General features: G+C 50.1%; 3 protein-coding genes and 1 pseudogene across 3 annotated transcripts; 2 read left to right on the forward strand and 2 right to left on the reverse strand.

Moving 5' to 3' along the window:
- Nucleotides 1-14,857: 14,857 nt before the first annotated feature.
- MFGE8 (milk fat globule EGF and factor V/VIII domain containing) lies at nucleotides 14,858-28,943 on the forward strand. The gene is made up of 9 exons (XM_060005452.1): nucleotides 14,858-15,012; nucleotides 17,730-17,858; nucleotides 18,239-18,370; nucleotides 20,559-20,740; nucleotides 21,161-21,316; nucleotides 21,992-22,136; nucleotides 26,633-26,817; nucleotides 27,921-28,076; nucleotides 28,198-28,943. The coding sequence occupies exons 1-9, from the start codon at nucleotides 14,940-14,942 to the stop codon at nucleotides 28,333-28,335; spliced, it is 1,296 nt and encodes a 431-aa protein (XP_059861435.1). The 5' UTR covers nucleotides 14,858-14,939; the 3' UTR covers nucleotides 28,336-28,943.
- Nucleotides 28,944-32,090: 3,147 nt separating this feature from the next.
- On the forward strand, nucleotides 32,091-47,793 carry HAPLN3 (hyaluronan and proteoglycan link protein 3). Its single transcript, XM_060005453.2, has 5 exons — nucleotides 32,091-32,171; nucleotides 39,994-40,173; nucleotides 42,126-42,494; nucleotides 44,908-45,210; nucleotides 46,114-47,793. The coding sequence occupies exons 2-5, from the start codon at nucleotides 40,038-40,040 to the stop codon at nucleotides 46,398-46,400; spliced, it is 1,095 nt and encodes a 364-aa protein (XP_059861436.1). The 5' UTR covers nucleotides 32,091-32,171; nucleotides 39,994-40,037; the 3' UTR covers nucleotides 46,401-47,793.
- A 945-nt stretch (nucleotides 47,794-48,738) lies between these two features.
- Nucleotides 48,739-84,644, reverse strand: ACAN (aggrecan). Its single transcript, XM_060003632.1, is given in 18 exon segments — nucleotides 48,739-49,661; nucleotides 50,034-50,216; nucleotides 51,029-51,173; nucleotides 52,037-52,119; nucleotides 52,543-52,701; nucleotides 55,913-56,026; nucleotides 63,178-63,288; nucleotides 64,118-67,156; nucleotides 70,195-70,410; nucleotides 72,202-72,495; nucleotides 73,806-73,933; nucleotides 74,432-74,606; nucleotides 76,465-76,869; nucleotides 77,892-78,185; nucleotides 79,914-80,041; nucleotides 81,354-81,528; nucleotides 82,436-82,819; nucleotides 84,575-84,644. Coding segments are annotated over 18 exon segments (6,180 nt in total). The 3' UTR covers nucleotides 48,739-49,584.
- Nucleotides 84,645-128,559: 43,915 nt separating this feature from the next.
- Nucleotides 128,560-128,659, reverse strand: LOC132421265 (U6 spliceosomal RNA; annotated as a pseudogene).
- Nucleotides 128,660-141,754: the final 13,095 nt, after the last annotated feature.

Consider the following 141,754-nt stretch of genomic DNA (forward strand, 5'->3'; position numbering starts at 1 on the left):
TTTGAGACTAGGGAGGGCTCTGCAGCTTTGGAAAGGATGTGGTGGCCCACACTTCTATCCCCAGAGGACACCCCTTCCCAGGGAACCAGGGATTGACCCAGAATTTCAGTCAACCTCTGGACTCGGATCAGGTCCCCCAGCATCATGGAACATCTGGTCACAGGGAGATGCTCCGAGGAGCTCTTCTATCAGGGTCCAGGTCTGGGGCTGCTGCTTTGAGGGCCTTTGGGACAGTGAGGACATTCAGCCCACACTGCCCAGGGACAGAGGGTGAGTTCTGACCTGGTACAACCGAGGCCGGCTGATTCAGGGACCTCACTCTTGTCTGCTCATCTCCTTGGCAGGCCACGCACGAGGCCCTGGCCGGAAATGCGGCCTCCAGCTGTGTTCAGTTGTGGTGGCTTTGTTCTTGGGGGAGGAGGAGGCTGAAATTCAAGGAATTTCCAAATGGAAATTGGAAGCAGCTGCTACACACAGTCAGGGCTTTCTATTGTCAGACTTGATTTTAAGTCATTTAACACATTACCTTGTTAATCTTTACGACCACCCCATGCTGTGCGAGCTATTACTTTGTTGCTCTTCTTAGGCATGGATCCAGGTTTGTGAGGCTCTGAAGCTTATAAATTTGGGGGGCCCTCTTTAAAAAATTAAATTGCAATTATATAATAATAAATACAAAATTAGGTCCAGAACCTTGACAAATGAAGGGTCGCAAAGCTTTGTTAGCTTTGCAAATGCAGAAATTAAATCTACAAGAGGCTATTTGCCCAAGGTCACACAGCCTGTAATCAGCAAAGGGGGAATATAAAGCCAGCTCTGCCTGACTCTTCACCATCACACTGCGCTTCCCTGCAAATGAGAACACACACACGTAGCATCGAGTATGTTCATCGAGTATGTGCCAGTACTGTTCTAAGCACTTTACATATTTTAAATCATTTAATTCTCACAACAACCCTGTGATGTACAAGTTATTTTTACTCCCCACTTTTGTATCTGACATTGAGGCACAGAGAGGTTAAGTAATTTGCCCCAGGTCACACAGCAGTAGATGGGAACCCTAAGACACTGGTTTGCTGAGACATACAGCAGGAGTTTGTGGTAAACAGAACCTAGAAGGTGACCTTGGGTCATCTTCAGTACCAAGTGCTCTTGAAAAACAAAACAAAACAACAACTGAACCTGAACCTCTTGTTTTATGGCTTCTCTAAGACCTTAACTTGTAACCCCAGCCAAAACCTTGGGTCTCAGTCTGAACTTACGGCAACTTTGTCAAGATCCAGGGTTTAAAAGAGAATAAACTGTACCTTAAAGAGATAGGGTGGTGAGTTTATCAGAACTCATCTTGTTAAACGATATGTATCATATTCTTTTTAGTTTTTAAGATTTTTTTTTGATGTGGACCATTTTTAAAGTCTTTATTGAATTTGTTACAATATTGCTTCTGTTTTATGTTTTATTTTTCTTTTTTGGGCATGAGGTATGTCGGATCTTAGCTCCCCAACCAGAGATCGAACCATCACCCACTGCACTGGAAGATGAAGTCTTAACCACTGGACCGTCAGGGAAGTCCTTGTGTCATACTCTTTTTTTTTTTCTTTTTTTTTTTTTGCGGTACGCAGGCCTCTCACTGTTGCGGCTTCTCCTGTTGCTGAGCACAGGCTCCGGATGCGTAGGCTCAGCGGCCATGGCTCGCGGGCCCAGCCGTTCCGCGGCATGTGCGACCTTCCCGGACCGGGGCACGAACCCGTGTCCCCTGCATCGGCAGGCGGACTCTCAACCACTGCGCCACCAGGGAAGCCCCTGTGTCATACTCTTTGACCCAATCATTCTTACGGTAATTTGCTCTGAAGAAATCATCTTAAGGATGATGCTTTATGCATAAAAATGTCAACTACAGAGTAAAAACTGGAAAATAATTCAAATGTTCCACAATAGCAGAATGGTTAAACAAATCATGGATGAAGAATTGGACAACAAGCAGATGTGATGTTTACAGAGTTATGATAACATAGGAAAATACTTACATCATTAGTTTAGGCTTTAAAAATAGTTTATAAAATTATATATGTAGTTTATTAGTTATGTATCAAGGCATAACACATTATTATAAAACATTGTGGCTTAAAACAACACAAACATTTATTATCCCACAGTTTGTGTGGGTTGGGAATCTGAGCACAGCTTAGCTGTGTCCTCTGCTTCTGAGTTTCTTAAGAAGCTACAAAGTGTCAATCAGGGCTGTGGTCTCATCCAAAGACTCAACTGTGGCAGGATCTGCTTCCAAGCTCACTCACATGGCTGTCGGCAGGATTCAGGACCTCAAGGCTGTTGGGATGAGGCTGCCCTCAGTTCCTTGCTGGGTGGCCCTCTCTATCAGGGCAAGCATATGAAAAGAGCCAGAGAGAGAGAATGCCAGCAAAATGCAATTCAGTCCTTTATAACCTAATCTTGAAAATGACATTCTGGGAATTCCCTGGCGGTCCAGTGGTTAGGACTCCATGCTTTCACTGCTGAGGTGTGGGTTCAATCCCTGGTTGGGGAGCTGAGATCCCACAAGCCGAGTGGTGCGGCTAAAGTAAAATAAATAAATAAATAAAAAGAAAATGACATTCTATCCCTTTTGTCATACTATATTCATTATAAGCAAATCACCAGATCCAGTGCACACCCAAGCGGAGGAGATTACACAAGGGTGTGACCACCCAGAGGTGGGGGTCAATGAGGGCCATTTTAGAAGGCTGCCTATCACACAGGGCACAATTTTTAACTTTGTCAAAATTGCATCCATAGGACAAAGATAAAAAGAACACAGGTGGCCGAATGATGATGTGGTTCTTTCTGGGTTAGAGGATTAAGATATTGTTTCTTTCCTTCTTAAAATGCTTCCATATTTTCTAAAGTCCTGATAAGGAGCATGTAATTCTTGTGAAAAGATGTTGCTCAGTTTTATTGACTGCTCAACCAGGGAAGAGTCTGACCACTGTGGAGCCATGCTCCTGTGTGGGGTAGAGTCAATGCAAGGGCAGTGGGCACAGGATCAGGCCACCTGAACCCATTGCCTTGGTCTTGCCCAGGAGTGGGAATGGAATATCCTGACTCTGAATTTGAGCAGCTGGACCCAAAGGGAAGAGGTAAACTGACACCAATGAGTTGCGAGCAAGAATTCTGGGTGACCTCTGGCCCATCCTGGATGCTGCTAGGGGAGGACTGCAGAGGCTGGCTTTAGACCCCAGTACTCTCATCTGGAGGATGAGGGGCCAATTCCCCAAAGACAGAGCCTGCTGCCTTGGTCTCCCCAGCCGAATACACCAAACTCATTCTCAACTCATATCTTTGCTGTCACTGATCCTCCTTTGTGGAAGGCCCTCTCCTTTTTTTCTCTGCTTCAAGGCTCAATTTAAGATCTACTTCCTCATGGGGCTAGATCACCCCTGGGAATCCCAACTGTACAGTGTAGACTTACACCACTCATCCAACCTTTGGTCCTCTCTGTCTTGAAATGCCTCTTCTCCCCTTCTCTCTTGCAAAACAATAGTAGCTGATAGAGCTATGGGTCAGGTGCTTCCTCTGGACAGTTTACATGCCTTCTATGGATTATCTCATTTAATCCTCAAAACAAGCCAGGCAGCTGCTTTTATCAAATCCGTTTTCCAGACAAGGAAGTGGAAGCTGAATGCAGTGTAGTATCTGACTTGAGGCCACATAGCTGGGAAGCGGCAGGGCCAGGACTCCAAGAACATATACTAGTCTGCGTTTAACCTCTTTGTTCCTGACCTATCTTCAGATTAAGCTAGAAGCTCTAAGAGGTGCCTTAGACCTCTTGATGTCCCCAAGGCACAGCTGAATGGCTAGAACTAACTGGGCATGCAATGTCAGTGGAGAAGTGGGGAAGGGAGTGTGGGCATTTTGAAAAGGTTCATCTCCAGCTGATGCCGAGCTTGGAGTTGGGAGGAGAAACCACAGATAGAAATGTGTTCCCTCTGCAAATGGGCCTCTGGGGTGAACCTGGTCTGTCAGGAGGCTAGATTCTGGATCCAACCTCATTGCCGTTAGGCCCCAGCCCAAAGTCCTGCCTTGTTCAGCCAGGGTCTGGGCCCCTTGCTCTTCTGAAGGCCGACCTTGAAAGCCAGGTCATCATGGAAGGGTCTGACTTTTACTTGGTGCCGGTGTCTCCAAAGATCTTAATAGTTTTTCTAGTTTCTACAAAGGTTCCCAAGGCCCCTGGGAACAGGATTCCAGTCCAAGAACTGCCATCCATCACTTTTAGCTGTGAGACCTTGGACAGGTCCCTTCTGGACCTCAGGGTCCCACCCGTGCCTGCTCTGCACCGTTCCTTGTTCAGCAGTGCGAGCCAGTGCACATGCGTGTGTGTGTGCGTGCGTGTGCTTTGTAAACCCCACACTCTTAACACCACTTCCTGTCACGCACTGGGCATCCTGCTGGCATTTTATTTATGTTAACTCACTTTATCCTCACAGCAATCCAGCGAGGTACTCACTGCTACCCTTGGGTGTTGTTTTCTAATTCAAATTCTATTTTTTAATATATAGTAATTGAAACAATTCAAAACTTTAAAGTTCCAAAAAGTACACTCTGAAAAGTCTCCCTCCCTCCCCTGATCCTCAGCCACCCAATTTCCTTTCCTGGCGGCAACTTTTTGTTTATCCTTCCAGAGTCGCTTCATGCACACACAAGCAAACGTGTGTAAATATCATGTCCCCTCCCCCGCCTTCTCCAGTGGTGTCACACTAGCCATGCAGTCTGCACCTCGCCTCCTTTACTTTGCAATATACCCTCCCCTCATTATTTTAAATGAGAGGACCCTGAGATTCCCGGGGTTACGGAGCCTGGATGGCTAATCAGGTCTCTTTGAATGCAAAGCCTGTGCTGATTCTGGGAGGGAGCATCCACTGGCCTGGGCCTCCTGGGTGTGCCTATTCAGGGCTTTTCCTCAATGGGCCTGGGCAGCTCTGATTGCCATACGTCCCGGTGCCAAGAGAGCTGGGAAAGAACCAACCAGTGGCCCAGCCTGGCAGAAGGTTCTAGGACCTGGAGATAAAAGGGTTTTGTTCTCCTCCCCCTGAAGACTGGCAGAAGTTGGCCTGTCCGGCCACGCTGCCTTTCTCTCTGCTCTCTATAAGAGCAAAAACGTTTTCTCTTCCTGCCAAGACCTGATGGCAGTTCGGCGGGTCCTGTGGTGGTCCCTCCAACGGCCCGGCTCCCACGCCTTACCTCCTTTTGATGGCCTTGCCGGCGATGGGCAGCCGCGGGGATCCCTGCCAAGGCCTGGGGACCTGGCCTCCCTGGGAATGTGCATCTGCTCCATGTCTGGATCTAATTGCTGTGCTGGGAAGGAACTCTCCGTGCCCATGGTCTGCGCCAAGCGGACTTCTGGGGTTGGCATGGGGGTAGGAGGCCAGAGAGAGCTGGCTAGCCTGGCTGATGAGGAAATGTCGTTGGTAGTTAAGTGTGTTTCTCTGCTTTTCCCTACAAAGAGCCCCATTGGTGGCCTCTCTGTCACCTGCTGTCCCCCAGGCTCTCTGCTCCTCAACAACACTCAGTCTGAAAGGTCCCCTGGGAGGCTGCAGGCGGCTTCCTTCCTGTGCACTTGCTTCCCAGGGAGCCTGCTCCCGTCCAAGCTCGCTGGCTGAGGGAGGGTGGCCGGGCTGGAGGCTGGGAGCTGCCCACCGCTGACGGTTCTGATGAGGTTTCTTCCCAGGAGAGCCAATGTCGCAAACCAGGATCTATTCGTTTTGCCCTCAGAGCCTGGGCTTCCAAGCAAAACACCCGCAGCTGTGTGCCCAAGCAAACAGCAGGTGGGAGGTCTGTCTGGGTTGTCCTCCCAACTGTGAAATGGGCACAATGAGGAGATCTGATGGCTGCGGGGGAGGCCAGATGAAGCGGGGACGGGGGCAGGCCACAGCCCGAGTCTCTGTGGGGGAAGTTTGGCTGGAAGAGCAGAAATAGGGGGCCTGCTGGAGGGTGGGGAGAGGAGAGGGCTTTGTGTTGCCTGGGGCCCACACTCGCCCCCGGGGGAAGCGAGTCCTTAAACTGGCATTAGGGAGACATACCCCTAGGCGTCTTCAGCAGTGAGTCTGTCCTTTGAGGGATGGCAAGGAGGGGCATCCAGTGTTTGGAGTATAGGGCCTGCCCCCTGACAACTGAGCAGCACGATGTGGTCCGAGCCCACTTCAAGGGGCTGCTGGTGGCAGCTTGAGGTCACGCAGGCGGGAGATTTCAGTAGCAGCAGTGGGGAAAATGGTCAGGGTGATTGGTGTGGGCAAGAAAGAGCCTGTCGATTCTCTGGTGCGGGGAGGGGGGATGGCAGGACAGCAGGTTTGCAAGAATTCTCTCGGAAGTGCTGGGGAAGCCATCTGGGGACTGTCACTCTGAGGACACAGGAGCCAGGTGCCAGTGCTAAGGCTGAAGGGGGAGGGCTTTGAGACACTCCTCCCTCCACATTCATCAGGGAGGTCTGGCAACTAGTGGGCATCCACTTGCTACTTCAAAGAGGAAATGGGTTCTCAGAGTTCTGCTGAGATCCCTGGCGTTGAAAGGCTTTAGAGCTGCAGCCGGGAGGCCTTATGGAGACAGGCATGGAGTGTGCGGTGTGCGATTCCAGCTGTTTGTCCAGTCTCTGAGAGCCACCGTGGTCTTTGCTAGAGTGTGTCACGGGGTCCCTGTCTCCATCTGCCTTGTTAGCCTTGGATAAGCTTGCTTTCCCACTTGGCTTTGAGCCCCTTCTGGTCACCTTTATGTCCCTTTGGCACTCAGCACCAGCCTGGCAGTTACTAAATGCTCAGCGTGAGGATGGAGAATTCAGTGAATCATCTGTAACTTTCCAGGGTCACTTTGCAAGGGTGGATAAGTAATCTGGATCAACTGTGGCTAGTAATTTGAGGAGTCCCTCCCCTCCTAGTAGAAAAGAGTTCTTTTAGTAAATATAATAAGGCAGCAAAGTCAAGTTTAGAGGTGATGCGAAAGGTCTGCCTAAACAGCTGACTCTCACCTTGATGAATCTGACGGGGCCTCCTGCAGGCTACTAGACCCCGCGCATCATGTAGCTGGTCCTGGTTACCCCACCACAAAAATGGCAGAGCCACAGGTTCCATCTCACTTTGGAGGACTCAGAATTCCATGGCCTTCTCGTGTGCTAATGTTGCCTTGAGGCCAGCAGGCACTCAAAACCTCTTAATTTCCTCCTGCCCCTTCTTCTCCAAGTATCTGGGGAAGCTGGGCTGAGGTGAGGGAGAGCATCTTTGCAGAGCTGGGCAGGTGAAAGCACGCAGGTTCTGCCTTCTTCCTGCATCTGCCCCCAAGTGAACGTCCACATTTTCACATCCTGGGTTGCCACCTTAGAGCTGATGATTTTCACATCTATCTGTATGGATCAAATGGCTCTCAGGAGCTTTATTGCCAACTTCCTGGATGCCTTAGGACATCTCAGCTTTACATTCCCAAACACAAAGATCACCGGAAGAACGATCTCCCCCTTACCCCCCCCCCCCGCTCCACCCCCGAGATAGAGGGGCGAAGGAGGAGGAGGGCCACCCTCCGTTAAGGATGCAATTGCGCCTTTACAAGCGGTCACTTCAGAGCTCCAGCCGGCTCTTTGTGTGTGTAGCTGAGTGCAGCCTTTAAGGAGTCTGTTCTGGCTGGGATGCTTGCTTTCGCATCCTGGCAGCCCAAGGGGCTGGGGGCGGGGTGGTGTGAAGTTCTAACTCAGTATCTGAGGGTCCTCAGGGACATTGTTTTGTCCTCCTTAAGGGTTGGGTGGTGCTATTTCTGAGAACGAATGTTTGCCCTTTGGAAACCTGGGAGTATCTGATTCAGCAATGATGCACTGAATTAATGGGAAAATGAAGAGGCTTTTCTGCAAGTCGCCTTGCTCGTGAGACGTTGAAGGGGTCTGGGCTTGGTGGGCCAAATCTTCCCCAGCCAAAGGCCACCACACTGTCAGGAGTCCCCAGGGCATTAATCAGTATTCTAGATTCTAGAAAGACAAATAGACTCTAGAATCTTAATTCTAGAAAGACAAATAGCTTAGACCTGTGGAAATGCTGGGGAAGGAGTAGATTCCGGCTCCAGGCCTGTGTCTCAGGGAGTTCCTCAGCTGAGGTTAGCAAACACTTGGAGAGTGAGGGTGGGAGGGGTGCAAGGCTAGGAACTGGCACACACACACACCCCCACAAGGGTCCCCTGAGAAGGATTTAATGTTTTAGGATCAAGAGATTGGCAGTGCTAGGTAAGGGCTTTAGGAGCTCTAGGTCTTGTTGAGAACTGGAGGGTAAAACAAGATTCATTACAAACCATTGATGACAAGGAAAAAAACTTTTCCTCTATCCTCTTATGATCTGTTTCTGAGGGCCTGTGAATTAAACTGACAAAAGACAGATTAACAAGAATTTATTTACACACAGGAGTGCTCAGTGGTGAGTAACTCAAAGGGGGGTTACAATTAGGGGTTGTGTATTAACTTAGCAAGGGAAAGGGTAGAGGGAGAAAAGGCTTCTATGGAAGGAATAGGTTTCTCTAGGAGAACTAAGGGGACATAAGAATGTTGGTGATAATATTGTCTGAAAAGGTGTGAGTGGTCTTTCTGTCTTCTTCAGAGCCCTAAAACTCCTCCAGAGAGGGGTTTATGGTAGGTTTACTCTTGGTCTCTTCCTGGGAGCAGACCCACCCTAAAGAGGGCATTTATGGCAATCCTCATTTCTCAAAATTTTCTGCTTTTAGTCATATCGGGAAGCTCCAAGAAGGCTTCTTTCTGCATCTACTGAGTTTCAGATGTCTTCAGCTTAAAATAATCTCTATACCAACTCTGAGGTTCTGAATGGGCCCTCACACCACCTGGCTTCGCAGTTGCTCAATAAATATTTTTGAATGACTGAATGAACACAGTAGGGATTAGGTAGGGAGGATGTTGATTGATGGCAAAGCACGTGTGACACCGGGGATTGGGGCAGGAGGTGTGGTCCAAATTCCCCTCTCTGGTGAGAAGGTTGCCCCATACAGCCAAGCTGGGGTCCCTCTGGGCTCAGCAGCATACTTAGAATCTGGCAAAGACTGGGTAGACCAACTTCTTCACTTGGCAACTTTACAAAAGTTCATCTGACATCTGCTAGGACTTGGGAGTTGAGTGCTAAGAGGTTTTGGGGCCAGAGCTACAGAGTAGTAGGTTTGGAGCAAGCAATCAGAAATTTTAAGTCTGCTACTCAGTTCATTGAGAGTTAAATAACAAAACTCAACCAAGTAAATTTAAAGATCTAATTAGCTTTATTGAACGATTCATAAATTGGGCAGCATCCCAGGTAGCAAGTAGAAAGGAGCTCTGCTGAGCTGGAGAAAAGGAAAGATTTTTAAAGGCAGAGAGGGGGCAGAAAAAGGAAATTATTAGCAAAAAATGCATTGTTTCAGGCAAGGTTGCCCTCCTAAGGGGAACGGAATATCTCATTAGTGCTGACCAGGTAATTTCAGGTTGGTTAAAGATTACATTCCTGGGGGAGGTTGTAACTGCAATTGGGTTAGGTATTAAGTCTTGGTTTGCTAAAATGGGGCTTTAACACAAGTGATTCCATTTTGGACCTGTTGTCTCATTTTTTTTAACAAGAGGGTTGACTTTTTCTTGGAAGAAATGGCAAAATGAGTGTCTGACAAATTCTCCTGGGGCTGCTGACTTGAAAAGGGGGCAGCAGTAGGAGAAAGAAGACAGGTCAGAGACAAGGAACCCCTACCCTTAAAGGGAGGTCCTTTCAGCTGGAGGATGAGAGAGTGTTGCTTGGGGGTGGGGGGGGTGAGGTTAGCCTGTGACAAACCTTCCTGGGCCTGTGCTTTACTAGCCACCCCTTGACCCTGCCCAACCTGGGGCTCTGCCAACCATCTGCCCAACCATCCCTAGGTTGATTTCCAAGAAAGGACTTGATATTCTTCCGGAAATGGCCTTGCTCTGGACGCAGGCAAGAGATGGGTTGTCCAGATGTCCGGCTGGCTTTGAGCAAAGCCCTTTAAAAATAGATCTTTCCAAGGCATTTCTTCCACATCCTTTCTGCTCTGCAGACCAAATCCCCAACCCCGGTGTGGGTGTATTTCTTTTCCACACAAGATGCTCACTCGTAGAACTGCTCTGGACCAGCAAGGCAACTTCTTTTCATGCCACTGACCTCCTGGGAAGGAGGAAAGGAAGCAAACTTTGAATGAAGAAAATAAATGTGCCTGATTAGCAGCTTGGTAGAGTTACCAGGCAGCTAAGATGGGAAGCTGGGGCTCAAATCCAGGTCCCAGGTCTAAATCTTCTGTAAAACACCCAACTGCCCGTCTCAGAGGAGCAGACAAACCAGGTGGGGAGGCATCACAGGGCACCACTCAACTGTGCACAGGAGACCATTGGCTGCTCTGAGGGTCAGAGCTTCAGGAGTTCAGAGAAGGGGAAATTAGTTAGGGTGGAGGAAGTCACCAGGGAAATTAGTGAGCACAGCGGTCAACAGAAGTCCCAACAGAAGTGAGGAAAATCACATAAAGGAACCTCAGAATTTGGCCCACCCATTTGGTTTCAGAGAGAAAACACTTTTACATTTTTAAACTGAAAGCATATTTATTCTCCAGCGCTGGCCCCTGGCCCTTGGCCTTTGGCTTAAAAACAAAAGGAGGTTGTTCATTCCTGGGCTGAGATATTTGCTCATAGATCATGATGTGTGCTTTGAGCATGTGGTCTTGGAAAGGGGGTGTGCATTTGGAGAGTGTGAGGATGGGACTGCTGTGCTATTCTGCTCCAGCCCATGTGATGCCTGCATTCACAGAAGCTGGAGAGCAGAAGAAGAGGGGCTGGACCAGGCAAACTCTTCCTTCCTCTCCACCTGGATGGAGTTGGGCAGTGTTGACAAATACGTAATTGTAAACCAGCATCTCTGAGAGAACGTAGACCTCAGAGATCACCTGTCCTCACTGTGCCTCTCAAACACTGTCCCCCTGACACATGCCCTTTGCTTAAATCTCTCCAGTCACAGGGAGCCCACTGCCTACAACACCAATCTGTCTCCCAATGCATACATAGCTGCTGTCATTGGAGAGCATTTGAGCACTTTCTGGATGCCCCAGGCTCATCTTACATTCTCCCTGTCCTAGAAACAGCCATTTCTCCAAGGAACTCTCATCCCTTTTATTGGCGAATGGTATTGGAGACCGAGGTCTGAACACTGAGGTGCTCATTGCTACTGGGGTGTCACTGTTTCTAGTCCCTCTCAGCAGACAGAGCTAGGAAATAAACATATGTATTATGACCCTTGTATACACACATATCTATAATAATTTCTGTACCTACCCGTCTGTATCTAGGTTAAGTTAAACACGAAGTCCTACTGGTATCTCTGATTAATGTAGTACCATGTGGATTATTCCAGCCTCCTCCCTTGCTTATCTATAACTTCCTTCTCCAACAGTGAGAAGTCTGACTCCTACCATCAACCATCCATTTACTTACTTGTTTAAGCCCCAGCATACATGCGCGTGTTAACCAGAATCCCCATGAAAAACAATTTTAGTGACTTTTATTGACTTTACTGACTAGGTTTCAGGGATTATGTACAGTTCCGTTTGTCTTTAGCCTTATAGTTTCCAGTCAAAACACTGTTTTCCAAAGTTTCTTAGGTCAGTTCCTCTCCACTCCACTTCTCTCCTCATATAACAACAACTCGCACTGACGTTTTGTCATACATTTGCAATAAAGTTAGATTCTTTTGTCACAATCTGGTGCCCCCCAGCATCCCGGTTGATTTTTTAAAATTTGCATATGTTAAATTTCACTCTTTGTGCTATAGTGTCTATGGATTTGGCAGTTGGGTAGCATCATGTATCTACCATCCTAGTATTATACAGAATATTCCATCACCTAAAAACTCCCCCATACTTCCCTTTTGCGGTTAACCACTCCTGCTTCCCCAAACCCCTGGCAACCACTCATCCATTTTTCATCCCTATAGTTTTACTTTTCCCAGAACGTTATGTGAATGAAATCATATAACATTTAGCTTTTTTGGTCTGTCTTCTCTATCTTAGCAAAATGCGTTTAAGATTCACCCGTGTTGTCGTGTGAATCAATATCTCAGTACTTTTTATCACAGATACTATTCCATCATATGGTTACACCACAGTTTGCCAATTCACCTATTGAAGGACATCTTGGTTGCTTCCAGTTTTTGATGACTATGAATGAAGCTGCTGTAAACATTTGTGTACAGGTTTTCATGTTGACATATGTTTTAATTCACTTGGGTAAGCATCTAGAGTGTAACTGCTCCTGGGTCATATGGTAAGTCTATATTAAACTTTATAAGAAACCACCAAACTGTCTTCCAAAATGGCTGTACCATCTTGCATCCTCATGGGCAGTGAATGAGAGTTCCTATTGCTCTGCATCATTGTCAGCATTTGGTATGATGAAGTTTTGTTGGATTTTAGCCATTCCAGTAGGTCTGCAGTGGTATTAAATGGTTGTTTGCATTTTTATTTTCTTAGTGAAAAATTACGTTGAGCATCTCTTCATATGCTTATTTACCATCCATTTACCTCCTTTGTCAGTTTAGATTTTTTGCCCATTTAAAAAGCTGGATTGTGCGTTTTCTTATTTTTGAGTTTTAACAGTTCTTTATTCTGGATACATGTTCTTTACAACATATGTGATTTGCAAATGTTTTCTTAGTGTGAGGCTTGTCTTTAATTCTCTTAACAGTGTTTTCACAGAGCAAACTGTTTACTTTTGATAAAGTCCAACTTATCAATTTTTCTTTCATGGATCCTGCTTTTAGTATTGCATTTCAAGCTCATCACCCAAACAGAAGTCATGCAGACTTTCTTCTAGAAGTTTTATAGTTTTCTGTCTTGGAGTTAGGTCTATGATCCATTTTGAGTTAAATTTTGTATAAGATGTGAAGTTTAACTTTGTTTTTATTATGTTTTTGGCATATAGACATCTGATTCTTCCAGTACCATTAATTGAAAGAACCATCCTTTTTCCATTGTATTGCCATGGCACCTTTGTCAAAATTCAGTTGACCATGTCAGTGTATATATTGTGGTCAATTTCTGAGCTCTCTGTTCTGTTCCTTTCTCAGAGCTTTTGCTTCCTCAGATCCTTCTAAGGCTGGCTTCTTATTCAGGGTCAGTGTGAAAATTACCTTTTTAAAGAGGCCTTTCTGGGCCACCCTGTTTAAACATGTCCCCCTTTCCTCCTCCTTATTCAAATCACATCATATTGTTGTGTTGTCTTTGCAGCACTAACTAAGACCTGAAATTATCTAGTACTGGGTAAGAAAGTATTCAGGCCAAGGAGATACCATCCCACTGAACTCTAATCACATTTTTGTATTGTTCATTTCCCGTGTAAAAACTACACAAGATTTTTGTACACTAACCTTGTATCCTGTGACCTCGCTCAACTCATTTATTGGTTTTAATAGACTTTTTTTTTTTTTGGTGTGTGGATTCTTTAGATTTTTCTATATATGAGTGTGTCATCTGTGAATACAGACAGAGATAGTGTTACTTCTTCCTTCCCAACCTCGATGTCTTTTATTTCTACTTCTTGCCTAATTGTCCTGGCTAGAACGTTCATTGCAGTGTTGAATAGAAGGGGTGAGAGCAGATCTCTTTATCTTGTTGCTGATTGTAGGGGAAACATTCAGTCTTTCACCATTAAGCATGATATTAGTTGTGAGTTTTTCATAGATATTCTATATCAGGTGAGAAAGCTCCCTTTTACTCCTGGTTTGTTGATTGGTTTTATCATGAAGGGGTTTTTTACCAAATGCGTTTTCTGTGGCTATTGAGTTGATCATAGGTAGTGATTTTCCTTCTGAATAGTTTTAAGAAGGGCCTCCTGCCAGTAGTTATGTCTGACTCTAGCCCCAACTTAGGTATCAACATACCTGGTAGGGGGGATATCTGGCTGCTCTTTTTTTTTTTTTCTTTGTCTAGTCTGACTAGAACACTATTATTAAAATTATTATTTTTTGTAAATATGTAATACCTGCACACGATAAAAAAGAATCATTTAGGAAAGAGTCAACCATGACAAGCAAGTCTCTTCCCACCCTGACACCCTGCTTACCTTCCCCTTGAGCAACTGCTATGCTCATTTCCTGGAATATTGAGGTGCTTTCCTGCTACAAGGGCCGAGGTGAATAGTTGCCCCAGAGACTTTATGGCCTGAAAATCCTCAAGTATTTTCTATGTGGCCCTTTACAGAAAAAGTATGCTGATTCCTTTTTTTTTTTTTAGTCTCTTACCATTTCAAAGGATGCCGCTATGATATACTATGATATCGTTGTGTATGTCATTTTATACGTGTCAGTTTTGGTAGAGTGAATTCCTGTAAGTGGAATTGCTAGGTCTTACTGTCTCAGCATTTGTCGTTTTCATAGATACTACCACACAGCTCTCTTGATAACTTGAACCAGTTTACATTTTCTCCCTTGAGCCTGTTCCCGTAGCCTCGCACTAACAGTGCGCTAATAAGTTGATACTTGCCAATCTGATAACTGAAACATGGTACTCGTAATTTGCATTTTTCTTATTATGAATAAGGTTTAGCATATTTTCTGAAGCCAACAGTTAAAAAATCAAAAAGCAAAGAACAAACAATTCCTTCTGAGCCCTTTCTAGCCCAGTCGACTCAGGACTCAGGGCCTGGTCACCACCAACACCACGCGGGATGCCGGGCGTGGCCGGAGCTGGAGTGGGTGGCCGCGGAGCCCTCGGTTCCCCCCGCATCCCCTCCCAGCCGCGGAGCCCCGCCCCGAGTCCGCCTCTGGCGGGCCTGGGCGGAGCACGTGGCCCAGTGGGAGGTGCTGCGCTGCCTGATTTATTCCCGTCCAGGAGAAGGAGTGAGAACCGCCGGGTCTGAACAGCCCGAGCGCCGGGTCTCGGGCCCGCATCTCCACACCATGCCGTGCCCCCGTGTGCTGGCCGCGCTCTGCGGCGCGCTCCTCTGCGCCTCGGGACTCTTCGCCTTCTCCGGTGAGTCGATCGCGCCGCCCTCTCGCCCTCGCCCCTCCTCTCCGCGCCGCTCGGAAGTTCGCCGCCGCGCCCTCCCTCTACTTCCACTGTTTACAAACTTGGTCAAAGAGCCGGCGCCAAGCGGAGGGGCGACCTCTCCGGCTGCGCCCGGGAGGGAGGCGGGGATGCTCTCGGCCTCTCCTGCTGTCTCCGCGCCGGAGGGCTTTTGGCCGGTGATAGAGGCTTGAGCGCTGGGCGGGGACTCGGGACACTGGGTGACAGCCCAGCCTCCCCCAGGGATGTGGCTTACACAGAACAAAGGAATCCGCTGTGTCGGGCCTCTCTTTTCCCATCTGTAAAATGAGGCCATTGAACTGTGTCTGACTCGCGCGCTCCTTCCACCAGGAAGTTTCTAGGACTCTTGTATTGATAAGTCTTCTCCAGCCAACTTTCCCTGGTAACTCCCTTCCCAGCCCTGGCGGCTGGTCAGTTCACTGGAATTTTATCCTCTGCTTCAAAGTAGGTGTCTGGTCAGATAAGCGAAGGGCTGGGGAGTCGGTGGAATGGAAGGGCCTCCAGCTGGGACCCAAGAGGGGGCAAGGAGCCTGGGGAGGGACTTGGAAAAGGGCTCTCTCCTGAGGTGGCGGCTCCTGACTACACCCCTCCCCCTGCGGCCTTGGGCTGCTGGTTTATCTTCCTTGGTCCTCCTCCCCCGCCTAGGATGCATCGTGCTGGCAGCTGGGCCTCCAGCAGGGTGGTCATGGGGATGCCCTATTCGCTTCACAGTGGGCTGAGGAAAGGGTGCCCACGGGGTGGGGGGAGATGGCAAAGACTCTTCAGGCACCCCCTCCATCATTTTCTCATAGAAATAAGATTGGCTGAAGCAAGTTGGGGGTGGGTGGGTGGGTCCCAGATGAGCCCTGGCTGTGCCATCCGGTGCCAGTCTGACCCCCAGGCTTGGAGTGGAAGCCTAAGGCCTCTCCAAGCTCCCCTGAGACATGGAGAGCTGGCTGGGTCTTAAAAGTCCCTTGCCACTCCTCTCTGGCCCCAGAGCCTGAGCCCTGGCAAAATGTCCCTGGGGAAATCTCCCAAAGAGGGTAGGACACTGAAATCCCAAAGGCGGTTTTGTGGAGGGTGACCTGGCTTTGTGGGAAGGGGGAAGTACCACAGCTGCAGTGCACAGGTGAGTCAGTCAAGGGCCTGCCAGATAGGGGAGACCTTTCCCTTTCCCTTTTGCCCACTCACCTGCTTTGCCCTGGAGCAGTACAGGGAGAGGGCACTTTGGGAGGGGGAGGGAGGGGAGTTGGACCTTGCCTGGTCGGGAGCCCAGGGCTCTGGCCATTCTCAAGCCTCTGCCGTGGCAGTGCCCACCAGCCTGTCAGGTCAGGGAGGGGATTAACCTGCTATTTAAAGCCAGTGACTAATAGCTCATTGGGAGCCTCCTTAAGCTCCCGAGGCCCACGCTGAGGTGGAGCTCTGAGGCCTCCATTGCTCACTAACAGTGTTCCCTTCCTTGGAGCCCCCGCCCTGGTCTCTGGAGCTTTGGGATCTCAGGAGGGCCTCCAGCCTGGGATGGCTTGACTCTGCAGTGAGGAAAAAAGATGTCTCATGTTTTACCCCAAATGACGGGTTTGGGTGTGGGGTCTGAGGCAGCCCTTCTGGGATGCTAAGGTCAGCTAGAAGGTGCTCTGCAGGCCTGGCTGACCTAGTGGGCTGAAGTTCACTCGAGTCAAGGGATTGGGGACAGGCTAACAGTGCACATCTGTCAGCCAGGGCCCCAGCCGGAAGCTGTGATGTCCTCTCTAGCCCTCTTCCCACCTCTACTCGTTGTCCAGTTTTTCTCAAATCTGTCCTTCTTCCTCACCCCTTCGCCTGACTTCCTGTCTTACCAGGAGGCCTGTGACAGCCTCCCTGATGCTCTCCTGGTTTCCTACCTCACCTGCTCCCGTCCTGTTTCCACACAGAGCCAGAGGGATCTTTGTGTAGCTACAGGATGCCTCCCCACCCTGGGCAGCGCATCCACATCTCTGCAGATGGCCTTTGCTTGACATTCTCCATCCCCAACTAAGAAATGGCTTCCCCACTCCCACCTCATGCTTGAGAATCTCTGACAGTTTTTTCCTGGTGGACAATGATGGGGAGACTAAAGGAAGGTTAAGAGCCCTTGTTCTGCAGGTTGAAAAGTCTAAACTTGTCATTCTTAAGAGTCCCTGCCAGTCTCCCTTTTCAGCGATGTCTTACTGTTCTCCAGCATACCATGTCCTCTGTGCTTCTGCTTTTCTGAAGAAAGTTCTTTCCTCATTCCCCAGCCTGACACCCTCCCACTCTGACTTTTTTTTTTTTTTTTTTTGGCCATGCCACAGGGCATGTGGGATCTTAGTTCCCTGACCAGGGATCGAACCTGTGCCTCCTGCATTGGAAGCACAGAGTCTTAACCACTGGACTGCCAGGGAAGTCCCTCCCTCTCTGACTTTTAAACTAGCTCAAATGTCCCCACCTCTGAAACTTCCTGCTCCCTGGCAGAAACCAGCCTCCGCTTGCCCCTCATGCAGGCTTCCGTCAGAGCTCATGGCCCCTCTTCATTATGTGGTGACTTGTCTGCCGCTTTCCTCTGGCTTCTTGAGGCCTAGACTGCATCTGATTTCTCTGTCTCAGGGGCCCAGGATGTACATGGTAGTTGGCCCCCCAGATATTTACTCAATGAACGACTTGTTCCTGACTCAGAACTGTTATTGCAGGTGACTTCTGTGACTCCAGCCAGTGCCTGCATGGTGGGACCTGCTTGTTGGACCAGGACAGAAAACCCCCCTTCCACTGCCTCTGCCCTGAAGGCTTCACGGGCCTCATATGCAATGAGACTGAGAGAGGTACCCGCCCTGGGACATACCTGCCACTTCCCACTGGCTCCCAGTTGCAGCCCAGGCTGCTGGGCTGAGCTCCTCCTGAAGTGGACACTGGTCCCCAGCACCCCTCCTGTTGCCCGCCAGCTTTTTCCTGGAAGCTCCCAGGCCACTTGGAAAGCTGGGTGCTTCCTTCACTTGGGCTGACTCACCTACCCGTGACCCTTCTTGGCTCCAGGCTGGCCCAGGCCCTATCGGGCAGATTGGGAGGGGGGAGGGACGAGATGGTTGGGGGAAGCGGGCAGTGGGCCAAGTTTGGGCGGAGGGTCCTTTTGGGCTTGGCGCTTCTGCCTGTCCCCAGCTCCTTCCTGATCACCTGCCCATCTCACCTGCCTCCCTCTCCCCAGGTCCCTGTTTCCCAAATCCCTGCCACAATGATGCCGAATGCCAGGTGATTGACGACTTCCACCGAGGGGATGTCTTCACCCAGTACATCTGCGAGTGCCCTCATGGCTACACAGGCATCCACTGTGAGATTGGTGAGTATCTGGGGGTGCCTGTTCCAGGGGGCAGACCCTGAGCCACAGTCCTGGCAGCCCAGGCAGTGTGCTGGCCTTATTCCTGGGTCAGGGTGCATTGAGGAAGTGGACAGAGCCTCAGTTAGGCCGGGGTGGTGTGTGGGGGAGGGGCGGGGGACCCTGTTGTCCCTCCCCGGGCTTCTTCCTGCCTGGCCCTCTCTCCTGGGACTACAGGCCAGGCCTAATGTCTCTGCAGGGGAGTGAGGGCTGGTGGTAACCCCAGAGGTCGTGGGAGTGTTATTTTATGTCACCATGAATCAGACACAGAGCATTAGGGTAAAGTCTTGACATTTTTCTACCAAGAGGGGAAAACCAACAGATTCTTAATCTTTTGGGGCCCAGGAGGTTAGTTAAGGTTTGAGCCTCAGGGTCTGACAGTTCTGGCCCAGGTCTGATCTCTGGCTTCATCACAGAGCTCTGGGAAGAGGGAGAGGCCTGGGCAGGCTGGGTCATCCCCTCACGGTCAGGCGCTCAGAGGCCCTGCGTGTGCAGAGGGGCTGACCCGCCTGGCCTGGTTGGTCATCCACGTGGCCACAGACCGGTGCTGGGCGGGTACCCGGCAGACCTGGCCAGCATTGTCTGTGCACGCCGTCTCCCTCCTGGCCTGGCTGGGGTCCCTCCCACAACCCAGGACTCTTCCTCACTTGCTGTGGGGCGGCGAGGTCATGTCTAGGTGCAGGGGTAGGGGGAGTAGGGGTGGCGGTGCCAGACGTCTGCAGTCCGGTGGCTCTGTCACTGAGCCCTGTGGGCAGGGGGCAGGTGCTCCTGCTGTAGGCAGACGTGGGGCTGGGCTCTGGGAGGAGGAGGGAGGGCAGGGCCAGCCCGGTGGGAGCTGGCTCCTGGGGAGAGCAGATGAAGTGCCTGTGTCGCCCTTCATGTTAGAGGAGACAGCCCCGAGGGCCTGGGCCCTGGGCCCTGGGCTGAGGCCGATGTGTCTGAGATATTGGGTGGAGGAATGTGGGGGGGCGGGGTCGCCAAAGCTGACAGAGCCCTGGGTGGGGCCAGGTGGGCCCACTAATTACGCTGCTGGGTTAGCCCAGGTAACCCTGGGTGTGCCTGAGTGGGGATTACTCATCTAGCCTCCTTCTGCTTCTTGGCCTGGGGTCTGTCCAGCACCTGGGGCAGAAGGCAGGAGGCGACCACAAAGCTGGAGGAACACCCCCAGAGAGACCTTTGCAGCCCCTCCTTATCTGTTACATGGTGTGTTTCCTTGGAGCCCACCAGGACCCCACAGGCCCAAAGAATGCACGTTTGGGGCCCTCTGGGTGTGGGCATGGGGGCTGTGAGGACAGAGCAGAGCAGACCTGGCTTCAGGTCTCTGCTCAGCCAGTGGCCGGCTCTGATCTCGGGTGTATGGCCTCCCTCGTGCCTCACTCTCCCTGCGAGAATGTCAGACACCGAGCTTGGTGTGAGCCTGGGATTTTGGAATGAGAGTGGATCTGTCCCGGGTTCTCTGCTTGGGAGCTGAGCCCCAGGCACACAGGCTCGGCCCCCAAGGACCACATCGCTTGGCCAGGGGCAGCTTCCCAGATGGCTGGGTCAGGACCAGTAGCTAGAAGGGGCAAAGGGTATGAGGGAAAACAGAATGGCACTCACACCCCATCCAGAAAACTCCTGCCAGTGGGATTCTAGAAACCTCCAGGCAGATGTGCTTCTTGCTTTATGTGCAGTACGAGTAATGTTCACTGCTGTCTGAGGCGTCGCTTCTTCCGCAGCCATCCTCCTGGGGGAACCAGGGACCGGGCTGGGTGTGGCGGTCCTCCTGATGGGGCGGGGGCACGAAGGAAGAGGAGGCCACGCTGCTATTCACTCAGCAGCCCACCCCCCCGTCGAATAATTGCTGCTCCATATCCTGTAAGAACGAGACCACCTCCTGCAGCCTGGTGAGGGACACCAGCTGCCAGTCATGGCAGTACCATGAGTGCCGGCCTGCCCTAGAACCTTCTGGCAGCCCAGGGTCCCAACCCCCAGTGACTCTGCCCGGCCCCTCTCTTCCTCACTGTGCACCTTGTCTTGGTATCTCCTTGCCCTTCATTGTCCCTTCATGGTCTCTGCTCTGGGTCCCCGGCAGAGGCCACACTGTCTTGTTCTTGTGTCCTCTGGGCCCCGCATGCTCGGGTGGCCCTCTGACTGCCCCCTCCCCCCTCAGTCTGCATCTCGCCGCTGGGCATGGAGACGGGCGCTATCGCCGACTCCCAGATCTCTGCCTCGTCCATGCACTTGGGTTTCATGGGTTTGCAGCGCTGGGCCCCGTATCTGGCCCGCCTGCACCTCACGGGCATTGTCAACGCATGGACATCCAGCAACTACGACAGAAGCCCCTGGATCCAGGTATGGAAGGGACGGCTCAGGGGTGCGTAGCGTGATGGGAATGAAGAAGATGGGATGAGTGCACCTGCATTTGGGGGTCACCACGGGAGGATTCATAACCGGGATCCAGGTAGCATGGTAGCAGGTTCCCACGGGTGAAGTAGCTTTAAGTAGAGGGCAGCTTTGGGGGACCTGGAGTGCGTGGGCAGGATGAGGGGGAGTGAACGCTAGGCTGTAGAGGGGCTCTTTGCACTGTACGAGGCCTCTGGAAGCTTGTCCTTGTGTGCTTCCCTGAGCACTGGGCCCAAAGCCTGGAGAGGGCCAGATGAGAAAGCCGCGCTTATTTGTCCTGCTTGGGTTGTTCTCCTTCTGGGCTGGGGGAGTGATGGCGGTGAAAAGAACCTGGGAGATAGGGGTTCTGTCCTTCCTGTCCTGGTCCAGGTGAACCTGATGCGGAAGATGCGGGTGACGGGTGTGGTGACGCAGGGTGCTAGCCGTGCAGGCAGTGCCGAGTACCTGAAGACTTTCAAGGTGGCCTACAGCACCAATGGGCGCAAGTTCCAGTTCATCCAGGGCGCAGGGGAGTCAGGAGATAAGGTGAGGTTTGTCGTGAGCCCTAAAGAAGGGCTGTGGTCAGCAACCCCTGGGGCTCCAGCGCCGTTTGAGGGCCCCCAATGAGGTGAGAGTGCCCTGGGTGACTGGCCATGAGGTGTATCTTGGTTTGAAGAATTTGGGAAACCCAGATTGTGCCTGTGCTCTGTGGTTAAAAGTAATAGCCCCACTTTATAGATAAGAATAGTGAGACTCAGAAAGGTTCAGTGACTTGTTGAGGGTGGCGGTAGTGGTGGATATGGGATGCATTCAGAGCCGTCAGGGATACCATGTACAGTCATACAGGTTGTATACTGGTGTCATTACTAAGTCAGCACCATTCACGTCATGTTTGTGTGCTTCTATCTGTGGGAAAATTGTTATAAAAACGTCTTTTGAGAAAGGAGTACCTTTTCCTAATTTGCACAGAGGCACCCTATAGATCGTAGGTGGCCCTGTGCAAAAGACGGGGCTTTATGCCCAGGCCCCATGGTGACCAAGGAAGATCTGAAAAAGGGAATCTGTGTTGAGGGCTGTGAGGTGGCCAGAGGAAGGGCTGAGCCCCTCCTGGCTCTGCTAAGCCCACCTCTGCCTCCGGGCCCAAAGAGGAGGGGGAGACCACCCCAGGAAGTGGGACTGCCCACACTGACCCACTCCTCCAGTCTGCCTCTTCTCTCCTAGATATTTATGGGTAATGTGGACAACAGCGGCCTGAAGGTCAATCTGTTTGAAACCCCTCTGGAGGTGCAGTATGTGAGACTGGTGCCCGTGATCTGCCACCGGGGCTGCACCCTTCGCTTTGAGCTCCTTGGCTGTGAGTTGAATGGTGAGTGCTGGAGGCTCTGTAATCCTCTGAGATGGCTTTCCCTGCCCCCTCTTTTCTCAGCCAAGCTGAGCTGAGTAGGGTGGCAGCAAGGCCCAGGAACCTGGGCTGTCACAGGAGATGGCCACAAGAGGGATCATCTGGCCATCAGCAGTCCTGCCCAGGTGTTTGCTCTTTGCTGGTTGGTAGAGGAAAAAAGACACCACTTCAATTTTCAAAATATTTTCACTTAACTCTGATTGGTTCCTTGAGCTTCTAGAACATGTAGCATTCGTTCTGTTTTGCAGATGTCAGTTCCACGAGGGCAAGGAGTTTGTTTTGTTCACTGCTGCATTCCCAGTGCCTAGAACAGAGCCTGGCTCATAGGCACTCAGTAAATATTGATGGATGAGTGAGTGAATGAATGAATGAGGAAAATGAGGCCCAGATAAATTGTTTATCAGGGGCACACAGCTGGTAGGTATTAAAAGTTGGTCTGAATTCCTGGGCTTCTGACACCTACCCATCCACTGTTCCTTCCCCCAAACCTGTAGCCTGCATTCAAGAGAAACATGGGGACTTCTAGGGTCATAGGGCTGGAGATGGTGCTTTTTTTTTGATGAGGACAATTTTTAAAGTCTTTATTGATTTTGTTACTATATTGCTTCTGTTTTATGTTTTGGTTTTTTGGCTGAGAGGCATATGGGATCTTAGCTCCCTGACCAGGGTTCGAACCTGCACCCCCTGCATTGGAAGGTGAAGTCTTAACCACTGGACCTCCAGGGAAGTCCCCTGGGGATGGTGATTCTTTTTTTTTTTTTTTTTTTGGGGTACGCGGGCCTCTCACTGTTGCGGCCTCTCTCATTGCGCGGCATGGGTTCTGGACGCGCAGGCTCAGCGGCCATGGCTCACGGGCCCAGCCGCTCCGCGGCATGTGGGATCCTCCTGGACCGGGGCAGGAACCCATGTCCCCTGCATCGGCAGGCGGACTCTCAACCACTGCGCCACCAGGGAAGCCCGGGGATGGTGATTCTTGTTGCTCTTTCCGGAGAGATTCTCAGATGGAGGGATGGGGGGCCAGAAGGGGATAGGTTTCTGCTGAGTCATAAAAAATCTAACCACTGGAGAGGTCAGGGTGCAGAGGTTGGGCTGAGGGCCTTGTCTCTGCCCAGCTCAGCTCAGCCTTGCTGAGGCCTGGATATTTCCCTCTTTTTGCAGCCACAGTGCCACCTGCTGGCCACCGGCAGAACTGTAGGGCTCACTAGGCAGAGCTGCAGAGCAGAGGTGCTCTCTGTCTTTCTCATCTTAACCCAAGACCCACCCTCTGCTCCCCCTTCCACCCACTGTGGCACCTCTTTCTGTTATCTCGTTTTAGTTACTGCCCAATACCACTCAGAGCTCAGTTCAGTGACTGTCTGGGTTTAGTCTTTTTTTTTAAGTATGTACTTGAGCCAGCATATTCTTGCTCCCAGGGTCACTGCTTTTTGAGCCTAACTGTTCTTTTTTTTAAAAATATTTATTTATTTTGGCTGCACCAGGTCTTAGTTGCGGCATGCGGGATCCTTAGTTGCAGCATGCATGTGGGATCTAGTTCCCCGACCAGGGATCGAACTCAGGCCCCCTGCATGGGGAGCATGGAGTCTTAACTACTGGACCACCAGGGAAGTCCCCCAAGCCTAACTGTTTTAAGTGGGGAGTTAAAGACTGCCTTTTGCTAAAAGGAAATTCAGGCGATTGGTAAAGGACATAGACAGGTCTGGGGCCCCCCACCCTGGGATCCTTTCCCTGGAGTCCCTCACTACTCACTGTCATAGTCTGAATCCTTTGGCTAATTTCCAGCCTAGGCCTGTCACAGCCGGTTACCTCCAAGGCCAAGAGAGGGTGAGTCTGGCAAGCCGAGGAAGTGAAGTTTTTCTGTCTGCTTCCTTCAAGGACTGGACCATCTCCTTTCCCTTGTAGGCATTCCGGTCACCTGGAGAGAGTGTTGGTGTGTGCCTGTGTGCACATGCGTGGGGCTGAGGTCTGGGCATTTCTGGGCATGCCCTGCACCAGGATTCCTCTTCACCAGCGGGCAAGGTGTCCTTGGTGAATTGATTAGTTATTTAACTCAGTAGATAGACATTTATTAAGATATTTATTAAGCTCCTTCTGAGTGCCTGGCTCTAGGGAGCAATATTGGTGAGATCCCTGACCTCATGGAAATTGCATTCTAATGAGGGAGGCTGATGTGAAACCAGGATCAAATAAAAGAAAGGTCAGATAGCAGCAAGAACTATGAAGGAAACATTAGAGGGAGATGTGATGAGGGTGACTTGGGGTGAAGAGAGGGAACGGCATGGGGACTGCTGCGTTGGATGGCGTTTGAGTAGAGGCTTGAATGATGGAGATCAAGCCGCGTGAAGAACTTGGAAAGGGCATCCCAGGCAAGGAACTGACACATGCGAAGGCCCTGGGGCATGTGAAGGATAGAAGGGAGGCCAATGGAGCTGGAGCCTAGAGAATGAGGGGTAGCTTGGTGGGTGATGAGGCTGGAGAGGTAGGCAGAGACGGACCAGGCAGGGGCCACGTAGACCATTTTAAGGATTCAGGTCTTTATCCTGAGAACAAGGGGCAGCCATTGTGGAGGGAGTGCTAATAGGACACGGTTAGAGTTGGGTCTAGAAAAGCTCCCTTAGGCTGTATAGGGAGAATGGGGGCAGAGGGCCACTGTGAGTGAGGGGAGAGACATGTGGGAAGATAAGGTGGCTTGGATCAGGGTGGTGGAGTCAATGGATTGGGCAGATTAGAGCCTTCTACTAAAGTGAGCTCCATGGACCAGGAGGATGAGCATCACCTGGGAGCTTGTAGAAATGCAAACTCCCAGCCCCACCCTTGACTTTCTGAGACAGAATCCTCATATTAACAAGGTCCCCAGGTGATCTGTGAGAAGCACTGCTCTGGTACCTCATTTTATGGATGGGGGGTCTGAGGACCAGAGAGGGGAGGGACTTCCCAGGGTTGCATAGCGAGTGGTGGAGCTGACAGTCCTGCTCTCGGCTTGGCACCCTGCCCAGGGCATTTTATGTGGAAGGCTGTCTGACATGCCATAAGTGATGGGGGCATGAACTGCTGGAAGCAGATGATCTGTAGAAGGGTCCACCGTGGGCAGATGATGCCTTGGTGTCCTCTGCAGAGTGTTCCAGCCTTGGGCCGGTCTCATGGCCCTCCAGGTCTGGAGCCGTGGGATGAGCCACCTCCCAGCCCAGCAGCCTCTCTTTGTGGGAGCAGGGTAGAGGTTACCTGGCGCACCACCGTCACGAGGAGATGGTACGATTGGTCGGCATCAGCACACTCTGGAGGCACATGTCTTTACTGGCAGGGGAGTGAGCGTGTGGGGAGACAGTGAGGTAAAGCACTGGGTTCTATAGTCAGCTCCCAGATGGAGCCATGACTTTCCAAGCCCACTCTCCCACTCCTGACTTTGCAAAGGGACAGGCAGTTGTACAGTGGTGATTCTGCCACGTGTGAGACACGCCCATCGTTCTTTTGGGAGTTTTATCTCCTGCCCGTTCCCAACTGTTCTGGCCACCTGCAGGTGCAGAACAGCCAGCACATTCCTGAGTGTTTGGAGCAGGCCTGAGTGAAACCAAGGCCAGCTTCTCAGGTAGCCCTCCCAGGCCTCTCTGACAGCATGCCAGGTAGTGAATGTGTGAAGGCCCTCTGGGAGGGGCTGTGGGGCAGGGATACAGGGTTGTTCCTGAGCCCCAGGAATTCTGACTTTTCTGCTTCCACCTGCTAGAGGGCAGGAATATTGTCCTGCTCATCGCCGGGTCACCACCAGGCAGGCCTTCACGGCTCTGGGTTGGTGCAGGAATGGTGGAGATAGTGTCACAGTGTGACATGGTGATTAGGAGTGTGTGTGTGTGTGTGTGTGAGACTTGGGCACAATGCTTAATGTCTCTCAGCCTCAGTTTTCTCATCTGTGGAATGGGGTTACTAATATCCTCTTCGTTCCGGTTTTTGTGTGGTAGATTAAATGACTGAAGTCAGCACTGAGTCAGTGAGATGATTGTTATTAGCACTCTTGACGGTTATCCCAGGACTCAGCGGTGTGAATAGCAGCTGTACTGTAGGAGTGACAGAGAGGAAGTGCTGTGAGTCCAGAGAAGGGAGAAGTCCCACCCAAGTGAGGTGGTCAGGGCAGGCTTCTTGGAGGAGGTGTCCCATGAGTCAGGCCTTGAAGGAGGGTGGAGGTGGTGGATCAGGGCCTGCCGTGGTGCAGAGGGAGAAGAGCGGTGGGTGATCTGTGCAGAGCAAGTGAGGGGCGCTGGGTGGGAGCTGAGCTGAGGAGTGGGTGGGGCTGTCAGTAAGCAAATAGAATGGTTGGCCCTAAAAGTGGAAGGATCTTCCGTCTGTTGTCTAAGAGGATGCCAGAGGTCGGTCAGGAGCCACAGAGTTCTTTCCCCTTCACCACCTCACGCTCACACCCCTGGGAGGCTGTGGACCCCAGATCTGGGTGACAGCTCACCCCTTGTTGGCAGGATGCGCCGAACCCCTAGGCCTGAAGAACAACACCATCCCCAGCAAGCAGATCACAGCCTCCAGCTTCTACAAAACCTGGGGCCTCAGTGCCTTTAGCTGGTATCCCTCCTATGCGCGGCTGGATAATCAGGGCAAGTTCAACGCCTGGACCGCCCAGACCAACAGTGCCTCTGAGTGGCTTCAGGTGGGTCAGGCTCCCCCTGGGGTGCAGGGCTGGGGTAGACTGGCGTTGGGTGGGTTTGGGTGGGGCTGTTGGATCTATGACCCTGGCCCAACCCAGGCTTCTGCTCCCCAAGAGGGAGTTTCTGCACGGCCTTGTTTGTGTTCGGCTTTGCTCCTTCTTCCTCTCACATCCCCACCTTTCTCCTGATTCTGTAACTCCAGAGGGGGGGATGGTGGGGGAGCTCAGTGCTGCTTCCACCAAGGCCCCCAACCCCAGGTGGTGAGTGTGTGTGTGTGTGTGTGTGTGTGTGTGTGTGTGTAGGGGTAGGGCCACCTCCATTGGCTGCCACAGAGTGATAAGGCTGAGCCCACGTACAGCAGGGCAGGATGGAGGAGGGACACCTCAGGATTTCTCTGCCTGCACTCAGAGGATGCTCTCTAACTCGCTGTCTGAGAACACACCATGTGACAGCCCTTGGATTTCACTGAAATTGGGAAGCACAGGAGAGTCATGGAAAACCAGAGCATCCACTCATTTTATAGATGAGGAAACTGGGTCCCAGCAGGGTGAGGATTTGCCTGGGGCTCACCCGCTTGTTGGCAGTGAGTTGGGTTTGCAGCCTGGGTCTTCGCACTGCCTGCCCAGGGGCAGCTGGCAGGCTCCCTGGGATGGGCAGGGAACTGGGGGGCAGGAGGGGCATCTCTGGGCCCCAACAAGCACATTAGCCTGTGGGGCTGGGTTCTGTGAGGAGCTGCCTGCCTTTGGAGAGTCCTCAGGACCAATGTCAGGCTGTGGACAGCCCTGCAGGGGCCTCAGGAGCAGTTCATGTCCCTGTAGGCTATGGCCTCCCCTGTCCCTGTTCCTATCCTATGAGGGGTTGGCAGTGAGTTGGCTGGAGCCCAGGCTCTGAAATCTGAGCTTCATTGCATCAAAGTGTTTAACAGTGTCTGACAAAGTAAGTGGAATTATTTATGCCCATTTTATAGATAGAAAACTGAGGCTCTGCCAAGTGAAGTAGTTTTTCCAAGACTAGATTGTATGCCCCAGTGTGTCTGCCTTTTCCCACCTTACTGGAGATGGTCCAAGCAAAGAAGATGGGGTGGATTTTTTTTTTTTTTCTGTAGATTGACCTGGGCTCTCAGAAGCGAGTGACTGGCATCATCACCCAGGGGGCACGAGACTTTGGCCACATCCAATATGTGGCAGCCTACAAGGTGGCCTATGGTGACGATGGTGTGAACTGGACTGAGTACAGGGACCAGGGGGCCGTGGAAAGCAAGGTGAGTGTGTGTTCAGCTGTCCTTCCCTCCCCACTCCAGGGATGCCCTGCGAGTGGGATCCGGGGCCCTAAGGGGAGGAAGACTGGCTCTGGGGCCCTCCTGACCCCCTCTGTGTCTCTAGATCTTCCCTGGCAACATGGACAATAATTCCCACAAGAAGAACATGTTTGAGGCGCCTTTCCTGGCTCGCTTTGTGCGCATCCTGCCTGTGGCCTGGCACAACCGCATCACCCTTCGCGTGGAGCTGCTGGGCTGTTAGTGGTAGGCCCAGCTGCAGTGACCGCAAGGGCCGTGGGGGCACCTGCCCCTTTCCTGGTTCTCCTGGCCTTCTGGGGACCTGCTGCCTTTTCCACCCATCCTCCTGATTGTAGCTGACCTGGGGGCGGGGGTTTCAGTCGTCTCTCCCTCCCTCCCTCCCTCCCTCTCCCACGTGCCCGTGGTGCCTACCCCTCACGCCATCCCATTTTCTTAGGCACGGTGGGAGTTGAGTAGGTCTGGGATGGACAGGGAAGGGCGAAGTAGGGCGCGTGGGTCCTCCGTAGCGCCTCTCCCACACCCCCCATTCCCAAGACCCTGGAGGAATAGGCCCTGAGGCCCCAAGCTGGAGAGTGCTGGTCTCCTGCCCCTCAGCCCTGGGGCATGATGCTGCCACTCTGCTGCTTCCACCTAGCCCCCCGACACTTCCCCCTCATCTCCCTGGACACCCCTCTTGACCCTCCTCCTAGCCTAGAGGGAGACAGAAGCGGGTGGGGTGGGTCTGTGGAGAAATGGGGGAGGAAGTGGCTGGGCCTGGGCGGCCCTCTGTGCTGGTTCTTCACCCCTGAGTACACAGGCAGCTTTCAAAATATATTTATATCACCCCCTGAACTCTCGCTGTGGTTCATCGTTGCTCCGTCAAAATGGGCTTTGACTTGGGCTGGTGTCCCCACCCTGAGTCCTCCCCGAGTCCCAGCATTCTTGTGTCACCTGCCCGACTATAGAGAGGGAGGAGACTACTGGGGGGGGGGTCCCACTGGAGGGGCCAGGACTCTTCCCCTCAATTCTCCTCCTCCAGACCCATGCAGCCCCAGGGCCATCGCTGCTGCCAGGTGAGTGCCTGGGGCGGGGCCTATGCAGAGGCTGTCTTCACAAATGCCTTTGCTCCCTTCCCACGCCAGGAAGACAGGCAGAGGCTGCTGGTTTTCCCCTGCGGCAATTGCCATTTTCTCTGCAACTGGAGCGGTGGGCTGGAGAAACTATTAGAAACTCAGTGAACCTGGGCTGCTTTCAGAGCTGCAGGAGCCCCAGGATGGGGTACAGCGTGGGATGGGAGGGGCCAGGGCTCTGCCAAGTGGGTGGGGCGTTCCTGGCCCAGCACACTGGTTCCTGAGAGGCCACTGGCAACTCCACTCCAGGGCTGGGAGGAGAGCTCCAGGGGTACCCCTCTCCCCCCACCTCCTCACACCATGCAGGGGCCATCAGGAGGTGGCCAGTGGGAGGCAGTGCAGGCCAGTGATCTGGAAGTGGGGCTTGCAGATAAAAGAGGGACTGACTAGCTGGGAAAGGGCATATGAAACCACCCTAGTATTCAGTGCCTTGGGACACAAGATGGATTTTCCAGAACAGACTTTGGGAGCCATGCCTTTGTACACATAGGCACCTCTAGGCAGCAGATCTGGCCATGTGGCTGCCAAAGGGAGGGTGTGGCTTTGTTGGAAGTTCATCAGAGATATTAGTCTGGAAGTGGCTCCACCCACCCCCCCCCCAAGAGCTCCTGTTGCCAGGGCTTCTTGGCTGGGCAGGGATGGAATAAAGGGCCCAGGCTGTGGTCTCTGAATGAACTGGGTTTGTGGGGCTCCCCACCCCTGGGGGTCTACTGGCTCACTCCTTCCTGTCTCAGAGCTCTCCTCTGTGGAGTTGCATGGGTTGGGTTTGAAGTCAGTCTTTCTGGGTGGTTGCTGGCTTTAGGACTCCCTCCTGGGAGCATTTCCTACCACCCAACCTGTTCAGGCCTCTCCTGGGAACTCTTGGATGCCTCCTCAATAAGTAACTGCAGTCGAGCCTTGTTAGAATGCAGGAGTCCCACTTGCAGAAGGGGAAACCAAGCATCACTCCCATCTGTCAATTTGTGCCTCTTTGTGGCGTTGAATATTTTCTGTGGGCCAGTCTCATTGGCTGGTTGGCTGGGTGGGCTGGTGTCACAAGCCCCCCACCTGGACCAGGAGATCCAAGGTGACTATGGAATTGTCTAAGCCACCTCTCAGTCCCTTCTTCCTGCTCATCTTTGCAGCCTTGGATGTGTTGGCCACAGCCTTCTGAAAGTCCCCTTCCTGGGACCCTGGACCTGGGCCCCCTCCCTCCTGACCCCTTCTGTCTTTGGCTTCTCTCCCTGAGCAGCCCCCTCCACTTCCACAGTGTTCACTACCACCTCCACAAATTTACTTTTTTATTCCTGACTGCAGTCCCAAGAGCCAGCTCTGAGATTCCACCTGCTGGCCAGCCCTGCCACTGGCTGGGACATTAAACTTGCTTAGCTGTTACAAAACTGACCTCTGCTGTCCATCCCGCTCCCTACACGTGTGGCTGTCAGCACTGGCATCTGTTGACCCGCCTCTCCCAGGAGTCTAGATTGCTTTCCGTTCCTGGTTTAAATATAGTGGAGTGATTGGGAGTGCAAGGCCTCAAGTTGGAGAACCTGGGTTCAAATCTTGGCTCTGAGTGACCTTGGGCAATTTCCTTAAATCTCTCTGGGTCTCAGTTCCCTATCTGTAAGGTGGAAATAATAGAACTGACTCCATGGCCTTGAGACTGATGGAGAGAATGTACATAAGCACTGATGTAAAGCCTGGCGCATCAGAGGCCTCAAAAACTTTGGTCATTGTTGTTAGAAAAGCTTGCAACTTTCCTGATTTGAACTCGTGTCCTATTTATTTCCCCCTCCAATCCATCCTGCATCCAGTGCACAGACTGGTCTCTCTTCCTTATGGAGGAACTTTCATTGGCTCCCTTTTGCTCATCAAGCTGGCAGTCACTTTGTGCAATTTAGCCTTGTCCACCACAGCTCTTTGTGCTCTGATTTGCTCCTGGCTGTGGGTATGTAATGCATGCGTGTGTGTGTGCACGCGCGCGCGCGCACACACACACACACACACACACACACACATACACACACACGCTGTCAAGGTGTATTTAGGAAGAGGCTCTGGGTTCAGTGACCACTTGGCCAAGGCTGAAGGACCTCCTTAGGCTTTGCTGCTGAGGAAACGAAGGGGCTGTCCAGGCCAGGCCTCCTGTTTGTCTGGAGGGGAAAGAAAACACCCTGTCCAAACAGAGGCATCCTGGGAGGTGGCTGCTTGATGGCTGTGCTGACAGATGTCAGGATTCTAAGGTAGGGTCACCCCTGTTGGAGGACCAGTCAGAAAGGCTTCCGACCGCCCCTGTGGGCTGCTGGGATCACCATCCCCCATCCTGTGCTCCCCCCCCCCCCTCCCAGGGCTCATTCAAGCCCCACCTACTAGGGGCAGCATCCCCGTGCCTGACACTGAGTTAAGAGGCGGACTGGTGATTTCCTGACGGTCAAACTCAGAGGCAGGAGGGATGTCAGCGCCCCCTTGCCTTCTATAGGGGGAAAGGCGGGTATACAGAACGCTCAGCCCTCCCTCTCCTGAAGGTGGGGGGCAGCCATAGTCCACCTGCAGTGTGGAGAGGGGCTCCACCTGCTTAGTCCCAATGCTTTTGGTAAACCGGAGCGTGCTAATGAGACCCTCCCTCTACAAACGCTCCGCTTCCATCCTCCCCCACTTCCTTCCCCCAGATGTGACAGCCTCAACTCCTGGATACTCCCTTCACATCGCGGCCAGCAGCTCTGCGGGTTGGGTGGTTTCCAGCCGAGTCTGGAGACAGCCCAAGTCTGTAGCACCTCCTCCCTTTGGGCCCAGCCCGAGGGAGGGAAAGGGGCGTGTGTTCCTTTAAGGGGCTGGCCCGCCGGGAGCGCGGGGATTTGTCCGCTGCCGCTTCCTTTCTGGCCATTCAAGATCCCCAAATCCGCCTGCTTCCTCGGACCCTGTCAGCCCGCAGCCTGGAGCGCTCGAGCCGTCGAGGAGCCGCCTGGGGACGGTACGTGGCTCAGAGGTGGCCGGGCTCCTGGGGCCCCCTGTGGGCCGGTTCCTCTTTTCCCGCTTGGGGTCTCCTGCAGGCCCCACGCCTCCCGGGGCAGGGTTGGGGAACCGGCCGGAGGAGTGAGCTGGGCACCGTGGGGCCAGAGCGGAGCTGGGTTGTGATCGCCAGCGCCGGTGGGGGGGCTCCCCCGGCGCCAGTGGGTTGAGAGCAGCGCGGGGCGCGGGCTGACTTGCCTGGGACCCTTGTGCATAGACCCTTGTTCGCGAGGAGGCAAATGCCGAGGGAAACCAGTGGCCTCCGAGACCACTACCCGGGTCCCCTCTTTCCCACTGGGAGCCACCGGGTCCCTTCCCGTCTCGTCCTGTCGCAGTCCTGCAGCCTCCAGCACAGCGCAACGCCCGCCAGGCTCTGCCCCGGGGCATCTGTCCGATGCTTCCGGGGGCCGCGGGAAACCTGGCACGGGCTGGGGACAACTCGTGAGGCAGCGGGCAGGCGGACCTGCGCCTCTCGGCCTCTTACGGCCTGCTCTGGCCATCCCAGGGCAAACGCAATGGATGCCCGTAGGTTTCAGGCCTGGGTTCACTGGGGTTTCTGTCTTAGGGACAGCAGAGGGGCAGGGAGGGCTGAGGGTAGAGCCCTGGGTGGGAGATGGGATCGCTCAGGGAGGAATTTAGGGCTTTTGAGCAGACAGGAAAGAAACAGCTCCGGGCACTTGGACCCAGCTCTGTCACCAGCTCGCTGGGTGGCCTACAGCAGCCTGTGACCCGGTCTGGACCTTGGCGTCCAGCGCCGACCTGCGGAGTGCCTTTGCCCTCTGCAACAAGGGGAGGTGATTGAGAGGGGCCCTGACCCCTTTTCCGCGGCCTTGCATGGGCCAGTGGGCTGGGAATGCTGGTAGGAAACACCTCCAGCTTCCACTTTCCGGGAACCGCAGGTTTCAAAGGCCCTTGTAAGCCTTGCCCAAACAAGGGGCACCGAAGTCAAATTCCTCTCGGGGAGCCGGGGCTGCTGCAGACCTGGAGGGCAATGCTGCCCTCTGCTGGTGTCTGGGAGACCTGTACTCCACAGCTGTGTAGTCGGGGTGGTCCGCTGGAGCTCCATCTTCCTTCCAAGTCAGGGTTCAGCTTACTCGGGTGTGTGGAGGGGTCCCAAGGCAAGTGGTGCTAGGAAAAGCAAGGAGATGGGCCGTCAGGAGACCTGAATTTTCTCTAACCTGTTTTCCGAAGATAAAGCCTTGGGTCTTCACCTCCCTTGGCCTCAGTTTCCCAACAGTGGCTGCTTCTCTTCTGGACGACGAGAGAGAACAATCTACTGAAATCTTGTGAGACTCACTTTGTAAACTGTTAACAGTAGTAATCGTAGCTAATATTTTTTGAGTGCTTGCCCCCTCCAGGCAGTGTTCAAAGTACTCAGTAGCCATTCTCTTCCTTAATCTTCACAAAAAGGTTATTGTTGACTACCACTTTACAGATGAGGAAACTGAGGCTCCGTGACTTGCCCGGCGACAGACTGTTAGTAAGTGGGTGGAACCAGAACTGATTCCAGGTGGCCAATCTGATTCTAGAGCCTGAAGCCTGTCACTGTGTCTTCCGCCAATATGTATTAGCTACTATTTGTTGAGCGCCTGCTGTGTGTCAGGGGCTGAACAAAATTCATCTTTATAATTCTCACCACAGGCCCATAGGGAGGTGCTACTATTATTATTTTTTACAGGGGAGGAAGTGGAGGCCCAGAGAGGTTGAGTAACTTGCCCAAGGTCACACAGCAGGATGCAGGTGTGTCCAGCCCTAATGCTGGGCCCAGACCTGTGTGCCCAAGTCTGGGTGCCCCAAATCAGCTGGAGCCACTCACTGCCAAGGTGACTGGGCTGGACTTGAACATGGGCCTTCCAGCTGGTGACATCTCTGTGGTGGTCCTGAGGGCCTGATGGCGGGGTAGCCAGCCTCAGGGAGCAGAGGCCGTCCATCGCTCCCCTTGGTGGTTGTGGTTGGGGATTGGCCCGGGGCAGGGCAGCAACTAGGCAGCAGTTGCCACCCCTGATTCACACCCAGGACTCTGTTCTGTGTTTTAGCCTTGACATTCAGGGTGGTCCTTGTCCTCAGGCCCTGAGCCTGTTAGTATTCTGTTAGTATTCTCTGGAGACAAGGAAACTTCTGTGCAGATGAGTCAAATGACTTGCCCAGGGTCAGTACTCCTAAGGAGGGTGTAGCTCCTGGACACAGGCTGATCTTTTCTTCAGACTCATTTTGTTTTTCCTGGCATCCCCACACCTATTCTAAGGTTGCTTGACTGCTGGGTTGACATCCCAGAGGGATGTTAACCAGATCACACCTCTTCATTTGCAGCTGTGTTAATAAGCCAGGGAGTGAACCAAGGCGGGTGCTCAGACCGGAGGAGTAATGGAGAGGACTAGGGCTGTTTGTAGCTGGAAAGAAAGAGCCAGGATGAGGACATGCACTTGACTGAGGTAGGAAGATAGCCAGAATCATCCTTTTAGAATGTAAATCAGATTCATGACACTCCTCTGTGGAAAACTCTTCCGTAACTTCCCTTCAGGGCTACAGCCCGGGGCCGTGACTGCTACTTGGACCTCACTTCCTGCCACCCTCCCTTTCTCTATCTCTGGGCTCCAACCTTACTGGCCTTCAAGCTGCTCCCGCCATAGGCTTTTGCCCTTGCTGTTCCCTCTTCCTGCAAAACTTTTCCCTGGGATTTTCAAAGCTCATGCCTTCACTGCCCATCCGCTTCTCAGGGAGGCCTTCCTGACCCATCCTGTTGACAGGACCCCCCCCACCCCCTGCTTCATCCTCTTCTGTCACGAGCCACATGTTCATTCACATCACATTATCCCACATGGTGTTTATTGTCCGTCTCCCTGACTAGAGTGTAAACCCCACAAGGACCCCTGGTTTGTAATCCCAGTGCCTAGAACCATGCCTGGCACATGGTAAATGCATGATAAATACCTGTTGAGTGAATGCAGTCAAGTCCCAGCTCCTTCATCTATTACCTGAGTAACCTTAGCCAAGCAACCTAGCATTTCTGAACCTCAGTTTCCTGGTCTGTACAATGGGGATAATTCTGACATTGTGGAGCCTATAAGCAATGATGTTCATGAAAGTGTGTTGACAAGTAGAAGGCAGCCCTTCAGTATGACAGATTGTTATGGAGATTGGCTAAAAAGAGTTCAACAGAGTCCTGCCTCTACCACCTCCAGGCTGTGTCACCTTTAGACAGTTGCTTCATGCCTCGGTGTCTCTGTTCACTTAATTCACTTGTGGATTAATTGGGGAGAATGAAATTCTCCTTGCTGATCAGGGTGGGGGTGGGGAGCTCTTGGGAGGATCAAGGGAGCTGTTGGATGTGGAAGCCCTTTAAAAGCCAGGGAGAAAGTGTGGTGCCCAGGCTCAAGGTTGTGAGTGTGTGCCGGGGTCTCTGAGGCTGGGAAAGGGTGCCTCGGAGACTTACACTCTGCAGTTCTGGAGGGCAGAATTCTGGTTCTGGAGACACCAGAAGGTGCAACGGTCTGTTCTGCCTCAGCTCATGTTTCTGAACTGTGAATTACCTCATCCATGGTTGGTAAGAACCCTGGGGGAACAATGTCGGTAAAACATGGAATCGCATTGGTCTGGTGGTGATTTTTTTTCCAGCTCGCTAATGTATTAGAGTGACTGAAACAAGAGTTCTCACAATTAAAGAGAAAACCTTAGCAATGTATGAATTCCTTAAGATAAATGCTGCCAGTCCTGCAGAAAATGCTTTTCTTTAATACAGATGTCCCTCGCTATCCAAATGCTTGCTATTCACTGTCCAACACAGAAACCAAATAGATTTGAATAACACAGCATCCCCCCCATCTGGATCCCCCAAATTCTCAATATCCAAACTCTTGCCATCCCAACTCAAGGATGCAATAGATTTGGTGAGGGAGGAATGCCTGTACAGCTGGTTTAGCTGCTTAACAGAACTTAGCGTAAAGTTTTCTGATAAAAGTTGGAACCAGCTGAAGAAGTTGCAAAGACATTTCCTCTGTGTTAAAACAAAACAGAACATTGAAGAAGGTGACTTCACCCTGTGACAGATTTTTAATTTTGGTAAATCCATTGGAATTTACCAAAATTGGAATCCAATGCCCCCAAGGACCTACATGTTGAAGAAAGAAGCACTTGCCCCAGTGGTGGGTGAAGTCTGCAAAGGACTGATTGATGGGACGTGGGTGCCAGTGTCAGTGGAGTGTTAACAATGCTGGTGTTTTTTTGTTTTTTTTTTTAGAATTGCTCTTGTTTTTGTTAGTGCTCTGGTTATAAAGTTGCATATGTTTCGAGTAGTTTGCCCCAAACTTATTTTTCCCCTAAACTTGTTACTTTTTAATACATGATTTTACAAAAATACACGTTTTTTTTCCAGGCAGACAAAGATCACTTTGTGGCAGAAATGCCTGCATTTGCTCATCGTGGGGAAGCCGTTTCTCACTGGGGAGCATCTGTACTAGATGAAGTGCTGGAAAGAGGCTGGAAACGTTGCAGGCGGAGGCTGCGGAGCCCCTCTGCTCCAGGAGGCTCTGGGTGCCCAGGGACAGGGCGGACCCTGGGACATCCAGCCTCTCCAACCTCATTCCACTTTTCTTTGCATTCTAAACATGGAAACCCAAGGAAGGGAAAGGAAACTAACTCCTACGAGGACCTGCTGTGTGCCAGGCAGTGGACTATGTGCTTTATACATGTCACTTTCCCTAGTTTGATATTGTGGTTCCAGGCTTTGGAGCTGGAGTGCGTTCAAATCCTGGCTTTGCTGCTTCCTAGCTGGATGACCTTGGGCAGATTATTTAATCTTTTTGTGCCTTGATTTTCCCATCTGTAAAATGGGGATACCAATAGGTCCCTCTCTAGAGGTTGTGGTGAGAATTAAGTGACATAGTAAGTGCTCATTAAAGTCAGCTGTTAATATTTTTATGCTGATCATAGCAACCCTGTGGAGTTATTTTTTAGGCCAAGTGTGGCTAAGCTACGTTCATGAAGAGACTCAAATGTGGTGGCTTAGATACAATAGGACTTTCTTTTTCTCTCATGACACAGTGTAGGTGGGGGAGATCCAGGGCTGGTGGGGTGGCTCTGTCATTAAGCCTGTGGTTTCCATCTCTGAGTCTAAGGTGGCTACTCTGGCTGCCAACAGATTGGGGGAAAGAATACCAAGGAAAGGCATCCCAGATCGTTTTCAGTGTAAGACCTGCATGTGGCATGTATTATTTTTGCTCACAAGCATATTAACTGTGAGCATATTAGCTGCACAGCATACATATAACAGAAAAGTGCATTATCAGGGGTCCAAACTTCTGTATTGGGTTGTTTGTGCTTAGGCTGCCCAGATCCAAGTCACCAAGAGGCTTTGTGGGTGTCACCTGGGGATTCCTCTTGGACAAGAAGCAAGGCTCACGGTGTCCTCCTGTTGTGCAAGGCACAGAGGGCAAGTCTGGGCCTTGGGCTCTCTGCAAAGAAGCCTAAGGGAACAGTGGATTCTACCCCTCAACTTCCTTCACATCCATTCCTTCCTCTCCAGCAAGAGCTCCTAACTGTTCTGGAAACAAGAATGTTTCCCCCACAATCCCACCACCCTTACAGGCCAATGCATTTCTTTTCTTTTTCCTCCCTCCCTTCCTCTCCCTTTCTCTCCTTTTGCTGCTCCCTCCCCTTCTGGTTCCTGTTCACAGGCATTCTTAGGGCCACACACTTACAATCAGAGCAGAGTGGCAAGTCTATGTTCTGCCTTGTCTATTCTAAATGATACCCTAAGCACTTTCCACGTTGCTGCATGATAATCACAGTCATGCTTCCAAATGCCTGCTGTCAACTCTGGTCTTGCTGCCCTACTTTCCACTCAGCCCCCAGAGGGATGTTTCTAAGATGTAGGTCTGATCCTGTGGCTCCCCTGCTTAAAGCCATTACTGGCACCCTAGGGCTTTGGGGACAAAGGACAGGCTGCTGGGTCTGACACACAAGGGCATCTAGACTCTGGTCCTGCCGTGCCCTCTCCCCTCCTTTCCCCTATATCAGCCAGGGCCTTGGCAGGAAGCAGAATTCACCCTAGATGTTTCCAATAAGAGATTCTCATGATGCGATGACATTTAGAGAGGAGAGTAAAGGCAACAAGCTAGGGAGTTGGGGCGCAGAGACAAGCAATGGCAGTCGGTGCCCCCCTGGCCTCGAGGAGAAAGGGGAGGAAAGAGTGTTACAAAGCCATGAGAGTGGTATTGGGGAGAGGAGCCGCCCGGCGGAGTTGTGATCCTGACGGGACACGGGTACTGCAGAGACACAACCTCTCTCCCCTCCTGCCCATCTCCTGTGTGTGCCTCCTGTTGGCTGAATCTAGCTGGAAGCCAGAGGGCCTGGGGGCCTGGGAGGAGTGATCAGTGCAGGGCAGAAAAGAGCAGAGATGGACCAGGGAGTGGGGGGGGGGGGCACAAATGGACACCTGGCAGCACACCCCAGCCCTCCACGTGCTCTCTGGCCTCTGAACCTTTGCACTTGCTGCGCCCCCTCCTGGGCAAACCCTGCTGTCCTTTTCCACCTGGCTACCTCCTGTGTCTTCAAGTCTAGTTTTCTGTACCTTATCTTTGTACTCACCACATGATATCTTCTGCCTATGACTCTGCCCCTTCCTTGGACGGGGCTCCTCCAAGGTGTGACCCGGCCTTTTAATTGTTGAGAGTACTCAGTAAATGGCAATGAGCAGGGCAGGGATGGGGGGAGGTGAGTGAGGCACTAGCTTCATATGCAAATTTAAGGGAGGGGAGTGTGTGTGCAAAAAAACTCAATAATCAAGAAATAATATTTTGGGACTTCCCTGGTGGTGCAGTGGTTAAGAATCCGCCTGCCAATGCAGGGGACACGAGTTCGAGCCCTGGTCCGGGAAGATCCCACGTGCTGTGGAGCAACTCAGTCTGTGCACCACAACTACTGAGCCTGAGCTCTAGAGCCCACGAGTCACAACTACTGAAGCCCACACGCCTAGAGCCTGTGCTCCGCAACAAGAGAAGCCACTGCAATGAGAAACCTGCACATCGCAACGAAGAGTAGCCCCCGCTCGCCACAACTAGAGAAAGCCTGTGCGCAGCAACAAAGGCCCAACGCAGCCAAAAGTAAAATTTAAAAAGATATAATATTTTGATGCAATACAAAAAAATAGAATCAACAAACTACAGCCCATGGGCCAGCTGCCTATTTCATTTGCATGTCCACTGAACCTGGAATAGCCCCCCAGAAGTACTCTAGCATGGTATTAAATTTTTTTTTTTTTTACCTTGACCCAGGATAAGAAATAATTTCACACTGTGACCCCCCCGCCCCCGACCTCATCCCCACAGATATTTCTGGACTGAAACAAAAGCTCTGCAGTGCAGGACTCATCTTCACTAACCATGAATGCAACCTGATGTTTTCTAGTCTAATCTAGTCTCTTGGTTGTCATTAAAAAATGCTGCTCACAACTTTTCCAATTCAATCCCGGTGTTTGAAAAATGGTGATACTGTCATATCATCCTGCTTAATTTTCTCCATGGTCTTTTTGCTGCCTCCTAACTCCTGTTTAGGACTTGTTGGCTTGCTTGTTGCCCATCTTGCCTGCAGGGTGCAGTCCCCTGAGAGCAGGGACCTTGTCTAACTCATCACCACTGTCTCCTTGGCCTCAAGAAGGGTGCCTGGCACACAGAAGATGCTCTACAATTTCCTGTCGATCGAGTGAATGAGTGGGTGCTGGAACCCAGGGGTCCCCGGCCCCCCGCCTCAGGGCTTCTCTCACTGGCTTGTTTTTCTCCTCTTCCCAGTTTGCCCCAGCCCCCAGCCTTCCCCGACGCCTGGGCGCTGCCACATGCGGGACGCCATGGGCCTGCCGCCGCTGGGCCTGCTGCTCTCGCTGTGCTGCGTCTCGGGCCTGCCCTTCTACAACGGCTTCTACTACTCCAATAGTCCCCACGGCTGGAACCCGGGCAAGGGCCACGGCGAAGGTGGGTGGCCTCCTGGGTCGACTTCTGGCTTGGCCAGGTGACGAAGACCTGTCCTGGCCTCTGCTGTGTTGTGCAGGTTCCAGGCTGGGACAGGGGCGAGGGTATGAAGCCAGCAGCCCCTCTCCCAGCTGTGCAGTGGTCCAGCCGCGTTTCTAAGATGAGCAGAAGAGGTGTGGTTCTGTTACTCCGTGTTTGCTGGCCCCTCAGATGTGGAGCCAAGTGCACTGTAGGACAGTCATTTTTGCTTTTTATACTTTCCCCAAAATCCTGCCGAATTTTCCAAGATTCTGCTTAAACATGACCTCCCCAGGTCTCCCCATTGGAAAGGGGGTTTGGGGTTAGGGAGATGTGAGTCTGAATCTCAATTTTGCCGCTTCCTGGCTACGTGGCTTTGGGCAGGTGACTCTTTATCAGTGGTTTTACACACCTACTATGTGTCAGGCATGCTTCTAGGTGCCTTACATATGTTACCTGGTATGATCCTCACAGAAACCCTGACACAGGCGAGGCCTTGTTAGGTGTAGCTGTTTTTCCGCATGAGCTCCTTTGCAGGGAGCCTCCCTGTCTGTCTCCTGCTTACCCCCGAGGCTACCCCCTGCCCCCACCCTGTGTACCTACAAGGTCTCAAGTCCAGACCCAAGGTCCTGAGACCATGAGGCCCCTATAGAGGGGCTCAAGTTAGAGATGGGCCAGCCTTAGCCCATAAACCTGGTTCTTGTGGTGCATAGGAGGCTCTGTGTTTGTCCCCCTGAGTCCTGACTATAATCTCTAGAAGTCCTGGCCTCATCTCACTTGTGTTTCCGGGTGTTTGGGAAGAGTCGTGGTGGACAGTGGACAGAGAGTGAAGGGCAGGCTGTGGTCTCCTGTGGCCAGTGTGTTCGGCAAGGAGACTCAGGGAGATTAGAGTCCCAGCCATCCACCCATCTGGGGGTGCTCTTGCTGCCTGCTACACCAGTTTGCTTCTTTTTTAAAAAAAAAATATTTTCTATTTTATCTTTTTTTATTTTTGGCTGCGTGGGGTCTTAGTTGTGGCACGTGGGATCTTCCTTGCAGTGCACGGGCTTCTCTCTAGTTGTGGTGTGCAGGTTTTTTCTCTCTAGTTGTGGCGCGCGGGCTCCAGAGCACGTGGGCTCTGTAGCTGTGGTGTGCGGGCTTAGTTGCCCCGCGGCATGTGGGATTTTAGTTGCTCGACCAGGGATCGAACCGGTGTCCCCGGCATTGGAAGGAGGATTCTTTACTGCTGGACCACCAGGGAAGTCCCCCAGTTTGCTTCTTTTTTTTTTTTTTACATCTTTATTGGAGTATAATTGCTTTACAATGGTGTGTTAGTTTCTGCTTTATAACCAGTTTGCTTCTTATACCTAACAAACCTAGTGGCTTAAGACAACAGCCATGTATTTTGCTCATGATTCCATTTTGGTCAGCATTTTGGGCTGGGCTCCATCTCTTCAGTCTTGGCTGTGCTCACTTAATTGATCGTGCCTGCGGTTGGCAGGCAGATCAGCCGGGGGCTGATTGGTCCAGGATGGCCTCGGCTGGGATGGCTTGTCTCTGCTCTCTGCGTTTTCTCACCCAGCATCAGTCTTGTTCTGATGGTGGTTGGCAAGGTTCCGGGAGAAAGAGTAGCCTCAGCAGGGCCTCCTGGAGCCTTGGCTCAGAGCAAGCACCACAGAACCGTCACTTCCAACATATTCATTTGGTCAAAGCAAGTGGCAGGGCCAGCAAGGATTCAAGGTCGCAGGGGGGCGGGGCATAGAGTCACCTCCTGATGGAAGGAGATGTAAAGTTGCGTTGCAGAGCGTGTGGATGCAGGGAGGGGTGCAGCACTGCAGCCATTCTTGCAATCTAGAACTCCTGGGCCTAGCGGGAGCTGAGAGTGAGGGTGGGTTGGCCTTTGCAGGGGTACAGATGTGCTGCAGCGGGTCCCCATCTGCACCCGCCTTTCCCCCCAGGCATCTTCAATGGAGTGAAGCTGGTGGTAGAGACGCCTGAGGAGATCCTGTTCTCCTACCGTGGGGCCAACGTGACCCTGCCCTGCCGCTACCACTACGAGCCGGCCGTGGTCTCTCCTCGGCCCGTACGCATCAAATGGTGGAAACTGTCGGAGAATGGGGCCCCGGAGCAGGACGTGCTGGTGGCTATTGGGCTGAGGCACCGCGCCTTCGGAGACTACCGAGGCCGGGTGCATCTGTGGCAGGAGAGGGAGCGTGAAGTGTCACTGGAGATCCGGGACCTGAGGCTGGAGGACTATGGGCGCTACCGCTGCGAGGTCATTGATGGGCTGGAGGATGAAAGTGGCCTGGTGGAGCTGGAGCTGCGGGGTGAGACCCCAATGGGGGCTGGGTCCTGGGAACTACAGGGAGAGGGCTCTGAGAAAGCATCCAAACCTCTGTGCTTTCCGCAGATAAACATTTAATCCTCAGAACAACCTCAGGAGGAAGCTGCTCTTATTCTCACCCCCATTGTACAGCTGAAAAAACTGAGGCACAGAGAGGTCAAGTCACTTACCTAAGGTCACACAGCTCATAAATGGCCGAGTAGGGGTTTGACCTCAGGCAGTCAGGCTCCAGAATCCACTACTCTCTACTCCCTCTTGCTCACATCCTGTTCAGAGAGAGGGGGACAAGAGCGGGGCACACAGCTGATGGAGACAGAGCTGAGATTCAAGCAGGGTTGGCAGGCAACACAAGCAAATGAGGCAGCCCAGGGTGAGTGATAGGGAGTGGTGGGGACTGGGGCACACTCCTGAGCCCTCATCCATCCGAAAGGAGCTGCTCTATTCAAGCCCAGCCGATGATGCCACATCAGAAGCAGGCCTAGTGCAGCCAGATTTTCTGATTTGAAAAGAGAAGCTTATATTTTTATGTGAAATCTAACTAAAAAAAAAAATCAAACCAGTGCTGTGCAAGCCAGCCAAACTCTACACACTAGATCTTATGTGTGGGTCCCTGTTGTGATCTCTACATGACTCCTACCTTCTCTGTCCCTAGGATGCGGCTCTGTGTCCTCATGTATCTCCTACCTGTTAGGGAGGCAGCTGGGGGGTATGTAGAGAAGGGTGACCTGACTCCATGTCCATCCCATCCCAGCTGTGGTACCCTGGGTCAGTGCTTCACTCCCAGAGCTGCAGTCCCCTCACATGTAAAATGAAGAACAAGGGCAGTTCCTCCTTTACCTCCTTCGAGGAGATGAGGATAAATGTGAGTCAAGGGCCTATCAATCAGTGCAGCTCTTTGCCATCAGCAGCCGCATCCCCAGTCCACGTGGCTTAGATGGTGGCCCAGAGGTGGCCTATGACGTTGGGGATGGGAGGGAGCCTGTGAGAGCCATTTGTCTGGGGACCACAGAAGCAGCCTAGAGAAACAGGGATCCCTCACCGTGTTCCTGCTGCTGGAAGGGCTGGGAATTTGGGACGGAACCAGGCATGAAATAAGCCCCCTGCAAACACACATGGAGGTTGTGCGCTGATTGCCAAGGCCCTGAGGCCTCTCTGCCTCCTCAACCTGGCTCTGCCCAGGGGCCTGGCTTCCTGCCCCAGGTGATATTGGGGGTGTGGGGCCCAGATGTTCCCAGGCTCCTGGCCACAGGAAGGAGATTCTAAGGACTCCAGGCCCTGCTTCTAAACAACGTCAGTCCGAGGCACTAGGGACACCGCCTCTCCTTAAGGTTTCATCTGACTTGGTAGAGACTGGATCTAGGGTGTTTAATTTTTTTTTTATTATGGTAAAGTTTCAAACATGAATGGTGACTTTTGAGGGAGCCTATGGTACCTATAAGCCTCTGGCACCAGAAAGGGAAGCCCCCTGCCCAGGACCTCCCTGACCTTGAGCCTCCCCTTTATTAAGACCTTTTACCATCCCTCCTCTTCCCCTGAATTCCGTCTGTCCCACATGGAAACTTGTATTCTCCTAAGAAGCTTCCACATTAATGTTAGTGTTAATGTAGATGATGAGGTCTCAGCTACCGACAGGGAGAGCCAGAGCCCAACAGTGCACCCTCTCCTGTAGATGGCAGTACCTCCTCACTGGTGTCTTGGCTCAGGCTGCTGTAATAAAATACCGCAGTGTGGGCAACAGAAACAACAGCAGCAATTCATTTCTCGCAGTTCTGGAGGCTGGAAGTCCCAGATCAGAGTGCCAGCATGGTCAAGTGAGGGCCCTCTGCTAGATTGCAGACTTCTTGCTGCGTCCTCACACGGTGGAAGGGGCTGGGGGTGGGGGGTGGTCTCTGGAGTCTCTTTTAAAAGGGCACTAACCCCATTCATGAGGACTCCACCCTCCTGACCTAATCACCTCCCAAAGACCCCACCTTCTAATACCATCACATTGGGCGTTAGGATTTAAACATCTGACTTTGGGGGAACACATTGAGACCATAGCACTGGGGTTCTTGCAACAGCCTGTGAATTAGGCCTTAGTCTTATTCTGTAGTTGGGGATATTAGTTAGCTGATTAATTCATTACCTTAACAAGCTAATAGTTTTCTGAGTACTGCTGTGTGCCAGTCTAGCTCTGGGAGGGAGGTGTAAAGCAGATATAGGCTCTGCCTCAGATTTGGATATTGGACAAGAGATGACAGGTTTACAGAGTTTTTCTGAGGGATTTTGTGTGTGTGTGTGTGTGTGTGTGTGTGTGTGTGTGTGTGTGTTGAGGGGAGCATCTGTCCCAGTAGATTTGGGTCTCCAATCAGCTGGGCCCGGCCCACCCATTCAAGCTGCTTTTCCTCCCTCCCCAGGTGTGGTCTTCCCTTACCAGCACCCCCAAGGGCGCTACCAGTTCAACTTCCACGAGGCCCAGTGGGCCTGCGAGGAACAGGACGCGGTGGTGGCCTCCTTTGAGCAGCTGTTCCGGGCCTGGGAGGAAGGCCTGGACTGGTGCAACGCAGGCTGGCTGCAGGACGCCTCTGTGCAGTACCCCATCACGCAGGCCCGACACCCCTGCGGTGGCGTGGGCCTGGCACCTGGTGTGCGCAGCTACGGCCCACGCCACCGCCGCCTGCACCGCTATGATGTGTTCTGCTTTGCTGCTGCCCTCAGGGGTGAGTGGAATGGCTGAGCACAGGCCTGCGGGTGGAAGGGCAGTGTCTGGGGAGCTTTCAGACCTCTCTGCCCACCCTGCTGGCACCTTCACCTGGAGGTCTGGAGCACCCGCACATGTTGAAGCCATGTCCAGCTGAGTTTTTTTGTTTGTTTTTTTTTTAAGTTTCCTGGTGTTCATTAGGGATGCTCTTTATTTTATTTATTTATTTTGGCCGCGCCTTGCAGCATGCAGGATCTTAGCTCCCCAACCAGGGATTGAACCCATGCCCCCTGCATTGCGAGTGTGGAGTCTTAACCACTGGACCACCAGGGAAGTCCCCCAGCTGAGTTTTGAGTGCTTTGCTGCTGTTGCTTCACACCAATCATTGGTTTAGTCATTCATCAAACATTTCCTGAGTGCCCACTATGTGCTGGGGCCAAGGCTAGGCACTGGTCATCATAGACAAATAAAACACAGTCCGTCCTCACAAAGGAGTTCATTTCATGGGAAGATAAATGAATAAAAACAAATTGGTTCCGTGCCATATCCCAAGCACTTAGAAAATTGCCTGGCACATAGTAGGTGCTCAGTAAATGTCTGAGTGAATGAGAGACTCTGATTGGTCCAGCAGAGGTGGGGCACCAACCCAGGGTGCAATTAGGGAAGGCTGGGGTGGTGTACCGATATGACTGGAGGAACCCCAGCCCCATGGCAGGTAGGATGGCACTCTCAGAGAGGGAAGTTATCCCCCAACAGTATCCACTGCTGATGCCCATAGCCTGGCATCTCCCTAGGCTCAGAGAGCTGTCAGGTCTTTGGGGGCTGGTTGGTGGGGTCTGAATGGGCTGGCATTGCTCCAGGCCCTGTTGTCTTCTCTGGCTGCCCACTCCACTGTGCAGCTCTCACGCCCCACATCCCACAGGGCAGGTGTACTACCTGGAGCACCCTGAGAAGCTGACACTGGCAGAGGCAAAGGAGGCCTGCCAGGAAGACGGTGCCCAGATCGCCAAGGTGGGCCAGCTCTTTGCCGCCTGGAAGTTCCACGGTCTGGACCGTTGCGACGCTGGTTGGCTGGCAGATGGCAGTGCCCGCTACCCTGTGGCTCACCCACGTCGCAACTGTGGGTCTCTGGAGCCTGGGGTCCGAAGCTTCGGTTTCCCAGACCCACACAGCCGCAAGTATGGCGTCTATTGCTACCGGCCACGCTAGCGCCGGGCTCCAGCTCTGTACTCACACCTACCCCATCCCCTCACGGGCTGTATTTATTGAGTAGTTCATTTTCCCTTGCAGGTTGGGGCAATTTTCATTTTGTTTTTATACTTTTCAACTTAAAATTTTTTTAAATACTATTTTTTTTTGTAAATCCCACAGATCCTAGATCTTCCCTTTACTCAGGTAGACACTCCAAGGCTCTCCCCCTCCATGAATCCTCCTGCCCCTCTCCTCCAGGACACTTGAGGTTCATGGGCTCATGAGGGTGCTCTCTGCCATTGCTGAGTCCAGCCCCTTTTCCCTGCCCCTGGGAGGCTGGCTCCCAGAGCTGGCAGTGGCATGAGATGCCAGGGCGTGGTGGCTGCAATCCTCCCTCCGCCTCAGCCCGAGGGAGGAGAGGGCATCCAGGGCGGCTGTGGAGCTGGGCTTTGGGCCTTGCAGCCTCCTGCCCCCTCGTACTTCTTTGGCAAGCAGCTGGCCCACATCAGCATGGCGGAGGAACTAGGGCTGGAAGTGGGTCCCTGGGCTTCTGTGTGACATCCCAGGGAAGAGAGAGACTTTCCTCCCCATTTTTTCCTTTTCTTAGTTCCAAATAGTCCATATTTTGTTCTCATTTTTCCCTATTTGGGGAGCAGCCCTCAGGTGTGTGTACTTTTTTTGGACAATAAATGGTGCTGTGACCCCTTCCTCCACCCCGAGTCCCTGCTCTGGGTCTCACTCTTTATCTCATTCAGTCTTAGGGCCCAGCTCCCTGCCCGGTGGGAATGGGGGACCATTCTGTCCCAGACTTCAAAGGTCGACTGGTCTGTCCACTGGAGTGGGTGGGAAACACCATGGGCTGCACCTTTGGGCTGCCGTGGTCTGGCCTTGCCTGCCCTGGGGACACCCTGCCTCGGGGGCTGGCCTAGCAGCTGGAGGTGCTGGCTCGCTCTCCCCCCATCCCACTCCCGGCTGTGAGTCTGTGCGGACACAGCACAAGAGTGGGAGGTACCTCTCGGGGGACCAGAGGAAGCTGTGCCCTGCAGAGGATCTTGGAGACCAGCCCTCTCTGTGCCTCACCTTCTGTCCCCACCGCCCCCCATGTCAGCCTCAGGAAACCAGACCATTTGCCTCTGCACAGGCACACCTCTGTCACCCACAATCAGTAACTCACTCTATCCTTCACGTAGCCCAGTGCTTCTCAAAGTGTGGCCAGCACCACCAGCTTCACCTGGGAACGTGTTCGAAATGCAAATTTCTGGACCCCACCCCTGACCTGCTGAGTCAGAAACTCTGGAGTGGGACCCAGCACAAGCCCTCTCGTTGCTGATGCAGGCTCAAGGTTGAAAACTACTGACACAGTCGTGTGCCCAATGAATCAGTTAATTAATCAATAAACTGCATGATTATTGCGTTCCTCCTATGTGACCATTGCTGCATCCTCTGCTTTTGTCCACTGATCCTTTCCAGATCTGTAGGTAACCTGGGTACACAAAAATATTCACCAACAAATACTCAACCACACACGTACACACCCAAAGAGACACTAGCAGACTCACACTGGCACACACTAACCAACACCCAGACACCTTCATAAACACAGAATCAGTGCCCGCTGAGCAAGTGTGATGAGAGGGTGGCGCCGACCTGGCCTTCTAAGGAGGAGGCTGGCGGAGGGTCACTGCCTGGAGTGCACACTCCAGCTCGACTCAAGGTCTGTTGAGGGAAATCCATAAACAGTCGAAATCGTTTTCGTTGGTATCCTACAGCCTACTTAAGGGCAGGATGCCCGGACCTTTGTGCTAGCGGCTAGCTAACCATTTGACCTCAAAAATGTATAAGCAAGATTCACTGTTCCTAGGCTGTCTGCAATTTTTTTCTTCCCTCTTATAAATCCTGATTTTGCTTCTGTTCTTGGACTCTCTCTACCAATCGACTCTTCCTATGTGAGCAAACAGTGTAAATCAAAGGACCAAACTCCGGATAGTGGCCAGATGTCTCACTTGAGTTGTTCTTTGACAGCATGCCAACTGGCAAATCCATACACAGCACCCGTTGGCTGTCTCTCTCTCTCACACACACACACACACACACACACACACACCCACACACACACACCCACACACACACACACACACACAATCCATCATCCGCACAGGTACACTTGCGAAAATAAAGCACCACAAGTGTGACTGTCCCAGGCTTTCTGATCAGGCAGGATTTGCAAGAATTCGGGGTCATTTGATCAAAATGTGTCCCCACTGCCCCCATACCTAAGAGCCCCTTCAGTTGACCCTGGACCATGGTCGCCTTCTCTTTAAATTAAGAAAAGAAGGGAAAAGAAAAGAAATAGATCTCTTCCAATGTCTTTATTATCATTATAATTATCATAATCTTTAGTTTTCAAAAATATAAATAGGTGCACGGAACCCTGGTGCCTGCACGGTCCCGGGGGGTGGGGGAGGGAGGGGGGAGGGTTGGGCGGCACTCCCACTGGGAAGGAAATGCCCCCCGCCCAGCCCTGCCAGAGATCGAGATCGATACCTGCTGGGGTGGCAGACCTGGGTGAGACGACTCTGGAAAAGGGTCCCTCGGAAGGAACCCGACCCCCACGCCTCGGAAGATCCCTCGATTGCTCTCTCCTGCCCGCTCACCTGCGGCCGGAAGCCACCCCGTCTCCCCCAGGCTTCTCCCCCGCACAGATGGTGCAGCCCTCAGACTCCGTCTCATCCCATACATTCAGCTGCGGTTCCGCACTTTTCATGCCCTCAGGCCTCTGCCCCTTCCTCCCTCCTCCCTAGCTCTCCCTGGAGGTGAAAGAACCAACGATTGCACTGCTCTTGGATAAAGTCAGGAAACAAAAAATTACCTTCTTTATTTAACTTAACTCCTCCCCTTCTCCCCCTGTCCCTGCGCTGGTCCCTGGAAAGGCACAACGGGAGATTGAAGAAACGTCTCTAAACTCAGTCCACGGGTTACAATACGTTTGCTTTGCTTTGGCATTTGGGAGGAAAATTAGATGCAGTTTGGCGATTTGGGGGGGTCGGGGGGTGCATACACAATGTGGGATTTATTTTTTTTCCTTCTTTAATGGAATTCCTTATATGACAGAAAGCGACAAGGAGAGGACACCATCCCTGTGGGATGTCAGCCTGGCAAGGCTCCTGGGCTCAGCATCCTGGGCACATCCTGGAAGCTCCTCTCAGTGGGCCGTGCTGGGGCGGCTCCTCCGCAGGGGCCGTGAGCTCCGCTTCTGTAGTCTGCGCTTGTAGGTAGAGGCTGGGGTGAAAGGGAGATGGAAACATCTGGGTGAACCCTGGGAAGAAAGTGGGCCAACCCAGCCTCTCCCCGTCCCGACCCTTCTCCGCTGGCTCCCCTCCCTGCAGAAACCATGGGCTCTGGAAGGCAGCCTGAGGCTTTACCCACTTCCTGGTTTTGACTTTTCTTGGAACCACCTTGGGCTTCGGGGCTTCGGGGCTGGTGTTGAAAAGGAAAGTGGGCCACCTGCTTTCATCTTCACCTTCTCAGTACAAGTGAGCCCTCCCTGGGGGCAGCGGACATCTGTGATTGAGCCCATGGACGGTGCAGACAGCGGGGGGCAGGGAGGAGGACGTGTTGGCGGTATCTAACGCTGTGTGGGGTGATGCTCACGGTCTGTGCAGGTGATCCGAGGGTCCTCCCAGTGCCCGCTGGGCTGGCACCGGATGGTGGGCACATGGCGCTGGACAAAGCCCTCGGTGCACTGGTACCGCACCAGGGAATTGATCTCGTATCGGTCCTTCTTCTGCCCGAAGATCCTGGCGTGCTCCACCACGGGGGGCTCTCCGCAGGCCACTGAGGGGCAAACACACTTCAGAAAGGGCTCTGAGAGGGTCTCCCGTGATGCCCCATGCTGGTCATGAGCCAGTATGGCCCCCTCTGGCTGTGAGGAGATGGGCTCAGAGCCCAAGGAAGGGGCACGGAGCCTGAACACCCAGCAGTGAGCCCTGATTGCTGGGGAAGGGGTGCTTTCATGCCGCACTAAGAATCTGGAAAACACTGGTTCTAACATTTGGGTTCCTCGATGATTTAGAGCAGCAGTAAGGGAATAAAAGGGAGAAAGGTGGGGAAAGAGGGTGAGAGCCAGGCAGACTGTCTGTGACTTCTCTATGAAAACAGTGATGCAGGGGAAAGTGGGAACTAAAGGAGGCCTCGGGGGCAAGGGAGGGGAACGCGGCCAGGAGTGGGAACAGCTGGGGAGTGTCCTACCCGCACCTAGGTGTCCACAGACTTAAAGCTGATGATCAAGGCTGACAACACAGACTCTGCGACTGACGGGCTTGGGAACCCCAGAGAGGGAGGCTCCCAACCTATGTGTGATTGTGGGTGACTTTCTGTGCTGATATCCAAGGCACCGTATGTGTGGAGGGGGTCTGTCCTCCTGTGACCTTCACCCTCTTCCTGTCCCTAGTGGGCTGGCCCTTTCCATCAGCTCTGGGATGCTGGCATTGGGAGTGGCCCCCCCCAGGTCAGCTCCAATCTGCTGGTTGGGCGGGTGAGGTGACCTCAACAGCCAGAAGTCCGAGTGACTCGCCCCAGGTCACACAGCAGGAGCCTGGAGTCTTGATTCTCTCCACGCTGCTTATCCCTCCCAGGCTGCTGCTTACCTGTGCCCTTTTTACACGTGAAGGGCAGCTGGTAATTGCAGGGAACGTCATTCCACTCGCCCTTCTCATGCCAGATCATCACCACGCAGTCCTCCCCAGTGGCAAAGAAGTTGTCCGGCTGGTTGGGGCGCCAGTTCTCAAATTGCTGTGGGTGGGAGTGGGGAAGGGGTGAGGAGGGGGCAGCCGCAGTACAGCTTGGCCGGACCCCTGCTCTCCCTCTGCATCAAGCCCCTTCCGGGCGGGGGCGCAAAGACTGCTGGGAGTCTGGTCAGGGCTGTCCCAGGTGCCACGGAACCCACGGGCCCTCCAAAGAACTGCTCACACCATCTGGCTGTGGTCCTTGCCAGGAACTCAGAGCCCCCAGGACTCACAGTCCCTGTTAATGAGCTGACAACACTCTCCTCTTCCATATGGGCCAACGGGGCTGGTCACCCAGGCTGCCTGCTTGGGCAGGACTGGGAGGTAGAGATATGGCTCGCAAGTCCAGACTCTGCCATCCCAGGCTTCTCCCTCTAGCCTGACTCAGGGACAAACAAGTCCCCTTTCCTCTAATGTAACTGCTCCCCTCCCCCATGACCCTGTTCACCTTCGCCTCTTCCAGGGAGCCTTCCCTGGGGTCCTTTGCTGACCTCCATCATTTACTATGTGTACTGTTCAGCTGGCAACCATGTTGCTTTCTATCTGTCTGTCTGTCTCCTTGAGTGGACTCGAGTCCTCTGTGGGCAAGGAACCACTCTAAAGCTTCCACGTTCCCTCTCGGTGGTTTGCCTTCATTCATTCATTGCCCTCCTCATCCCTCACCCTTCCTTTCAGGCCATTATTCAGTTGTGCAGCCCTGGCCTGGTCTCTAAAGGGACAAGAACGAGACACAATCTCGGATCTCAGGGCTCCCAGTCCAGCAGCTGCTCAGTGAATGTCTGCATGTGATTTGAATGTGTCTCTCTCCGGGGGTCTTTATTCATTTCCTCTGGGCCGCCAACTATCCCGGGTGCCCCCAGCAGAACTCACCAAGGAGTGTCCATCTGACCAGCGGAAGTCTCCTTCGATGGTCTTGTCATTCAGGCCGATCCACTGATAGTCCTGAGCATTGTCTGGAGAGAGGACATGGGTATGGGGCGCCCTGAAGGTGTCTGAGAAACTTGAGCTCATAGAGACAGAGGGGATGGAGGGGTGGCAGGAGCTGGGTGGGCTCCTAGGAGCGTGACACCTGCCTCCAGGGTCCTGACAAGGGTCTTAGCACCTGCATGTTTGGAGTGCATTTGGACCATCTCCCTGAGCTGACATGGACTGGTGACAGACTCGGGGTTAATCCAGGGCTGACTCTGATGGACAGTGGGCTGTCCTGGGTGCAGCCAGAGCCGTTGGCCCCTCAGGCGGCGGAAATGCCCTTCCCTCCCTCCCTGCCCCCGACCCCTGCTGCCTCACTGGGCTCAAGTCCGCTGACTGCTGTCAAGGGAGATCCTTCGCCCACGTGACCGTTATCCGTTTGGGCCCCTGAGGCCCGGCGCACTCACTGTTGACAAATTCCTGCTCCTCAGGGGTGACGATGCTGCTCAGGTGTGACTGCTGCTTCCGGCACTGGCCCTCAGCGTCCACCCAGGTCGCCCGGTCGGGGAAGTGGCGGTAACAGTGGCCCTGGAACTTGGTCCAGCCCTTCTCACACAGCTTCTGGTCTGCAACACAGGTCAGGGGTTTGAGGAGAGGGCCTGGAGGCCGACTGGGGATGGCGTCTGCTGCCAGTCTCAGGGCAGGGATTCCTGCGTTCACCCTGCCTTCCGTGTCACTCCCCAAAGGAAGGGAGAGGCCCGACTGGATCCAGGCTCAAGTTGGAAGCCAAGAGGCCTGGCCCTGCCCCCTCCTCCCCAGGAGCCTCTGGGAAATGCCAGGGACCCTTTCTTTTCCTGATATTGCCTCCCACCCACAAAGCTTTTCTCCTGTTGAAGTCTGCGCTGCAGGGCTGGCAGAGCTCAGCAGCCAGGTAAAAAGAGATGGGAAGGTAGGAGGTGTTGAGGCTTAGGGAAAAACATGGCTCAGAGGCTGTGAGGGGCTCCAGGGAGAGAGGGAGCTGTGGGGAAGTGTGTGAAGGGGGCAGCAGCAGGCGGTGCTGGGGGCATGAAATGGAAACTTGGGTGGGGACAGAGGAGCAGAAATGTCTGCTTTGGGTCCAAAGAAGACACAGAGCTCTAAGTCTATCCTATCAGAGCACACGATACTGCCTCAGGGTCCACGACCCAGGGACCCTGGCTTTTCATTCTATTTCTTGGTGGCAGATGGGAAGAGGGGAAGGGCTTCTCTCCTCCCAAGCCTACATTGGTAATGGATTCTGAGTCCAGCAGAAGGCACTGATGTGGAGCTCTTGGAGCAGAGCCTAGAGGGACAGACAGAGGCAGGTGGTGCTGGAACTGGCCCCTTCAGGCTTGGGAAAGCCATTAGGAGTGTGTCTTCCCAACTCGGCCTTTATTTTTTAATTTTATTTTATTAATTTATTTATTTAACTATTTTTGGCCACTCTGTGCGGCATGCGGGATCTTAGTTCCCTGACCAGGGACTGAACTCGTGCCCCCTGCAGTGGAAGCGTGGAGTCTTAACCACTGGACCATCAGGGAAGTCCCCAACTCGGCCTCTAGTGACATTACATTGGTAGCTTTAACTGGCCCTCGTGAGAGTGTTATACCCCAGAAATTGGCAGATGCTACAAATCAGGGATCCTCCTTCCTCTCTGAGAGTCAGTTGTTAAACACCTGCCAGCACAGTACAGGACAGAGGGAATTCCAAGACCCTCTTTTCTTTCTTCCCCTGGTGCCTCACAGGTGAAGGGCTGTCCCTAGGGCCCCAGAGCTGAGTGTAGGGCCATGAACCCCCCAGGCTGTATGGCAGCCTCCCTGGTCTGGCTGTTCCGGGAAGAAAGGACCAGTACCTGAAGGGAAGGATGCTTAAGCTGAAGGGGTGGATGCTTGGCAGGGTTGGAAGACGGACGCTTGGGAAGAGCAGAGAGAGAGAAGAGTTTGAGGCCAGCAGCCTTTGAAGAAAGAGGCAGAGCAGCAGGAAGGCTTAGGAGGATGCTGCCAATGCCTTCCCCAAGGGTTTGGAAAGAAAGGCAGAGAGAAAGAAAAGGCAGAGAGACTTCAGAGGTAGCTGAGCACCTGAGGAGGCCAGAGACATGTCATCCCAGGGCTGACTGTGGGGTCCATTTTTGGGCCACCTGAGTGCCTGAGGGCTGAGTTGGGTGGGCAAAGCTGGAGGCAGCAGCTGTGCTGGGAGGGGCCAGGGCCATGCAGGATGGAGGCTCTGGGGAAACAGCAACACAATTCCAGGAAGGCTGCAAGAAGGAGCAGGGCCAGAGCCAAGGCTTGAAGCACCCTTGGGGTGGTGAGCGCTCAGGATTGGAGTAGGAGAAGAGATGCAGCCCTGCTCGGTTGGGCGCCCAGGCCCAGGGACGGGTTCGGGGGCTCTGGCACCCTCTCTCTGCTCCATCAGAGTGCAGAGCCCTCTGCGGGCCTGGCCTCCACTCCAGCAGGGCACTTCCTCTCCCAGTCTGACACCCAAGAGCTGTTGTCTGCGTGGACATTCCGTGCCCTTCTCCCTGTGGCAAATATTCTGGCACCCTGGAATCCTTGTAACTCTCCACTCCCACCCCAGACAAGACCCCATGCACCAGTTTCTTGGAGTCTTGGGGTGAAGGTGGAGAATGGGAGGCTGCAGGGAAGGAGGGTCCAGGCCAAGTCTTTTCTTCCAGAAGTTCCTCCACCAGTCTGTAACCTTGGCAGTGCCTCCAAGGAACATGCAATCCAAAACTACCTTCCCACTCTGATTAGGAGTTTCAGTTGCTGTCTGGAAGTTTCTGGGATGTCTAAATTGAGAGTTCATTGAAAATGGTTTTGAGCCCCTAAACACTTCCAGTTCTGCACGGACCATTGCTACTAGCAACTGCAAGCTCCACCTCCCCATTTCTGAGACGGGGTGGCCCTGAGATGGGGAGACTAGGAAACACTGAAGGTGAGAGGGCTGTGGGCTCAGTCTGGCCTCAGGAAGTTCCTGGCCCACAGCTCCCCTTGGCAGAGCCTGGCCCAGGTGCAGAAACTGAGGGGTTGGCAAGGCCCAAGAGAGGAAGCTCAGAGCCCTTGCAGCGAGGCTCTGTTCTCTCTGGCCAGCCTTTTGCCTTGCACAAGGGAGGGAGCAAGGAAGCGTGGAGCGGAGTGGCACTGACGTGGCAGCTGTCACGGTGGCAATGAGGATAAGGTGACATGCAGCTGTCCTTGTGCATGCATGACTTGAGCATGCTGGTGACACGGGAGCTCTCAGACAGACAGACCATAGCTCTTGCCAGAGAAGAAGAGGAAGGCAGCTTGACCAGTGTGGCACGGTGGCTCCCAAGGCTATGGAGGGGCCACAGAGGTCCCGTGGGCAATACAGCAGGCAGACACATGCCCATGGCCATGCTGGGAAGATCCGGGGCTCTCATCCGGAGCAAGAACCAATGACTCCCACCCATAGTGTCCTTCAAGACAAATGCATGGAATTGGCCCTGTCTTCTTAGTCTGATGCATGCACCAACTTTGCTGGTGGCATCTGGAAGCCCTGGAGCAGGTTAGTGTTTGAAAGGTCCCCCAGAGCCCCACCTTCCAAAGTGCAGGCTGGCCCGGCCTGCATGTCTCTTCTGCAGTCAGATCAGCCAGTGCCCCAGAGGAGGGTTTCCGCAGGGAACAGCAAGAGAAGGAGTGAGAGTGAGTGGGGCCGACTTCTCACTTGTGGCCCCTGAAGTGGCTGTCTGGATGGATCTTGGGGGCCCCACAGGGCCTAGAACCTGTGGTTAGCAGGGAAGGATGAGGGAGGAAGAGGGGGTGCAGCAGTTAGTAACATTAGCTGAAGCCGAGACGGTCGTACCGATCTCACACAGGTCCCCTTGGTAGCTGGGAAGGCATAAGCATGTGAAAGAGTCGATGGCGTCCACGCAGGTGGCTCCATTCAGACAAGGGCTTGAGAGGCACTCGTCAATGTCTGCAAGAAACCAAGGGCCACCATTAGGACTCCTGCCGGCAACTCCAGCTTCACAATTGCATTGCAGCTTCTTTATGGGTGGCCAGCCCTGCTGCTCTCCAGAGCCCTGGATTTTCTAAGAACTGTTGCTGCTGCTGCTGCTGCTGCCATCTTGGAGTGCTGAGCCAAAGATCCAACAAGGGTTTTCTTGGATGTGTGTGGCTCTGGATGGGCAAGCTTGGAGCATTGGAGCCAGGTTTCCCAGTGGGTGAAGGGATCTGCTGCTTCTGAGGGCAAATGCCTACTGTGAGAGTGAGCTTGGAGTTCCTCCAGGACGTCTTCTCTTGTGAATATTTCAAGAGGCCTTGAGGTCTGAATTGGCTCTCAAACATGGCGCTGCGCAAGGACACTGGAATTCCAGTTCTTGAAGTTTGGTTAGAGCTCTTTCTTTTCCTAGCTTCTTCTGTAGTTATGAACCAAGGAAAGAGGACAAGGCCGTGCAGTACTAGAACAAACAAGCTAGAAGTGGTTCACGGAGTATAGGATCGTGAGAAAATGGCAGTGTGGGATATCCGCATGAAATTGTTAGATTTTTTTCTTTTTTTTTGGTTGCAGACACCTTCTTTGTCTTCAGTAAATTAGATTCTACAGTATCTTATAAAGATGAAGCCAACATTGTTATCTTGGGGAGAGGGACAGAGACCCAGCCTAATATTTCCCCATGTAATCTCCTTCCAGTTTAAGGCCTCAGAACATGGACATCTCCAATGAGTCATGATTTCTAGAAGGGCTGCATCCTGGCCAGTGGGAGACCAGTGTTTGAAGCCAGTGAGGCACTTAGTAAGTGGCCACCCACCAGCACCAGCCTGGGATACTGTCAGGTCCCCATCAGCCTCTGTTCCCCAGAAGACTCTTCTTTCCGTCTGTTCTTCTGGTCCAGGATGTTCTTTGTGATCCAACTTCTTTGTGGGACTTACATTGGTAAGTCATTGGCTTTGCCTCAAATTTTCATCCATTAGCCAAGGTGAGAACTGAAACTCCTAATCTGGTCTTTCTGCATTTTCAGAGAAGCCAGAGACCTAGAGGATCCTTCTACTCTCTTTGTATTCGTTCTCCAAAAACACCGGCTGGGTTACTTCCTCTGGGAACATTATAAAAGGTATTGTGAAGCTCCTCTTCCCAGGGGATTAATAAAATTCTGGAATGAAAGGGTTCCACTGGCTTATGGGGGCAGCATGATATGTACAGCTATGTTCATACAACCTTCAGGACCTGGCGTGTCTGTGGGTGGTCTCCATGTAGGCAGCTCCCTAAATATGTTCCAGGACTTAGTTCTTACCTCTCGTAAGAACTGACTAGATCTTAACGTCAATCCTCTGATAAGAAGATAAAAGCACTTTCTTCTGGATCCTTTTCACTAGTGCATAGCCGATGTTATCTAGACCACAGCTGGGTTTGTGCAATGGGAGGCCTGAAAATCTCAAGTCCTCAGGTATGTCTCTCTTCCCACGAAGTTCTTGACTTTATTTCACGGAGTGTACACCATGGGCTAGAAACCAACAGTTCCAAGTTTGAAACTGTTCCAAGCAAAACCAAAATGCATGGAGGAATGGACTGAAATCCCAGCATGCACTTGGATTCCCAGCATGCACCAGGATTCCCAGCAGCAGCAGTAGCAGCAATAGGTCAGGCCGGTGGGCGGAAGCTGGGGGAGGTTCTCCTGCTTCAGAAAAGCTACTGTTGTCTTTCATCCATTAGCGTCATTATGGAAGATGGGAAGCACTGGGCAAGGGGGTATTAAGCAAATGTAGGCGCTAAAGCAGTTGTACAGAGCAGGGGACAGGAGTGGCCCGTGGGGAGAAGAGCCAGACATCAACCCTGGGGCCTCTGGCCAACCCATGCGGGAGAGGGCGGGAGGGCGGAGGCCCCAAGGGAGGTCAGGCCAGGTAGCTTCCAGTGGTCCCAGAAGCTTATTTCACATCACTCGCCCCCACAAGGCGGCCTGAGGACTAGGACAGTTTTCCTTTGGTGTTTGGCCAGGGCACAGGATCTGAGAAGGCTGCAGGGACTGAAACACAAGGAACCAGGTTCCCGGGCTCAGAAGCTGTTTTATGCAGGGCCCTGGATTCGCAGATGAGGAGGAAAGGAAGGGCCATAATCCTGAAGACCAGAGAGCCTGTGAGTGGCTCTGGAGCAGCTTAGAGAGGCCTTCAACAGTAGGGAGAGGGCTGAGCATCCTGCGTGGGGCCTTCTCAGGCTTGTGGTGCATCCTCTCCCCTTCCATTGGCTGGAAGAGCCACTCTGGCCCTGATTTGCCCACCTCTTTCTGTGAAGGCAATTGGAACATTGCTTGTCTTCTGGAACCATGAGAAGAGTTGGGCTGGGCCCTGCTGTACTTTGGGTACCCCAGACAAGGTGACAGCAGATGGAGGACAGGAAGGGCTTTGGGCAATGGGCAGACTGTATGAAAGAAGAGAGGAAAGAGAAGGAGCCAATATCTCCCCCAAATCTTCTCTGAGCCAGACACTATGTCTCACACACACTTATCCTCCCAGCGGCCCTATGGCATGGACGTCGCTGGGCCATTTTAGAGATAAGAAAACAAATGAAGTGACCTGCCCATGCTGGTAAGTGAGGGAGACAGACTGGAGAAGATGGAGGAGAGAATTAGACCATGAGGATGAAAGCTGGGCCTCTGTTCCACATGGAGAGAGAGAGAGAGACACTGGACTCCTGGATCTCAGCATCTCATTACCATTTCTGCTGCGCCAGCCAAGGGCTCACCGGTCATCACTAAGCAGGGACTTTGAGTCCTCTTCTCTCTACTCTAACCAAACGGGATGGTTTGTTCCTGAACAAGGCCCTCTAGTGATATCTCTAACTTAAGGGACAAAATAACTGAGAACCCTGGTAAAGGTGAGGGTTCTGAGTTGGAGACCACAGGTCTCCACCCTGAAGGGGTCTTGTCCAGCTGTTGCCTGGGTCAGAGCCCAGGATTTCCAAGTTAGAGTTTATTTTGTTCATAGAAAAGGTTGAATGAAGTGACAGCAGGCGCTTTTACTCAAGTGATACCCAACCAAAGGGGTTGCCACTCGTAAATAGCATGGTATGAATGGTACCCCTCAAGTTGTTCTGTGTACAACCCGTGCAGCTGTATGTACTGACCCTGGACATGACTTTCCTGGACAAGGATAGGGGGAAAATCTCCTCAAGAAGCACAGAGACAATTTCTTAGCTCAACAGATGCTCTGCACCCTGCAAAGACCTAGGATTAATCAGGATGAACAGAATTGAATACGTACACTCACTTTCTGGTGTATCACAATCGACAGAAGGATTACAAGAGCATATTTATCAGTTCCAATTTGCTTTAAAAACAAACATGATTAGATTAAAAGTATGTTATAGTTACTTATACTATCAAGTTGTTTATATTTTTAAAGTTTGATCTTGAATGTAACTTTAATATCCTGCTAAATTCAATTAGTTGCCTGCTAAAATCTGCCCATGGACTTCTTGGTTAAGTCAAGAAGGTGTAATTTGTATTTTCACTTGTAACCCTGTATTTTCACTTGCTTGGAAAGCACTTCCCCCCACCTCCCAGGGATAAGGTGTCACTGGAATTCAAACATCACCCCACTCAGGGGAGAGACAGGGTCAGGTCATAGATCAGAACCCCAAGTCCACAAAGTAAAAGATGTCAGTTAAACAGAAAAGAGGCTGATTAAATTTTAATTTCATGCCCTTCTAACCAAGGAGTTTAGAGAAATCCAGGCAATGCCAGTGATTCCTGGGAAATTGGATGTGAGATCTGATTTCTCAAATTTAGCTGCCCATTAGAATCACTGTGGTAGTTAATCTTTAGATTAGTAAGAATTACCACCAGCACCAGAGTCCCCGTCCCCGCCCCGCCCGCGCCCCACCCCCCCCCCGGCCCCCCCGACCAAGTGAATCAGAATAGCTCAGGGCGGGGCCCAGCTATTCTGATTCTAAGGAGTAGCCAGGATTGAAGCCTCAGAATCAGAAATCTAATCCCCACAGGAAATACTGTATTAGCAATGGAGGTGGGGAGGATGCTTCTGCTTTTTAAGTGGATCCGAATAGGATAGTCCTGCTTTTCTTTTTTGGCCACGTTGCTAGGCATGCAGAATCTTAGTTTCCTGACCAGAGACCAAACCCGCACCCCCTGCAGTGGGAAGCGCAGAGTCTTAACCACTGGACCGCCAGGAAAGTCCCCAGTCCTGCTTTTAATTGCTAAAGAATCTAAGTATTCATTAAACATATTTATTTTGATGTAAAGAGTAGAGATTAATAATTTATCAAGAACTTATTTGTGGAACGCTGACTAAACAAGATTACACTGATCTATACGCTTTTAACAACCTGTGGTTCTCAGTTCTAGAGCCAGATGACAGGTGGGTGATCTGTGGATACTGGACACTTTCTGCAGTCCTTTTGGAAGCACCAGATCTTGAGCCTGAATTGAACAGGAGCGACTTGGGATCCCACGGGTAGAGTCATGGACAATGAGACCCCAGATTTTGCATGTGGATGACTCTTACCACTTGCCCTTTAGAGATGACAAAGCTTTTTGTAATCAGTGGCTTGAGAGATGGGGAAGGGGAACTGGTCAGATGTACACAGATGGTCTTAATCCTCATAGCAGTGTTTCTCAGCTCTGACTGCACACTGGAGTCACTTGGGAGTTTAAAAAACCCCAGTGCTGGGCTTCCCTGGTGGCGCAGTGGTTGAGAGTCCGCCTACCGATGCAGGGGACGTGGGTTCGTGCCCCAGTCTGGGAAGATCCCACATGCCGCGGAGCGGCTGGGCCCGTGAGCCATGGCCGCTGAGCTTGCGCGTCCGGAGCCTGTGCTCCGCAACGGGAGAGGCAATAACAGTGAGAGGCCCGCATACCGCAAATAAAAACCCCAAAACAAAAAACAAAAAAAAAACCCCAGTGCCAAGGCCACAGAAACACTCCAATCAGAATCTGCAGGGGTGGGACCCAGGCATCAGAATTTTTTTGAAGCTGAGAACCGCTACCTTTGACCCTATTTACAAATGAGGTAGTGAGGGCTTGTCTGTGAGTGTCTAGTTGGACCAACTCCAATTCTACAGCTATTCTTCATTCTGGTTCCCCTGAAGTCTGGCTTCTAGCTCTTTAAGACCGACAACCGGTTGTTATGTTCAAGAGAAGGCTTCTTATTTAACCGAGTGTGTTAAACAGCGAACACCTCAATTCTTGATTGGACTTGCTCAGTGAAGTTAAGCAAATCACTTAACCTCTCTGTGCTGCAGTTTCAAATGGGGATGATTACCAAGCTCTCAGAGCTGCCTAGGAAGAAATTGTGGGAAAGAAAGCCCTTTGGAAATATACACCATTAGAGAAAAGCTGTCCTTATAGCAGATTAGTTAAGGGCCATTGTCACCTACTTCTAATTTCAGAGGTGCCAGGACATGAGTCTTGCTGTGTGACTTCTGATACCAGCGTCACATTTTTGCTTCAAGCATCAGATTGGGGAAGCAGTTGTTAAGAATGGAGAGAGGTGTCAAAAGATACCAAAAGAGGGCAAAGGGGTTCTGGTCTTGGCGGCTGTCCCCACCCCGGAAGTCCTGTCGGGCTCTGAGTCTGTTCCTCCCTGACCCAGGATGAGCTGGCTGACAGAGCTGAGCTCCACAGCACTTCACCCAAGATGGGCCCCCTGCTGCTCTCCATCTGCACACCCAGACCCAGGGGGGGACGTGTCTGCACACCTGGCACGATGCCCTCCAGGGGCACTGCTCACGGGACAGACAGAGCCACTCCCACTGCCGACTGAAGACTTTGTGTGCTGGAAAGCGCACAAGGTCTCCCCAAGTTTTCATCAGGGGCGGGCTCTCCCAGGACAGAGGCAGTGCTCTGCCTTCCCCTTGGGGGTGGATGACAGAGGGGTATGTCTATAGCCCCTGGGGTCACTATGGCTCAGTGGAAACACTGTCCCCTCGGTAGAAAGGCCAGGACCTTCCTAGGAGAGCCTACCTTCTCTGGCCACGGAGGCCCATAGTGTTCTCAGTCACGGCCCCCCACACATGGGCACAGGCTGACCCCAAATCAGGAAAGAGTGAATAGGTATTCACCTTAGTGCCTGTTTATATAAACATATATATTTCCTGTCTAAGTGCCAAGGATACAGCATCTTTATATTATGAGTATATAATGTATTATGAGGTGTTATTTTGCATATATATTAATGTCTATAAATACAGAATGCTTCTTTGTGTATGATGTAAAGGTATTTTGCATGTGTCCTAGGTATGAAGCCCTTTTAGGGAAGGCCTTGGGTCTCTGATGCCTGACTTCAGACAGGGCGGGGCTAAGGGCCTGGGAGCAGCGCAGAGAGCTAACCCAAGAATCTGAGCTTGGAGGGGACCGGGAGTTTCTTTTCTCAAGGGTGGTGATGTTCATGAGCTGAGATGTCCTCATGGCCACAGGCCTCAGGGTGCTCAGGGAGCGACAGGTAGATTCTAATCATCTTGTTTTCAGGGCCACCTTCAATCAGAGGATCCCCCAGACTCCTCACTCATCCCACAAGCTGCTTGGGCAAACAGGGGTCCCAGGGTCGTGGGTGCCCAGGGGTGGGGCACTGCTGGGTCACAGCTGACCTGCAGCCATGAACCCTGGAGCTGGGAGTGACAAGCTCTGTCTGTGTCATCTCCTTCAGGGCCAGAAGGGGACCCAAACCCCGCCCAGACGCAAGCATGGAGGGGACCATAGGGTCTTTCCCGGAGGGCTCCACTCTGCATGATGCAAGACAGCCTCCATGGAGATTCCCTCCCAGGAGCTGTGGGGCATGACGGGGTCTCCTCAACACACACCCTAGCTCAACATTTCTTTGAAGTCTCAAGTTTTATCTTCAAAATTCCAGCACGTTTTGCATTCTACTCATAAAACAATTATTGGCTTGACAAAAAAACCCGAACTATTTCTCAGTTTAATTACTTGACTTTTTTCTCCTAAACCGCCATGTAGACCGGACACTCTAGAAAGACGTGCCGTGTTTACCCTGTGCCTGCTACCCAGCACATCACTGTGTACTCTCCTTCCCGGTGTGAGAAGCCTGAGCCCCAACTGACCTTGGTTGCCTCCTCCCAACCCCTCTGCCTGCACCCCCCATGGCCGATGAGGCTCTTACCTATGTCTCAGTGCTTGCCAGTGTGGCCAGGGGGACACAGGCATATGATGTGTCCCTCTGTCTCCTGGCAGGTCCCTGCACCGCAGGGCTCCTTGGCACAGGTGGTGGGGTCTGCAACCCCCGGGGAGAGGCTGAGCACCAAGAATGTAGATGCCTGGGGTACAGCACAGCCTCTACGACCTCGAGGGTGGGGCCTGAGGCCCCAGAAGCCCACAAGGCTGGTTCTGGGTCAACACGCTTCTGACGACCCTGTCCCTCCTGAGTCCCAGCATCTGGGAGTGGTTGGGGGGCTCTCTGACTGGGGAAGGTCTCTCAGCACAGGGGGAGGCAAGTGATCCCAACGCAAAAAGCAAAGGAAAATCATCAGCCTCTGGTGTCCAGTGCCAGGTTTGTGTCAAGGTGAGGCCATCACTATAGTGCAGAGGATTCACCTGCACAGGGTGAGGGTGGGGAGGCAGGGTCTAAAGGCAGGACACAGCCAAAATGACACTTCATAGTTCCTTGAACTGTGCAGGTTTTCACCCTGCACAAAGCAAATACTGGGGCATAAATATCATCAGCAGATTCATTCTCTCATCTCACACTCACTCCATGGGAAACGGGCATAAGCAGAATTTCCAGCACTATCTAAATAGTGCTTCCCGTGCCAAGTACAGACAGTTGAATTCACATATAAATGTTTGTGTCATGTAACTCCACTGTAACAATAATAATCACGAATCTACAAGTGTGCACTGTGTGCAAAGTATGACGCTTGTTCTCTACATATTTATATCTTGCTTAATCTTTCTTGGTACTATTCCCGTTCTACAGATGACGCTCAGAGAGGTTAAGAAACTTTCTTGAGGCTGCACAGCTCATCTGTGCTCAGAACTTGAACCTACACGGCTACAGTCTGAACTACCCAAACCCATTTAAAGGAAAATAATCCCAACAATACCTGCCATGGTTGCCTCTGATTCATCTGTCCCTCCTGGAGAGTTTGGGATGGAAGCATCAGTTACGGAGGTGGGTGTTTTGGCTGTTTGGGTCTCTTCTCCTGAGTGCTCGGGGCTTGAGGACTCCGTTTCTAGATGCGCCTCTGCAGGGCTCTGGGTCTGCTGAGTCCACTTGGATTCCAGGATGGTGGTGCTGATGACAACATCCAACCCCGAGGTGTGACCAGACAGGTCTCTGCTGATTTCAGTCCTGTCTCCAGAAGCCATGGGAGTGGCCGAAGGTGAGCCTGATGCCTCTGTGCCCACATCATAGGTGGTGGTTGACTCTCCGCTCACTTCCGGGGCAGCCGAGCCCTCCCTGGGGCCTTCCTGAAAGGCTGAGGTGCTACCTGTCACTCCCAGGCCTGAGGCTCCCTCCAGATCAGCTTCATGGAAGGTGGAGGTGGTTCCACTCAGATCAGGGGACCTGGAAGTGCCTCCGCTGGCCTCGGGGACAGCAGATGCTCCCACCTCAGCCTCAGGATAGGCAGACGTCTCGCTGCTAGATTCTGGGACTGATGATGCTTCTACCCCAGACCCGGGGAACCTTGGTGCATCCCCAGATGCAGAGGTTTCTCCACTGGACTCAAAACGCTGGGGGGTGTATGTTACAGGGGGTCTTTGGCCCAGTTCCTGGGAAACAGTTGGCTCAGTAACACCCTCCACGAACTCAGAAATGATTAAAGTAACTTCTGGAAGTCCTGAGGCCTCCCCACTGGTGCTCGTGGGTGCAGAGGATTCTCCGCTTACATCAGTGGTGCCAGAAAAGTCCCCACTAAAATATGGAGTACTTGATGGCTCTCCACTGGGCTCTACCAGTCCAGACTGAAGTCCACTTAGGTCCAAAAGTCCTGAATGGTCTCCAGACATGTCTGGTGCTCCAGACGGGGCACCACTAAGTTCCAAAATGCCCGAAGGCCCTTCTCCTGCTTCTTGGGCTGTGGGAACCTGGGTTACAGATTCCACCAAAGTTCTGTCTACAAGAGAGACAGTGGAGAAACCAGATGGAAGTCCACGGCCGTCATATGCTCCGGAGGGCTGGCTGCTCCCACTCTCAGCTCCAGAGGACTCTCCACTGACCTCAGCTACTCTGCTTGGCAGGCCACTGAATTCTGGAGGCTGGGGTGTAAACCCACTGGAGTCAATTACTCCGGAAGAGAGTCCACTGACATCCACTATCCCAGATGTGCCTGAGAGATCTGCCTCTCCTGAAGGGAGGCCACTGAGTTCCACGGACCCTAAACCTTCTTCTTCTTTAAATGTAGCTGGGGTCACTTCAACCAAACTGGTGTCCACGAATGTAATGCCAGAAGATTCACCACTGCCACTCACGGTACTGGAAACCAGGTCAGGGATTCCGGATGTTGTCCCACTGAACCCTGGTAACCCTGATGGCTGCCCACTGAGATCAGGGATCCCGGACGTTTCTCCACTCATGTCGGTTATGCCAAATGGTGGACCAATGCCAGAAAGAACTCCAGAAGCTTCTCCACTGATTTCTGGTTGTCCGGAGGACAGTCCACTAAGCTCAGTCACACCAGATGTTTCCCCAGAAAACCCTGATGGCTGCCCACTGACCTCAAAAAGTCCAGATGTTCCCCCACTAATGTCAGGAAACCCTGATGGCTGTCCACTGACACCAAAGAGTCCAGATGTTTCCCCACTGATGTCAGGAGTCCCAGATGCCTGGCCACTGAGTTCAGCTCCTGAAGAGAGTCTGCTTGCTCCTCCACTAATGTCCAACTCACTGAAGGGCAGCCCAGATGTTTCTCCAGCACCACTGATGCCAATGGTTCCCCTACCTTCTAGTTCACCTGCAGTGGTGGCTGTGACCACTTCCACCAATGTAGTATCCACTAGGGAGACAGTTGGGAACCCAGATGGAAGTCCACTGAAGTCAGGAAGGCCAGAAGATGGGCCACTTCCAAAGTCCACCCCAGAATACTCACCACTAAATCCAGAGGGAAGGCCACCTGCTTCTGGAGCTTGCCCACTTCCTAGAGTTCCAGAAGGTATTCTGCCAAGGTCCAAGACTCCAGAAGCTGACCCAATCAAGTCTTCTTTTCCAGAAGTCAACCCACTAAGATCCTCAGCTCCAGAAGCAGAGATCTCCAGACTTTCCCTTCCAGAAGGAAGTCCACTAAGGTCCCCTACTCCAGAAGCAGAGGTCTCTAGATGATCCTCACCTACAGAAGGAAGTCCACTAAGGTCCTCTACTCCAGAGGCAGAGGCTTCTGGACCTTCTCCAGAAGGAAGTCTGCTGAGATCCTCTATTCCAGAGGCAGAGGTTTCTGGACCTTCTCCAGAAGGAAGTCCACTGAGGTCCTCTACTCCAGAGACAGAGGTCTCTAGGTCCTCTCTTCCAGAAGGAAGTCCACTAAGGTCCCCTACTCCAGAAGCAGAGGTCTCTAGATGATCCTCACCTACAGAAGGAAGTCCACTGAGGTCCCCTACTCCAGAGACAGAGCCCTCTGGGACCTCACCTCCAGAGGGCAACCTGTCAACTTCAGGACTGGTGGTCCACGTAATTCTATCTTCATCTCCTGAAGCCAGTCCACTTTCCACAGGCAGGCCTGAGCCCACTGTAGAGGTGAGCCCACTGAAGTCAAGGTCTTCAGAGGGCAGTCCACTTGCAATTTCCCCTGAAGGCTGCCCACTGGAGTCTAGGTGTCCTGAAATTTCGCCACTGCCTGTGAAGTCACCACTGACTTCAGGCACCCCAGATACCTCCCCAGAGCCTGGCAGCTCAGTCCTGCTGGGCACTGGGGCTGAAAGTGTGGATGGCTCCTCTGAGGGGAACAGCTCCTCTGAGGGGAACGGTTTCTCTGAGGGGAACGGTTCCTCTGAGGGGAATGGCTCCTCGGAGGGGAATGGTTCTTCTGAGGGCAACGGCTTTTCTGAGGGCAATGGCTCCTCCGAGGCTGAGGGCACTTCCGTTGCAGAAGGGCCTTCTGTGCTCTCCTCTGTTGCTGTGCTAGTGGGAAGCCATGTAGGAGGGACCCCTGGAGGAAAGGAAGAAGAAAGATGAGGTGTGGATTTAGTAACTCTGCCCCATTTTAAGCTCATGCAGAGAAGCTGAACTCCATTCCTTCCACAGTAAAGTTTTTCTCTCAAGAGCTCAGAGATGTGTCCAGACATTTTCTAATGGAACCTCGCACAGCCTCTTGGGAAGGATGGGGACCAGAAACTCCCCGCCACCCTCAGGCTACGCTTTGTGAGACCCTAGGAGGCGCCATTCACACTAGTTACAGAATGTGGGGGACTGGCTGCCACTGAAGACAGTCAAGGTCACCTTTCAAGTACTTCCACATTATTACCTCATTTATCTAAAACCATGATTTTTAAAGTGTGGTCTCCAGACCATCAGCACCAACCTTCACCTGGGAACTTGGCAGAAAAGCAAATTCTCAGATCCTACCCCAGCCCCATTGACTTAGGAATTCTGGGGCGGGACATGGCACTATGTGTTGGGTTTTTTTTTTTTTTTTTTACGGTACGCGGGCCTCTTACTGCTGTGGCCTCTCCCGTTGCGGAGCACAGGCTCTAGACGCGCGGGCTCAGTGGCCATGGCTCACAGGCCCAGCCGCTCCGCGGCACGTGGGATCTTCCAGGACCGGGGCGCGAACCCGTGTCCCCTGCAGTGGCAGGCAGACTCTCAACCACTGCGCCACCAGGGAAGCCCACACTATGTGTTTTAATAAGCTCTCCCTACCATGCTGATACTCCTTGAAAGTGGGAATTGTTCATCCGGACCCATCCCTCTGAGGCTGAGAGGGCCAGGTGATGTTTGCAAAAATACGTGAACTTTTTCAATTCTGAGAGCCCTATTACAGAAGACTTGGAAAATATAGAAAAAAAAGAAAAGAACAGAAAAGAAAACCCCACCATCCTAAATAATCATGGTTACATTATTTTCTTTCTGTCTTGTTTCCTTTGGCATTTAAAAATAACTAGCTGGGATTATACCTTGCATGTATTTTTGGGCTAATTTCCCAGGCAGAGAACATGAGCACAGAGGGTACTGGGTCCCAGTGGGCAGGTTTACAGCCTACTCTCACTTAAAGGAGAATCCTGGAGGGGGGGTGGGGAGTTCGATATAGCAGTGGTGACATGTAAGACGATTTTAAATGGATATATACACACACACACACACATACATGTATTGGGTTGGCCAAAAGTTTGTTTGGGTTTTTCGGTAAGAGGCTATGGAAAAACCCAAATGAACTTTTTGGCCAACCCTATATATATATATATATATATATATATATATATATATATACCACATATCAGAAAATAGACACTTACAGATATGATATAACGTTTCTCTTTGAAATACATCTACATTTCTTTTCAAAAGGAGGTCAATTTAAAGAGAAAGATACAGAGTTAATAGCAGTAGAGATGGTTCCCCGGTAAGGCTCAAATCAGCGAGGTGGTGGGGAACTGAAGAAATATTGGAAAACATTTCTATGGGGCCACTGGAGTCCCCTCCCATGGATAACTCCTGTTAGTGGCTGCCCGAGTCCTGTGCCAAGCCACACACTCATGCCAGAGAGGCCTTGGTTATTCTTGTCCTTGTGAAGGTCAAGGAAAGGGCCTCAAGCAGGTATGGCTGCTGGGTGAGGTCTTGGGGTTAGAATCCCACCTGCTCCACTGATGCACCTTTACCTTCTGGTTTTGCATTTCCAGCACCCAGAGGACTACTTGGTGTGGCCAAATTGCTTGGGAACTGTGCACTGAATGACTGGATAAATTAGTGGGAAGCTTTGATATATTCCTTTCTTCAAATGCATGTACCCCTGGGCGAGCTGACTCTAAAAGGTGCACACAGGTTACTGTGCATTGCTCTAATTCAGCCTTACCCAAAGTGGGCCATGTTAAAAATGCTCCGTGAAGGGGCTTCCCTGGTGGCACAGTGATTAAGACTCTACCTGCCAATGTAGGGGACACGGGTTCGAGCCCTGGTCCGGGCAGATCCCACACGCTGCATAGCAACTAAGCCCGTGCACCACAACTACTGAGCCTGTGCTCTAGAGCCCACGAGCCACAACTACTGAAGCCCGTGCACCTAGAGCCCGTGCTCTGCAACAAGAGAAGCCACTGCAATGAGAAGCCCTGAGAAGACCACACACTGCAACAAAGAGCAGCCCCCATTCGCCACAACTAGAGAAAGGCCACGTGCAGCAACGAAGACCCAATGCAGCCTAAATAAATAAATATATAAATAAATAAATTAATTAAAAAAAATGAAAATGCTCCATGATAAAAAAAGACCCTCTGATCAGATTCATTTGGCACACACTGAATACATTGCCCCCCTCTGCCTTACAGTGCATATTAGCATATCCAAGGCTCTGAGAAGGTCTGCAGTGGGGGAAATCTGTATCTTCCTGTAAGCCAGGATTTCCCAAATCTTATGGCTAGAAAACACTTTTTCCAATAGAGTTTGGGAGTCTTCCGATTTCATCCCATCAAATCCCATCTGATTTAATCATAACAGATGTTGCTCAGCAAGTTCTGACTGGGGACGCCTGGCCCAGAAGAGGGACACGGAAGGAGAAGTGGGGCAAGGAGACAGGTCACAGTCAGACTGCCCACAGCCACCCCTTCCCAGGCCCTTTCCCCTCTACTGGAGCTCCCCCTGCAAGAGAGTTTTTAAGAGGTTAGAGAGTAGGGGTGTAAATGCAGGAGCACAGAGTGAGAGCCCTCTGATTGACACAGTGCTGGGCATTTGGGGGTGTGTAGCTGGAAGACAGTGCGGAGAGAGAGACAGAGAGAGAGAAAGAGAGAGACAGAGAGAGAGGGAAAGAGGTGTGTTTTATGAACAAAGCTGCCCTTTCTCTCCCTTGGGGTTTGTCCTAGAGGCCCGCTGAGGTGGCCGAAGTTGCCCACAGCGGCACACTTAGCTAGTGTAAGGGCTGGGGAAACAGAGCACAAGTCCCAGGGGGAGACCACCCTGCCCTCCCCCCACCGGGGCACACCCTAGGCTGCCAGGCATGTGACGCATCGGGACGTGGCCCGGAGCCCGAGCCACACAGACCTGGCAGTGGGGAAGTGCCCGCTGGCGTGTAGGCGGGCTCCCATTCCGTCTGGTTTTCTGGCTCAGTGGTGAAGTCTGGGATTGCAGTCGTCTCCTCCCCAACAGGGACAGCAGCCACGCTGGGCCCCACTTCAGTAGTGATCCAGGCTTCCACCTCAGGGCGCTCTGTGGGTGTCCTACCCTCCTCTTCTCCTGGAGAGGGCGCCGCTGGGATGCCTAAAGGGCACGTGGGTGGTGAGGGTTCCTTCTTACCAGTGACCCAATCCAGACTGGCCCTTCTTGAGGGCAACTAGGGGATCCTGAGGTGGGCCAGGCCAGTGCACAAACCTTACTGGTCCTTGGCCTCCCACCACCCCACCCAGTCCAGGAGGATGGCTCTTGTCCTCAATTAATAAGAGCCATTTGCATCAGCTATATCGATATGCACACACCATCGGCACTTTATTTCAGAGAGGTCTGGGGCACCTCTTCTACAGAATCTATTATACCTGCCAGGCGTTGTTTAAAGGTGTTATGCATATAAAATCATTTTATCCCACAATGGCCATGTGAAACAGATACTATTATCTCATTTACAGATAGGGAAACTAAGGCACAGAGGTAAGTGACTTGTCCAGTGTCAGTGGCTTCTAAGTGATAGATCTAGTCTTTGGACCCAAGTATCCGGTGCCAGACTCTCTGCTCTCAAGTACTGCAATGATGCTGCTTTTCTTGGGGACAGAAATTATATTACAAGTGTGTCTGGATCAAAATCAGGAGAGTGCTATTTAAAATGCATGAAGCCATCCTGGCACTGATGGCTGAAGGCAGGATTCATTGACTGGGGGTAATTGTTCTGGTTTAGCGGGCTCGATTGGGAAGGAAGCCAAACTTCTTGGCAGTTATATAAGATGCTGAGTTTACAGAGGGTTGGGCATGGATGGTGGAGATGCATGGGAGGAATTTACTGGGAGGCTAACTGGCTTGGCTTCTAATTCCCAGAGCAGGGAGAAGGGTACTGGGGCAAGATCCTCATCAAATCCTCTGGGAGGGGACTGGCTTTCTTAGGCTGGCAGAGTGGGACTGAACTTTCTTTGAATTAGGTTTTAATAGGGGACCTGAAAGTCTGGGAAACTTTGGGGTTCTCAGGGTTTTTTTAAAATTAACTTTATTTTGAAATAATTACAGATTCATGGGCAGTTACAACTATACTGAGTTTTGATGTATAATATGTAAAATATGGCACAAGCCATTACCACAATCTACATTCTAGGCAGTGCATCTAGACCCATGGACCTTGTGAGAACTCATCCAATCAGAACCCAGCAAGGCCTTGGCCATGCCCTGGCCATGCCCACTGAGTTGTTTGATGACGTCACTCTCAGAACGCTGGTAACATGGCATCGAGTACCCAGCATGGGTCAATTTAAAATGTGAATTTTTGGTGCTTGGTGAAGAATAATAATTTGACTAAACTCATCACAGAAATATTTAGAAGGTGAAAATTTGACAAAGGTGTACAAATTAAAACAGTATATGAATATATATGTGTGTGTGTTATTTACTTATAATAATAAAGGTAACATTTATTGAGCACTTACTATGTCCTAGGCACTATGCCAAGCATACTGTGTGCACTACCCTTGTTAATCCTTCCAGCAACCCTTTGAGGTAGAAACTATTGTATCACTATTTTATAGATGAAGCAGAGGAACAGAGAGGTTAAGTGACTTGCACAAGGTCACATAGCTACTAAGCAGCAGAGCCATGATTAAAATTCGGGTCTGCCTGATCTTAGAGCCCAAGTTCTTACTCATTTCTCTCTGTGTGTCTCTGGGAGCATTTTAGAAGGATGTGCTTGCCTTGGGGTCAAAGTCTAGGGTCATGCTAGCTCCAGAGCTGCCCCTGCCCAGAAAAACTGCCTTTTTCCTCTTTGCTGTGATGGATGGATGGAGGTCAGGGGGGATGAGCCGGGGGAGTCACCACCCCAGACAGAAGGGGTGCCGGAGGAGAGGTGAAGGCACATACCTCGGAAGCAGAAGGCGTGGTGCCGGGACAGCGGGTCCAGGAGGCCTGTCTGGTTGGGGTAGAGATAGACGGTTCTCACACCTGGCTTGTCCCCACCGCAGGCAGGCCTTGGGGTGACGATGGGGTAGCGGAGGCTGCCGTCAGATAGCCAGCCAGCGTAGCACTTGTCCAGGCCCTGGCTCCAGGCAGCATAGAGCTGGCCCGTGGTGGCCAGTGTGGCGTTTTGGGTTTCACAGAACTCCTGTGCTTCCTGGAAGGTGAACTGCTCCGGGCTTGTGGCGAAGAACACCTCCCCTGGGGGCAGAGGCAGATGGCAGGTGTGACCCTCCACCCTCACGGCCAGAGCAGCCTCTGCTCACCCAGGGTCAGGGCAGCTGAAGTAAGATGAGTTGGTTTCTCACCATGGGAAGAACCTTCCCGCCTTTCTGGATTCTCCAGTCACACTTAGACACCCCCTCCTCTGGCTAAGAGAAGAACTCCCTTGGGCACCCCGTGCTCCCCCTAACCACAGCACTTAGTCACTGAGCACTGAATGCTGTGGACCTGCCAACCCACCCGCCCCGCTGTCATCCCCACCCTGTGAGCTCATCGAGGGCAGGAGGTGGGGCCTGTAGCCGCTGTTGGGGTTTGGGGTCCCAATACCCAGAACAATACCCGGGTCTCTGTCTGATTTGGGGGAAGGAAGTTCACATTTACTGAAAACCTGCTTATACCAGGCACTTTTCATACACGTCTTATTTAATACTCAAAAAAGTCTCTGACATAAGCATAAATCAACCACATTTTATAGATGAGGAAACTGAGGCCTAGGAGGTTAAGTAACTTGTCCAGTTCCCAAAACAAGTGAGTGGCAATGTTGAGATCTTTCCTGAATACGAGCATTTCCAAAATTGGGTTCACTGGAATGGTAATTTGGTGATTTTAATTGAAATGAAAATAAATGAAATAAGACCAAACAAAAGGTCTGTGTTTTTTGTTTTTTTGTGGTACACGGGCCTCTCACTGTTGTGGCCCCTCCCGTCGCGGAGCACAGGCTCCGGCCGCGCGGGCTCAGCGGCCATGGCTCACGGGCCCAGCCGTTGCGCAGCATGTGGGATCCTCCTGGACCGGGGCACGAACCCGTGTCCCCTGCATCGGCAAGCAGACTCTCAACCACTGTGCCACCAGGGAAGCCCCAAGGGTCTGTGTTTAACTAAGCTTGGGCGATGCTTGGTTAAGCAGAGTTAAAGAGATATTTTTTACTGCAGGACTTGTCAGAGCCTTTGATTTGTTCATAGGCATTGGGATTCTCCATGAGGCAGAAGGTGTATGTAATACTTTTTGGTATAAGTAAATTAATTCATTTATCCTTAGAACTTATTGCTTTTTCAAGAAACCAGCGCTCCCCCGCAATGCTGGGGAATCCACATGAACCATCTGGGAGGGAGAGGAGGGGCCTGACCTGAGAGACCGGCTGGGAAGCCCTTCTTTCTTAAACAGGATCCTTCCCCTGCTCCCCGCCCAGGTGGGAATGGGATTAGGTGGATGGTAATTCCCTCTTCTCTGTGTCACCCCATCAGCCCCCTGCCTGTCTAGAGACCAAAATGTGAGAACGTGGTCTGTACCATCGAGTCTGTCCACGTAGCAGTAGACATCGTAGGTTTCTGATGGTGGTCGCACGCCATAGGTCCGGACCCCCGGGCTGCTGTCCTTGTCACCCACACATGGGGTCCGTGGGCTCACAATGGGGTATCTGCAGAGGAGGATGGGAAGGGCAGATGAAGGCCTGTTCCGGGGCCTGGGGATGCAGGGCCTCAGAGTGTGGATGGCAGGTCACTTGGGGACTTGGGCAGGGTGTGTCTTCTGCTGTCCAGTGGGATTCAAACCAGGAAGGAACTTCTCAGTCAGCACATTCCCTGTGTGGCTGGGGGAAGGGTCTGGGGGCCGCTGGGGGATTCCTGGCTTCAGAAGAAAGCCCACGGCATGGAAGGGCCAAGCTGGGGAAGACTGCGGGGCTTGACAAGGAGCTCTCTCTATGTCTCTTGAGGTGAAATGGCCAAGGAGTTAATGTCACCTGAGGCCCATCCCCACTGTCTCAGAATATGCCTTGATTCTGAGGGAGAAATTAAGGGATTAGCCAGAAACCACTAATTAATGGGCATGCAGTGTGGTGGGTGCCCACTCTGGCTCCCCAAGCCTGACCTCTCATGGTTGGGTTTGGGTTAAGAGGGGAACCCAGCTAGTCTGTCACCTGACGGTCTGGTCCTGCAGCCAGCCAGCGTCACACTGCTCGTAGCCTGCTTCATAGGCGGCCTGGAGCTGTTCGGGCGAGGCGATGACGGCCCCGGTGCGCAGGCAGGCCTGCTGGGCCTCCTCAAAGGTCAGCGAGTAGCGGGAGGAGCCCGGGCGGTAGTGGAACACAACTCCTGGGTGGGGAGGAGAGGGAGAGAAGGAGAAACAGGTCAGGCTCAAGGCATGGACCAGGTGCCACAATGCCAGTGACCATGGTGCCTGGTTCTCAAGGCTCTGCAGGTATGGAGGGAGCCCTGGCTCCTTGAGGAATGACCTCCCTTCACCCCCTCCTTCCTTTCCTACTCCCGATCTGATTCCTAGTCAAGCTAGTCCTCTCTGCTTGTTCAAACCACTCCTGAAAGCCACCTCCTTGAGAGAGCCTTCTAGGACTCTTCTGCCGTAAGTCTTCCCAGCCCTCCTTTCTGGACTCCCTACTCCTGGGCTGCTCATTTTTCCTATTACTCTTGAAAACAAATGCATTTTCTCTTATTGTGGAAAGAATAAACAATCATTACAGAGCATTTGGAAAATATAGAGAAGGATAAGGAAGAAATCAAACAACCACTGCATTTCTTCCACTTGGCCCAGGGTCCAGGGTTCAGGGGATGGGTGGTCCTCCTGAAAGTGGCCGCAAGAGTTTGTGTGGGTGCACCGGGTGTATTTCTGGTGAGTGAGCTCATAGCTTTTGCCAGATTCCCAAAGGGTCTGGGCTCCACACAGCTTATCCTGGAGCCCCTACTTACTCTGCCTCCCCCATTGCATTCAGCTGGACACACATTTGCTTTTGACACTACCCTGGGTGACTGGCCAGTTTATGTCACAGCTGTGGATCCCCAATCTGAGTCTGCCCCTGTTCTTGTCCTGTTCTGGGTTAGCTGTTCATGTGTCCATTGGCACCTTCCCATGTGGTGGCCACGTGGAGACAGTGAGGGTCTCTCCAGCCCTGGGCCAACCCTGGGACTCAGCTACGGTTGGTGTTACTCCAAAACTTCTAAACAATTCTTCCTTCTCAACATACTGTATTAATCTGGGCAATTCAGGCTGAAATCTCACTTGGTGGTATCGTGGGTGTGATGGTGGATGGCAGTGTCCATTTGCCCCTCCTCCAGGAGGGGACACCACCAAGGTCCTTAAGGAGGCCACCCCACTACGTCCTTCCTGATCATGGACTTGAGTCTGGGGACCAGCTGGGCTTTATGTGATGTGACATTCCAATAATCCAGACACTTATTAAGCACCTGAAACACCATCATCCCAGAACTGGGGTGGCAAACGTTTTCTGGAAAGGGCCAGACAGAACACATTTTAGGCTTCGTGGGCTAAATGGTTTCTGCACAACTATTTAATCCTACCATGATAGCCCTAAATGGCCACAGACAACATGTTACCAAATGGGTGTGGTTTTTTTTCCAATCAAACTTTATTTGTAGACATTAAAGTTTGAATTTTATATAATTTTCATTATATGTCACAAAATATTCTTCTTCTTTTGACTTTCCCCCTCAAGTATTTAAAAAGTTTCTTAACTCTTAGTTCATGGGCCATATAAAAACAGAGGATGGGCTGGATTTGGTCCACGGGCCAGTTTGCTGACCCCTGTCCTGGAGGGTCAGTGCTGTGAGAGGCCCAGGGGTCACCCAGTGCAGCCGACCTCAAGCGGTTCTATTCTATGGAAGTGCCTGATGGGGCTAGGAGGGCCCCTGGGAAAAAGAGCCCCCATTCTCCAACACACTTCACCTCTACCTGTTGATATATACCACCTATGACTTCATTGGAAGGAAATGCTTTGTGGCAAAAGAGCCATAGACACACAAAAGAGCGTGGGTATCACTGGTCTGGCCCATCCCCCTTGTTTCACAAATGAGGAGAGTCAAGTCTGAGAGGAGGGAGGCTTGTCCCACGTCCCAGGTTAAGCTAAAGGTATAGAAGACCCCCAGGCCAAGCTCTTTCCACCTACCCTCGATGCAGCCCCCCTGAGGGGTGGGCACTTACCCCCTGGCAGTCGTGGCTGCCCAGGGACCTCGGTTGCACCTGGGGCTGCGGTCACCTGCACAACGAGGTCCTCGCTGGTGAAGGCCGTCGGAGCGCCCAGGCCAGGTGTGGACTCCTCGGGAAAGGCCCAGGGCCGGGTAGCCTCTCCAGTCCTGTTCTCGGCCTCAGAGAAGGCGGTGGCCCCTACTTCGGGGGCAAAAGTGAGGGGCTCCTCGGGCTCCAGGGCGGTAGGGGTGATGTCAAAGACGGGTTTCACTGTGAGGATCACGCTGCCTCGGGCTTCACCCTCGGTGATGTTTCGTGGCAAAGGCAGCTCCACATCAGGCCAGGTCACCGTCTGGATGGTGATGTCCTCCTCACCACCCACCCCGAAGAAATCTTCTGGGATGTCCACAAAGTCTTCACCTGGGGCCGGGGGTTAAAGACAGGCATTAGTGCTCAGCCTGGGGCTGGCTTGGGGGAGGTGAGCAACGGATTGCCTCCTCCTCTGCTAAGGAAGGAAAGCACCTACTGTGTGCCTGGTACCTGGCTAGGCCCATTGCAGTGGTCCTCAACGATGTGAGTATTTATTATAGGGGTGCCCACGATTTCCAGACTGTAAGAGAATGCAGTCACCAGAGCACAAGACTGACCAATCAGCTCACTGCTTGTAAAACCATCTTGTTCCAACATCCCTTCCTGATTAATGCCAGCCAGTTGTCTCCTTACCTATCTTGTGAGTATCTGTTGACCATCTGATGTTATAACTAGCCAACCGGACAATGTAAATCCGCTACAAAGAGAAATGGAAAAATCTTCCCAAGGATGCAGGGGCTCATGAAGTTGATGAAGGTGCCATGAGAGAACTGCCTGCCTCAGTCATGAACAAACGGGGGTCTGGCAGAAACAAGCCATTTAGTAATTAACAAAGAGAGCAACCATGAGGAGGCTAGAACTTCAAACAGGGTGGTAGGAATATTGAAAGGTTAAGAGAAGTTTTGGGGGAAATTCTAATTATTTTTGCACAAGTAACCCTCTTCATGTAAGATCAGGCTGTGGAAGTTAAACATGAAATAAGCTATGTTGTTGCGCTAGCACCAGTTTTGTCATAAAATTTACTCAACTCCCAATTATTCATTGTTTTTTTTCCCCTCCAATAATTAGCACTTAATTGTAAGTATAACCTAGACTGTGTAAAATATAAGATAAAAACATTTTTTAAAGTTTTAGTTTAGTTTTAGTTTTAAGGCTGGGTACGCTGCAGCCTTCAGTGCTTCTACCTTAGCTCCCCTAGGAACCCGTGAAAATAGGGGGTGCTAAGACAAGGGGTTCAGGTACCCAGTGGTCCTTTGGAGGGGGTAGACACCAGCCTCCCACTCTAAGATCTCATCCTCTGGGCCCGAATTTCGGTGGCACGATCCCCTTTCCGGCCTCCAGCCCAAGCCCACCTGTGTAGCAGACGGCGTCGTAGCGGGATGAGGGGTCGGGGTATCCCGTCTGGTTGGCGTGCAGGTAGACAGTCCTCACGCCCAAGAGGTTGCCCCCGCAGTTGGGCCGGGCCTTGGAGATGGGGTAGCGCACGCTGCGGTCGGCCAGCCAGCCGGCGCTGCACATGTCCATGCCACTCTGCCAGGCCAGGTAGAGCTGGCCCGTGGTGGCCAGCCGGGCGCCCAGTCGCCGGCACTCATTGGCTGCCTCCTGGAAGGTGAACTTCTCCGGGGATGTTGCATAAAAGACCTCGCCTGCGAAAGACACATCCGGCAGGGTGAGGCGCTCCCTCCCACGCCTGCCCCGTGTCCCCAGGGAGATCCATGTGGTTCCTTGGGGTTTGGCCTCTAACTTCTCAAAGCCCTGGTCCCACATGTCTGTATTTCAGATCCTGCCCTCCACTTCCTATGGGCTTTTGGGTGGGGTGATGTCAGTTTCCTAAAACAGGGACCAATAAAGAAGCTGCCAAAAAGACAAAGAAGTGAGGAAAGGGCAGAGCAAATGTGAGGCCCGGGAGGAAACTCCTGCCGGAAAGCATCTTCGCCCACACTTTTCTATGGAACTTCCTACCACCGGGGCATCTCTCCTATGAGTCAAGCATTGCCCACTGGAACAATCCTTTTTTTAAACTGATTTTTTAAAAAATATTTATTTATTCGGCTGCGTCAGGTTTAGTTGCGGCACATGGGATCTTTGTTGAGGCATGTGGGATCTAGTTCCCTGACCGGGGATCGAACCCACAGCTCCTGCATTGGAGTGCAGAGTCTTAACCACTGGGCCACCAGGGAAGTTGCTGGAGCACTCCTTTTTACAATTCCACATTCTGATGGGAAAAGCAGGCATCAGACTTTGACCCTAATAGCAGTGTTTCCCAAATTGGGGTCTCTAGGCCCCAAAGTGTCCATAAGGTCAATGGTGGGGGCCTGTGGGCTCTTTTTACTGTTTTTGAAAACCTAACAAGGTTGTGCTGCAGGGAGGGATAGGGTGGTGGGCATCGCTCCCGGGGGTTGTTCTGTCTGTCCCTGCTCAGTGGCAGCTCTGGTTGGCCCTAATCAGTGTCTTTAATTAGCCCAAAGTGGGAACACAAATATTCGTTACTTAATCTACCAGCTTGGGCCCTGGGGTGAGAATGAGGAAAGGGGTCACGGTGGTGAGGAAGCTGGGGACGTTCCTGGACAGTGGGCCAGGTTGTCAGCCCTTCTCCTGCCTGGGCGCAGCCGTGATCTCGGGGTAGGGGTGGAGGTGCAGAGTTTGCAATGTCAAAATGTGTGAATGAGTGCTGATGGGGGAAGGGGTGTCATCCACTTGCCTGGGTAACTTGCTCAGCTCTGACTGTGACCAAACCTGACTCCCCTTACAAACAAGAGGAAGACTATAGGTTCCTTCTCGCTGCCCCTGGTGCTCTCCAGAACTAGCCCATTGGGGTGGCCTGGATAGGGCTGGGGGCTGGCAGCACAAAAGCTGAGAGAGGGTGGCTGGGAGGCCAGCTCTCCTGGGAATGACATTTCTGATAGGCTCTCCCTGGAGTGGCCTGGGTGGGAGGGGGTCCTTTGTGAGGGTGACAAGGCTGAGCTGGGCTTTAATTGTGCAGTGGAGCTTGGGACAGCGATGGGCTGGTCAAGCAGCGGGGGTCCTGGCTGGGAGGAACAGTCACAGGTGAGAGACCAGCTATAAATATTCTTGGGCCCAGTGATGGCCCAGTCTGCAGGTACCTCGGGCCACTGTGGCCCTCCCCCAATGTGGAGAGTGAGGGGGCCAGACCCTCTCTTCCTTAACTCTTCCCTCCCCCACCCACGCTGGGCATGATGAGGCTGGGGGCCAGGGAGGGGGGCGGGGCAGGGGCGGGGAGGAAGGGGGTGTTGAGGGTGTGATGTCCTGGGTCAATGCCCTGCCCAGGAGGAGGCCCCTGTGATCCTGAGGGTCAGCAGGATGAAGGGACTGGGGAGCCGGCTCTTGGGAGGTCGGGGTGGGGGTGGCCTCACCCTCCATCTCCTCTGCGAAGCAGTACACGTCATAGGTTTCATTGGTGTCACGGATGCCGTAGGTTCTTACACCGGGAAACTCATCCTTGTCCCCATAGCAGGCTTCCCTTGGAGTGTGGATGGGGTACCTACCAGGAACCCAAAGTAGGGATGTGACAGTCAGGGGATGGAGGGGGCCAGTGGCCCGTGCCCTTGTATCCTCCTCCCTTGTGGGAGGAAACGGTGACTTACTGATGTGTTTGCTGAGATCTGCCTAGATCTGTGGGCTACTTGTTTCTACAGCTTTTTCCCCAGCTTTATTAAGATATGTTTTCACCGTTACTGGTGATTAAAGGCGGACCCCTTTACTGAATATTTATTGGTACCAAACATGTTCTATCAGGAGCTTGCAAATCTTTTCTGTAAAAGGGCACATAGTAAATATTTTAGGTCTTACAGGCCATAGGGTCTTCATTGTGACCTTGCCATTGTAGTGTGAACGAAGCAACCACAGACAAAATAACAGGAGTGGCTGTGTTCCCATAAAACTTTGTTTACAGAAACAAGGGGTGGGTTGGATTTGGCCCATGAGCCGTAGTTTGCTGACCCTTGCGCTGTAACATTTGAGTCTCACATCAACCAAATAAGGTGCTATTACAACTCTATTTTAAACTGGAAGAAACTGGGGCCCAGAGATGTTAAGCAATTTGTTCCCGGTCACACAGCTTCCATGTGTCAGAGTTGGGATTTGAGCCCAGCTCTTTCTGAGGCTGAGGTGTGGGCTCTTGCACTATGCTAGGCTGTTGTCTTATCTTGCTTTAAAAAAAAATGGCTAATGGGTTTTGTGTCCTAAGATCTTTTGCCTACCCCAAGATTACAAAGGTATTTCCCTTTGTTTTCTTCTTGTGGCTTTGTGGCTCTGGCTTTTGCATTTAGAGCTCTGATCCATCCCCAAAGAATTGTCTCATCTTGCTTTTACAGGCTTGATCACACAATTGCAGTCCCTTGAAGGCAGGGCTCTGACTGTCCTGCTGCGCAACCTATTCCTCAGCAGCTGTGCTCAGGGAAAAATGCATCAAGAGGCTTAATTTACATATGCCTTGCCTTATTAAAGACAAACTGAATGTAAAGTGGTTTACAAAAATGTATAAACAACAAAGTTTTAAAAAGATATAAGTGAAGAAATCATGGCAAAGGGAAAAATGAGTAGGAAAAATAATCATGTGTAATTTGCATGGAGAAAATGCTCATGTAGCGCAAAGTTGCTAGTGGCCACTCACTCCACCGCAGGACAGAAGACCAAGGATTTGGGACAGGTCATCGGGGCCTGACCTAGAACTGGTCAAGGCATCCCTTCAGCCCCAACTGAGGTTGGGCTCTGTGTCTGGCCGGCACCAGCTCAGTACTGTTCAACGTTCCAGCCCATCACCCACCCTACTCCTATGGTAGCCTGGGGCTCACCTGACAGTCTGGTCTGCCAGCCAGCCGGCGTCGCACTGGTGGAAGCCGTCCTCATAGGCGGCCTGCAGCTGCTCGGGCGTGGCGATGATGGCGCTGTTCTGCAGGCAGGCTCGCTGCGCCCTGTCGAAGTCCAGGGTGTAGCGTGTGGAGATGGCTCTGTAATGGAACACGATGCCTGCAAGACACGAGACGGCAAGAGAGCAGGTCAGGCACAGCCTCCCGCCACCCAGGCCCTTGCAGAATTAGGGCAGGAGTCAAGGGGATGTAGAGACATCTGGTCGGGCCCCTAGCTGATGGGTGGCTCCTGTCTCCACATTTGCATGTGGTCCTTCTGCCTTTCCTGGAACACCTCCGGTAATGGGGAGCTCACTACCTCACAAGGCATCTTTTTGGAAACCTGTGATAATTCTGATAATCAGAAAGTTCTTTGACTTGAACTAAAATCTGCCTCCCTATAATTTTTTCTTGTCATTCCAGGTCCCTATATTTGCTTTGCAGAAAGAGACACTTAGAGCTCCATGCACCCTCAGCCCAGGGGCATCCTAGTGGGAATCCTGTTTAAGGCACAGGCAGGAGTGGACCGTCTTTGGCAGAGTCACCCAGTGGAAAAAATCTGGTGCTGACTGAAGTCCTAGAGCCAACCAAGGACAACCATATTCCCTGGTCCATCGAGAGCAAGGGAACCAAGGTGTCCTCATCCCTTTCTTTGGCTTCTGGAACTGGAGATGGAGGAGGGAAAAGACACCTGGGTAGAGAGTCAGGAGACTGCTCTGGCTCACTTCCAGGGAAACTTCATTCAGGCAAGTCACTTAACCTCAGTTTGCTTGTCTGTAAAATGGGGATGATCACAAGGCAACCGAATCACAGGATTGATGGGAAGAATAGACTGTCATTTTCATGCGACTGTGGCCCTGAAGAATTTAATTCATTTAAATTCCAGAGAGAGTGATGTTACCAGCTCTGTGTTATGAGATGCAAACCGTCAGGGGGAGGAGCCGGGATTTGAAAGCCAGACAGCCTGGCCCGAGAGAGGATGCCATTCCTGCAGGTGAAGCAGGGCCCCTGTGGGAGGAGGCTCTCACCTTTCACCACGACCTCCACGGTGGCCTTGCTGTCCTCGATGCCATGCATCACCTCGCAGCGATAGATCCCAGAGTCATTGGAGCGCAGGTTCTGGATTTCCAGGGTGGCGTCGCTGGGGATGGCCGGGTAGTTGGGCAGCGTGACCCTGTCTCGGTAGGCACTGTTAACCCGCACCTGCCCTTCAGTCGCCACCAGCAGCACCAGCTCCTTCTCCTTGGAAATGCAGCTCCACTTGATTCTTGGGGCGAGGGGGGCGGTGGAGGGGGCGGTGGTCACGGGGTGCATGGGGTCGATGAAGTAGCAGGGGATGGTGAGGGAGCTCCCCAGGAGGACCCGCAGCGGGGACGGTTCAGGGATGCTGACACTCAGCGAGTTGTCAGGGTCTGTGCGGGAGACACGGGGGTGGGAGACAGACCTGTTAGTGCCCAGAGCGGACCACCCAGCCTCCCTGTCAGTGCTTCTGGAAATGACAAAGTCCCACGAGTGTGCTGGTGTCTATCCTGCGCCATATGGAATTCCCTTTCCAGAGCAGCTTTCTCAAGACCTCTGGTCTCTGTGCCTCAAGACAGGAACTATGGAGCCAGAAAGGGCTGCAGAGGAGGGCAGGGGAAGCTTCAGAGGGGAGACCACCTCTCTGTTTCTGAAACTGGGGTACCCAAAGCGATGCCAAGCCATAGGATAAACAGAACCCATCTTCCTGGAGTGACAGCTTGACTCAAAAATTGGCAAAAAATTATCTGGAGATAGAAAAAATTATTATAGGGAGGAAAAAATATCCATACAACTTTTTAAGCTAAGATATAAAAATATCAAATACTTAAGGAGTATAGCGAGGCCTGCTATAAGGAGGTCTGCTTCAGGCTCCATCCTGACCTTGCAGAAGGATGAATCATTCCCTTCTGCTGTTGGGGGATCAGGAGCCTAGCTGGAGAAGCATCAGAGAGGATCGGACATTTAAGTCTGCAAAGGGTCAGACTGGGGTGGGGTGGGATATGATTAGACTCCACAAAAACACATGGAGAGCATTGATGGAGAAGATGCAGCATGTCTGCCAAATCCTGTTAGAAGTCAAAGATCTTCCTGGAATTGGCAAGAAGGTGCCTTTGAAAAAATAGCACCTTTCATGGAGATTCATACACTTATTGAATCTTTTTTTTCCAGGAACCTAGAGGTTGAAAATAAAAATGTTTCAGGTATTTGTGGGTGGCAGATACATAACAAGGCAGGGAAAGGGGAGCCAGGAATGTTTGGGGTGAACTCTAACCTTTTGATGTCCTGGCCGGTCACCACCAGGCCCTTCACAGAAACCTCCCTCTGATACTCAACCCTAGCACGTGACACAGTGTGGTTTTAGTGGTGGTGGTTGTCTGGGGACAGCTGGAAGTGACAGCAGCGCCTGGCTCTACAGTTTTGAAAGCTCTCAACCAACCCTCGTGAACTGGGTGGGCTGTGTGGGCAAACCACCCCAGGTTATAGCCAGGGGTCCCAGAGCAAGAGTACAGATGGAGACCCATGGACCATATGTCTAAATATTTAAAAGCTATAAATCAAGCCAACAGATTGTTAAGTAAAACATGTTCTATCTTCTTATTTGACAGTGATACTTTTCAAAATGAAAAGCCGGATTCAAATTTAGAATTCTTGGATTCCTTAGAGTTTTGCATTGAGATGTGTTGGCTAAGCTGGAGGAGGGGAAATCAGGGCCCCTTCTCTTCCCACCACAGCTCTGCACTTTGAGGGGTCTGTGTGTACCCCAGTCCTCACATCCCAGCCCTGTCTACACTCAAACAGCCACCCCTTCACCTCTCAGACTGGAGGCGTGGTTCCTCCATGGGAGGATGGACCCAGAGGAACGAACCATGCAGCCCTGGAAGTGACTTGGGTCCAGCTGGACAGGGGATTCTGGGCGTTTCTGGGTACCCAGAGGGAGCACAGATCTGAGCGGACACATCTCACTGGCCCTACAGATTCCTCATTCTTTAGGGAGCTTTGGGGCTGGAGGAGGATAAGAGGGGCCTCTAGGGTGATGGCCCAGAGTAAGCACCAGGACTGGCAGGACTAGGTTCGGTTCCCCCATCCCCAGGGTCCAGTCCTCAGTGCCTGCTGGGGAGATGAGACATGAGTGGGAATGTCCTCACCTGAAACTTCTACTGAGATGGCTGCTGCGATGACTCTCAGAGTCAGAAACACGAAGAGTAAAGTGGTCATAGTTCACCTGGAAGAGAGGAGTTATTCGGAGGTTCAGATACAGTGAGGTTGAGGGTCATGTGTCACATGACAAGTGTGATAAAGTCCTGGCCTGTGGATCTGAAATTGCATAGGGATAAGGAGGCTATACTGTATAAGCACAGGGAACTCTGCTCAGTACTCTGTAATGACCTATATGGGAAAAGAATCTAAAAAAAGAGTGGATATATGTATACGTATAACTGATTCACTTTGCTGTACAGCAGAAACTAACGCAACATTGTAAATCAACTATACTCCAATAAAAATGAAAAAAAAAAAAAAGGTAAGGAAGCTGCCTGTGACTCGAGAGATATCTTCTCCAAGAATCCCCTCCTCACAAAACCTTCACGGATTTCTCAGTTTAATTACCGGTGTGAGGCTGGAAACCTCCTCCTACCTTTTCTAGGGAACCTCTCATCTTCTGACCAACAAAGGCTCATCCTAAAGGATCCCTGCAATGGTTGATTTTATGTCAACTTGACTGGGCTTGACTTGGTCAAACGTTATTCTGGGTGGGTTTATGAGGGTGTTTTGGGATGAGATTAACATTTTTTTAAAAAGATTTTTCGTTTTTTTTGATGTGGACCATTTTTTAGTCTTTACTGAATTTGTTACAATATTGCTTCTGCTTTTTATGTTTTGGTTTTTTGGCTGTGAGGCATGTGGGATCTTAGCTCCCCAACCGGGGATTGAACCCACACCCCCTGCATTGGAAGGCGAAGTCTTAACCACTGGACTGCGAGGGAAGTCTCAAGGATGAGATTAACTTTTAAATTGGCAGACTGAGTAGAGCAGATTGCCCAGCTAATGGGGGTGAGCCTCGCCCAATCAGTTGAAGGCCTGAGTCAAACAAAACGGCTGAACCTCCCCCGAATAAGAGATAATTTCTCCTGCCTGATGACCTTCAAACTGCCTTCAGACTCGAACTGAAACATTGGTTCTTCCTGGGTCTCAAGGCTTCAGACTCAGGCTGGAACAACACCCTAGCTCTCCTGGGTCTCTAGCTTGCCAAAAACCTCAGTAATCATGTGAGCCAATTCCTTAGAATAAATCTCTTTCTATATGTATACACACATCCAAATGGTTCTATCTCTCTGGAGAACCCTGACTAACACAATTCCCCAGGCCCAGAAAAGTGACATGAGTTACCCAACCTCCCTGATGAAATCTGGACCTGCCACCAATTTCAAATTCAGGAATCTTGTGCGTTTTAGGATGGAGGATGCTCCAAGATTTGGGGCACAATTCAGGCGCCTGGTTCAAGTCAGGGGAAGGATGCTCACCCAGAGAGCTCTGTGGGATGGACAGGTTAATAATTTAGGAGAGAAATGAGAGCCCAGGATCCCTGGAGCCCTCTTGCTGGCCCAAACAATGATTTCATATGAATTAGAGAAACAAACTTTCCTTATTGCCATCTGCTGGAAAACGGTCATGCTAAGTATACTAATCTTTGAAGGGCAACCCAACCCCTGCATTACTGGGATCCTGACTCCAAGTGGGCGAGTGCAGTTAGACCCCAAGAAAACCCATCTGAAGTTCCAAGAGATCAACCAGAGCAGTGCTTCTCAGCTTTGGCTGCACGTTGAGATCACCTGGGCTTCAGCCTGGTCCTCAGACGTTTTAAAATCTCCCCAGAAGGTTCTAACGTGCAGCCAGGATGTGGGCAGTCACACTGCTGACACCTGTGACTCGCACCCCATGACACGTGCCCGAGGATGTTTACTGAGCTGTTCTGTTGGATGGACCTGCATTGGCACCTTCCCTACCCTCCTCTCAGTCTGTGAGCGTTTAGTCTTGGTTTAATGAGTGTTTGCATGCTCCGCCGGAAGGAGGGAGGAAGCCTGGAACTAAAGACAAGAAGGGAGCTTTCAGAGCCTGAGAGTAATGCCCAACTGAGGCTGCGGCCAGTGTCCCTGACCTTGACTCTGCCAGCGTCTGATGGCCCAGCAGGCGTCGCTATTGGCTCAGTCACCATCAGCTGGGGCCGGATGGATGTGAGGATGAGGGCCTCCCGTGGTCCCCATCTCTGGAATCTGTGCGGGAGGGGCGGGCAGGGCCCAGGACTCTAGGGACCCTCTTGGGTGACCCCAGTCTGTCACTTGAGTGATCTTTCCACTGCTATCCTTCATTCATTCCACATACATTGGGCACCTGAGGGATGAAGGGCCGTCTGTACAGGTGCTGCTGGGGCCCCAGAGATGGAGCCATGAGGCACAAAATGAGTGGGAAGTCTGGGAAATCCCAAAGGCTTAAGAAGCAGCCCCTTGCTTCTCCTCAGGGATGTTTCTCCTTAGAGGCTGTCTTCAAAAAGAAAAATCTCTGGGGCTCCAGGTTCTGGCTCTCTCAGGTCCAGTGTGATCCGTCATGGCCAAGAAATATTTCCCCGGAGGCTAAAACGCTCAGGTGTCTCCTCCACTGTGAGGAGGGGGCTAGACTTGCAGGCCCCCCTCTTCCCAGAGCCTCAGGGAAACCGTGTCCAGACACAAGGCCGCCTGTTCTTCTTCCCTCAGGAACACCCTTCACGGAGAAGTTCTGTGTATGTTTTCGGAGTTGTGCTTCTTTTCTCACTCTCTGAACAAGCCTGACATTGTCCGGGAGGCAATGGTTCTCTGTGGGGCTTGGGCCCGCTCTGTTTTTCTCCCTGGCCTCGGCCAGGAATGAAAAGGGCAGGGAGTGGGCATGGGGGAGGCAGAGTGTGGGCAGAGAAACTAATTTTATTTCTTCTTCTTTTTTTTTAAGACAAACTTTGGGATAGAAATATAGCAATAAATATGCTCTTGTGTTTGCGTGTGTTTTCTCAGCTGTAAAGAAAATAGAGAGAAATTCCATTCTGTCTGGGTTCCAAGTGTCTCCAGGACTCACTGAGCCTTTATGTGATGAGATGGACTTTGCCAGTCCTTCAACAGGGAGGCCTTTCTCCATGGGAGGCAGAGTTAGTTGTGGCGAGGGGATTGGGTAGCTGGGACTGAGGAAGGGGTAAGGGGGCATCTGAAATGGAGGGAAAGAGGAGCCTGGAGAGTGGGAAGTGGATGCTGGGTGAAGGCAGGGGTGTGTGAGTGGAGCTTCTGTGGGAGCCATGTGTGTGAGGTTGGGTTCATCATCAAGGACTCGGCTTTTTTAGGAGAGAATTATTAGGAGGCTTGATGGGAGAAAATAAGCTTGCTAGTGCTTTGAACCTGAGCTGAGGCTGCGTGTGTGCATGTGTGTGTGTGTGTGTGCGTGTGTGTGTGTGTGTGTGTGTGTGAGAGAGAGAGAGAGAGAGAGAGAGAGAGACCCATAGCTGAACACAGGAAAACCCACCTCCTCTTCAGCTAGACTCTGTCCCATGGTTGCCAACCCTGTTGGGCCTTTGACCTTTATTCCATCAGATTATGGGATTGAATGGGCAGCTTGCCTGCTTGCCCTGAATTCCTATTCCAGCAACGTGCAGTGGAGACCCCCAGACCTGGGTCCCAGTCCTGGCTCGGCCACCTCCTGCTCTAATAACACAGGACCCACCTCCACCGCTGTTTCAGAGACCGAGTAGGATAAGGTGCCAGGCAGGCCCTGCTTCTGGAGGCCGGGGGCTGTGTCTCTGGCTTGGTACCCAGCCCAGGGTCTGGCACTCAGCAGGCATCCACCAGCGCCACTCTCTTCCCACCTCCCTGGCGTCAGGCCCGGGTGAGCCCCTCAGAACGTGGGGACTGGAGAGCGTTTAGCGGTTACAGGGTGGCTTCTTGCCCTGGGATGAGGGTTGGACTAGATGACTTTCTATAAAGAATAAAACTGCGTTTGCTTCAAAAACAACATCACCACCCTACCAAACTTTGGAAAATAAGAAACTAGAGAAAATAAATCACCATAATCCTCGATCCTAATCCAACCATTATTCGTGTTTTGATAGTTTTCCTTCTGGTCTTTTTCCTTAGGCATCTACTTGCTTTTCATGGAGTTGTAATCTTTTTGCATCCTATTTGCTTCTTCCACATAGCACGATGGACCAAATGACTGCTTTTGGTTCCTTCAGAACTGATGGCTTTGGGGTTTTACAATCATGACCTCACTGCCGGAAATCCTTTCTATGTGGCCGGGACAGGTGGTCTTCAGCCTCTAATCGAACAGGAAGTGCTCATTCCTTCACGGGGTGACCCACCCATGGCTGGACAGCTCCAATTGCGCTCAATATATTTCAAGACGGAGTCAAGGTGACCCACCCCTATTACAATTTCCACCCATGAGTTCTCCCCTCAGGGACCACACTAAACAAGCCCACTCCTCTTTTATGGGACTCATGCCAGATCTTCAGGGGTCTAATCTGCTCTCCCATCTGCTGTTCTCCTATGGAGACATTCCTAGTCCCTTCAAATGTTCCTCATGTGGCTTCTCCTCCCTCCCTGGAGCCACAGAAGGTCAAAGCTGGGATAGACTTTAGTGAACATCAAGTCCAACTCTTCCATTTTACAGGTGAAGAAACCGAGGCCAAAGGAGGTAAGTGATTTGCTCAAGGCCACACAGTAAGTTGGAGATGGAGCCAGGACCAGCGTTCTGGTCCCGAGTTCTCAGGACTGGCTGTCTTAATGCCAGGTTTGTGAGCTCCACAAGGCGGCGACTGTGTCTGCTTGTTCCTCACTGTCTCCCTGGCCCCCAGCAGAATATCCAGCAAAGAGAGAGGGCAATTAGGAAATATCTACCAAATGAATGAATGAATGAATGAACAAATGGAGGCCCAAGAACCTTAGAAGTCACCTCCTTCAACCCCAGGCCTCTGAGGGAGGAGGCTTGGGCTGGAGGCCCACATTTGTTGAGCACCCATGAGGGACACAGCCCTTTGAGGCAGACTATTTTGCAGTCAATAAATCTCAGCTAGAGACATATATTGCTTGCTTGTGATGCGCACAGCAGTAATGATTAATGCTAGTGCATCAGTACAGTGTGTGACAGTGTGTGACTTTGGGAAGGTCATAGTCCAGGTGCAGCCCAGGAGTGTGACCCCCCCAGGGTCTTCCCTTCCCAGGGCTCCAGGGAGAGCCAATGCTTGAAATTGGTCACGATGGGAGTATTTACACCATGGAAATCAGGAAACACTACAAACAAGGGCTTTTCTTTTTCTTCTTTCCTTTTCTGAGAGTGGGCTTACCAGCACACTCCTGGAAGTTACTAACACTAAATAAAGAAGGCAGCCGGCAGAAGGGTCATGAGCACTTCTCCTTTTCTAATGAAGCCTTATTCGTCCTTCGTTTTGCTGTCCTGCATGAGTTCTGAAGCTGACCCTGAAACCAAGTCCAGTTTGCCAGCCTGAGGGCAGGGTGGGGTCACAGTCATCTCCATGTCATTATCCAGGCCCAGCCTGACAGCCACATTAGTGTGGACTCAGCAAATGTTTGCTGGTTAAGTGAATGTATTCACTCCCCCTTCCCTGACCCTGCAGGGCCCCTGTGTCCTCCGTGAAGCCTCATCAGGCCCTGCCCCTCAGTTCTGCTCTCCCAACTGTGACTGCTTGTACAGCCACTTTGGCACTTATTTTTCTCTATTGTTTTACATACGTTAGCTTGGCCTCATCATGCAGACTGTGACCTCCTTAAAGTTAAAATCAAGCCTTAACTGAAAAAAAAAAAAAAGTCCTCCTGTGTTAATTCACACAGTGCGGGTCGGGTGGGGAGTGGGTTGGGGGTCGGGAACAACAAAAAATGGTATTTGACACCTACTTGTTAAATGAATGGGTGGATGCTGGAATTTAGTAGACTAGTTGACCAGTAAGATTTGTCAGTACCCAAGAAGCTCTGTGTCTGTGACTTAAGTCCTGAGGAGAGATTCAAGAGGACCAAGGTCAGCCATTCCCATAGCCACCAGCCTCCAGCACATCATTTATTTGCAGGCTAACTTCCCAGTGGTGCCTCTTCTCTTACCATTCATGGATCCATGCATACAAGTGGTGGTGTATGCACTTGAAATTGGAGTTTTAAACCCAGCATAGGGGAAGTGGTAGGGCTCCCACATCAAGGACACATCTGGCCAGAGTGACCCCAACTGTAGCTGCTAATTTTCCACATATTCTAAATAGACATGGTGGGGGGTGGTGTGCAAAAGGGGAGCCAGGAAACTGATTCCAGGAGAACATATACAAGCCCTCAGTTTTCCTAACTGCAAACTGGAATCAGAATGCAAGCTTCACCCCAGGAACACTGTGAAGGTAATTTTCATGGATGCTAATACTGTTTTTGTATTCCCTTCTCTTTCTTTTCTCTCCCTATTCCGTATTCTCTCTCCATCTATATCTTTTTCCATATAGTTGATTTCCTTATTCCTATTGTGTTACTTGCTTGGTCATCACCAAAGCATAGTAAATTCTGCAAATGTTTTCCTGCTTTCTGGGCAATTAAGTGGGTCCTCTGAAAAAGGCTGCTGGCAGTGGGTGGGGGGCTGTAGATCGACCTTTCAAGCCCATAGTTTTGTCTAGGATTGGCCTCAAGCAGCACTGTGCTTAGACAGAAGGGCACAATGAGGTGGGGAGGAAGGGTTTTCCTCTGAGTTGCTTATAGCCTAGTGGATGGAGACAAACCTATACCCAGAGATAGCAGACATCAGTGAGTGGACGCTGGATCCTAACCTTGACCCTGCCTAGAATGACTGTATGACCCCGAGCGTCAGTTTTTCCATCTTTGACATGGGGCAGAGTGGGAAAATTGGCCCTGGAGTTCTCTGAGATTCTAAATGCCAGCTCCACACAGTTCAGAAGAGAGACTCATTTGATATGGGGTCAGAGTGAGTCACATCTCACAGTCACATCACAGCTTCCCCCATGGTTAAGAACCAGATCATCTGTTACTTGCCCCTGCACCAAGAACAGCATTATCTGGGAAAGTTCAAGCCCACTTGGAAAGATGTCCCTTGTGCCCTCAATGTGCTGGGGAAGAAGTGAGGGGCAGCAGGATGCAAAGAGGGGAGCTGTGAGGTTGTGGGGGTCCTGCCTAAGTCTCAGGGGAATTAGGGGAGGCTCTAAGGAGAGGAGCAAGGCTCAAGTGGTGGAATTGGGAGAAAAAATAAAGAAATCAAGAAATGACACAGGTCCATACCTGGTATCTCTGCAAATGTGGCCATGGGCTTATCTCCCAGCAGTGCCCTTGGCTTGGGTCTGGCCCTGCACTTTCCCATCCTTCCTTTTGCTCACACAGTTTGTTCTTTCCAGAAGACTCTACATCTGTAGAACAGCTCTACATCTGACCTAATCATAGCCTTCTCTGAACGCAGTGCAAACACTGCCTCCTGGGAACTTCCAGGTACCCTGGCCTGAAACCATCTCCTTTCCACCCATGTTCTTGTCATTCCTTGTTGTTACCACCAATTAATTAACAAATACATCCCAGCTTGTGACTTCTTTCCCACCGCTGGTTTAAACTACCAGGCCAAGCACTTATGGGGGTGTGTGGGTGGCTGGGTGGCTGGGTGGAATGGCTTGGGTGGAGGGCAGGGCTGTGTAGTGAGAAGATGGCTGTGGAGTCACAGAGATGCTGTTAACTCGCAGTCCTGATACTTATATGGGAACATAAAATCTTGGCCCAATTATTTAACCTCTTGAAGCATCGGTTTCCTTACTTCTAAAGTGCTGATCAAATAGGATCTATCGCATAGGGCTTTCGTGGGGATTAAATGAGAGACACTGTGTGGCTCTCAGTAAATTTTGTCTCCTTTCCTAAGTCTTGTCCAACTGAATCCTCCCTCACTGAGGAGGGAGAAGAGAACAGCTGCATCATGTACACCCATCACGGCATTCAGTCTAGCATAGACGCACTGAGCACTTGCCGTGGTTGCCGAGGACAGGGTTCTGCATGTAGTAGCTCCACAACCAACACGTGCTGACTTGATAAGAAGTTACACCCAAATACAGTTTATGCCTCGATCTAATTTAAATGATGCCCCATGAGGATGGTCTTTTGATCCGCAATGATAACAAACCATGGGACCCCCTCCCCCACCAACTAGGTTAACCTAGGCTCATTCCTGCATTCGCACCAAGCCTGGGCACAGGATGTGGGTTCAAGTAAAATTCTGGACTGTAAGTAAGATCCTAATGCTGTTGGGGTCGTATCCAGTGACACAAGACCTGTCACTCTCAGAGCTTCTCCGTGTTCACTGACTGAGGGCAGTCCTCCCGGTTCCACCCTCCAGCAACAGTGAGTATCTTACAGTCAGAATCAGCTTATACAGTGGTTTCAGGGACCATCTGAAGACTACCTTTATGAAGGGCTTACTATGTGCCAGGAACTATACTCTGATCATAATGGTACATAACGCCATGCTTAAAAAAACCTTTCAAAGGTTGGTTTTGTTATCCTCACTTTACAGATTGTGAGATGACTGCTCAGAGAGGTTAAGCAACTTGCCAAAAGTCACACAGATAGTAAGTGGCTGAACTTGGCTTGGAACCCATGTCTTATGGCTATAAATTCCATGTTTCTTCTCAATGTTCCCAGCCCCTCTACATTCATTAGTTTTACTCATTCATTCCACTCTTCAGTCAACAAACATATTTAAATTAAGGGGAAGATAGGGGATGTTCTCATTAAATTTCAGATCCAGAGGGTTTTAGGGATTGGTAGAGCGTAAAATGAGTCCCTAATTAGTTCATCAGAGGGAAATCCACATTTACTCCAGCTCTGCCCAGGACTACAGAGCACCTGGAATATGGGCAGGGCTGGGGGGATCTTGACAAAGATTAACACAGGGTCCAATCTGGAGAAGGTGAATTCCCAAGTGAGAGTCCTGACCTACTCTTGGACCTTCCAACAGCAGGGAGGTCCCCAGCCAGAGCTCCGAGTCCTGTCTTTCCCTCTGTGCCTAGAAGTCCAATGGAGGAATGGCCCCTGCAGCCCAACATGGCAGCTCTTCTCCAAAGTCCTTCAGGCAAATTGCCTGAGGGGGTCCAAAAAAAGATGGCCACTGCACAAATCCAATTCTGCTCTGCTGGGCTGCAGGCAGCCCTTGTTAACTTCTTTCCAGGGGTCTTCAGGGCTGGTTTTTAAAAGAGCTCCAATCAAGTCATTCTTGATTGAACGCGCCATGTCTCAGCCAGTGTCTGCAAAGGCATGAACATCACTTGCTTGTGAATAATTGGCCTCCTATCAGCCAACTCACCAGAAAAGTCAGTAGAGCCCTCCCTTGATCTGGGTGTTCTGGACCTTTCTAATGTCCCACCCTGCCACGTGAGGACCCTTGCCTCCACCAGCTAGAAGAACTGGCCAACTCCTTGCAGGGAGAGGCGACTCAAGGGAAGGAAGCCCTTTCTGAATTTCAGCTTCGGACATCAGCCCAATGAGCTATTTCTGCCAACGTCAATCTGTGGCCAAACTCCCTGTCCTTACCAGGGGCCAGGAGGATGCTGGTCCCACAACAAAAACAGCACTGGCCTTGGTTTGCTGAAGGTCTATGTAGGTTTGAAGGTAAAGGCCCTCCCTGCGGAGGTGGGTGATGTGCACAATGGGAAATTGGAAGGAGTAGACCCTGGTTCAGGGCACAGAGCACATAAAAGACTTTAGAAAACATCAATTTCTCCCCTCTCTGGCCTTTCTGTCGTGATTCCCTTCACCCACCAATAAAGGTCCTTGCTAGTAATAACTGACCTGGATCTATTGTGACAAGATATATTCTGTTCTTCATCTTCTCTCTGGGGTCTACTTTAAACCCCATGCAATTTCCTCAGATGGCCTCTTCTCAGTTTCCAGGGAGACAATATGGTTTGGGAGAAGGTGGGTACCTTAAAAATACAACCTGAATTCATACCGTTGACTCATCACTTGCTATGTGGGTGAGCTTGGGGAAGTCTCTTGGCAGCCCTGGCCAGAATATCCATGAATGAGGCCTCTGGAAATGGCTAATTTCCAATTAGGAGGAGAGGCAGGGAATGATGATTCCCATGACAAATTGCTCTAAACTTCTAATTTCCTTTAAATTATCAAACAGAAGCCTTTACGTCCCCTGAGTAGTCTGGTCCTGTCGGGTGGTGTCGCAGGAGGAGATAGAGGAAGGGAGCTTGTATCACACTGGAACCTTGAATGAGTCAGGGATGCTGAGCTCAGGTCAGGAGGGACAGCTAAAGCAAAAGGGATCTTGGCCTGGGCTTCCCTGGTGGCGCAGTGGTTGAGAGTCTGCCTGCCGACGCAGGGGACACGGGTTCGTGCCCCAGCCAGGGAAGATCCCACATGCTGCGGAGCGGCTGGACCCGTGAGCCATGGCCGCTGAGCCTGTGCGTCCGGAGCCTGTGCTCCGCAATGGGAGAGGCCACAACAGTGAGAGGCCCGCGTACCGCAAAAAAAAAAAAAAAAAAAAGGGATCTTGTCCTATATTTCATGGCAGAACAGGACGAATGTCCTTAGAATGAAGTCCAGCCTGTCCCCATGGCCTGTAAGTATCCTACATGATATGCCCTCGCTCCTGCACACACCTCATCCTACCTCTATTCCCAGCCACATTCTAGCTGTTTCTTATTTTTTCTTTTTTTTTTTTTGCCGTACGCGGGCCTCTCACTGTTGTGGCCTCTCCTGTTGCAGAGCACAGACTCCGGACGCGCAGGCTCAGCGGCCATGGCTCACGGGCCCAGCGCATGTGGGATTTTCTCGGATCGGCGCACGAACCCATGTCCCCTGCATCGGCAGGCGGACTCTCAACCACTGCGCCACCAGGGAAGCCCCTAGCTGTTTCTTGAACATAAAAACTTGTTTCCCTCTAAGGGCTTTTGTACCTGCACTTCCTTCTTCCTGGTACACTTTTCTGGATCTTTCCCTAGTTGGCCACTCTTCATTTCAGCCTCAGTTCAAAGGTCCCTTCCCTGACCACCTTGTTCCCTCACCCCTACCCAGTGCCTCCCTATCATGTCACCCTATTACTGTTTATTTATATCATTATCATTATTAGAAATTATTGCCATTTTCTGTTTGTTTGTTTATTGTTTGTTTCCCCTCCTAGAATATACACTCCATGAGGGCAGGGACTTTTGTCTGCTTCGCTTACTACTCTACACACTTCAGGTGCCTGGAACAGTGCCTGTCACATAGCAGGTGTTCAACAAATATTTGCTGAATAAATGAATGAATGGTGCTTCATGAATGGGCAATGTTCTTTCTGGATTAAGTTCTGGAATGGAAGGAGTGTTAAGCTTAAGACTGATCATAACTGTTGCAAGTGATTTCAAAGCATTCTTGCCTCTGCAGTCCTGGAATATGTTGGAAGCTCTAGGAGGAAGGGTAACTCCAAATGTGGCGAACAGGGGTAGCCTAGAGCATGCCATGGCCCCTGGAAAGATTCATCCACCCTCCTTTCCTGTTAAGAGAGGACCAGGAGTGGTCAGGATGGGCCCAGGGACCACCAAGCAGGGAGTGGTGGGTGACCCAGGAGATAGCATCCAGGGACAAAACAGAACTCAGAGTCACGCTGGCAGCCTGATGAAGGCTGCTTTTCTAAGGTGCCGGGAGTGAGCCAAGTCCAGGGCTGGGAAGGAAGGCCAGCCATGATGGAACTTCCTAGGGTGGGATGGAAGCAGCCAAACCTGGCCCCGAAGCCTATGACTGGACCAGGGTGGGCACCAGAGGGAAGAATTCAGCTCAACACCACCAACCTTTCCCCGTTATTCCCACCTCTCCCCACTCCCAGTTGCAATTTCCTTGTAAAATCAGTTTAAAGTGGAGAGTGGTACACGGCAAGATTAATGGATCCTGATTCACTCACCCGGGGACACTGTGCTTTGCCCTGCTCTCTTTGTGGAGAAAAACCTGGTACTTGGGACATGCCCCTTCCTGTTCTCAGCCTTCCGTTCCAGCCCGGGCACTTTGGAGGTTTTCTCTGCATTAATTTCAGACGTTGTGTAAATATCAGGCCTGGGAGTTTGGAAGAGTATCCTTCAGCCCAAACCTTCCATCAGGCACAAGCATCTTTCTTGGGGCAGGAATCTTGGGCCAAGAACTGAGTTCCCTCAACTTGGCGCTGACCACCAACCTGGCAGGACAGAATGCTCCTTCCTGCAGGAGTTTGGGAAGGGGCTAGGGGACCAAGCATGACTCCTTGGTGGCCTTGCTGGGTAGAAACTGAGCCCAGGTTTCAAAAATGATCTTCAGTAATGGTTTCTAGAAGCCAAGGGTCCTTGCCAGAAAGGGCCACCAGGCATTTGGGGTTACAGCCAAATTCCTGAACAAAGCCGAGGGCCAGGTGCCTGAGATGCAGCTGAAAGGAAACAAGGGGCAACTAGCCCAACCTCTTAAACTCTAGGGGCGGATGCACGTTCTTGGAGTTTAGTCCTAGGGTCTAGTCATTTGGAATCAAACCTCATTCTTCTGACTCTAGTTTGCATGCCCTGATTCCAGGACTGGGAAGACTTCATAGAGAACATCCACTTAGCTCCTTTTGGGTCATGCTTCTCTTTGAGAGCCAATGGGAGCTGCAGACCTGGCTCCCAGAAGGTAATCTCTAAGCCCTTATTTAGCTGGGGGCCTTGGGCCATGCTGGATAGTCTATACTAACAGTGTGATTTACGGTGGGGGTCTTGGGTCATGTGATATCAACTTGACCTCTGGAGGGGCTGGAGACTAAGGTCAGCCATGTGGGTGGTCAGCCATGTCTATATGACCAACCTCCAGTGAAAACCCTGGACAGCCAGGCTCAAGTGATCTTTCCTGGCTGGCAACACTCTATGCATGCTGTAACCCATTGTTGCTGGGAGAAGTAAGCATTGTCCACAAAATGCCCTGGGCGAGCACATCTGGATGCTCATGCCCGGTCTCTCTGGGACCCTGTCCTGCGTGTCTCTTCCCTTTGCTGATTTTGATCTGTATTCGTCTGCTGTAATAAACCGTAACTTGTGAGCATAGCAGCTTTGCTGAGTTCTTTGAGTCCTTCTAGTGAATTACTGGACCAAGAGGAGGTCTTGGAGACCTCCTGAAACTGCACCTTTCTGCTACATCAGGTTAGTTTGTCCTGCCCAGGGTGGTTCAGTGTGGGTTGAGTGGACAAGACAGTGGACAAGCCCTCTTCTTCCCACAGCCGTCCGTCAGTGACACTGCTTTCCCTTCTTGGTGCATGTGCTCTGAAGAGCCGAGCATTCTTTTTTTGGCCCCCATGTGGAAGGAATAATTGCCTTTCATCTGGAAAAGTTCCAAGGACTTCTTGGCCCTCCTCCCTCTCTCGTTTCCTCTGTCAAACACCCACCATGTGGAAAACTCTGCAGCAGGTGATGAGGGGGATTTAAGGAAGGACCAGTGTGAATCCACCCCTGGGGCTCACTGTGGGAGATTGGAGATAAGATATGGGAATAAATCCTACAATACAAGAGGGGAGCCTCTCTCAATGAGAGGACTCCAGAAGCTGCAATACAGAAATCACTCCTGTTCGGAGGACGTGAGAGAGCTTTGAAGAAAAGGTGGTTTTTGAGCTGAGCCTTGAAAGATGAGGACACTCTGGGCATGTGGAGGTAGGGAGAGGGCATTCTAGGAGGAAGGGACCACATGAACAAAGGCATGGCGAAAGGAGTGGATCCAACTGGTGAAGGATCAAATAAAGTTAGAAACAAAGTTGGGCCAGATTCTGAGGAGCCTCCATGATTGGGCTAATGACTTTGGCTTTATTCTGTAGGTGATGGGGGGCTCTTGGGGGTTTGGGGAATGACCTGATCTAAGGTGTGTGTCAGGAGGAAATCACAGCCCCCACTATCTCTGCTGGCTGATCCTTGCTCTGTAAAGTTCCCATGGTGATCAGGTTCACCTCCTCCATTACAGCAGGAGCACATGCTCCTAGAGCATTTGTCTGCCTCTGCAGGGAGATTTCACCCACTGGGCTTGCCCGTCCTTGGGCCTCCCTCACCCACGAGCACCTACCATAACTACTTCCTCTAAAAATGGCTGTCTGTTGAAGGTTGAGCCCAGGCCGGGCACGGTGCGCAGCAGCAGCGTGAACAAACAAATAATGTCATTCAAGGCTCACAGTCATCCTGGGAGGGGCACCGTTACTAGTCCCATTTTTAGAAAGGAGGATACCGAGGCTCAGCGTGGGTAAATGACTTACCGTAAATCCCACAGCCAAGAAGGGGCCGAGCCAGAATTCAAACCCAGATTAGTCTGACTCCAAAACCAGTGCTCCTAGCCAATTCTCTGCTTCCCATGCCCGTGCCAGGGATGGGGGCAGGTGCTGAGGATGCAGCCTGTCACGAGTTTGTTCTTGTCACCCAAAGACCTTTGACAATCTGTGGCCTCAGCTTAAAGGCACGATTCAAAGAACGGACATTAGTTGTGTGCCTCCTACACGGGGAGGCTTCGCATTTTGACTCGCAGCACCAAGGCGCCTCGGTGCTGTAGAATAAGACCTCACGAGAGGCAGAGAGCTTGCTCTCTGAGCCCCTCACAGACCTCTCTGACTCTTGACTTGTTCAAGAATAGTCGGCGAAGAGGTGCAAACATCGACATGAGATGATGTTGCCCCCACCCCGTTCCCGTTTCCTCCCTTTCCAGCTGTCCCTGGCATGTCCCCAGTTCTCTGCCAGCTGTTCCTGGCTGTGTAACTGTGCTCTGCAAGGCTGTCAGGATTATGGTGCCCAACAGCCTCCCGACAGGATGCCAGAGCAGCGAGCTTCATGAAAGCACCTTCTAGGGATTCATGCCATCTGCTGCCTCCCAGTCGGGGTTTCTTCAACAACATTGTCCTCACAAGAAAGTTACCTTTCCCTTTTTAACAAATTGACCTCCTTTTTAAAAAAGCTGTGATAAAATACACATAACATAACATTTACCATCTTAACTATTTTCAAGTTCATATATTTTATAGTTCAGTGGCATTAAGTGCATTCACATTGTTTCTTTTTTTTTTTTTTTTTGCGGACCTCTCACTGTCGTGGCCTTTCCCGTTGCGGAGCACAGGCTCCGGAAGCGCAGGCTCAGCGGCCATGGCTCACGGGCCCAGCCGCTCCATGGCATGTGGGATCTTCCCAGACCGGGGCACGAACCCGTGTCCCCTGCATCGGCAGGCGGACTCCCAACCACTGCGCCGCCAGGGAAGCCCTGTTTCTTAACCATCACCACTATCCATCTTTAGAACACCTTTCATCCTGCAAAACTGAAATTCTGTACCCATTAAACAATAACTCCCATTTCCCCTCCTCCCCTCTCGCCCAGCCCCTGGCAACCACCATTCTACTTTCTGTCTCTATGAACTGGACTACTGTCTTTCCTTTGGAGGAGGCAAATATATATCTGTAACTGGAAACATCTAGAGATCTTTTCATGCTATTTCTATTGGACAGGTTCCATGTTTTTCTGGACTGTTTTTTATATCCAAGGAGGCCTTCACATACTCAGGGCTCTCCCGGGTACCACCTGGTCTCCAGCATCCTGGGACGCCTTCACATACCCCAGAGAGGAGCTGCACCTTCATGGGGTTGGGCTCTAAAGCCACACACAAGATGGAAACCAGGTACGATCAAAACTCACCTTGAAAATCTCTTAGGAAGGTGTCATGGCGGAGCCCCCCACATTCTCTCCTAAAGAGTTGAACACAATCATCTTTCTCCCATTACTGGGTGGGGCTGTTGTTTGTTTATCTGAGCAGCAGATGAATTGCTTGTTAGGAGGGCCATGTTGTATGAGAAATACATGTCATGAAACACTAGATACACGTGTAGTGCCTCAAAATGCTCTCACTCAGAGAAATGAGGGAACGGAGGCCAACCCTGGGAGCAGCAAATTTGAGCTCCTTGTCTCTGGCTCACTGGGAACACAGACCCATCAGCGGAATGCCTGCAGAGTTTCTTACTAAAGCGTGCTCTCTCCCAGTGACCACCACTGCACTGTAGCTGAGCCTCCAACCCAGGATAGCCTGATGCCAATTTCCCTTGATGGAAAAATTCACTCACAGCTGCACAATCAGCTGTACGAGGGCAAGGAACTAGGGCTCTCTGCATCACATGATGAGCACACATCACTTTCTCCGACCTAGCTTGTGGGCTTTCCGGAAAGTCAGGGAAAACTTTTAATTTCTCCTTTTGTATTCCCTACTGTGTCCAGTAGAGAGCCTGGCATGTAGAATAGTCCAATTATGGAAAACTGTTTACTGACTTGGAAACATGTTCACACTATATCATAAAGCTCAAAAATCAAGTTGCAAAATAATATGTAGAATGCAATTCCATTCTGTACTTATGTATACCTATTCACAGAAAAAAGACCAGAAAAATAAATAGAAATTTAACTCTGGTCATTGTTGGGGGAGAGTTTACAGTAGATTTTAATTTTTTCCATTTTGAGCATTTTTATTTCCTAAACTTTCTATGTTGTTCTCTATTATTTTTTAAAGGAAAAATGTTTCTAAAAATAAAATGAAATTTTATATCCTTTAAAAAAATCTAGGGGCTTCCCTGGTGGCGCAGTGGTTGAGAATCTGCCTGCCAATGCAGAGGACACGGGTTTGAGCCCTGGTATGCGAAGATCCCACATGCCGCGGAGCAACTAGGCCCGTGAGCCACAACTACTGAGCCTGCATGTCTGGAGCCTGTGCTCCGCAACAAGAGAGGCCCTGATAGTGAGAGGCCCGCGCACCGCGATGAAGAGTGGCCCCCACTTGCCGCAACTAGAGAAAGCCCTTGCACAGAAACGAAGACCCAACACAGCCAAAAAAATAAATAAATAAAAAAAAAGCTGAGCTTATGTCCTTCTTAAAAAAAAAAAAAAAGAATCTACATTCAGGACAATCGCAGTAGAAAATAAGCTCCAGTCCTGCCAGGCCGTTAGGAGAACTGGAGTTTGTGGGTCAAAGCCAATGGACTCCCCAGTGACCAAGGTGACAGCCAATTAGGGTTGGTGTGGGGAGGTGGGGAGGAGTGTCTCAGGGAGGAAGGGAGGAGGGAGACAGTTGTCTATGTGTTAGAAGTCTTGGAAACCTGCTGGGAAACAGAATTTTCTTCTGTCACAGTGAATGTTCAACAGACTTTGGGCCCAAGGTCTTTCCAGCTCATGGCTCCCTCTCCTGAAGGTGGCCCTGACTCTGAGCCAAGGAATCCCCATGAAGTTCAAGGGCATGGTGTGCAGGAATAAACAGGGCTTTACACACACCCCCTGAAGGACAGGCCCCAGACTGGGTAACAAGCCCTGGTGCTTCTCTTTCTTATGCTAGATGTCAGGGTCTGGTCTGGGAAATTCATCTTCTCTCGAGGCACAGTGCACAGAATAGCCAGGAAACCATGAACTTTATAATCAGAGAGTCATGAGTGCAAGTCCTGGCCCTACCACTTAATAACTTTGCCTCAGTTTCACTATCTATAAAATAGGGATAATTAGACCTACTTCAAAGAGCTTCCTGCTGACGCAGCATGAAGTGTGCGTACATGGAGAGTTTGGTTCAGGTCATGGGAAGGCATTTATATCCTTTGTACTCAACTTGCCCAGTCTCTGGTTAGCTTACACGCACTGACCTATTGGAAGATATATCATTTATTTAATCTGCCTTCCCTGATAGAACTTCCTTTATATCTTACAAATGAAGCATGGATCTAAAATATAACAGCAAGTCAATAAAGGATGCCACAGGCTGAATTTTGTCTCTCCCCCACCCCAAAAGATATGTTGAAGCTCTAACCCCCAGTACCTGTGAATGTGACCTTATCTGGAAATAGAATCTTTGCAGATACAATCGTTAAGATGAGGTAATTACAATGGTACAGTAGGCTTGCTGCAGTTTCCAGGTGTGTCAGGAGACTTGTGCTAGCTTCAAGGTGGCAGGGAACATAAGGCTCTTGTTGCATCCCTCAGGTCCCTTCCTGCTCCAAGCTTGTATGACTACCTTAAGAGCATAAGTGGGCAGGAAAGCAACTGAGGAACTTCCGTTTGGGCAAGAGGAGGCAGTCACATGATCAGCCAACCCACTGCTACAAAATGTCAGGTTCTGAGACACCAGGAACGGGTCCGGGGATATTCATGATGAACAGCTTTGAGAGTGTCTCGAGAGCACTTGCTCTGTGCTACGTACCTTGGTTTAGCTATGTTATCTTGCTTTATCCTCCCAATAAACTTATGAGGGGAGAGTCATTATACCCAATTTGCAGATAAGGAAACTGAGGCATGCAAGACTAATCAACTCTGGCAAGGTCACACTGCAGGCGAATTGGCCAAACTGGGCCTGGAGCCCTTTGACCTGACTCCACCCCTGGAAGACAGTGGCCTGATGGATTTCTTGGTGAGTTCAAGTGCTAGATGTCATCAGGAAGGGAACTGGGAATAAACGTAGGTGACAATGTGTTGGACTCTCCACCACAAAAGAAAGACAAGGTGGAGCTGGAGTTCAAGGAAGGCCCAGAGTGGGTGGGGCCTGAGAGGACAGGTGCAGAGCTGGTCGGGGGTAATGTTGCTCAGTGTGGACAGTGAAGGTGCAGAAGAGCTGCCCACTGAGGTCTTCAGAATCATGAAGACGCTGAGCTCTGAGGCCAAGGAAACCTCGTCTTGTTCTCTATGCTCTCCCCGGTGCCTGGCCTACCTCCTACCATGTCATGGGTAGTGCTGGGACCCTGCAGCTTGAAAGATGTACAGGAAATGAGATGAAAGATAGCCCATGGTCCGTGTTGGGTGGCCCAATGATAGAATTTGAAGCTCCAAAGGTGGTAGAACCTAAAAATGTAAATTTATTTCTAGAAGCAGCTGCTCCCCAAGACATTCGATTCATCATGAACTGCTAAGGAAAGCTTGGAAGGGGAGTGGCCATTCCTCTCCTCAGCTGGGTCCCGCTGATGGCAGAACATCAGCTGGCCCAGGTGACTATGCAAAGTCCCTGGGCCCTGGCCAGGGTGGGATGGGCCTACTAAGGTGGCTGGGACAGTGGGGACTGTTCTTAGACAGCCACCATGTTCTGGAGATAGAGCATTGGGAGCTGGGAGACTGGGCCCTTGTTCCAGCTCTGACAGCCACACCTCTAGCCAGGACATACTCTTTTCTAGGTCCCAGCTTTCATATCTATGACAAGAGAAAGATGCACCACACGATGGCTTTCAAAAGACATAAAATCAGAGTTGTTCTCATAGAACCTGACACAGACCCTCACAATCACTGCCCCTCTCAACTCACTTCCGTGGCCCCTGAGGGGTGTCAGAGACACCCGCCCCCATGCCGACTCCTTGTGGAGCATGGTTTGAAAATTACTGGATTGAAGTCACTCAGCAGACTTTGACTGAGCACCTACTGAATGCTAAGCATTTTCTAGGTGTTGGAGACAGAAGATGATCAAGACAGACAGGGCTCCTCTCCCATGCAGCTTTTGTTGTTGGAGGGGCTGGGAAGGGGGCAGACAACCACCAAGGAAAACAACCAAGCAGCAACTTTTAGATAGTGATAAGCTACAGAGAAAATGCAACAAAGGATTGCTGGGGCGTTGGGGTAGAGGTGTTCAACTTCTTGAAATTGGGTGGCCAACTTAAAGGCTTCACCAAGGAGGTGACATTTGGACCTGAATGACCAGAATGAACCAGCTATGCAAAGTGATGTGGGAAGGGCATCCTGGCAGGGGAGACCATGTGGGCAAAGGCCTTGAGGTGGGAACGAAGTGGGAGGCCAGTGGCTGGAGGGTGGTGGATGAGGGGAGAGTGAATCGTGGATGCTGAGATGGCAGGGAGACAGCTCCTGAGGGCCTTGGGCCAAAGAAGGGGATTGGGCTTTATTCTTAGTGTGAGAGGACCACATCTCTACGGCCTTCTAAGGGCCTCTGCAATCCCCAGAGGGCTGAGGCAGGCGTGATTGCTGCCTGCATCTAAGGGTAGGTCATCCCACAGGGTACTTGCAGTGACTGAGGAGTAGTCCAGACTAGTTGCCAGTTTCCAGCCATTGAAGTTGCCTGAGCCTTATCTGGTGTATATAAGAGTCTTGCTGACCCCCGTGGGTAAAGCCCGGGTGCTCCCAGGCACTGAGAGGGCAGAGGGAGCTCCTGAGAGACGAGCGATGGAGGCCGAGGTGGGTCGAGGGGGCAGTAGGAGGCCAAGGCTCTGAGTCAGTGCTAGGAGCTTCCTTGACTAACAAAGCCACTCCAATCCCCAACCCGGCTACATAGCAGTCCTCTCCCTCAGGGATGGGTTTGAAGACAATCTAAGCAATCAGGTTCCCTCACACCAGGGGGACCCTGTCTCTTAAAACATCACCAAAGCGAGTTACAGCAGAAGCCACTGCAGGCTGGGCTTAGGAAGCAAGTAGGAATCCCAGAATGAGGCTGCCCTAAGGGGAATTAAGGGCTGAGGAAAGGGCTGGAGAAGCCCCCTGGCTGGGCTGTGTGGGCCTGGGTGGGGGTGAAGCCCACCGATGGAGTGGTGAGGACAGGAGACAGAGACAGGTAGGTAGACAGGGCACCTCTTTGCTCAGCTCTGGGGCTGCCATTCCCCCCTGGGGATGCTACTCACTGAGACTTCTGGGAGACTGGTGCCCCCTGGAGTCGGACAGCCAGTAGAGCACACAGGGTTAGGCCTGCAGCCGATGGGGTAGGAGGCAAGGGCAGTCAGGTCTGGAGAGAGAAAGTGTTCAGATGCAGGACTCAGTCAAGGAGCCAGGGTCCCACCCTCCGGAAAACCACACTGAATGTTCTACCTCTCTCCCCATTTTTCTTTTAAATCCAGGAAAAAAAAGGAACTAAAATGAGCTTCCAACATGACCACCCTTTAAACGGAAGGTAGCAGGTAGGAGGTGAAAAAGGAGAGGTTGGGTCCAGCCTTGCCCTGGGGGTGGAGAGGGCTTGTTGGGTCAGTGACTGCATTTGAAGTTTAGGGTTTTAAGCTCTACTTGGTGGGGTCTCCCTTGTCCCGGGTTGGCCCTGGGGCCCTGGTGCAGCAGCCTCATTCCTGCTGCAGCATCAGACCTGGCTGACTGCCTAGATCAGCATCTCTAGACTGAGTCCCTCACTCTGCTCTAGGGAAGAAGAGTCCTCTGGTCACATTCAATGTGAGGAACTTGATGGAGATTTCCAATGCCCCTTAGCATATTGAGCAGTCCTGCAAGAAAGGGCACTTTTTATTCTGTTTAACCCTTAGGGATGAGATCCTTTTTACATGCAATGCTACTGACATCCCTGGAAGGAATGTTCTACTTTGGGGAACCCTGGCCTAGCTTTTTCTGCCCCTTGGGACAAAGGTACTTTAATCCAGGGTCAAGGACAATTGTGTTAAGGAAGAAGGGCCCCTGTCTCAGGCAGGAGAGGGGAGGCAGGTTTCCACTTTCTCACTCCCCTAAAGGACAAAGGTGAGGCCAGAGGCTGTAGTTCTGTCTGCAGGGAAGGGAGGACAAGTCACCTTGAGAGGCAGGGCTAGAGGGAGGGGCTTAGAACCAAACACAACAGGAGGAACTGTTTTGGGCTTTAAACTAGGGGTTCAGAATCAGGACTGCATTAGAATCACCTGTGGAGATTTTGAAAAATGCAGATTACTAACCTGCCCCCCACTATCAACAATCTCTGGGGGCACATGAGGCCTGGGAACCCTTGTTTCTCAAAAGCTCCTTAAATGTTTCTGATTCTAGGGACAGAGGTTACCTCTGGTGACAGCCTTCCAGACCCCTTTTTCAGTGCCTCGTAAAACTGGCAAACATCTGCTACATCCCTGAGTCATCCTAAAATCCAGGTGTTCCCCTGAACCATCTGAATAAGTATGTCAAAGTGAGGGGGTTTGGTCGGGAGGCGGAAGGAGCACCCTTGATGGGGAAGGGGAGTAGTGGAGGGAAGGTCAGGGAAGATCTAGGGTTTGTTGGGGAAAATACCCCTACATATGACCCAGGGTGGTGGCCAGGACAAGGAAGCCCAGGTTTCTTGAGAGAGACGGGAGTCTGGGCTCCCGCCTTGCCTTGGACATTTCTCTTCTAAAGGGTTTTCTTCCCCAAAGCAACCCTGGGGCCAGGAAGGACCCTGGAAGGACAGAGTCAGAAGGTGGCCCAAGGGTGGGCAATGGGTGGTCCCAGGACAAAATGTGTCCACAGTTGGATGGGATGGCACAGTGTTTATGTGACCTAGCACCTCCTATTACTGGTTTGGACGTGACATATGATGTGGAGGGAGGAGCCTCAGAAGCCTGGTTAAAGCCATGGCTCTGCCAAGAGCAGCCTGTGCCCTCCCAGTCCAAGGCCCTCCCCTCTCTGGGACTCAGTCTCTTCACCTGCATGATGAAGGAGCCAGGTGATTTAAATGTCTCCTTAGTCCCCCTGTGCTCTAATGCTTCATGATTCTGAGAAGCCTCAGGGAAGTTTGCTGATTTCCCAAATCCACCCATTTGGCTAGTGGCTTTCAGTTAGGCCTTAATTTGTTGTGATTTCAACTCCATGTGGTTGAGTAATGGTTCCATTTTAAAGAAAGGAAAATGGAGGTATTCAATGACGTGCCTGCACTGAGATAAGTCTCCAAGTTCCTGATCCTGATTTGGTCCTCTATTCAGCAGCTTCCTCAGTTCTGATGTCCCATTCCTACCTCCCTCCCCCCATGGGGATCCTGCTCTTGGGACTGTCCCAACTCAATGGCTCAAAGGCTGTACCTGAAGTTCCCTCTAGAGGGCGCTGCTGCCTGGGCGGTAACCTGACCTGGCGGGAACCAGAGGTCCTGGCTTCTGGCTTTCTTGGGATAGAGTGGCAAAGTGGAGGATGCCTGTTTGGGTGTTGCTGGCACTTTCCTTGTCAAGAATTGAGAGGAGTTTATAGTGCAGTGGTCCACTGGTTTGTTCATTCATTCATTCAGACTGTGCCCAGCACTGGTTTGGGCACAATGCACACCAGATACAAAAGAGTCCTGCTTGGGCTTCACAGGCACCCCTTCCTGGACAGTAATTTCTCACTGGATCTCGACCTATGAGGGCAGGGCTTAGTATATCCATTTTACAGATAAGGAACCTGAGGCTCAGAGAGGTGAAACAATTTCCCCACATCACACAGCCAGTCAGTGCCCAGTTCACGTGACTCCAAGTCAGTGCTCTTCCCCCTGCACACACTGGAGGATGCACACATTGGGCTTCTTGCTGCAGCTAACCATTCTCCCATCTTCTCACCCCTTGCTGGGAGCTGTGTGTGTGAAGAGGTGTTGACCCTGCACCCTCAGAAGCAGAAGGCATTACTGTGGCAACCGTGTCCCAAACAGCAACCTTCTTTGACCTCATGATCACATGTCCGTACCTGCTGATACTGTAACTTTCCATAGTGGGACCTTTAAAAACCTCAGATAATCATAACAGCTGCTATTTTATTGTAGGTCTACTCTGTGTCAAGTCCTTTATTTGCTTTATCTTGAATTCTCTCAGCTGTCTCACAAGCCCAATTTCACAGGTGCAGAAACTGAGGCTCAGAGAAGATGACTTGTCTAAGTGCTCATAGTTCGGATTTCAACCTGTATCTGGGCCACCAGAGTCCAAGTTCTCTCTACTTTACCTCTGTGCCCCTGGCTCTTTTTTCATTTGTTGTCTCCTCTTTATTGCCTGCCAAACTCTCCCTTCTTGCCCTCCTACCCCCAGCTTACCTTCCTGCTGTTACACACAGTTGGGCATGGCCTGACCCAATGACTAAATGAAGATCTGGAGCAGAGTTTCTTAATCTTGGCACTAGGGACATTTGGGGCTCTATAATTCTCTCTTGTTGAGGAGAAGGCACTGTCCTGTGCATTGTAAATGTTTAGCAGCATCCCTGGTCTCTACCCACTAGATGCCAGTAGTATCGCTCCTCTCCCACCGTGACAACAAAAATTGTCTACAGACATGACCAAATGTTCCCTGGGGGGCAAAACAGCTCCCCAGTTGAGAACCACTGCTTTATAGAAATGAGGGGTCAGGGTCAAGTTGATTATAACCTGTCTTCCCCTTTAGACCATGAGTGGCTGGAGGGCAGGAAGAGTGAATTGTTTTATTCACTGCTGTGTTACCCACACCTAGTGCTGTGCCTAGCATGTGACAAGTGCTGCTGAAAGAAGAATGAATGAATGAATGAACGAGTAGTTTCCACGGGCATGGTATGTTTCAGGATGAGGGCCTGAAGGCCTAGGTTCCGTTCCAGATCCTCACTGACCTGTACTGGGCTGGCCTGGAGCACAATACCTTTTCCTCGCTAGGCCTTGGTCCCCTTTGCCATCTCTTAAATAAGGGTCCTCACTGGCCCTGAAGCCCTGGACGTCTGTGGCCTGGGAACTGCCATGTTCCACCTCAGAGGCCCAGAGTCCAGGGGTTGAGGAGAGGGGCTGTCTCCCAGGCTGGACATTAAGATCTGCCCAGTCTTGAGTTTCTCCTTCCTACTCTTGCTCCCCAAGTCAAATCAATTACAGAGAGACGGGAAGTACCCCCCCCCCCACCCCCGCCCCAAGACCATATGCAGCAGAGGTGGCTCCCTTTTTGGGTGTGTGTCTTAAAAGGAAAAACATGTAACCTCAAAGGTAACCAAATATCCAAATCACGGTGCCCAGCATCACACACCCCAAATCCACCTATTCATGAGTTTAACAAAAAGCTTCTTTAGGATACACTGTAAGGCCATTGAGAGGGAGAAAAGTCGCCTCTTACACGCCCAGGCCAGCCCACAGGGCCGCCCTCCCAGCACACACATACACACACTCACACACACACACATACTCAGCCGCTTACAAGAAGGCTCTGAGTTTTTAAAAGTAAACTCCACCGTTTCCGTTCTTGCCCTGGATTCAACTTTTTAAAAAAGGAACCGTTTTACCGTTTTCCCTACAAATTCCCGTCTCTCTGGTCCTCCCTTTGCCTCAATCCCGCTCCCTCCCTCTACCCCTACCCTTGCCCACCCCCAGCAACCCATCCTCTTCAGTCACCACTCCAGCTCCCACCGTGCCCAGGGGCCCAGACCCCCTGACAGGGACGGGGCTGTTCTGTTAGGTCAGGGGAAGGAGAGCAGCCTCCCCAGGGGAGATGCCACACGGACAGCCCAACCTTTGCCCCCTGGAACAGGGCTTTCTTAAGGAAGGAGGGTGGTAGTAAAGCTCCCATCAGGACCCAAAGCATGGCCCACAGGCAGCCTGGTGACAGCAGGAGAGGATGGCTCCCGGCTCCCATTTCAAGATGTGTTCCCATCCACAGACCCCCTTTACCAGGGCAGTCCATTAGCCCTGTCCCTTCTTCTGCTCCACTTGTAAGCAGGCTTGTCCTCTTCCTTGAACTTGCCCTTCACTCCCACCTCCAGCTTCCATCCCTCGCTGCCTCTACTCCCATGATACTTAAGGGTTTTGTTCCTATAGGGGCAGCAAGGATGCCCCAGCGCCTGCCAGCTGGAGCCACAAGGTAGGAATTTCTCAGAGACAGAAATATCATCAGGATCAGAGTCTTCCAAATTCTTTTGATCACAACCCGCAGTAAGAAATACATTATACAAATATCAAATTTGTGTCTATTTGTGTGTATACATATATATTATCAACATATATACACTTATGTAGACCTGCATAAGTATATATCAGAAAGAAAAGTTTCCAGAAGCAATACTTACCTTTATGACACGGGAGGCACTATGAGATTATTCTTTCCTATTTCATTAAACCTCCACGAAATTGGTTTCAAAACCAGCAGTTGGACCACTCCTGTTCTAGATGTTCATGTGGGAGCGGACTAAAAATGACACTCCGAACAGGGTCCTGCGGGCTTCCCCTGGCTCAGCTGAGGTCTTCCTAGTATCCAACAAGAACGGCCTTGGGGGGACCAGGTTCTAGCAGGGATCATTAAAAAAATCCACACCAAAAGTTGGACACACGGTCTTTTACTAAGACAGAACTGGGACCCCAAAGGGGCCTAGAAACCACTAGAGGAGAGGAATTCAGGTTTGTGGTACCTGCTGAGAGCCAAACAAGACACCCACACTGGGTCTTTTAATTCTCATAAAAATCCCCAATCGGAGGTTTTCATCCCCTTTTTAGAGAAGAGGAAACTGAGTTTCCTTTGTCAAGGAAACCTTGCTTGACAAAGTCATGTAGCTAGTAGTTGGCCGAGCCGGGATTTGAACCCGGGTCTGCCTTGGCCGGCAGGCTGCCTGCCCACCCACATGGCTCTTTCCCACCAGCTCAGCAGGCGAGCTCTCTCTTGGACTCCCTCTCAGACTGGGGAGTCTGACAGGCCATTCTGGGTTTGTGAGGATGGAGAGTGCCCCATCTTGGCAGGCGGGGGTACAGGCTGCCTGGGATAGGAGTGTGTGTGTGAGAGGGTGACAGGGGCAAAATGTGTGCCTGGGTGTGAGGAAAGGCATGGGGACAGGTGTGGCTCACACCAGACAGCGCAGGAGCTCACCCCTCAAGCGCACAGACTTCCTCCAAACAAGTAATAATATATGTTGTTTTCCCCTCTGGCTTCTTTGCTCTTGTGTTGATCAGAGGGCTTTCAAATAATAAAGGAAGAATGCCAATTTAAGTATGATTTTCACTGAAAATTCTAGGAAGGAAAAACTTCTACTTAAGATTAAAATCAGTAATAATAATAATATCGAACAGCTTTGAGTACTTGTCCAGTGGCAGGCACTGTGCTAAGAGCTTTGCTTGGGTCACATCACAGCTTCTGTTTATTGAGGACCCGCTATGGGCCAGCACTGAGCACAGAGCCTGGCACCTAGGTGGTGCTTAGTAGATGTCAGAGAATGAATGAATGAATATACCAGGCATTTAGCTAGAAACTGCACAGAAATACATCGAATTTAAACACAACTTGATGTAACCTGAGGAATTGCAGCATTTCTCTGAGAGAGATTTTCTTCCTTTTGATAATTCCTCCATCCAAAACTTCTTAAACTGGAGAGATCTTTTGTTCTGTAATTTTTTCTTTCAGGTTAGAAGCGTCTCCCCAACCCCACACTCCCACCCCTAACGAGCTTTTGGGTTTTCTCCCCCATTGCTTTTCCATTCCTGAGTAGTCTCTTCCTGGCTCCGTGACTGACAGGCCAACACGCCAACATGGATCTTCACAGAGCCTCCTAAGCCCCTTTGCCCCTTCTCCCTGGCAGCCCAGAAGACAAGGAAGAGAGAGGAGGATTTGATCCCAGACCTCCGGACCCTTCAATCAGTACTCGTGATCAACTATGGCCTCAGAAAACCTAGATTCTAGTCCTACCCCTACCCCTAAGTCACAGTGCAACATTTAGTGAATGATCACACCTTTCTAGGTTCACTATCACTTATCATGAGATGAGATGAGTGTGTTTCAGACTGTCAGCTACCCGCCCACCACAGCATCCAGGAACCAAAATGCCACACTAACCCAATTCAGCTTTGCATCTTCCTCCCTTCCCTCCTGGTAGCCAGCCACCCCCCCCCCCCCACCCCGCAGAACTGGAATTTACACATCAATCAAAATGCAGAGACCTGGGTTCCTTAGTGGTGAAACCCTAGAAAAACCCCATCAGAACCCCGCTATGACTGCAAGGAGGAGAATGATGAAGAAATTTGGGTTGGATCTTGTCCCCCAATAGGAGATGACTCCCACCCCTACAGTTTGCTGTAGCCTAGAATGTGGCTTCCATTGGCATTGACAACTGCCTACCCAACCCCAGGGGTAGAAAGGGTTCCTGCTCCACCATCACTGGCTTCTTCTGCAGAGGGATCCAGAGATGGAAAGGCAACCCATGGCCATGTGTCCTCCCCTCCCCTCCTTTTCCTTGAGAAATGCCCCTTCTTGGTGGCATGTTCAGAGCGCTGCTCTTGTCTCCCTTGCTGGCAGCTCGGGAGCCCTGTCCCAGGCTCTGCCAATTCCTCCTGGCTTTCCCGCACCCCTCCGGGTGCCCAGTGGCCAAGGAAGTGGGACCAAAGGGTTCTCTCAGCCTCTACTTAGGCACCTGCTGGGTATCTGACACACTGCCGTGTCATTTCGTTTATTCCTCAGCCACTCTGCTGCTGAAGAGGCCTCCTCCTTCCCCACTGACAGAGGGCAGGCCAAGGCTCAGGAAGATGAAGCAACTCCCCCAGCTCAAAAATAGCACAGCGGGATTTAGACCCACAGTTTCCTGACTCTGGAGCTGCTACTCTGTCCACTATGGCTCCTCCCAGACCCTGGGGCTTGAAAAGTGGGTCCCTTAATTCTGGGGACCAGGAGACAAGAGCCCCTCCTCACGTGTCCCTTCGCCCCATTCACTCTGAGTCTGCAACAGCCAGAAAGTTTGCTCAAGTCCACTGCGGACGCAGCCGGTGGATGTCGGGGCCCCCAGCACACACCTCCCAGGGGGGTGGGGGAGACGGAGGCAGCACAGCCTCCAGCACAGAGGGGGCAGCCACAGCACCGCTCCCGACTCGCCAGGCGCCCTGGGAGAGCCTCTCTCTGGAGGGCAGGAGACGGTTACCTTAAAGAGTTGGGCTCCCTTCTCCAAGAACTTCAGTCCCATACACTTGGCGAGGCAGCGGGGTCTCCTGGGGCCAGGAAGCCCGGGTCTCGCCGCGCACAGGCGGAGACGCTCTGGGAGGGCGCTGCGCACTCCTCCTCCTGCCGGCGTCCTGTCCGCAGGTCCCCTCGGGCGGTGGCCGCAGCGGCAGCGTCTGGGTTGCGGAGTCCCGGCCGGCCTAGGGAAGGGACACTGAAAGGCGCCCGGAGCCCCCTGGCACCCGTGTCAGATGCCGGCCGGCGAGGGTGCTGAGAGAGAGACTTGAGCAGCGCCGCGCGCGTCCTCAGCTCTGAGAGCCCCCTCTGGAGCAGCGGGAAGGTAGGTGGGCGGGCGGGCACGGCGCGCGGTGACACATACATAGGGGCGGGCGGGGGAGGGGAAGGCCCAGGAGCGGGGCGGGAGGGGGCGAGCGCGAAGGGAAACCCCACCCCCGGGGGACCCGAGGGGCGGCCGACAAAGGGAGGGGAAGGCAGAGGCGCGGAGCGGCGCGCGGCTAGGGAAGCCGCCGGGCGCGCAGGGCGCGAGAGGAGCGCTCCCCGCCGCGGCGCGGCCCCGGCGGCCCCGGCGCCCGCCGGAGGACGGCGGCGCGGGAAGGGCTGGAGCGCCCGCGTCTGCAATGCGGTCGGCCGCTCCTCAGTCGGAGGGGCCCGGGAGGGCTGTACCCGCACTGGCAGCCCCTGCGGGCCCGGCTCTGCAGCCGCCGCGGCCGGACAGGGCTCCCCGGCGCCCGCGCGGGGGTCTGCAGCTGACGCCCCTCAAGATGCGATAGGGAGGGGCGTGGCCCCCTGCTCCCAGGCCACAATTAGGAAGGACCCTCCTGAAGAGCTGGCTGAAAGTTTTTGGGGATGGGGTGCGGCGAGATGGCAGGGGAGTGCGGAGCGGGGCTGGTGGTGGCGGTGGGGAGGAAGTTAGGGGACAGCTGGGAGGCGTGCTGGGGCTGGGAGCCTCAAGACCAAAGGCTGAGGGTTTTCAAAATCTAGGAGAGACCAAGGACATCTCAAATGAAGCAGGAATTCTCCAGTAGCTGCAGAGACCACCCTCCTTAATTTTGTTTCCACGCAAAAGAATAAAAGAACTGACAGGTTTTGAAGACCTTCTGAGCTGGTTGTTTAATACACATTAATGTCTCATTTAATTTTCTCAAAGAGCCCAATGAGGTAAATACACGTAAATATTACAACTAATCTCCCCTTGCAAAGAAAAAAAAAAAAAAAGATGTGAAAACTGAGGCTCAGAGGGCAATGGAGTTACCAGTCAAGGTGGGGTTTGAATTCAAACCCAAGGTCATACTCTCTGCTGCTACACAAGCTGCTGGTTCAGCCTTAGCACTTTGGGGGACCCAGGCTGGCTGGTGGCCTTCAGGGTCCTTATGGAGGAAGCTGCTGGTGATTGACACTAAGATTTAGTGGCCTTGGTCAGTGTGGTAGAAGCCGCTAGACCCCTGATTGGGCAGGGACTGAATGGAGAAAGACAAGAAGTGGGATCTTTGCGGGCTGCCCATTACAGAGATAACAGACCCAGCTTTTCCTTGGCTAAAAGGAGTCGGAGTGCCTCACTTTCCCCAGCGTGAGTCCTCTGGAATTGTGTGGGTATTTTACTGGCCATCTCTTCTGCGGGGCAGGACTGGCCCTGGCCCAGCACATTCTCTGGAGCTGGCCCCCAACCCTTCCCTGCACAGGACAGTGAAGCCTAGGGAGGGCGTGGTGCCCACTCCACCCGCTGGTCCGGGGAGCTGGGGTTAAGGTGTTCCACTGGTTGGCGATTCTGGCTTCACCAGTGTTCTACCTGAGTCCGTTGGCTTCTCCGAGTCAGGTCTCTAAGTTGCAGAGCACTTTGGGCACTGCTGACAGGACAGTGACCAGAACCCCTTAGGTGGAAACAGCAACTTTCAAAGAAATGGGATGAAATCTTATTAGTTACTGGCCCTAATGTCGGGACCAGGGGAAATGACCCTTCTAGAAAAAAAAAAACTTTAAAATTCCAACAGGAGGGTCATGAATTCTCATGTCAGTATTCATTCATCAGATGCTCTTGGTGAGAACAAACCGCACCCTCATCTGTGAAATGGGGCCATATCTGACATATATCCCAGGACACATGGGGTTAGTGAAGGACAATTCAATTCAAGGAAAAATATTAATTAGGTAATTAATCTTTGTAATGAAGGGAATGAATGTTTATTGATCATCTAGTTTGTAACGAAACTAAGAAGCATATAATAGGCACCTTTTGTGTGCCAGACACTGCTTGATACCACGGCCTGGCAGGTGACTCTTATTACCATTTTACACACTAAGAAGCTGAGACTAAGAGGCCACCCAGGTAGTGAATGAGTGCAGGTTGGCATGACTCCACACTGCCTACCTTTACAGGCTGCAGAAAACCCAGCATGATGGGAAAGCATTTGGATACTTTAAAGACCGTGTTGAGAGAATCAAAGGACATGAGTGTCTGAAAGCCCTTGGTGGCATATGGACGTTCCCCTATTCAATGCAGGAGTCTACACAAGGGAACTCCTTGTGTAGTATTTCTGATCCTGGTTATCTCTCCTCTGCTCAAATACTTTGTAGCTGCCCACTGCCTTTTCCAGGCTGCCTGACCTGGTCTGCTGTCATAGGCAGGTTCTAACCTCTCACTGCTCAGAGTAGTCTACAGACTAGCACAGTCAGCTGGGAGCTTGTTGGAAATGCAGACACTCATGCCCACCCCAGACTCAGAATCTGAATTTTAATGAGACCCCCCAGGTGTTTCCTATACCTGCTGATGTTTGAGAGGCACTGTGCTGGCATTGTTCAGCAGGTTTACTCATTACAGAACAAGAGAATCTCTGAGCTAGGAAGGGCTCTTAGAGAAGGTTGAGGACAACTTTTTCTGGGTCTTCACTCAGCCTGGGACTGAGTTCTAGGGCAGGGCACTGGAGACATCCCTCCTAGGATGCCATGGCTCCATAACCCAGTAATTATGGCTGTGTGTCACATCACCCCAAAACTTACTGGCTTAAGACTCATTTACTATCCCTCATGGTTTCTATGGGTCAGGAATTTGGGAGAAGCTCGCCCAGGCAGTTCCGGCTTGGGCTGTCTCATGGGGTTGCAGTCAGATGTCCGCTGCAGGCCCATCATCTGAAGGCTAGACCGAGGCTTGAGGATCCGGGTCAAAGGTGGCTTACTCACATGGCTGGTGAGTCGGTGTTTGCTGTTGGCTGGAGGCTTCAGATCTTCCCCATACAGGGCCTGCTGGTGGAGCTGCCTCATGGCATGACACCTGGCTTCCACCACAGTGAGTGATACAAGAGCACAAGGGGAAGCCACAATGCTTTTTTGTCCTAGCTTTGGAAGTCACACATGGTCATGTCCACTGTAGTCTATTGGTCACATAAGGCCAACCCTGTATTAGTGTGGGAAGGGACACACAAGGGTGTGAATACCAGGGCATGGGGATCGCCGAGAGGCATCTTGGAGGCTGGCTTCTACCCTCCATTAAACTGACTGTTAGAAGATGGCCAGTCTCCCAGTCCATCTAACTGTATCATCATGTTATTGTCCCTTACATGGTGATACCATGTAAATGCCTCACTAAGTCCAAGTGTAAGGTGTTTTCAGAATTCCTCTGAAGCATCTTTTCAATACCCCTGTATGAGTAAGGGGTCTAGCCTGCTCTCTGGGACAACACACCTGTCTCAATTTCTGCAGGACAGGCTTCATTTAGCCCAAGGGTGTTTTCATATCATCCCTCTATGTCTCTCCTCACAGCAGAATGCCCTCAGGTCCTTCAACTATTTCCCAAAGGAGTTTCCTCTGGCTTCCTCACTCTCTGGAAACTCCTGTTTGTGGATGCCCCTCAAATGTGTAATTCCCAGCATTGGATGCCCAAGCTCAGCTGTGGACTGACCAGGGCAGAGCCAAGACAACCTTTCCCTCTCACCGTTTGGGCATTCTGCTCCTACTGGCACCACCAAAGATTGGTGAGTCTTTGAGCTTATGCTTTTGGTTGATATTGAAACTTGTGGACAGTTGAAACCATCAAACTGTTGTCATGCTGGCCACCACGAAAGGGCTTCCTGTGTATCTCAAGCAACAAAGCAGGGTTGAGGAGGGGAAGGTTCCCTGTACGTTCGAGAGCATTGGATGTGAATCCCATGTCTGGCACAGAGATCTTGGGCAAGTTTTGTAAGCTCCCTGGGTCTTGGTGTTCTCATCTGAAAAATGGAACTACCTTATGGAATTGTTGTGAGAATTAGAATGAGCTAGGATGTCAGCACCTAGCAAATGATCTGGCTCAAGGTGCAAGGTGGTTAGTTTTCTTCCCTGCTGCCCTTCTTTGCAGTTTGATGTCCCTGAATAAGTGCATTCTCTTCTGTATGCTGGTTTCTGGGTTTGTAAAAGAAGCTAAAAATACTTACCTCATAGGAGTGTGGCAATGATTAATACTATATGTAATGTGTGTAGAAAACGCTGTGATCCTTTCTGGAAGCAAAGGGCCATAGAAACATGATAGAGAAAAGCGTTCTTATTTAGAACTGGGCCGGGGAGTGGAGTCTTCTGAGAACTAATGGAACATTTGAAAAGTGCCGTTTTATTTCTTTAACACCGTGCGAGTGACAAACTCAGAGGGAAGTGGGGTGTTACCGTGTTGGTTTCTACCGTCATAGTTGTCATCATCATCTTCATCATCATCGTCACCAATTACAAAAACACTTTTCAAGCAGGTCTGGGGTAAGAAGAGGTGTAGAAGGATGCTTCCCTAGGTAACTCCAGGCCCCAAAGCTCCTGAAAGCCTCCCCATCTTTCCTTTTCCCCACCCTGCATCCTATGGGGCACCTCCTACAACCGGGCCTGAGCTGAGCTGGCTCTTCTCTGCTTTTCCCTTTATTCCAGCCATCAGAGTCTTTGGGGACTGACCGCCCAGCCCTTGTCACACTGGGCTTGATGTTTTCATTTCCTTTCACTGGTAAACATTGTGTCATTCTGGAAAATTTTTCCTAGATTTTTACACATAATAGTACAGATACAAAATATGTATAAAATGAACAAATATGGTACCCCACAAACAAATGCTTGCTAGAAATGAAATATAAGAGGAACAGACAGCAACTCCATAGTTTGGAAATGATCTGCTAAGACACAGGCATGACTTTTCACCACAAAACTTGGTACTCATTTGATATACGGTGCTGGAGAATAGTCATCTTGACATTTTGGTTGTTTCTCCTGATCTATTTGGTTTTTTAATGTGTATGCCTTCAAGAGGAGAAAACCAGAATATATAAGAAAACTCAGAATATGAGAAGAAGTCTTATTTAAGTAGATTATCTTTTATTCTTAGGACATTTACTTGTTAACATTTTAATCTTGAAAGAGTCATAAAAATAGGCATTAAAAATGCTGGCGGGTTCTCTGACTGGTCTCAAAAATCCCAAGTTTAAAAAAATGCGATTTCAGTTTCTTCATGGGCTAGTGCAGCCTCATCATCGTGATAATATTTATTGGTTTGTTTATTTGTTATTTATAATATTTAATATTTATTATTGTGGTAAAATATAAGTAACATAAAATTCATCATTTTAACAGTTTTAAGGGTTTAGTTCAGTGGTATTAAGTACATGCACATTGTTGTGCATCCGTCCCCACCCTCCATCTCCAGAACTCTTTCATCTTCACAAACTGAAACTCTGTACCCATTAAATAGTAAACTCCCCATGCCCTCTCTCCTTCCAGCGCCTGGCAACCACCACTCTACTTTCTGTCTCTGAGTTTAACTACTCTAGGTACCTCGTATAACTGTAATCACACAGTATTAGTCCTTTATTGACAGCTTGTTCATTTAGCCTAATGTCTTTAAGGTTCATCCATGTTGTAGCAGGCGTCAGAATTTTCTTTATTTCCCAGTAATATTTACTGGGTACTTACCCTATGCTAGGCCCTGTGCTAAGTGCTTTGTTAAACCTCACAATGATCCTGTGAGGTCTTGTTGCCTGCATTTCACTGATGAAGAAACTGAGGACAGGGAAGTTTAGTAAGCTGCTCAAGTTCATGTAGTTGCTAAATGGTAGAACCAGGCATCTAATCAGGGCCACCTGGCTTCAGAGCTCTCATACTTAAAGAAAATGTCAATATCAGTCATTTATTGAGCACCTATGTGCTTGGTACTAGGCTAGGCATTGTACCATTCCCCCCCCTTTCTTTCTTTTGATATATAATTTACATAGAATAAAGTACATCTTAAGTATGCACTTTATTCTATGTAATTTTTTTACATCGACAAACACCACTCTAATCACAACCAAATCAGGATGTAGAACATTTTCAGCTCTTTAGAAGGTTCCCTTGTGCGTGTTCTAGTGAGTACACCGTCTCCTGCCCACTTCCCCCTTCGGCCCCCACCCCAGGAAGATCACTGTTCTAACCTCACTGACAGACCAGTTTTGTCTATTTTTTACTTGATAGAAATGTGATCTTCACATGAGTACTCTTTTTTTTTTTTTGCAGTACGCGGGCCTCTCACCGCTGTGGCCTTTCCTGTTGCAGAGCACAGGCTCCAGACGCGCAGGCCCAGTGGCCACGGCTCATGGGCCCAGCCGCTCTGTGGCATGTGGGATCTTCCCGGACTGGGGCATGAATCCGCGTCCCCTGCATCGGCAGGCGGACCCTCAACCACTACGCCACCAGGGAAGCCCGAGTACTCTTTTTTGTCAGGCTTCTTTCACTCAAACCAGAGGCAAACTGGAGAGGGTGTGGCCCACCCAAAGGAAGAACCACTAGCCAGCTCCAACTAAATGTTGCCATTCAGGAGTTCAGGCTCAATGTTGCTGGGTCATGTAGTAGTAGTAGTAGTAGTAATAGTAGTTATTATTGTTGTTTTCCTTGAAAAGCCAAATATCTAGATTTTTATGGAATATCAAATTATGATTAATTTGAGAAGTTATAGTACATGTCAAAACACTGAAGGATAAGCAAAATTCATCTATGAGTGGTTGGATGAATACTATGGTGATGGCAGTGAGAATGGACAGGAAAGGACATCTTAAAGGAAGAATCAGAGACACTGGATCTTGAGGGAGAGAGAGAGAAGCGAGAATGAAGAATGGCCTCGGGACTTCCCTGGTGGTCCAGTGGTTAAGACTCCATGGGGAACTTAAAAAAAAAAAAAAGAAAAAAAAAAAAGGAATGGCCTCAAACTTCTGAAGCTGAATGACTGGGAATGGGGAGTCCCTGTCAAGAGCCGGGCAGTCTGGAAGGGCAGCTGTCTTGGGGAGAAAAGACAGGGAGTCCCCTCTGTAGCCAAGTTGGGTTTTCCGAGGTGGAGGGACATCCAGAAGGAGGTGGCCAGCAGGCGGAGAGGAATGTGGGGCTCGGGCTTGGGGAAATGCTCGGCCTGAGATTCCACACGTCTGCTTTTAATATAAGATCAGGGAACATTAAATTCCAGTTGACAAATGCTAAAATATACTTTAATTTCATACTGTAACTAATTAAGGGAGAGAGTAGAAGGGCAGAAAAGGGGGAGGAAGAGAGGCTGCTGGAGAGAAGTGCAAGGATGCGCAGAAACAGGAAAGGAATGCCAGAGACCCTGACGCACCAAGGAAAAGCGATGCATGTAAGGGGGTTCTAGAGAAAAAGAAATGTGGACAAGTATCAAGCGTTGAGCTTCCATCGGCCGTAGACAAAACTAGGGTTTGATTGCATGACAGCTGCATCTTGTGGCTCTTAGGACCTTGTAGCTAATGAATTTTTAAATTCATTTTTTGAATGACTATTGCATATTTGCAGCTATAAGCACAAATACAATATGAATCTGATGCTTCGTGGCACTTGCTCCTAGGCCCAAATAAATGAGATCAACAGCTATGACCTTCTTATATACACTGGCCAGATCTCACCATGGAACCATGGCATCAAGTCCACCTTAGGTCCCAGATCAAGTCAGAAGTCCAGCCCTGCAGAAGTCACCCCAGCCTTCCTGAGGATCCCTGGCTTAATAAGGGCATGTATAGCTCAGGCTAGAAGTTCTCCACAGAGTTGTGTCAGAGCCAGTTTAACCTTTGAGAGATGAAGAAAAGAGACATGGTAAAATTCATTCAGCTTAGGGGGTGGTGTCGTTTAATTGTTGTTCTTTCTTGCCTCCCATCTTCCACAATTGAAGGAATAGGACCATTGAGTCCCACTATTGTGCCTACAGAGTAAAATGGTCGACCAGGTCCTAAGTTGTGTGTGTGTGTGTGTGTGTGTGTGTGTGTGTGTGTGTGTGTGTGTGTGTGTGTGTCAAAGGAATAGTAGCCATACAGCTACCAAAGGGACACTTACAGTTGAATTCAAAAACAGAAAATTGACAAATGAGAGTGACTTAAAGCCATAACAAGCAAATATGTATATATAAGAAAATTAATACTCAGTAAATACTCAGATAAATGACAGAGGCAGAGGAGAGAATGGTTAGCATTGAGTGGGGTGAATCAGAGAAGACTAAGAGGGCAAGGAAAGTCTATGAATATCTGGGGGATAAATAAATAGAAATTACAGTGGAGGGGCAGAGGGCTTCCTCCCCAAGTACCCTCAGTCTGCAGATCAGTTGTTGCCTGTGCCCAGGTGAGCTGGGTCCCACTGCCTGTCCAAATCTCACACCCGTAAATTTTCTCCCCATCACTGGCCCCTCTGCATGCCATAGTTGGAAACGTGGCTTTTCCAGAGTCAAAAACCAGAGCACAAGGCCCCTATTCACCCCGCTGGGTCTGAAATTCTCCTCCGAAATTCCTTTAACTGCAAACGCCTTCTCCCAAGTACACTGTGCATCTTTTCAAATTTCAGACATAAACAGCTGTGTAGCCCCACCTGGCAACCCCCTCTCACCCTCCTGATAAAAATAGAAGGGGCTGAGGTGGGAAAAGCCGTGGGCACAGTGGGGTTTTGTGGATCAGCTGTTTGCACGAGTGTTCCTGACCCCTCTGCCTATTTTGGGAAGGGGTTTCTCTCGGGGAAGCTTGGAGCTGGATTCTTGGGGGATTTGTCATCCCTGGCACCTTGGCCCCTTCCATTCTGGGCCCAAGATGCATCTCTGTGGTTGTGTGTTTAACTCTGTGTCCCAGGGAGAAACACCTTTACCTGTGGTTATTGGCTTGGGTGTCAACTCCGGTGACTGTGGGGGATGGAAAAAGTGGTGGCAAGAAGTGCGGGGAAGCAGCTCATTTGCAGAAGCCACTGGTTTGAAAACTGTCACCAGGCCCCCAAGGCAGGCACCATGACCCCACGAGCAGGTGAAGGGCTTTTAGAGGTAATAAGCTCTTACCTTGTACACTTGGTTCTTCTGTATGGGACAGGGGTGAATGAGCAGTGTAGGGCGAACTGGCAAGTTCCATGAGATTGGCCTTATGTGAACTGTTCTAGGTCCAACTGTACCGTTTACCAACGATGTGACTTTGAACCTCAGTTTCCTCCTTAGTAAAAGAGGAATTTCAATATTCCCATAGAAAGATGCAGATGGGATCCTGCTGCTTCTCTGCTTACAACTATCCAGTGGTTTCTGGTTGCATTCAGGACACCACGGCCAACAGAGCTTGAGCAACCTGGCCCTGCCTCTCTCACCTCATCTCCCCACGAGTCACCTTACTCTTCCCCTCTGTGTTTTGGCTCCATTTCATCTTCAGATTGTACTTTATTATTTTTTTTTATAGATTTATTTTTGGCTACGTTGGGTCTTCGTTGCTGCACGTGAGCTTTCTCTAGTTGCGGTGAGCAGGGGCTCCTCGTCGTTGCCGTGTGCGGGCTTCTCATTGCAGTGGCTTCTCTCGTTGCCAAGCACAGGCTCTAGGCACGCGGGCTTCAGTAGTTGTGGCGCGTGGGCTCAGTAGTTGTGGCGCGTGGGCTCAGTAGTTGTGGCGCATGGTTTAGTTGCTCCACGGCATGTGGGATCTTCCCAGACCAGGGCTCGAACCCACGTCCCCTGCATTGGTAGGCGGGTTCTTAACTACTGTGCCACCAAGGAAGTCCCTCAGATTGTACTTTAAATATCAGAGAGGCCTTGCCTGACCACCCAACTTCTCTGCCTCCCCCAGTTCCTATTATGGCATCTCATTCCTTCCCTTCCTGGGCTAGACCACGCCTTGCTGGTGTGTATTTTGAGCTGTTTACTTGTGTAGTGTCCACCACCCTCTCTCACCAGACTCTGAGCTTCAGGAGGGTAGGGACAAATATCGTCAGCTCCCATCTCAGTGTGGGGCATTGCAGCCTCCCAATTGATATTTGTTGAATGAATGAGTAGGTCTAGTTTGCTCTCCTTTGTATCTGCTGTGTCTGGCACATTTAGAGAATCTAGAAGTGAATCATAATAACTCACATGCGTTGAGCACTCTGTGTTAGGCACTGTTCTAAGCATTTTGTGTCTAGTAACTCATTTAGTAACCATAGTAATCTTACTGTTTGTTAATGGTCCTCACAACTTATTCCTGTTTTACAAAAAAAAGAAACTGAGGCCCGGAGAGGTCAAGCCCCTTGCTAGTGAACGGCAGAGCAGAGATTCAATGCCAGACAATTAGGTCTCAGAGATTGTGCCTTTAGCCTCTCACCATCCTGCTTGAATGAGAAGTGAGTGAAGGAGAGCAACTAGCTCATTGCAGGGGCTCATAAACATTCATTTATCCTTTCCCCCTCCCTGTCCACTTGGTTGAAAGGGTCAAATTAGAGCTATATAAGACAGTAAACATGTGTAAGGTATAAAATCTCTAAGGGTGTGTAGTGTGAGGCCTCTGTATCGATCAGCCAGCCTCTATCAGCCAGGAGAATTTCCTGGGCATGGTGGGGTTAGGAGAAGTCTAAATGACAGGAGAGAAGGGTGATGACAGGCCAAGGCCATGGGCTGAGGCTTGAGCTGGCAAGAGTGGGGAGCAAAAATGACTAGAAGCTACAAATCGCATGAGATAGTAAGTTAGACAATTGATGGGAGAAGAGGAGTACCGCTAAGATGCATTAGGACGTGAAGCTGAAGATGATGACCCAGCAGGGCCGTCAAGTCAGGACCCACAGATGGGAGTTCTCCTTTTCCAAGATGAAACCACAGAAGATGTAAAGTTAGTTTTTCTTTAGTCAAACCTGGCAAGAAGTGTTCGAGCTCCGTAGTCTGACGTCAGACATCAGTTCATATGTCATGGTTCGACTTCTGGCATTTGCTTGGCAGCCTAAAGTTTGCCACCTGTAGCTGCCCAACCCTGACTCTAACACTGAACCAGAATCTACCAAATCCGGAAGAGTTGGCATCTTTGACTCAGAGAAGATTATAGATTTGGAGTCTTCAAGCTGGGCAGGATTATGTGGAATCCCTACTCTTTCATTGTATTAGGACTGAGGTGTTGACTTGGACCCCAAATTAAAAGTGGATGATGGGGAAGCAAAGCGGCATGGGTCACTGGGAATAGTGATATTGAACTTGTTCTGTGCTGGTTGGCCTTTGGCCCATGTTTCAGTCAGGATAGGCTGGGTTATGCTTCAGTAACAACAGTCCCCAAATCTCAGTGAGTTGAAATAACAAAGATTTAGTTCTTGCCCACGTCCACTGTGGATAGCTGGGAGCTTTGCACCAGGTCATTATCCTCCAGGTCAGGCTGATGGAGCAGCCACCAACTGGAACATTGCAGGTTTCCATGGCAGAGGGGGGAAGAGAGCCCTGGAATGTTGTATATCAGTAGTTAAATGCTCCAGCCCAGAACTGGCACACGTCACTTCTGGTTACAACTTACTGGCTAGAACTAGTCAGGTGGTCCCATCCAGCTACTGTGGGAGAGGAAGTGTAATCCTATGTGCCAGGTGGATGAAAAGCTGGAATATTGTGAAAGGCATGATTACTGTCTCTAGTCAGTATCTCAGTGGTCGAATAAGGTTTGGGTTCCACATGGCTATTTTGGTCCCTGGGATCCCTTCTTTAGGGGTCAGAATATCTCCCAGAGTAGGTAAGGGTGATATGATGCATGGGGGGCTGGGGGTGCAGCCTGGATGGCTCCATTATTGGATCCTTGTTGCCAGAACAGCCTTCATACTCTGACAAGGGTCTTGGACATTTGGTGGAACCCCATTTAGTGCCCATTTGCCTGTGGTCTAGACCCACTCTTCTGGAAAGAAAGGAGGGCAGCCTCCTCCTTGTGTTCCTTACCTGGGCATTTGGGACCTGGAGGCCCCACTTAAGATGTGTTCAAGTCTTTGACACAAGGTGGTGGGTTCAGTGTGCTTGCCAGGGTGAGGGCTCCTCTTCACTCTAGAATTGTTAGCTCTGCAGAAGGCCCCTTTCCTTCCCCATGGCTTTCTTCCTTTTCTTCTGGGACCAGATCTTGGAGGCCACTGGGCTCTCCAAAAGGTGGAGGCATCACTGGAGTTGGTTGTGGTCTTGCCAGCTATTCCCATTTGGGGACCTCTTGCAGGCTTACCTGCTCAGCTGGTCAGTGAGGAGCTCTGATGACACCTAAAAATGATACAAACAAGGAATGATTATAAGAAAAGAATGGAGCATCTTGTGCAATGACAGCAAGGATGCAGGGAGGCATACCTGGAGCCACAGGGCTCCGCTTTCCTAGTCGCGGCTTGGCCCTGGCTCCAGGAAGCCTGCCCTTCCTCACTCAGCAAAGGAGGGAGAAGCTTCCTGGCTTATTGGGACAAGGGGAGGATATAGGCTAAGAGATTCCAAGCTGTCTCCTTAGGCAAGGCACACAGAACAAAATCCAAGGGTTTGTGCTGGGACTAAGGCCTGAGAAGCCTCAAATTGCTTCATTTTTGGTCCAGGGAAGCCATGGGACCTTGGCCTGGGTCCATCCGTGAGAATCTAGGAGTTGAAATACTGTGGCCTAGGAAGAGCCAGGACTGGGTAGTGGAGGTGGGGATCAAGAGCCAGGTCATAGGAGAAGGCCTAACCATCCACAGCACCCCTGCGCTATATAAGATAGGGCTCACCTGGAGGCAGGTAAAGGCTTCATGAGGAACCAGAGCTAGAGAAGATGCAGGAAGGGACCAATGATTCAAGTCAAAGAAGTAGAACCCTGGGAACATGAATGCCTGGCTGGAGCTGTGGATTGGAACCTGGGGTGGAGGAGTCAAGAGAAGGGACAACCAGGCAGCTTGTCTACAGCAGGGGCCTTATTGAAGGTCATGTCTTGTTGTTGGGGCTTTGTTGGTGACGAATCTAGAGAAGGCACTGGCATGACTGGCACATGGCATAGCGTGGGCAAAAGACAGGAGGCAGAATAGAATGCCTGGAGAGGCCACCCTGAGTAAGCTTGACTCAAATGGGGAAGGGGCCAAGAAGACTCAGGACACACTAAGGGGTTCTGAGCAAGAGGAAACTGGCACTGATATTTCTGCATGTAAAAACCGTGCCCCATTGTCAGGGCCCAGCTCAAATGCTACCCCATCTAGAGAGTTCTACCATAATCTAGGGTCAAAATATACCTTCTTCTATGATTCTATATCTGTCAGTTCTTGTCATAGGTGCCTTGTACTTGAGTTAGTTACGGCTGTCTCTCCCAACAGCCTGATCTCTCTGTGGACAGGACCCCACCGCAGGGGACTCCCAGCTCAGCACCTGGCTCTCAGGTATCTGAGAAGCCAAGGGGAAGGCAGCAGGACGTGGTGGGTCCTTTCCCCATCTTCCAGAGTGCTGCTTCTCCAGGGACGAGCCAGGACCACCTGCCTTCCAGGTACTTGGGCTGTTTGTTTAGAATTCACCCCAGACTTGCCAAATCTGACTTTCCGAGGTTGACCCCCCAAATCTTCACTTTTTTGCTTTCTTTTAAAATTACTGTTGGGACTTCCCTCGTTGTCTAGTGGTTAAGACTTTGCCTTCCAGTGCAGGGAGGGCAGGTTCGATCCCTGGTCAGGGAGCTAAGATCCCACATGCCTCGTGGCCAAAAAACCAAAACACAAAACAGAAGCAGTATTGTAATAAATTCAATGAAGACTTTAAAAATGGTCCACATCAAAAAAAAAGTAATGTTAATGAAGCATAATTTATGCATAACAAAATGTACCCATTGTAATAAAGTTTGATGAGTTTTGGTAAATTTACACAGTCATGTAACCATCATTTCCATCATGATATAGAGCATTTATTTCACACCAGAAAGTTCTCTTTTGCTCCTTTGCAGTCAATCAACTACCCCACTTGGCTCCAGATGACCACTTCTATTTGTTTCTAGAGATTTGTTCCAGAATTTCATATAAATGGAAACTTGTGATGTGGTAGGTTGAATGGTAGTCCCAAAGATGCATCCTAATCCTTGGAACCTGTAAATGTTACCTTATTTGGAAAAAGTGCCTCTGCAGATGGGATTAAGTTAATGATTTTGAGATGAGGAAATATTTCTGGATTATCTGGGTGGGTTCTAAGTGCCATCACAAATGTTTTTATAAGAGAGAAGTAGAGGGAGATTGAATACCACACACACCCTGGGGGAAATCAGTGTGAAGATGGAGGCAAAGATTAGAGTGATGTGGCCATAAGCCAAGGAATACTGGCAGCCACCAGAAGCTGGAAGAAGCAAGGAATGGAATCTCTCCCAGAGCCTCCGAAGGGAGTGCAGCCATGCCGACATCTCGATTTCAGTCTTCTGGCATTCAGAACTCTGAGAGAATAAATTTCTGTTGTTTTAAGCCACCAAGGTTGTGGTAATTTTTCACAGCAGCTCTAGGAAATTAATGCACGTAGTACGCAATTTTTTGTGTCTGATTTCTTTTGTTCAGTTTGATTTTAATATTCCTCCATGATATTTGTGTTCATAGTTCATTTTTCTTATTTCTAGTAGTATTTCACTGTATGGATATTCCACAATTTGTTTATTCATTTTACCTATTGATGAATATTTGAATTGTTTCTAGATTCAGAGTATTATGAATAAAGCTGTTATGAACAAGTTTCTGTGTGTGTGTGTGTATGTGTGTATACATGTATTTTATTTCTCTTGGGTAAATATCAAGGGGTGGAATTGTTGGGTTATACTATAAGTATATGTTTAACTTAATAGGAAACTATCAAGTTCTTTCCCAAAGTGGTTGTACTATTTTGGATTCCCATGAACAATGTACAAGAGTTCCAGTTACTTCACGTTCCCACCAACGCTTGATTTTGTCAGTCTTTTATTTATTATATTTGTATATGTAATAAATAAAAATATATAATTCAACTTTAATTAAAAAGTTATGATCTATATATTATATATAATCTATAATAAATATACATATTTATTCTAGAGTTAGTTATAGGTTATTTTAATAAATATATATGTACTATATATAATAAATATACTGAATATATGTAGTACACACATAAATTCCGAAAAACACTTACTTGTTAAAAAAATGCTTCTTTTTTTCCAAAAAAAAAAAAGTTAAAAAGTTCATGATAAGTGATGTACAAAGGTGATACTTTAATATTGCCGGAAGAGTGAAAATACTAGTAGTTTTAGCTATAGAAATATCTAAATATGAACCAAATGATATTTAGTGTAAAGTGTAGATATTTAGTGAATGTAAAGTTGTAGACTTGAGATCTTTCATTTTTATTTTCTTAAATTTTGTGTTAAAAACCAACGTAATTCTTCAAATGTTATTTCACAAATGTTATGGTCAAAAAATATGGAACGCTTCCCAAACTTGCATGCCATCCTTTCACAGGGGCTGTGCTAATCTCTGTATCATTCCAATTTTAGTACATCAGTCTTTTAAATTTTAGTTATTTAAATGAATGTATAGAGGTACTTCACTGTGGTTTCAATTTGCATCTCCTCAAATAAGCATTTTTTGGTGTGCTTATTGGTCATTTGTATATTTTTCTGAAATGCCTGTGCAAATCTTTTGCCCATTGTGTGTGTAGGAGGTGTTGTTTAATTTCTTAGTGAACTTTAAGAGTTCTTACTGAACTTTACAAGTCTTTTGTTGAATATAAATATTGCAAATATTTTCTCCCAGTCTGTGGCTTTCCTTTTCATTTCTTTGACAGTGAATTTCAAAGAGTGGAAGTCTTTAATTTTGATAAAGTTCAGATTTCCAGTTTTTTCCCTGTATAGTTAGTGTTTTTTGCGTCCCACCTAAGAAATCTTTGCCTACCAAGGTCAGAAAGATATTCTCCTGTTTTCTTCCAGAAGTTTTATAGTTTTAACTTTTATGTTTAGGTCTGTGATACATCTGGAGTTATTTTTTGTGTGATGTGAGGTAACAGCTAAGATTAACTGTTTTTCTTACAGATATTCAGATTTTTCAGCACCATTTGTTGAAAAGACTAGTTTATCCCTGTTGAATTACTTTGGCCCTTTTGTTGAAAATCAGCTTGTAGGTTGTTTACCCATTCATCCATGGACGGATCATGTGTTTTTGAAGCTACTTGATGATATTACTTTTTAGATTTCTTTTCCCAAATGGTTTGTGGTTCAAATCTGCATTTTTACCGAGCACCTTTGGTGATTCTTGTACTGGCTAAAGTATGAGACCCTTGGGTCATAGGGCATTGGTTCCTAATCAGGAATAGAAATGATAATCACCCAATGCCAGGGCTCCACCTTCAAAGGGCCTAATTTAGCACGTCTAGAGTAAGCCCCCAGAAGAAAACTTCCCCAACTAAGAGCTATTGATTCTTTGTTTAAGAACAATGGATACATCCTCTCCTTTTCATTCATGTGTTCCTTAGACACATAACGACTGGCTCTTCTGCTGGGCTCTGAGGTGCCTCAGTGAACAAGGTTTGTTTGAACAAGCAAACAGGCCAGTGCAGCCCCTTGTGTGCAGATGGGTCCGACAGAGCCTTGTGGGAAGAGTGGGTGAATCTGGTGGTCCTGGGTGCCACTGTGGATGCTGCAGTTTGGGGATACAGGGAGCCACTCTTTGTCCTGCAAAGACCCCCACGAGGCCTAGCTATACCCCCGTGCTGGTTAGAGTCTGAGCGTGAATTCCTTCTTGAGGTTAAGACTGCATGTCACGTTCCCTACACTTGTGAACTTTCTGGCTTTGTCTTGGGACGGCTACGTCACGCTGTCTCCAAGTGCTCTGTCCCTAGTGGAAAGTTTTGGTCTCTGGAGGTGCTGAGAGAAGGCAGCTCTGTTGGGTCTGGTGGATTCTGTGACTGCTGAGCTGTCCACGTAACTTGGTCTCGGTCCACACTGCCCTGTTTGTTTGCCGTCTGGGTCTCTTCTTCTAGTAGGGTTGACTGTCCCTCTTGCCCAATTTCACACCAGACCTGAAGCCATTTGGCCTTTCTTCCCCCGCTCCTCCACCTGATCAGTGCTTCTGGGCACGTTGTCCAGCCTGATTGCTCAAAATGTGCAAACCCAGCTCAATAGACAGGGCATCCAGGCCCTGGAGGCATTAACCAAGCTCAGCTTTACATGGTTTTCTTTCTGGTCTGGGCTAGAGCCCTGCAGTTCTGTAAGGAGAGGGGAGCCTGTTTGCTGTTCCATAGGATGGTCCAGAAACTCCAGCAACTGGCTGTTGCCCTGGAAGTGGAGGTAGCCTGGGCGCTGGGGTACAGCTGCTTTAGCTCTGAAATTGGTCAGAAGCAGTGGTTCCCAGCCCTGGTTGTACACGAGTATCACCTGGAGAACTTTGAAAGCTCCTGAAGCCCAGGCTCTATCCCAGAGCAATTCAGCCAGGATCTCTGGAGGTGGGATCGGGGGTTACAGTATCTGTAAAGTTCCCCAGGTGATTCCAACACACTGCTAAGTGTGAGAGCAGCTGCTCTATCTAAAAGGACAACACCATTGAGAGAGGTGAGGCAGAGTTGGGGGGTCTGGAGCCCACCTTAGTCGACATGCCTCCCTGGATGAAATATGGCACAGTCTATTTTGTTTTTGATTAAAATTATAGGGGTATCACCCCACTTTATTTTTTTAAAAAGTATTTTATTTATTTATTTATTTTTGGCTGTGTTGGGTCTTAGTTGCGACATGTGGGATCTTCCTTGCGGCATGCAGGATCTTTCGTTGTGGCTCGAGGGCTTCTCTCTAGTTGTGGTGTGCAGGCTCCAGGGCATGTGGGCTCTGTAGTTGTGGCGCACCGGCCTAGTTGCCCCGTGGCATGTGGGATCTTAGTTCCCTGACCAGGGATCGAACCCGCGTCCCCTGCATTGGAAGGCGGATTCTTTACCACTGGACCACCAGGGAAGTCCCTCACCCCACTTCCTTTAAATTTCTATTTCAGCTATAACTGATGCTCTTCCAGTGTCCACCCTAAGATCACCTTTTGGGTGCAAAACATACTCCCTCAGGCTGGGGAACAGGCTGCAGAGGGCATAGGCTTTGTTTGGCTCTGTGTTTTCAGTCCTTTGCACGCTGCCATGATACCACGGAGTGGTGATTAGTGGCAGAGCAGGGCAGTGACTCAGGAGAGCTGGTTGGTCTAGGGGCTTTAGGCTCATTCTTTAGGCTTCTCCTGTCCCACCTCACGACTCAGCCCTGATTCTCATCTCTTCTCTCATCCCACAAACCCCCAATCCAAGCATCCTGCTTTCCTACCACGATGGCTTCTCCTTCTGGCCACCTTTGGCCCCCATCCTGCTACATCCTCAGTGGAATCTCGCCTTTCTTCTAGTCTTCACCCTCTCCTTCTCTCTTACTCAACCTATCATTTCAGTAACTCTTTTGCCAGCCCCCTACACTCCTGCACCCATCCTGTATTTTATAGAGAAAATTGAAGCTGTAGATTAAGATTCTGCAACTTCCAAACCAGCAGTGTCCTCACTCATTCTTCCCCCAACCTTCCTGTTGCCATAGTGGAACCTCCTTCCCCCTCTCTGAGGCCTGTCCTCCAGCTCACCTCGGAGACCCCATGCATCCCCCAACCCCACTATCTTCTCAGGACCTCCCATTGGTGATCCCTTCTCTCTTTTGTATTTTCAACCACTGGCTTTCACCTCCATCAGTCTACTGAAACAGCTTTGGCTGATGTTACCTTTGAACTCCCATGTAACCAAATCTGTTGGATTTTTTACTCTCTGTTTGACTGACCTCCTGACCTGTCAACAGCAGGAGGCACAGATGACCCCTCCCTTCTTCAGGTCCCCCCCTCCCTGCTCTCTCCTGACTTCCTTCTACCTCTCTGCTCACTCCTCCTCAGTCTTCTTTGTAGACTCATTCTTTTCTCACAAGCCATTAAATGTAGACATTCCCCAAGCTGGGTCCTAGGTGCCGTTATCCTTCTGTTCAAAGCCAGTTACAAACTGTCCAAAATTCATTCTTTTGCATGTGGATGTCCAGCTTTCCTAGTACCATTTGTTGAAGCGACTGTCCTGTTTTCATTGAATGGCCTCCACTGCATGGCACTCTTGTTGAAAATCATTTGACCATATATATATTCAAGGGCTTATTTCTAGGGTCTCTAGTCCATTCCATTAGTCTATATGTCTATCTTTATGACAGTGCCACACCGTTTTGCTTATTATAGCTGTGTCATAGGTTCCTCTTTGTCACTTTAAAAAACATTTAGTTTTTGTTTTTTCACAGATGTATGTGTGTGTCTGTGTGTGAATACAGCTTAAAGAGTCAATTATACTTTAAGGCTTATTACTCTACCTCTCAAATCAGACCCTGCCTCTCTTTGTTTTCTGCTCCCTGGAGGCAACCACTTCAATTCTTTTATCTTTTTCATTTGGAATTCATCTCTATATCCTTAAGTAATATGAACATAGTAATACTTCTTGGTTTTTAGGTTCTAGGCATTATCTATTGACTTCTCATTGTGTTGGAAATGAAGATTTAGCTCTCTTTCACCACCATCTCCCAAAATGTGCACATTTTCTGTCCCCATCATCCTCCTGGTAGAGTTAAATCATAATTTTGGACAAATCAGTAAGAGCATTACTATGAGAGTGTAAATGTGCTTCACAGCCCAGCCATGTAGAATACTGTCATATATTTTCATTTCTTACAGAACTTCCTGTTTTCCCTTGACTTAAGAATATTTTTATGTTTGCTACATTTTCTATGTATGTATCATTCATTCAACCCCAGAGGGTGCCTGGGAGCTCCCTTAGCAAAACTCTGCTGAACATGAGGAAGCCTGTAATTTGGGGATGGGTCATATATCCGTGAACAGGACACCTTCCTTTGCTAGCAAGAGGCTTGTCCACTGAGAGGCGATTGGAGTTTCCTTCTATATATGAGGTGCTGGGCTAGGGTGACAGGGATGGATGTGACAGTATTTTGCACACCAGGTACTTACACTTGAGTAAGAGAGATGGTATCGAGGCAGTCATTCCAGTTTGAGGCAAACTTTGATGAGAAGAATAAGAGCAACTGCAAATTTGAGAGAGGACAGGTTAGGAACAATTATTTCTAAGTAGAAGATTCAGGGAAGGCTTTAGCAGGGAGGGGGTATTTAAGCTGAATTAAGATTTCAACGGGAAAGGTTAGTGGTGCAGAGAGAATGACATTTAGGTGCAGGGAAAAGGAGGAAGCAAATGTACAGAGATTGGAAAGTGTACTGTGGGTTCAGGGAAAGATGGGAGGCCTGGTGTGGCTATGATGGGGGATGCGTGGGGATGCATCAGACAAAGGAGAGCTAATTCTGTGCTTGGGCATCTCTGTGCTAGGACTGGGTTCAGTCTTTTATAGGCACCAAACTAGTAGTTCTCAAAATGTTATCACCTGGGAATTTGTTAGAAATGAAAATTCTTGAGCCCCACTCAGACTCATGGAATCAAAAACTCTGGGAGCGGGACCCAGCAATCTGTGTTTTAACAAGCCCTCTAGATGGTACTGATGCATGCTAATGATTGAGAAACATTACCCCATCCAATTTGATGCTTACAACAACGCCATAGCTGGGCACTCATTATCCCCATTGTACAGATGGGGAAGCCGTCTCAGAGTGAGAAGGTAACTTACCAAGGTCCAGAGGGGTGCTGGAGCCGGCTTGCACTGGCTCTTGAGAGCAAATTATAAGCATGTCTTCCCAACTCTAAGTTTAGTGATGTCATATTGGTAGTTTGAAACTGGCCATAGTGGAAGTATTAACACCATGGAAACTGGCAAATGCCACAAATCAGGGTGTCAAGCCCACCCCGAGAGCCAGTTGTTAAACATTCACCGGCATAGCACTCAGGGCACTCGGTTGGTAAGTGGTTGGTAGGCCTGGGTCTTGAACCCTGACAGCCTGGCTCCTAAGTGCATGCTCTTAACCACTAGGTTAAACTTATTCTGAAAGTCTGGAAAGATGGTCTGGGGCCACAATGTGGAAATCTTTTAAGTGCATGGTAAAAATTTGGGCTTTATTCTGTACACACTGGATTTTTCAGAATTTTGAATGGGTAAGTGATAGGATTGTATGTTTAGGCAGGAGAACTAAATTGTTGGCTGCGGCTTTTCACTTTGCAACTATGGTGAAAAGATGGGATTGAGGGGGTGTTGTATGGAAAGTCAAAATACATAGTTACACTCCATAGAGAAGGGCCTCCACAGCCAGGGGGTTGCCCATTCACAGAAGAGGTCATGCAGCACTGCAGAGCAGATGCCTCGTGCCTCACAAAGCCTTCTTGTTCTACAGGAGAAAGGTCCCCTGTCTCTCACTCCAACCGTCTGCCACAGCATGTACTGGCCTTAATGCAGCCCTGCTGGCCAGAGGTGTCTCAGGAGTCCCTGGTACAGGTCATCATTCACTCTGCAGCCACTGTAGCAGACCAAGTGGTCACTTACCCACATTCACTCCTCCTTCCTCAGGGAACCTCGAGGGTTTTCAGGCCCCCTTCACATCAAGGCAGCCATGTGCCTCTGGGAAGGATGGACAACCCTTGGATCCCAGAGGGTGAATCCTGATTGGGTTTAAACCAGCAGTTCTCAGGACTGTTAAAAATTGAGGACTCTTAACGAGCTTTTGTTTATGTGTTACATCAATTGATTTTACCAGATTAGAAATTAAAGCTGAGAATTTAAAAATTATTTATTAATTCATTTAAAAAATAACAGTAGAGGACTTCCCTGGTGGCGCAGTGGTTAAGAATCTGCCTGCCAATGCAGGGGACATGGGTTCGAGCCCTGGTCCGGGAAGATCCCACATGCCGCGGAGCAACTAAGCCAGTGTGCCACAACTATTAAGCCTGTGCTCTAGAGCCGGTGAACCAAAACTACTGAGCCCACGTGCCACAACTACTGAAGCCCACGTGCCTAGAGCCCGTGCTCCGCAACAAGAGAAGCCACCACAATGAGAAGCTCACACAGCGCAACGAAGAGTAGCCCCTGCTTGCCGCAACTGGAGAGAGCCTGAGCACAGCAACGAAGACCCAATTGAACCAAAAATAAATAAATAAAAACGAACAACAAAGAAATCCGCACTCTGTTATTAAAAAAAAAAAAACACAACAGTAGACCCATTACATGTTAACATATTTTTTATGACAAATTAGTATATTTTCTAACACAAAAATATTTCATGGGACTATCTAGTTGTAAAAGAGAGGAGTATTCATGTATTGTGTAGTTGAAACTTGCTAAGAGAGTAAATCTCACCACACACACAAAAGATAGCTGTGTGAGTTAATGGATGTGCTAATTAGCTTGGTTGTGATAATCATTTCACAATGTAACACCTGTATCAAAATATCATGTTGTACAACCTAAATGTATACAATTTTTATTTGTCAGTCATACCTCAATAAGGCTGGGGGAGAAAGGAAAGAGAAAATAGGAGTATTTGAATAGCTCTTTCATATAATTGGATATTTTTCTTTGATACTACACCAAAACTCAACGAGAGGTAGTTTTGAAAAAGTTAGTTGTAATTTGCTATCTGAAAGGAGGTCAAAGAACTTTTCATACCCTGTCGCAGGAAAATCTATTTGTGTACCTTGTGCTTTGGGTGGATCGTCTACCCATCTGTGATATTTGGAAAATACTGGTTTACTGAGTATGCACATACTCCAAATGTTGACACATTTTGTTATACAGCGTAAAAAATAAAATGATATTTGTTAACATCACCACCAAAAAGCTTTTATTGGGAAGCTGCCAAAGTCATGATGTCAGACACAAGTTTTCCAAAATCTGAATTTTCGTTTGAAAGCTTGAATTTCGTCATTGGCCACAAACACTGTCAGTTGTTTTCCTTGAGATGACAGGCTCACTTTGTTCATTTTTGAGAAAATGTCTGCCAGATAAACAGGTTTGAAAAACTATAGTTTGGCAATTGTTGTTCCACGTAAAAATAATGTTCTCTGAAAAAAGTGGCTAGTTTAGTTTACAACTCAATTGTACAAATGCTTTTTCTCTAGACAACCATTTTCATACATCAGACATGCTGTTTGCTTTTATGCTTTATGCATAATTTTCATTTCATCACAGGATATTAAAATATCATGTTAAAAAAAGATGTGTTTAGGTGTTGAGATTTAATAAAATTAATAATTCTTACTGCTTCATCAAGGACATCCTAAAGTGAAACTGGCTTTTCTTTTAACTGGGAGAGCATGATACCAAAGTATACAATGATACTACTGTTTGCCACTGCTTGGGTGCTAAGACCTCAGCAGTTTAACCCACCACTGCTTTTGCTTTACCAGTGCAAATGTCAACATGGTTGATAACCCTTAAGATAAACCATAAGATTCCAAAAAAGTTCTTCAACACTGAATATTTCAGCACCACTCGTCTCTTGCTGAGCATTCACATAAAAGATCTTCTTTGATGATTAGCTAGTGCTGATCTTGAACAAATACAAACAAAGCAGCTGACACAGGCACCCCTGTGCATTTGTCCATTTATAAGACAAATGTACAATTCTGCCAACGAGAGATCAATTCAGTCTTCATGTTGACAAGTAAATTGTTAATTCAATAAGTTGTCGTATCACTGGGAAATGGCAGTGCTGTGATTTTTTTTTTTTTTTTTTTTTTTACTGAGTTTTCATTCAGTAGGTATTCAACAGTGTCCACTGGACAAGACTTTTCTTAGTCTTTCGATTAATGCAGTTTGATGACTTATTCTGTCAGATGCTTCTGTGGCTTTTTCACTTCTAGTTGGAAGAGCTGTAACAAACCATTTCTGGCTTTTTAAGAGCTCATAATGTCTACGTTTAAAATATTTAATTCCCTTTTCTTTAAACTCTGGTTTTAAAATGATGCCACAACTCAAATGGCCCCATCAGGGCTGGAACAGGGGTGAGACAAGTGAGAGCCGAGGGCACAGGGTATAAGGAGGTGCCCAAGCTGCCTCCCTGCCCTTGCAGGAGCCTGAGAGCGAGTGCCTCCTGACATCCTGCGTCCTGGGAACCTCACTAGCCTCCCCCTAGAACTGGCTCTGGGCACCATAACGCCATTCAGAAATGTTCTGTTGCATAAGGCACAATGAGGCAAATAATTAATTTCTATAAAGCTGAGGGAGAGATTGCTTTCATCCTATTTTTGCTTCTTGTTCACGGTTCCTCCCAATTTCTTTGGAGTAGATTCCTCCTATCAGTAGTCAGCCAACTCTCTGACATACCACTTTCATCTTCTTCAGGATCTTTAGATTTAGTGATGGGTTGAGAAAGTGAGTCTTCTAAGCACCCCTTTTAAAGCTAATGATTGACTCTTAAATGTAAGAAAATATATATTATAAATAAATTTATAAATTTCAGAATAAAATATTATTAAATTCTAAAGTAAGAGTTTGAGATCCAATTTAAAAATTAAGAAAAATTTTTGAACATTTAGGGAATAGTATTTCAAAACGAGCAACAAATTGTACTTCCTACATTTCTGTGTAGGTGCAGAAGAAACTTTGGGATTTCAAAATAAAGGTTTGTTGGATGATAATTAGGTCACAAAATACAGCAGGTATAACTAAAAATAGCCAATAAAAGCACAGTAGAAGTACTGAGAACAAACTGAGTTAATCTCTGAAAATACATGTATTGATATTTATGCCCTAAGCTTACTTTTCTTAGAAAATTCTAGAAAACAGAGCAATACACAAGTATACATTTCACGAACTGTCTGACATCATATATCGTTATATATCATGTAGCCTCTGGGAAAATCTACTATATACTCAGGAAAGGATGAACATGAAAAAGACCTATGAAGTCTTATATTATTTTGAGAATTGTTTTAATTATTTTGTTTTTTTATAATTTTAATTATTATTATTATGAAAATTGTTTTAATCTTACAGACCCATTTAAAGGGGTCCCACATGCCGCAGAGCAACTAAGCCCGTGCGCCACAACTACTGAGCCTGTGCTCTAGAGCCCTCGAGCCACAACTACTGAGCCCACGTGCCATAACTACTGAAGCCTGCGTGCCACAACTACTGAGCCCACATGCCACAGCTACTGAAGCCCGCACACCTAGACCCCGTGCTCTGCAACAAGAGAAGACACTGCAATGAGAGGTCTGAGCACCACAACAAAGACCCAATGCAGCCAAAAATAAGAATAAAAATAAAATAAGTTTTAAAAAAGGATCACATTTGAAGAACTGCTGGTCTAAGATAATGTTAGTCCCCTTGCCAGTGATTGGTTTAGGCATAGTTATGTGACATAATTCTGGCCAGTGAAACATGAAGAGAATTCTGCTGGGTGGTTTCTGGGAAGGTTTCCTAGTCCTTAAGAGAGAAATGCAAGAGATAATCTCTTCCTCTACTGGATATTGTTGGGATTGGATGTAATGCCTGGAACTGTTGCAGACATTTCATGCCTTTGAATTTTGCTGATTTGTATCTTCCTTTCACACTCCATATAGAATATGTCAGAAAATTCCATTAGCTCTACTGTTAAAATATATCCAGCATCTGACCTTCTTCTACCACCTCCACACTCCCCACTCCAGTCCAAGAAAGTCTTTTTTTTTTCCTCCTTCAGGATAAGTCTTTTAAAAAGAAATCCAGATCATGTCACTCTTCTGGTCAAAACCATTTTTTTTTTTTTTTTTTTTTTTGCGGTACGCGGGCCTCTCACTGTTGTGGCCTCTTCCGCTGCAGAGCACAGGCTCCGGACGCGCAGGCTCAGCGGTCATAGCTCACGGGCCCAGCCACTCCGTGGCATGTGGGATCCTCCCAGACCGGGGCACAAACCCGCGTCCCCTGCATCAGTAGGCGGACTCTCAACCACTGCGCCGCCAGGGAAGCCCTGATCAAAACCTTTTGATGGCTAGCCTTCTCTCAGGATAAAGGCCCAAGTCCTTACTATGACTACAAGGATGTACCTGATCTGGCTCCCAGATACCTCACCCTGCTGCCCTGTCCCTTCCTTACTCATTCCATCTTCCCTGGTTGCCTTCTGTTCCTCAAACAAGCCAAGCATGCTCTTGTCCCAAGGCCTTTGCCTAGTGCTCTTCTAGATGTCTGCATGGCTTAGTTCTAACTAATGCTCCCTTAGTTCTTTTAGGCATTTGCACAGAGACACCTTCCCATTACCCCCAGCCCCACCTGGGACTTCCTACCCCTTTTATCCTACTTAATTTTTTTCCATGGCATTTTCATCTTTGACATATTACATAGGAATTTGTTTGTTGCCTATTTCCCCCCACCATAATGCAAGTTCCATGAGGCCTTTGCTTTGTTCAGCACTGTAACCTCATCACCTAGAAAAGTACTTGGTACTTAGTAGTGATCATTAAATAAGATTTCCAGAAGGATAGAAAAAAGTGTATGGAAAAGAGGAAATAGTGACTAAGAATTTCATAGAATTGAAAGAAATAAATTGAATTTTAGAAGTTCATAGAGTATTAAAATGGTGCACATTGACTCAAGACAAACAAATACTCAAGTTAGAGGCATTACAGAGAAGTCTCAGAACACCAAATACAGGAGAAAATTCTGAAAGTTTACTTTCAGAAAAAGCAGAAGAAAAAGCAGATCATGTACAAATATAAGAATTATACTGACGTCAGATTTCTCATCAGGAAGCAATGAGGCATGGGAAAGAAGGACTTGTAAATAACTTACTAAGATTTGTCATTCTCTAAAAATAAAATTTTAAATAAAGGGATAAAAATTGTTTGTGACAATCAAGGACCAATTCTGGGTGATACCAGTGTGGCAGGGTGGGGATAATGTTGAGGAGATGTAGAGACTGGAAAGAGGTGAGTGAGTGCCAAGGGAAAAGAAATTGACAATGAAAAGTAAACATAAGTGTCATACTTAAAAAGTTAGGGGAAACAACTAGAAGAATAAAAATAGAATATACAACTTTCAATCTAGCATAAGAAAATCTGATTCATGCAATGGAAAGTAGGACAAAGACAGAAAACACATAGAATAAATACAAAATAAGATGGTAAATACAGTAAAACACAAAGTGAGATGGCTGAAATAAGTCCCAATATACCAGCAATTAAAATAAATGTGAGTTAAACTCACTGATCAGATTAGATGACAAAATGAAAACAAAACAAGATTAAGCAATATTTTGTCTTCCAGAGACTGTGACAGATAAAGTGTTATTCCTAACCCCTTTTTCCTTGTTGCTTTTCTTTTTCTTTTTTTTTTTTTTTTTTGTTGCTTTTTTTTTGTTGCTTTTCTTTATAGAGGTTGAAACATTAAATTGTTACTCTCATAATCTCCACTCCAAGTGAAGTGGCCTTGGGGCCCAGCTCTATGCCATGAGACATAAGTGGAAGTCAGCTCCACCGAATTTTCACAAAAACCAACAGAAAACCCACATAAACCAATAAAAAAAAATTAGAGTAGTAACGAAACACTTCCCTACATCAAAAAGCCCTAAGATCAGTTAATTATATGAACCATTTAAGGGACAAATAATCCCTATCTTACACAAGTTTTCCAGAAAATAGGAATGAAATGAATAATGATTTCATGAGGTTAGTATAACCTTGATTTCAAAACTGATAAAAGAAAAGAAACTGTGATCAAGAAAAGAAAATTATAAGCCTGTTTAATTTATAAGCATAACTATGAAAATCCTAAGTGAGACATTAATTGAACTAATCTAAATATGTATTTTTTAAAAATCACAATGAAGTAGAATTTATCCCAGGAAAGCAAGAATGGCTCAGCATCAGGGAAAAAAGTCAATGCAATTCACCATGTTAATGAGTAGAGGAGAAAAAACACACCAAAGACCAAGAGACAATCTTATCTGTTTTGTGCAATAGATATATACATGGTTTTTGATAAAGTGCACACCTAATTATGACTTTTAAAATTCTTAGAAAATTAAGAATGGACAGAAGCTCCCTTGATAAATGATATCTACCAAAAACATCATACTTAAAGAGAAATTTTAGAGGCATTCCTTTTCATAATAGGAATTAGACAAGGATGCTTGCTATTTGATATAGCAATTGAGGTGCTGTGAGTGCAATAAGACAAGAAAAGAAAATAATAGGGAGAACAATTAGGAGGGAAGAATTAAAACAGTCATCATTTATAAATAAGATGATCAGTTACATAAAAACCCAGCAGAATCAACAAACCTCTGGCACTACTAAGACAGTTGAACAGATCTACCAGATTCAAGATCAACTTGAAAAAAATCAGGAACATTTCTGTGCTCCAGGAAAAACCAACCAGAAAATGGGATAATATTTGCAATAGTAACAAAAATTTTAATGACAAAAAAATGCTTGAGATATTTATAAATACAATTTTAAAATTAAGGTCTTAAATGAATGAAGAGATAGACTTATGCTATCCAATCCATAGCCACTAGCTACATGTGAGCACTTAAAATGTGGCTAGTTCCAACTGAAATGTGGCATAAGTGTAAACACTGAATTTCAAAGACTTATTTCAAAGACTTAGTATAACAAAAGAATGTAAAGGATTTCATTAGCTTCTTTATATTGATCACATGTTGAAATGATGATATTTTGGACATATTGGGTTAAATTAATTTCACCTATTTC

Source organism: Delphinus delphis, chromosome 2 (assembly GCF_949987515.2).
Source record: "Delphinus delphis chromosome 2, mDelDel1.2, whole genome shotgun sequence".
NCBI lineage: Eukaryota > Metazoa > Chordata > Mammalia > Artiodactyla > Delphinidae > Delphinus > Delphinus delphis.

Coding starts and splice junctions, on each gene's coding strand:
- MFGE8 (XM_060005452.1), top strand. CDS start 14,940: ATGCCGTGCCCCCGTGTGCTGGCCGCGCTCTGCGGCGCGCTCCTCTGC. Junction 21,317..21,991: donor CAGGGGAGTCAGGAGATAAG/GTGAGGTTTGTC, acceptor CTTCTCTCCTAG/ATATTTATGGGTAATGTGGA. Junction 22,137..26,632: donor CCTTGGCTGTGAGTTGAATG/GTGAGTGCTGGA, acceptor CCTTGTTGGCAG/GATGCGCCGAACCCCTAGGC.
- HAPLN3 (XM_060005453.2), top strand. CDS start 40,038: ATGCGGGACGCCATGGGCCTGCCGCCGCTGGGCCTGCTGCTCTCGCTG. Junction 40,174..42,125: donor GGGCAAGGGCCACGGCGAAG/GTGGGTGGCCTC, acceptor CTTTCCCCCCAG/GCATCTTCAATGGAGTGAAG. Junction 42,495..44,907: donor GGTGGAGCTGGAGCTGCGGG/GTGAGACCCCAA, acceptor CTCCCTCCCCAG/GTGTGGTCTTCCCTTACCAG.